This window comes from Labeo rohita, chromosome 10 (assembly GCF_022985175.1).
Source record: "Labeo rohita strain BAU-BD-2019 chromosome 10, IGBB_LRoh.1.0, whole genome shotgun sequence".
Taxonomy (NCBI): Eukaryota; Metazoa; Chordata; class Actinopteri; order Cypriniformes; family Cyprinidae; genus Labeo; species Labeo rohita.
In genome coordinates this window covers 24,730,182-24,843,993 of record NC_066878.1, presented here as the reverse complement: position 1 = coordinate 24,843,993, position 113,812 = coordinate 24,730,182, and the positions used below count along the sequence as shown (strand labels likewise).

Here is a 113,812-nt window from a genome sequence, read left to right as displayed (position 1 = left end):
TTAAATTTAATTTAACCATTTAAATGGAATCCTAAAAAAGTAAAAATGAAAAAAAGAAACAAGAAAAAGTAAAATAGACAAAAACAAAAATAAATAAATAACAGGAAAAAAGGAATCTGTTAAAACATTTTTATTCTATTTTTCAGAATCCAGAAATAAAATTTAATCCAATACAATTAAAACAAAAAACAACAACCACAAAAACAAAAACCCTGAATAAATATATATATATATATATATAAAATAAATAAATAAAATGTAATCTGGAAAAGTATATGGAAAAAAACAGAATTAAAAAAAAAAAAATCCAAAGAATCAAAAGTAAATAAATAAATAAATCAATCAATAAAAGAAATAGAATCCAGAAAAAAATAAAACTAAACAAGTAAATTTAAAAAAAAAAAAAGGAAATAAAGTAAACTAAAGAAAAGTTTCTTATTTCCAGTCAGGGTTATTTATGTATTATTTGTTGCCTTGATTAAGTTTGCCAGGTACGTTCAGACAGGAACAGCAGGAAAACACACACCAACATAACTTTAAGATCGGACGGCAAACCCCGAATACAACTTATAAAGGGATGCTAATGAAACAAGGACAGGTGAGAGTGATTAACTAATAAAGACTCAACAAGGACAGGAACAGGAAAAACCATAAATATGGGCACAAGAGGGAGAAACCAACAAAACAGTCCACAGGGGTGTGACATTGTTCCATGCTCATGGTTTAATTTCAACCTTTTATTTTGTTGTCATTTTCAGTATTTTTCCTCATACGCTGTGTTAGAGAGGAACTTATTTCAGTGGTAAAACTGCCAAATAGAAAATACACTGAAAAAAAATGTTAGTATAGAAATGTTCACTCAGAAATTGTTAGTAAATTTCACAATTAATTACAAAGAAGTAGCAAGCAACGCATTGAATTATGATGTAAAAAGACTGAATTATCTTTTAAAACAATAATCTGTGTTTTATTAACATTTTTTACAGTAAAACTAAAGGGGTATTTTATCTGTCATGAAGTTGTGCAGTACACATTCCTCAGTGATTCCTATCAGGAAGGTTGTTTGTGCTGTGTTGAGTTCAGTGGAAGCAGATGCCGTGTCTTCTTTCCACTGATGCTGTCGTCCGACGGGAGTCGCTGTGATTGAAGACGCAGCTGCTCTGACCGCTGACCGCTGACCATTTGCTCTCTCCAGCCCCTTCATCGTTTGATTTATGCTGCTTTACCAGCCCTTCACACACACACACACACACACACACTTCACCGCCTGTCTGCATGATGAAGATTTATCAGCCTGCGTTTACAATAACTGTGCCAGATTGAGCAGCAGAGCCTCTGACATACAAATATGCCTTTAAATACATTTAAGGTGCTCCGTGTCAAAGCGTGCTGAACAATGACTGTTGTTGTAATGATAATAGATGTCTGCTCTGCTGCCTGACCGAGAGGTTTTGCTTCTCTTGCATGAAAAGCAGTGATAAATATAATTAAATATTAAATGCAACAAAACACTAAAATGAAATAATAAAATTAAATTAAATTAAAAGGCAAATTTGTGCAAAATGTGGTATTTGTTCCCACTGGAGAATATTTTTCAACCCTAAAATGAAAAAAAAAAAAAAAAAAAAAGAGAGATAAATAAAATGAAATAAAATAAAAGGGAGATTTGTGCAAAATGTGTTATATGTTCCCACTGGAGAATATTCTTAACCCAAAATAAAATAAAATAAAAAATGAATAAATAAAATAAAATAAAATAAAATAAATAAATAAAATAAAAAGGGAGATTTGTGCAAAATGTGTTATATGTTCCCACTGGAGAATATTCTTAACCCTAAATAAAATAAAATAAAATAATAAAAAAGGGAGATTTGTGCAAAATGTGTTATATGTTCCCACTGGAGAATATTCTTAACCCTAAATAAAATAAAATAAAATAAAATAAAATAAAATAAAATAAAATAAAATAAAATAAAATAAAATAAAATAAAATAAAATAAAATAAAATAAAATAAAATAATAAAAAGGGTGATTTGTGCAAAATGTGTTATATGTTCCCACTGGAGAATATTCTTAACCCAAAATAAAATAAAATAAAATAAAATAAAATAAAATAAAATAATAAAAAGGGAGATTTGTGCAAAATGTGTTATATGTTCCCACTGGAGAATATTCTTAACCCTAAATAAAATAAAATAAAATAAAATAAAATAAAATAATAAAAAGGGAGATTTGTGCAAAATGTGTTATATGTTCCCACTGGAGAATATTCTTAACCCAAAATAAAATAAAATAAAAAATGAATAAATAAAATAAAATAAAATAAAATAAAATAAAATAAAATAAAATAAAATAAATAAAATAAAAAGGGAGATTTGTGCAAAATGTGTTATATGTTCCCACTGGAGAATATTCTTAACCCTAAATAAAATAAAATAAAATAAAATAAAATAAAATAAAATAAAATAAAATAAAATAAAATAAAATAAAATAAAATAATAAAAAGGGTGATTTGTGCAAAATGTGTTATATGTTCCCACTGGAGAATATTCTTAACCCAAAATAAAATAAAATTAAATTAAATAAAATAAAATAATAAAAAGGGAGATTTGTGCAAAATGTGTTATATGTTCCCACTGGAGAATATTCTTAACCCTAAATAAAATAAAATAAAATAAAATAAAATAATAAAAAGGGAGATTTGTGCAAAATGTGTTATATGTTCCCACTGGAGAATATTCTTAACCCAAAATAAAATAAAATAAAAAATGAATAAATAATTTAAATAAAATAAAATAAAATGTGCAAAATGTGCTATTTGTTTCCACTGGGGAATATTATTAACCCTAAATAAAATAAATAAAATAAAATAATATGGTGTTTGTTTCCATTGGAGAAGATTTGCATCACATTATCAGTAAGTCTGCTTAAAAATGCAAATTAAATACACTGTAAAATATGCATATGAATGCCTGCTTTTGAGTTTAAAGCATAAGAACGGTTTTCTTCCCTTGCTGGTTTTTAGTAATTGTAATTGCAATATCAAAGCCATTCTTCATGGAGATAGTCATTATTTTCCAGCGAGACATCAAACGACGGGAAAAGGGCCATGGAAAATAAAATTAATTTGATGCACAGTCCTCATCCTGTTATTTTCAGACGGCTGGAACATACCGAAGGATTTTCATGACTATTTCACTCTTCATAATTAGTCCTGGATTAGAATTTCAAATGATCCCGAAACATTAATAAGCGATTCAGCGCTCACTGTAAATCTGCATTATGATTTAGCCTGTGCTGAATGTTTTACTCCGACATTTAATTAAAGCTTAGATGTAATAATTTATCTGTGAATTCGGTTTAGTCAAGGTCTCGCTGCCCTCAAATGTGTGCAGAGAAACAAAAACCTCCGCTCTTCTCACGGATTTGATCCAGATATAAACATTATAACACATCCCTTATAAAAAAAATAAATAAATAAACAAACAAACAAACAGCATGGTTGCTATAGTTAAATGATGGTAACAACAAATTAACCATGGTTAAATCTAATGATTCGCCAACCCGTTCTAAATAAAAAATGATTCGCGAACTTGCTCTGAGGTTCCGATCTGAATCAAATGATTCGCGAACACGCTCCGAACTCCCGATCTGAATTAAGTGATTCGTGAACTCGCTCCGAACTCCCGATCTTAATCAAATGATTCGTGAACTCGCTCCGAACTCCCGATCTGAATTAAGTGATTCGCGAACTCGCTCCGAACTCCCGATCTGAATTAAGTGATTCGCGAACTCGCTCCGAACTCCCGATCTTAATCAAATGATTCGTGAACTCGCTCCGAACTCCCGATCTGAATTAAGTGATTCGCGAACTCGCTCCGAACTCCCGATCTGAATTAAGTGATTCGCGAACTCGCTCCAAACTCCCGATCTAAATCAAATGATTTGCGATGCTTGAAGTTCTGATCTGAATCAAATGATTCGCGAACACGCTCCGAACTCCCGATCTGAATCAAATGATTCGCGAACCCGTTCCGAACTCCCGATCTGAATCAAATGATTCGTCAACACGCTCCGAACTCCCGATCTTAATCAAATGATTCGCGAACACACTATGAGGTCCCGATCTGAATTAAGTGATTCGTGAACTCGCTCCGAACTCCCGATCTTAATCAAATGATTCGTCAACACGCTCCGATCTCCCGATCTGAATCAAATGATTCGTCAACACGCTCCGAACTCCCGATCTGAATTAAGTGATTCGTGAACTCGCTCTGAGGTCCCGATCTGAATCAAATGATTCGCGAACTCGCTCCGAATTCCCGATCTAAATGAAATGATTCATGAACTCGCTCCGAACTCCCGATCTTAATCAAATGATTCGCGAACTCGCTCCAAACTCCCGATCTAAATCAAATGATTTGCGATGCTTGAAGTTCTGATCTGAATCAAATGATTCGCGAACACGCTCCGAACTCCCGATCTGAATCAAATGATTCGCGAACCCGTTCCGAACTCCCGATCTGAATCAAATGATTCGTCAACACGCTCCGAACTCCCGATCTGAATCAAATGATTCGTCAACACGCTCCGAACTCCCGATCTTAATCAAATGATTCGCGAACACACTATGAGGTCCCGATCTGAATCAAACGATTCGCGAACACACTATGAGGTCCCGATCTGAATCAAATGATTCGCGAACTCGCTCCAAACTTCCGATCTGAATCAAATGATTCGCGAACACGCTCCGAACTCCCAATCTGAATCAAATGATTCGCGAACACGCTCCGAACTTCCGATCTGAATCAAATGATTCGCGAACTCACTCCGAGGTCCCGATGATCTAAATCAAATGATTTGCGATGCTTGAAGTAATGATCTGAATCAAATGATTCGCGAACACGCTCCGAACTCCCGATCTGAATCAAATGATTCGTCAACACGCTCCGAACTCCCGATCTGAATCAAATGATTCGCGAACCCGTTCCGAACTCCCGATCTGAATCAAATGATTCGTCAACACGCTCCGAACTCCCGATCTGAATCAAATGATTCGCCAACACGCTCCGAACTCCCGATCTGAATCAAATGATTCGCGAACACGCTCCGAACTCCCGATCTGAATCAAACGATTTGCGAACACACTATGAGGTCCCGATCTGAATCAAATGATTCGCGAACTCGCTCCGAACTTCCGATCTGAATTCAAATGATTCGCGAACTCGCTCCGAACTCCCGACCTAAATCAAATGATTCGCGATGCTTGAAGTTCTGATCTAAATCAAATGATTCGAGAACTTGCTCCGAACTTCCGTTCTAAATCAAATGACTCGCGAACCCACTCTTGATGTCCCGATCTAAATGAAATGATTCACGATGCTTGAAGTTCCGATCTGAATCAAATGATTCGCGATGCACGATGAAACGATTTGCGAACCCATTCCGAACTGCCGATCTAAATTAAATGATTCGAACCAAACTCCCGATCTGAATCAAATGATTCGAACACGCTCCGAACTCCCGATCTGAATTAAGTGATTCCCGCTCTGAGGTCCCGAAAATCAAATGATTTGCGAACACGCTCCGAACTTCCGATCTAAATGAAATGATTCATGAACTCGCTCCGAACTCCCGATCTGAATTAAGTGATTCTCCCTCCGAACTCCCGACCTAAATCAAATGATTCGCGATGCTTGAAGTTCTGATCTAAATCAAATGATTCGAGAACTTGCTCCGAACTTCCGTTCTAAATCAAATGACTCGCGAACCCACTCTTGATGTCCCGATCTAAATGAAATGATTCACGATGCTTGAAGTTCCGATCTGAATCAAATGATTCGCGATGCTTGACGTTCTGATGAAACGATTTGCGAACCCATTCCGAACTGCCGATCTAAATTAAATGATTCGCGAACCCGTTCCGAACTCCCGATCTGAATCAAATGATTCGTCAACACGCTCCGAACTCCCGATCTGAATTAAGTGATTCGCGAACTCGCTCTGAGGTCCCGATCTAAATCAAATGATTCGCGAACACGCTCCGAATTCCCGATCTAAATGAAATGATTCATGAACTCGCTCCGAACTCCCGATCTGAATTAAGTGATTCGTGAACTCGCTCCGAACTCCCGACCTAAATCAAATGATTCGCGATGCTTGAAGTTCTGATCTAAATCAAATGATTCGAGAACTTGCTCCGAACTTCCGTTCTAAATCAAATGACTCGCGAACCCACTCTTGATGTCCCGATCTAAATGAAATGATTCACGATGCTTGAAGTTCCGATCTGAATCAAATGATTCGCGATGCTTGACGTTCTGATGAAACGATTTGCGAACCCATTCCGAACTGCCGATCTAAATTAAATGATTCGCGAACCCGTTCTGAACTCCCAACTACCATTGCAGTGACGCAGTACTGATTCTTGAAAAATCACTTATGTACTACTATAAAGGTTTTAAACATTAATGTTTTGACTACAAAAAAGCTATTAAACATTTTCACTATCATTGCCTAGAGAGAGAGAGAGAGAAAAGATTTACAGTTAAACACAGAGACCTAGGGGCATGTTGTCACACTATATGGGGTAAGTTGTCACAGTGAGTTAGCTAAATTTAATAGTAAAGAATTATGAAACACTGAACAATTCAGTTGCTTTCACAAGTTTATTGAAAACCAATAAAAGCATCTATTAATATTTTTTTATTTTATATCTAATTTATTTACTTATTTATTGTTTGTTTGTTTGTATTTTATTTTTTCATCTTGCCTTGCCTTCTTATAAATGATGAGTGAGTGGCTGTGGAAACCAAATTGTTGCATATTACATATACATATTATTACATACTATATATATTACAAATTAATACATATTTTTATTTGTAATATATTTTTAAAAAATGAATATATTGAATAAAGACAAAGTGGTTGAATTAGAAACGCACATGACTTCGCTGCGCCTTTAAGATTTTCCACGATCTCTCTACTGGACCGAAGCGTCATTCTCTGCCCCGCCCTCTGTCGCTAATGATTGGTCGGAGCGCACAGCGTCTGTAACGTGATTGGTTCAGGTTCCGTTAGCGGAATGATAGAGCGTCGCGTCGCCTGTGTGTGAGATCAGAAGATGAGGACGCGGAGGAGAGTTTCGGCTCTCGTCTCCTGTGATATTACACGCAAACTCACTTTATAAAGCGGAAAACTTTTTACTTTCGGGGTTTGTATGATCCATTCATCAGCTGGACTTGATCTTCACCCGATGGTCGGCGGGTTTCGGCTCCGGATGGATCGTGTCGCGGATAAATAAGCGTGAAGCAGGTGCATTTATCGCTGATGATGAACGCGCTGCTCTTCATCTCCGTCAGAACATGAACTTCAGTCCCATCACAGCGAGCTGCTGGAGGGATTCGTGGAGATTTAACCCGCTGATGGATTCATGATCGCTGGAATATCGCGGATCGATGGATTCTGCTGCGATCAGATGGTTTTAAAGCGGCCGGAGCGTCAGTTCATGGTAAATATGATTCCGTTCCGTCTGTCCGACTGATTGATGATGAGCTGCATCTAATTCTTCAGCTGTGTTTGCGTTTCTTTCTTCTCCACTGAGGTAAATAGTGTGGTAAAGACTGTGGTAAATGGGGGCTTGTGATGAATTGAACGCATGTTGACGGAAGCGCGGTGTCTTTGATGTCACCTGACCGATGTGTGTGTGTGTGTGTGTGTGTGTGGCGGCGCTTTGATGTCTGTTATTGGAGGCTGTAAAACACACACACACACATACGTGTGTTATGTGTATATGTGTGTGTGTGTGACCCTGGACCACAAAACTAGTCATAAGGATATATTTTTTTGAAATTTTGACATTTATACATCAATAATCTTTCCATTGATTGGACAATATTTGGCAGAGATACAGCTATTTGAAAATCTGGAATCTGAGGGTGCAAAAAATTCTAAATATTGAGAAAATCACCTTTAAAGTTGTCCAAATGAAGTTCTTAGCAATGCATATTACTAATCAAAAATTAAGTTTTGATATATTTACAGTAGGAAATTTACAAAATATCTTCACACCATCCACTCCTACATAAAGATACAGCTGGAAAACTCTATTCATATCAGATCAACGATGTATGTGTAATTCAAATGTAAGTAGATGTATAATATAGTTTTTTATTAATATATAAACAATTAACTATATAACTGCAGCTAAAAATATAACAAGAACTGAATCATTTCTTTAAAGGAAGTAGAGAGGACTTCATTACTTCCCTGAACTCAAAGGCCACAACATTTATTTCACTACAAGATGAACCAAACCATCATATGAAATCTGAGTTATAAAGCACAGATCTAGGAAATAAATAGATAAATAAATAAATACAAATCAAACATGACTTTGTGTGGCCCTAGACACATGTTATGTTTTATACATAATCTGACAGCTTTCCATTGATGTATGGTTTGTTAGGATAGGACGATATTCAGCTGAGATATAAATGTTTGAAAATCTGGAATCTGAATCTGAAAAATAATCAAAATATTGAGAAAATCACCTTTAAAGTTGTCCAAATGAAGTTCTTAGCAATGCATATTACTAATCAAAAATAAGTTTTGATATATTTACAGTAGGAAATTTACAAAATATCTTCATGGAACATGATCTTTACTTAATATCCTAATGATTTTTTTGTCATAAAAGAAAAATCTATAATTTTGACCCATACAATGTATTGTTGGCTATTGCTACATATATGCCCGTGATACTTAAGACTGGTTTTGTGCTCCAGGGTCACATATATTGTGTTTGTGTGTGTACATATATGCAAACAAGCACACTGTCTTTTACACACACACACACACACACAGTCTGTCTGAGGTGAGAGGTGTGAAAGTCGTCTTCGGCTCAGACTGTATTGTCTGTTCTGTTCTCTGATCTGGAGGCTCATAAAGGCTGTTTGCTCTTTTCTTTCTTCATTCTGTCTCAGCTGAACATCAGTGAGATTGTGGTCGGGGTCATAAAGACTGAGGGTGTGTGATAGATGAGGCTGTTGTTTACTCCCTGCAGGCGTGTTTAAGAGTATTTGACTGATATATCTGATGAATCAATGTATTTGGTCATTTTGTTTGCTTGACTGATTAACAGAAGTGTTCAAAATCTACCAACAGTTTTCACAACTGATTATAAAAGTTCATGTTTGAAGGTTTGAAAGATATATGTGACCCTGGAGCACAAAACCAGCCGTAAGGGTCAGTTTTTTGAAATTGAGATTCATGCATCATCTGAAAGCTCAATAAATAAGCTTTGCATTGGATATGGTTTGTTCGGATAGAAATCAGATTTGGAAATCTGGAATCTGAGGGTGCAAAAAAATCTAAATACTGAGAAAATCACCTTTAAAGTTGTCCAAATGATTTTTTTAGCAATGCATATTACTAATCAAAAATTAACTTCTGATATATTTACGGTGGGAAATTTACAAAATATCTTAGGATATTAAGTAAAGGTCATGTTCCATGAAGATATTTTGTAAATTTCCTACTGTAAATATATCAAAACTTCATTTTTGAATAGTAATATTCATTGCTTGGACAACTTAAAAGGTGATTTTCTCAATATTTTGATTATTTTTTCAGATTCAGATTCCAGATTTTCAAATATTTATATCTCAGCTGAATATTGTCCTATCATAACAAACCATACATCAATGGAAAGCTTTCAGATTATGTATAATACAAAAAAATTGACCATTATGACTGGTTTTGTGTCTAGGGCCACACAAAGTCATGTTTTTTTTTTTTTTATTAATTTATTTATTTCCTAGATCTGTGCTTTATAACTCAGATTTCATATGATGGTTTGGTTCATCTTGTAGTGAAATAAATGTTGTGGCCTTTGAGTTCAGGGAAGTAATGAAGTCCTCTCTACTTCCTTTAAAGAAATGATTCAGTTCTTGTTATATTTTTAGCTGCAGTTACATAGTTAATTGTTTATATATTAATAAAAAACTATATTATACATCTACTTACATTTGAATTATACATACATAGTAGATCTGATATGAATAGAGTTTTCCAGCTGTATCTTTATGTAGGAGTGGATGGTGTGTGTGTGCAGTGAGTGTCCGGTGCTCAATCTGAGAGTCAGTGCTTTTCTTTCCTCCACATAAAGACTGTCGTTGTAAGAGAAGGAACGCTCAGAGATGTGTGCGGGTCTCTCTGGAAATCAGCCCAACGCTTTGTGAACACTCAGCACTTTCTGCAGCTCTATGAAGCTGTGTGTGATTTGTCATGTCTTTCACTGCTTCGGTTCTTTCTGCTGCTCACATGTGCTAGTTAAGGGTATTCAGTCACCGGCACACAGCATTTAAGGTGAATTTACTCTGTGTATCTGCTCACCAAGACTGCATTTATTTGATCAAAAATACAGTAAAAATATGAAATATTTTAAAGTTTTGAAACAGCTGTTTTCTATGTGAATATCTGTTAAAATGCAGTTTATTTCTGTGACACACAACTGAATTTTCAGCATCATTACTCCAGTCTTCAGTGTCACATGATCCTTCACAAATCATTCTAATATACTGATTTGATTATTATCAATGTTGAAAACAGTTGTTCTGCACAATATTTTTGTTGAAACCATCATACATTTTATTTTTCAGGACTCACAGATGAATAGAAAGTTCAAAAGAACAGCATTTATTTGAAATACAAATCTACTGTAACATTATAAATGTCTTCACTGTCACTTTTGATTAATTATAATCTATAATGCATTATATATTATAATATATAATGCATCCTTGATGACCAAAAGTACTAATTTAGTACAAATTTGATAATTGCTAATAATCAGAAATGTTTCTTAAGCAGCAAATCAGTATATTAGAATGATTTCTGAAGAATCATGTGACACTGAAGACTGGAGTAATGATGCTGAAAACTCAGATTTGATCACAGAAATAAATTACATTTTAAAATATATTCCCATAGAAAACAGCTGTTTTGAATCATAATAATATTTCACTATTTTTACTGTGTTTGTGATCAAATGAATGCAGCCTTGGTGAGCAGAAGAGACTTAATTTGCCATTTGCAAATAATAATGAATCGCTAAACAATTTAGTTGTTTTCACATTCATTAAATATAGGGAAAAATCAATAAAATAATCTAGAAATAACTATATTTGATATCAAATTAATTAACAGTGTTTTTATGTAAAGCACTTAATCAAATGTGCTATCCAAATAAACTTGTCTTGCGTTATTGTAAATAAGTGGCTGACTGTGGAAACCGAATTGTTGCAAACAATAAAAACATATTATGTAAACATATTATTATTTGTAATATGTGACCCCGGACCACAAAACCATTTGTAGCAATAACCCAAAAATCATTTGTATGGGTCAAAATCATCAATTTTTCTTTTATGTCAAAAATCATTAGGATATGAAGTAAAGATCATGTTCCATGAAGATATTTTGTAAATTTCCTACAATAAATATATCAAAACGTAATTTTTGATTAGTACATGCTTCATTTGGACAACTTTTAAAGGTGATTTTTCTCGATATTTAGGTTTTTATTTTTTTTTTTCAGTGACACTGAAGACTGGAGTAATGATGCTGAAAATTCGGCTTCGATCACAGAAATAAATTATATTTTAACAGAGATTCACATGGAAGACATCTGTTTTGAATCATAATAATATTTCACAATTTTCACTGTATTTGTGATCAAATGAATGCAGCTTTTATGAGCAGAGAAGCCTATCTTTGTCATTTGCTCTGTTGCTCTGCTGTTTGTGAAGGTGAAGTGACTTTGGCAGTGATTGGTCGGTCAGCAGCTCCACTTACAGGATGATGTCAATCTTCTGGTTGCTAAGCAATTTTCTCTCTGCATCCACGCTAATCACCTTTTATCTGCCGAGGATGTGGTGTGTAATTATAGGCTGGCTGCCGTCTCTGAAATCGGCCTAATTGGTGGTTTTATTTTTATAGGATAAAGACACTGGGTGAGAGGGGATGGGGGTATTAGAGCCGGAGGGGCAGTTCTGTAAGTTTGCTAAGTGATTTCTGTCTCTCCCCCCGTGAAGCAAACAAACCAGCAGGCGGCTGAGTGTGATTTCTGAAGCGCGGCGGCTTTATCTCTGCGTGTGGAGTCGCAGGACGCAGGTGGAGGTCATTGTGGATTAGCGCTCGCAGACTAAAGTCCATTTTCTCCGGGAAGACGCGGGTTCCTCTGCGGCGTCCCGCGCCGAGCCGTCATTAAGCGGTTCTGTGGCGTGTGAATGCCCTGCAGGAAGCATTTGGCCCATCTTTTCATGAGCTCCCTGTTTTATTAACATTTTTAATGACTTGAAGGATTCAGTGACCCTTAACAGCATAATGAATTGCCCCACAGGCCTCCCGGGTGCAGATGGGGGAGGAACCACGCTTACTGAGACCAGAGACGCTTTACAGACCCAAAGTGCTGCTCTGATGCATGAATTCATCCTTAGATGAGATGTGGGCTTTCTGAAGTGATAGTTACAGTTTTTTTGCCTTTATTATATGTTATGCACATTGAAATGTGTAGGATTTAATTATTAGTTTTTATTAACTCACAAATCCCTTGCATTTCATTTAAGAAACCCTGACATAACGTGTGACCCTGGAGCACAAAGCCAGTCTTGAGTATCACAGGTTTATTTGTAGCAATAGCCAACAGTACATTGTATGGCTTGAAATTGATTTTTCTTTTATGTCAAAAATCATTAGGATATTAAGTAAAGATCATGTTCCGTGAAGATGTTTTGATTTGATTGATTTCCTACTGTAAATGTATCTCAACTTATTTTTTGATTAGTAATATGCATTGCTAAGAACTTATTTTTTTCACCTTCAACTTTAAAGGTGATTTCTCAGTATTTAGATTTTTTTTTTTTTTTTTTTTTTTTTTTTTTTTTTTTGTGCACCGTCAGATTCCAAATATTGTTCTATCCTAACAAACCGCACATCAGTTTATTTATTCAGATTTCAGATAATGCATATGTCTCAATTAAAAAAAAAAAAGTACCTTTATGACTGGTTTAGTTTAATGCACTTATGGAATATACTTTCTTTCTTTTTTTTCCTCCTTTCTCTTATTTTCTTTCTTTTTTCATATCAGTGTGGTACAAAATAATCTATGTCCTATGAAATCCATTTTATTTTGTAGTAGTTTCTGTTGTTTATTTTATTTTATTTAATTTTTTCAAATTCCATTTTTTCCATTAATTTTTATGGACTTTTTTATTAATCAAAAATTACTTTAATTCATTCATGAAACTTTTGCAATTTGACAAGAGTTGAAAAAAATTATAAAATATTTTGATTTTACATTTTTACAATAAAAGGCCCCTACAAAAATGTATTATTATTATTATTATTATTATTATATTATTAATATTATTATTATTGTTGTTGTTGTTGTTATTGTTATTATTATTATTATTATTATTAATATGATATGATATGATAAAAACAGTGGTAATCAAATGAAGGCATAAAACCTTAACAATTAAATTTATTTTTTATGTAAATGCAATGGAAAATTTAAAAATTCTCTTTATTTTTGGGAAAGCAAAGTACTGAATAAATGTATTTGTGCAGCACTTTGTTATCATTAAAAATTAAACCATTAAATAGAAACCATTAAATCAACTTTCCGACGATGCAGAAATCTTAATTTCCACTTTACTTTGTACTAAGTTCTGTTGTTTATTTTTATTTTATTTTTTTCACATTCCATTTTGTCCATTTTAATTTTTCTGGACTTTTTTTAGTAATCAAAAAGCATGTCTAATTGAATTAATTCATGAAAGTTTTTTTTTACTGTGTGAAGTACATCCTGCTGTAAAGTAGTAATATATGTCTGTCATAATTTCTTCAAGTTGAGCTAGTATTTTGTTTGTAGTGAAGAGCTTTGCATTGCTGAAATCATAGGCTTATGTAACCTGTGATAAACTAGTTATGTCAACTAATCCAGAAGTAGGCAGAATAAACGTCTAACCCAATAAATCATGTTACCACAGTTATCATCATGTAATTTGTAATGAGTTATAGCGCTAGTTATGAGAGTTGATGTACAACTGTGTGGTTTTGTTTTGTTTGCTGAAGCTGCAGTCGCTGTATGATCTGTCAGAGCTTCACAGGAACATTTACACGCGATTGTGATGGTGCGGAGCGCCTCAGATCTCCTTTGTAAATGCTGGAATGTAAATGAGCGTGTGTTTCCTATCGGAGGCTTTTGTGAGATGTGCTTCAACAGTTTCGGAGGTTATTTAGCTGCTCGCCTCAAAAGAAACATCTTTGTCTTCTCTCCTGCGCTCTGATACCAATTATGCAAAGCGTTAGGAAATTTAAACGGGACCGTCTCTTATCGGCTAATCCTGGAGTAATAGATTCCATTAAAAATGCATGAGGAGCTTTAGGGATGAATCCGGCGATGTTGCGTGTCGAACTCTCTCTCTCTCTCTCTCTCTCCTGCGGCCCCAGCTGGGGGAAACGGCCCCGTTATCTGCTCATTATTCTGATAGGATCCCGTTTCCACAGAGAGAGGGTCTATTCAGCGCCGCCGGGGCTTCGAGACGGGCTAAACGCGCCTTTGATGTGCCGTTTCTAACCCTTGATCTCCAGCTTCGGTCACTCGACCTCCAGGAGACGATGAGGAGCTTTAAAATTCACTGTCCAGTCCTCAACATGAGAAACAGACCTACAGAAAGTCAACAGAGATTTGATATGGATACGACCCCCGTAGATATATAAAAAGCCTAGATGGAAAGTTTGAAAAAGTTTTAAAAGCATAAAGTTTGAAGGTTTTTTCACACTTTTGAAGTGGTTTAAATTTAAAATAGTTTTGAAGATTAAAGTTTGAATGTTTTCAAGGCAATACAGTCTCTCAGAAAAGCAAATAGACATAAAAACATATTGCTATGGTGCCTGGGATGGTTGCTAGGGTGTTGCTATACAATTGCTAGGGTACTCAGGGTGGTTTTTAGGGCGGTTCCTAGGATACTCAAAGTTACTAGAGTTGCTAGAGTGTTGCTATGCGGTTACTGGTTGGTTACTGGGCTACTCACGATGGTTGCTAGGGTGTTGCTGTGTGGTTGCTAGTGTGCCTGGGCTGGTTGCTAGGGTGTTACTATGTGGTTGCTATGGTACCTGGGGAGGTTGCTAGGTGTTTCTAGCATGACTAGCATGTTGCTAACATGTTTACAGCATGATAGCATGTTACTAGCATGTTGCTAGTATGATTAACATGTTATCAGCATGTTGCAAGCATGATTATCATGTTGTTACCATGATTAGCAAGTTACTAGCATGATTCTAGCATGATTAGCATATTATTAACATGTTACGATGATTAGCAAGCTACTAGCATGTTGTTAGGATGATTAGCAAGTTACTAGCATAATTTTAGCATGATTAGCATGTTACTAACGTTGCTAGGATGATTAGGAAGTTACTAGCATGTTGGTAGCCTGATTAACAAGTTACAAGCATGATTAGCATGTTACTAGCATGTTGCTAGTATGATTAACATGTTATCAGCATGTTGCTACTATGATTTTCATGTTGGTGCCATTTTGTTAGCTTGATTAGCAAGTTGCTAGCACTTTGTTAGCATGTTGTTAGCATGATTGGCAAGTACTAGCATGATTCTAACATGATTAGCATGTTACTAGTGCTGTGTCCGAAATCGCTCACTCGTTCACTCATTCACTAATCCCTATATAGTGAATGGCCGTTGAGTGGACTATATCAGAAGGAGTGAACGAAATGAAGTGAACGAATTCGGACGGTGACGCATATCGTTACACTTGGCATGAGACTTGGAGCTGTTCCGAAAAACATCTTTTTCACATGTACTTTTATATTACATGTACCTTATTTTAGAAAATAATATTAATAGCAATAACACTTTAAATGACTTTATACTGTAATTATACATACCACCGCTTCAGCTTTATGGTTTTATTAATAGTATTAATTTGTTTTGTAATATTATGTGTTCATAATCATTAAATACTAATAAAATGCTGTCAACAAAAATAAACATACATTAATTACATGTTAATAATTTTATGTATTTATTGTTTGTAGTATCTTGAAACTCTCACGAGCTGCGTAACATTCCAATGATCGTAGAGCGCCCTCAGGCGACCGTTAATATTACATCAGAATGAATACGCTACCAACGAACATTTTTAAATATCCACCAAATTATCATCATTTTTTGTAAATTAACAAAGATGCCAGCTCATTAAATTAGTAAAATATTAAACTGAGTTAATGCCTATTTAATATATTTTGATATGAATAATTCATGAAATAAACAATAAAGCAGAAATAATAAAGATGTAAACAGCATCTCTCATTCAAAATTGTTCGCTCCCGCTCTCTCTTCCAGCTCGTCGGTTCTCCGCATTGGATTGTGGGATATAGTGCTTCAGCGAGTGTACATCGGTTGTACACTCGAAATCAGAATGCACTGTGGGTAAAAAGTAGTGAACGAATGTAGGGAATGAAGTCGTTCACTCCGAATTCGGACATCACTACAAAATGGCTGACACCCGATATAGTGCACTATATAGTGGATAGGGAGCGGTTTCGGACACAGCTTAGCACTTTGTTAGCATTGTTAGCATGTTACTAGCATGTTCTTAATATGATTACCAAGTACTAGCATGATTCTAGCATGATTAGCATGTTATTAGCACTTTGTTAGCATGTTGTTAATATGATTAGCAAGTACTAGCATGTTACTAGCATGATTCTAGCGTGATTAGCAAGTTACTAGCATGCTAGCTGTTCTTTTGAACTGTGTATTCGTCTGTGAATCCTGAAAAAAAAAGTGTGTGGTTTCCACAGAAGTATTGGGCAGCACGACTGTTACTTTACTAACTGCTACTTACATTCGAATAATATTTGACTGTTTGTAATGTCGTTTTGATAATTAAATCCCTGATTAACAGTTTGCTGATTGCACCATATCCACGTCTCACGCTGAGATTCTCAGAGGATCAGATGAGATGTGAAGGGTCGCGTCTGTCATGTGACCTTCTCTCCTCACACACCCAGCGCTCGTGGCCTCTGTATTAATGACAGCACATACAATTAGACGCCCTCCGTTTCTGCCCTCGGGCCTGAGACGACTTCAGATACCAGAACAGATGCGCGATTCGTCTGCCGACACGGCCTTATCAGAAATCCCGGGGAGACAAAAGATCGGCGGCGGTTTGCGGGACCCTCTTATCTCCCGGGGCCCTCGCCGGGCCTCGTCACGCCCGATTATGTTCTTATCGCCGGCGCCGACGTCACTGCAAAGTGGCAAGGATTTACCGCCGCTGCCATTCAGAGTTTGACGCTCAAAGACGACGAGATCGACAGAGACGCTTCAGTGCCATTAACAACCAGCGCTGATCGTTTACTAACCCGCATGCTGATTTCTGCCCTCTGTGATTCTCTTCTCTAACTGCTCAAAAGTCTCTTCTGCTCACCAAGCCTGCATTTATTTGAACAAAAATACAGTAAAATTAAGAAATATTATTAGAATTTAAAACAGCTGTTTCAGTGTGAATATCTGTTAAAAGTGTGATTTATTCGTGTGATTAAAAGCTGAAATTTTCAGCATCATTACTCCAGTCTTCAGCGTCACGTGATCTTTCAGAAATCATTCTAATATGCTGATTTGTGCACTTTATTCCAAATCATCTGCCTCTTTTTGCATGTTTTTGAAATCTCACCATTTCAGAACCACACGAGTCTGAATAAATGGGTGTAATTCATCGTTCACCCTGTTCTGCACATGCAGACGGATGAACGCTCCGGCGGCGTCTCAGTCTGCACTCCGGGATGAAAGTCTCTCGTAAGTCGTCTCCTCTGTCTGTCATATAGAGAGTTTGGCTTTACTCCGCGCGAGTGTCTTTAATGCGTCTGTAGCCCTGAGCTGCGCTCCGTAATGGAAGCTGCTTTTACCCTCGTCTCTGTTGATAAAACTACAGCGGCTTTTCCCAGGAGCTTCGGCTTTTTTCCTTTCCTCTCAAAGGCGGATCTTCTTTTGATAAATGTGCCATAATGGAAGCCTTGTTGTGAAATCGCTGTCGGGTCGCTGCGCTTTTGAAGCTGATGTTTCTCCAGGCTCTGCCGCTGTAGGTAATAGGGTTCATACAGATGCTTCTGAACTCACTTAGTTTGCTGCCCTCTGGACCCGCAGCACAAATCAGCAATAAACAGACGGGAGATAAATCACAGACGACTGTGAAACACAGCCAACAAATGGAGCAGAAACAGGCTTTTATTTGAGATGTTTCTTTAATATGAGAGTTGTGTTTCTGTCTTCTGATTGGTCAATCCAGGGCTCCATTGATGATCTGATGCAATATTCATAAATTAATGATGTTTGTAACATTTGTGTCCTTTAATGTTGTTATTATGTTGCAAAAGCAACAGTACACTTTGGGCCTTGTTGCTTTGACAACAGTCACAATGTAACAGTGTCAACCAATCATGTTAATGACTGCTGAGTCATTCTGAGACAAATCAAGCAGATATCAGAAATGTTCCTGGCTCAAATTTTTGATTAGGTAATGGGTAATATTTTTAGTGGAGAAAGGAAACATATTAAATGTCATGGATGTATGTAATGCACTATTTTGTAGAGGAGGGTCACCTGTGAGTCACAGCCAAATTACGGGAGGGTAAAAATGACTTCAGAAAGATGGCAGCATCATGATGTTATATTTACACAGAGATTGGTAGCTCTGTTAGTAAAATCTGTTGCATTATGTGCCAATGGCAAATATTAAAAAAAAAAATTGCATGCCTGTAACTCAAGAAGTATTAAAGATATCTTAATATCCTTTCAGATTTTGTTTTTTAACAAACTGTTCTTTTGGCATCTGTATTTTTAAGGCTCCATATTGTTCCGTTCCAGAGATATTGGCATCTCAATGTGGCTCCAGGAGTAAATTGTTAAATTTTCAGTGGTCAGAAACCAGATGTGGCTCACTTGCATACAATAAAGACTTCTGTTCTTTTAAAGAGGAATGTCTGAAGAACAAGTAATGTTGAAACTAGAAATGCATCTTGTTTCCTTGTATAAAAACAATTGCGTAGATTGTACCTGTCTGAGTGGCAAAAATGATAATTTTCCAAAGTTTGCATGTCTGTAACTCAAGAAGTATTAAAGATGTCTTGATATCCTTTCAGATTTTGGCTCTTAACAAACTTTTCTTCTGATATCTTCATTTTCTTTAAGGCTTTATATGGTTGTTTTCCAGAGATATTGGCATCTCAGCATGGCTCCAGGAGTAAATTGTTAAATTTGTGGACATTTTCAGTGGCCAGAAACCAGATGTGGCTCACTTGCATACAATAAACACTTCTTTTCTTTTAAAGAGGAATGTCTGAAGAACAAATAATGTTGAAACTAGAAATGCATCTTGTTTCCTTTTATAAAAACAATTGCATAGACCGTACCCGTCTGAGTGGCAAAAACAATCTTTTTCCAAAGTTTGTGTGCCAGTAACTCAACAAATATGAAAGGTATCTTAATATCCTTTCAGATTTTAGCTCTTAACAAACTTTTCTTCTAGTATCTTCATTTTTAAGGCTCTATATCATTGATTTCCGGAGATATTGTCATGTCAATGTGGCTCCAGGAGTACATTTTTAAATATGCGCACATTTTCAGTGGTTAGAAACCAAATGTGGCTCGCTTGCATACAATAAACACTTATTTTCTTTTAAAGAGGAGTGTCCGAAGAACAAATAATGTTGAAACTAGAATTGTGTCTTGTTTCCTTAAAAAAAAAAAAAAAAATTGCGTAGACCGTACCCGTCTGAGTGGCAAAACGAATCATTTCCCAAAGTCTGCATGTCTGTAACTCAAGAAGTATTAAAACATATCTCAATATCCCTTCAGGTTTTGGCTCTTAGTAAACTTTTCATGGGGGATCTTCATTTTTAAGGCTCTGTATGGTTGATTTCCAGAGATATTGGCATCTCAATGTGGCTTCAGTAGTAAATTGTGAAATTTGAGCACATTTTCAGTGATCAGCGACCAAATGTGGCTCACTTGCATACAGAGACTTCTTTTCTTTTAAAGAGGAATGTCTGAAGAACAAATAATGTTGAAACTAGAAATGCATCTTGTTTCCTTTTATAAAAACAATTGCATAGATCACACCTGTCTGAGTGGCAAAAACAATCTTTTTCCTAAGTTTGCATGACTGTAACTCAAGACATATTAAAGGTATCTCAATAAAAATTTCTATTCTGGTTTTTAGCAAACTTTTCTTTTGGTATTTTCATTTTTAAGGCACTTTATGGTTTAATCCTGTAGATATGAGGATCCCAATGTGGCTAAAACCAAATGCTGGTCACAGCGTACAGTTGATACTCACTGTATTTACAGAGGCTGAAATGTCTTCACTGTTACTTTAATGCATCCTTGATGAATAAAAGTATTAATTTCTTTAAATAAAATCTGACTCGACTTGTGTACAGTAGCGTAAGTGAATTAGTCAGACAGTCACAACAAGGTGATGTGTGTCTGTGAGCGTTTGTTTGTTTCCCATCCACCCCTGATGGGTTGTGTTCATTCTGAGATCAGAAGAGATTGATTGAGCTGCTGAGAGATTGATTAGTACTTTCGTAGGCTCCATCTGTAGATGTGCAGCTTCTGTCTGGTTCAGAAAGGCCTCGGTCTCATTGTAATGAGCTCATCTGAACAGGTTTGTTTCTTGTTGCAGATCCCTGAAGGCTTCAGTGACCCGTAGAGCTCAAACTGCACCATGCTGGCGTGTCTGCAGAGACAGAACCAACCGACCCAACATCAACACCAACACCTCATGTGTGCCACGAAGATCCTGGACGCGCCGCTCAGTCACAAGAGTAAGTTTGGCACGGCCCAATAGATGTAGCTGAGAGGTGGTTGAGTTATTTTTTTTTTTTTTAGATTTCTTTCATTTATTTAAAGCTTATTTCCTTTTTTTTTTTTTTTTTATTTAAATCTTAACATTTATTTACTGACTGTTTTTGTTTCTTTTTCCTCTTATTTTTATTTTAAATTTTAAGTTGTACATTTTATTTATTTATTTTTCTTTTTTAGAATTCTTTCTTTTACTTGTATAAAATAAGCCCTGTCTTAGCCCTAATTTACTTATTTTTATTTTATTTTTTATTTTATTAAATATATCATTTATATATAAAAATAATATACTTACACATACTTACTGGTTTGTTTTATTTATTTATTTATATTTTATATTTTATATTATTATTATTATTATTATTATTATTGTTGTTGTTGTTGTTATTTGAATTTTTTTTTATTTAAATCTTAACACTTATTTACTTTTTTCTTTTCTTTTTTTAAGAGTTGTAAATTTAATTTATTTTTTTTTAGATTTTTTGTTTGTTTTACTTATTTAAAAATAAGCCCTGTCTTAACATCTATTTACTTATTTTTATGTGCTTATTTTTTATTTTATTAATACATTTATTTAATTCTTTTTTTACTGATTTATTTTTATTAAATATATCATTTATATAAAAATAAGTATAAGGTATATTGTTTATTTATTTATTTATTTATTTATTTATTTATTTATTTATTTTAGATTGTTTTTTTTTATTTAAATCTTATTTATTTTATTTTACTTTTATTTGTTTCTTTTTCCCCTTATTTTTATTTAAATTAAGTTGTAAATTATTTATTTTTTAGATTTCTTGTTGTACTTTAAAAAAAAAAAAAAAAAAAACCCTGTGTATATATAAAAACAAGCGTGTCTTAACACATACTTCCTGGTTTATTGTTTTATTTTTATTTTATTTAAATCTTAACATTTATTTATTGTTTTTTTTTTTTTTTTTTTTTTTTTTTTTTTTTTTTATTTATATATAAATATATAATTTATATATAAAAATAATCTGTTTTAACACACATTTACTGGTTAATTAAAAATATTTATTTATTTATTTTTACATTTGTATATATTTACTAACCCACTTTTTTTTTTTTTTTTTTTTTTTTTTTTTAAACAAGCCTTTTCTCAACACGATGATCATTTATTTTTTCATCTGACAGCTTCAGATGTGCCATAGTTTTATGATGAGAAAGTAAAAGAGCCAAAGAGGAAGAGCAAGAGTTGGCAAAGTAAGATGACGAAAGATAAAAGGAAGAAGGAAATAAACTTGAAAGAAAACCAAACTCATAAAAGGGCAGAAAGCGAGTGAGATTAAAACGCTTTATTGGAGGTGGAAGAAAGAAGCACTGAGTAAATTGAATTTTCAGGGTAACCTTTGATTTTCATGGCTTAACCTCATTGAGCGGCTCATAGATCTCCGTCCAGCAGATGGATTTTCATCCATTAGGAGAGCGAGAGAGGTGGATACGTTTTCATTTGGCTCTTCTTAAACTCTCTGGCCTACTTCCACACGCCTCCTGCGGCTGTTTCTGCTGAAAACTCGCGTCTGTCAGCGTTCGGGCGTCAGATAAGACGTTCACCTTGAGAGTCGCGCTTCCTATCGGCCGCACAGATCTGCAGGAGCTCCACACGGCGCTTATCAAACACGTCCATCGCCGCGTTTTAATTGGATCCGCGAGCGCATCGATCAGCCGTGACGCGGGTTCGTGTCGCTTCCGTCCAAGGGCGGATCTCGTGTGTGGAGATATTCATTCACATATTTATTATTTTACATATTTATTTTGCTCTTGCATACGTTAGTGTGCTTCAGCATCATGTCATTCTGCTGCGGGAGTGTCGTGCGTTTGTTTGGACTCGGGTCGGTGGTTCCTCACGCTCTTGGCCTGAAGTGCAGGAGTTTGTTGAGCGCAGCTGCTTTATCCCGAGCGAAAGAGCAACGCTCCGCCGCGGCCGTGAATCTGAAGCATTTGCATTCAGAAAAGCTTTAGCTGAGAGCGGGGTAATTACGGCTCGCTGCTGCGAGGTCATGCTTTATTCGGGTTTGATGCAGGCGCTTTAAAGCCAGCGGAGGCCGGCCTTTTATATCTGGTTCTGCATTATGTTCTGTATTGAAATGGACGTGAATCTCTTTTGTGAGCGGCCGGCGTGGACGCTTCAGGCAGTTAATAGCATTAGTTTAGGAAATGCTCATGTTTAGAAAAATAAAATAATAAAATAATGGTGCATTTATTTAAGCATTTAAGCTTTTATATGAGCATTTATGCATTTATTGTATGCTTTAAACTTTTTTTAAATTTTATTATTTTTATCCGTTTAAACATCTAAGCTTTAATTTTTATTTATTCATATTTAAGCGTTTAAGCATTTATTGTATGCTTTAAACATTTTAATTAAAGCATTTAGTTTCTTTTAAAAATATTTTTTTAATTTTAAAGATTTGAGAATTTATGCATTTTTTTTTATTTGAACATTTTATTTATGCATTTATTTAAGCATTTATTGTATGCTTTAAACATTTAAAAAATTTTATTTAAGCATTTAGTTTGTTTTAAAAAAATATTTTAAGCATCTAAGCTTTTATTTGAGCGTTTATGCAGTTTTTTTTTTTTAAGCATTTGTTTTTAAGCTTTAACATTTTTATTTTTATTTCTGTCTATTTAAGCATCTAAGCTTTCATTCGTGCATTTATTTTTTCATTTGAACATTTATTTAAGCATTTAAGCATTTATTGTATGCTTTAAACAGTTTAATTAATGCATTTAGTTTGTTTTAAAAAAATATTTTTTTATTTATTTTAAGCATTTGAGAATTTATGCATTTTTTTTATTTGAGCATTTGTTTATGCATTTTTAAGCATATGCTTTAACCTTTTACATTGTTTTTCTTTTTGTCTATTTAGGCATCTAAGCTTTTATTTGTGCATTTATTTTTGTATTTGAACATTTATGCATTTAAGCGTTTAAGCATTTATTGTATGGTTTAAACATTTTTAATTTCTATTTAAGCATGTAATTTGTTTTTATTTATTTTTTTTATTTATTCTAAAGCATCTAAGCTTTTATTTGAGCATTTTTTTTTTTTTTTTTTTTTTTTTTTAGCATTTATGTATTCATTTATTTAAGCGTTTAAAGCATTTATGTATGCTTTAACCATTTTTTATTTTAAGTATTTAAGCTTTTATTTGAGCATTTATTTATAAATTTATTTTTTAAGCATTTAAACCATGTGTGCTTTAACCATTTTTAATTGTTATTTAAGCATTTAGTTTGTTTTAAACATTTTTATTTTTTTCTAAGCTTTTATTTAAGCATTTATTTGTGTATTCATTTATTTAAGCATTTGTTTTATGCTTTAACATTTTTTGTCTATTTCAGCATTCAAGCTTTTATTTGTGCATTTATGTATTTTTTTTTTATTTGAATATTTATTTGTGCATTTAAGCATTTATTGTGTGCTTTAAAAAAATAATTATTTAAGCATTTAGTTTGTTTTAAACATTTTTAAATTTTATTTTTGTTTTAAGCATCTAAGCTTTTAAGCATTTGTGTGCTTTTATTTTTAACATTTATTCATGCATTCATTTATTTAAGCATTTCTTTTACACTTTTTTTTTTTTTTTTTTTTAAATTAAGCTTTTATTGTATGCTTTAACCTTTTTATTTATTTATTTGTATTTATTTAAGCTTTTTTCTGAGGGTTCGTTAGACTAAAATAAAATAATAGATAGAAATAATACTGAAAAATAAATAATACTGCAGCTGAATAAGGAAAAAGTCGTACAAAACCAATAATACTGTCTTACTGGTGTGAACGGTGTGGTCTGATTCTCAAACAAACTACTCTTTTGAGCCGTTTTGTGAAAAGGTCAAAAAGAATCACTTGCGTTAAGAGCTTGAATCACTCTAATGACTCACTGAATCACTCATAGTAGGTTTTCACTTAATTTCTTGTCAAACTCAAATAGTTGTAGATGTGAATTCATATCCATTATCTTGAGTGTTTGACAGAAGAAAGTCAGTCATGCAGGTTTGTGTGAAGTGAGGACGAGTAAATGATGACAGAACGTTCATTTATGGGTGAAGCATGAATCACTTTAAGATTTGTGAGACAAAAGTCATGGCTCTAGAAACAGCAGGTGATGCTTCAGCTGATCAAATGTGACGTAAATGTCTGCCAAAGACATAAATGTAAATGCAAAGTAGTAGAAAAGGTGTAGATGACATGAAGGTTCGCATCTGCATTGATTCTTCTCTGAGATTCATGTGGTTTTGTATTAATGTGTGTTAATATTAATAATGCCAGCGTCTGGACTGAGGTAATTAGGTTTGTCTCTGCTTTTGTGTAGGTCTAGAAGTAGGTTTAATGGAAAACTTCATCTAATGATGAATATATCTGTCATTATTTATGTCACTCTAAAGCTGTCTGCTGTTATTTATCTGAAGAACCCAGAATCTTCATGTAGGTCTTTTCATAGTGACCATGACCCATTTGTAGCTGAACTATGGCTTCTATCTGCTCTTTGTCTTTGTGTTTTAGTCCTGATGTTTCTCTGTGCTGTAATTGTGTTGAAGAACATGGAAACCTCCCACTCAGATGATCCTCAGGTTCATCTCTTCAGCGCTCGGCTGATGTTCCTGATGTGATTTCACAGATCGTATTCTCAGAACCTTTCATAAAAACGCTTTTCCCTCAGTAATCACTACAGCAGATCTATGTGGAGTTGCTCTTTGTGTCGATTAAGGTGGTGTTTATGATGATTCTTAAAGTCAAGATTGTTCTGATCAAGCTGTTTATCATTAGCGTGGGCTAATGAATATTCTAGTGTAATGACAACATCATAATAGCTGTGACTGTAAAATTATCTATACCAGTATCTATAAATACAACTGATTGTAACAACTGTAATGATACTGTAGCAATGATCATAACTATACCATAACAATACCAATACTTGTAAACATAACAACTACAATTATAACTATAACTATAAATATAAACATAACAATTACTATAAATACAACTCTATTTATAACAATAGCTATAACTGTGACAGTAGCTATAAATACAACCACAACTATAATAGCTATGACAACCATAACTATAATGATAACTGTAATGTAAACTGTAACTTCAATCATAACTATAAATACAGCTATAACTGTACATATACCATAAAAGTAATAACTATGAATGCACCATATCGCTAAATATAACTATGAAAGCAACCATAACTATACCGATAACTGTGAAAACAAACATAACTATGAATATAAAATAACTTTACCGATAACTATAAATACGAACATGGCTATAAGTATAACCATAACTATACCGATAACTGTGAAAACAAACATAACTATGAATATAAACTAGCTATACCGATAACCATAAACATGACAGTAGCTATAAATATAACCATAACTTTACTGATAACTGTAAAAACAAACATAACTATGAATATAAACTAACTATACCGATAACTGTAAATACGACCATAGCTATAAATATAACCATAACTATACTGATAACCATATATACAAGCATAACTATGAATATAAGTTATACCGATGACTATTTACAGTTATCGGTATGTTTACATTTATAGCTATGGTTGAATTTATAGTTATCCGTATAGTTATTTTGTATTTATAGTTATGTTTGTATGAATAGTTATCGGTATAGTTATGGTTATATTTATAGCGTTTGTCGTATTTGTTTCAATTTATATAAACATAACTATGAATAAAAAATAACTATACCGATAACTGTAGAAATATGACCACAGTAATTAATTATATATAATCAAAACTATAACGATAACTATAAATTCAACCATAACTATGATTATAAACTAAATATACTGATAACTATAAAATTAACCATAGCGATAAATAACCATAACTATACCGATAACTATTAATATGACCACATCTGTAAATATAACGATAACTATAAATTCAAACATAACTATGAATATAAACTATACCGATAAGTATAAATTTAACCATAGCTATAAACATAACCATAACTATACCGATAACTATGAATATAAACTAAATATACCAATAACTACAAATTTAACCATAGTTAAAAATATAACCATGACTGTAAATTCAAACATAACTATGAATATACCGATAACTATAAATATGACCACAGCTATAAATATAACCGTAATTATACCAATCACTGTTTCACAAACATAACACGGAATATAAAATAACTATACTGATAACTATAAATAAAACCATAACAATAACAGTACAGATAATGTTAAATCTATCAGTAACTATAACAAAAACTATACATTTGCATCAGCAGAAATAAATGATATTATTTTGTTCATTCTAAGTGTGCAATGCCGTTTTTAACTATGACTCCCATCATCTGGCCCATCAGACGTGCAGGGTCAGTGTGAAGAGCTGCGAATGTTCATTACTCAAACCCACACGGCCCATGAATGAGCTTCAGGATAAGTTTGAGTGTTTGACATCGTTGTGTGGATTCAGCACACATCAGTGCGTTTGGAGACTGCTGCTCTGGTTTTTCTGATCTGACGTGGGATGCTTCATGTGAACTGTTGTTTTGGATGGAGAGCAGTGCTGTTCTAGTGTTTGAAGGAAGGTTTGTGCAGTGAATGTGACCGAGTGTCAGCCGCGGGCGTTTGTTCCTCCGTTAATCACTGATTAACAGAAGCAGCTAGAAAAGGCTGAGATCTGGTCTCTGATCCGGCAGGACTGCGTTAACCGTGACCATGGGGAGCAGATTAGACCGCTTACGGTGACTGAAAGCGTTTGTGAGGAGATGAAGAGCGTCCAGAGGTCACGCTGAAAGATCTCCACCATCTGCTTGTCTCGTTCCTCTCAGTTCTTCCCCGTTTTAGCAGCTCTCGTGAAGTAATGAACGAGTCCATCTGTCAAAACTAAATTGCTCCCCCCACGCTTCCCTTTTTCTGCACCAGTTTGTTCTTCTGTCCTACTTTAAGAGTTCAGTCCGTATCTGATCATGTGTGCAGTTAATTAGCAGCGTGTTAATTGAGATTTCAGAGCCCCCCGCCCTCGTCCTCATGTAATGCGAGTCGTTTGTACGCGAGTTTGATCGGATGGACGGCGTCACGTTCTCAAGCTGAGGAACATGCGAACATCAGATGTACGCTTGCATTGAGCTAATTGTGCTTCTTGATTGCTGTGTATTTATAGCTGGAAGGTTAGTGAGCACTAGGTGGATAATTACTGAAGGTCAAAATGCTAATTACCTCTGCACATAACCAACTAAAGCTTCATGGAAGGAATATTTTGGTTCAACGGTTAGCTTCTCCTTTCCTGACTGTACATTGGTCCTTCGACCATATGCTCTCTAAATCATCTTTTACTATTGCTTTTCATCTAAAACTAAAGCCTATTGGCTATTGTGCCATCCAACACTGTCAGGAAAAGAAATCTGCCAATCTTATATCTTATTTACCCATAAAACGTATATATTAGTACCTTACACTCTTAACAATAAAGCTTCTTTATTGGCATTGATGCTTCCATGAAGAACTTGAAACATCCTTGGAATATTTTAATTGCACAAAAGGCTCTTTAAATGATCAAAATGCTTTTCACACCAAGAAAAATGGTTCTTTCTAAGAACCTTTGGGGAAACCAAAATGGCTTTTCTATGGCATGTAAAAAAAACCTCAATTTTGAAGCCTTTATTTTTAAAAGTGTATGATTCTTCAGAGAGCCCAAAATTCTTCATGTTGTTCTTCAAGAACCAATTTAGTCTAACTAAGGTTCTTGAGTTAATTTATTGTTCTTTGGAGAGCCTTAGTTGGTTCTTCAGATCAGTATATTGATTTCTGGGCTCAAAATTACCGGTGCGTAAATGGTGCTTTCTGTTGGAATTAATCATTTTTGGTTCTCACTGGTGGTCAGGAGCAGTTTTTGTCTCTCTAAGGTTCAGCATATTGGTTTCTGAGTTTGGAAACAGCAGTTCACAGACAAATCTGCCAATCTTTTACGTTTTTTACCCATAAAACGTGTATGTTAGTACCTTACACTCTTTACAGTAAAGCTTCTTTATTGGCATTGATGGTTCCATGAAGAATTTTAAACATCCTTGTAATATTTCAATTGCACAAAAGGTTTTTTATATTATCAAAAAGCTTTTCACATCAAGAAAAATGGTTCTTTCTAAGAACTGCTGACTAGAAGGTTTGGGGAAACCAAAATGGCTCTCCAAGGCATGTGAAAACCCTATTTTAAAGCCTTTATTTTTCTTGAGAGAGCCAAAAATTCTTCATGTTGTTCTTCAAGAACCAATTAGGCCTAACTAGGATTCTTGAGTTACTATATGGTGCTTCGGAGAGCCTTAGTTGGTTCTTCATATCAGTATATTGATTTCTGGGCTTAAAATGACCAGTACGCAAATGGTGTTTTCTGTTGGAATTAAACATCTTTGGTGCTTATTGTTGATCAGGAACAGTTTTTGTCTCTCTAAGGTTCAGCATATTGGTTTCTGAGTTTAGCAGCAGCAGTTCACAGATGGTTTCTGAAGAGTTGAAGAATAAACTGTTCTCTGTAGAACCTCAAACGTTGTTTTTCATGATAGAAGAACCATTTTGAGTTCCTCAATGAACCTTTCAGTGGTCTGCTCCTAAAAGAACCATTTTTTAATGTAAAGAACATTTGAATAGGTTATTCAAATGTTCTTTACATTAAAAAATGGTTCTTCGTTTTTCCCTATAAGCAATCATTTGTGAATTGGAAATATCCCACGGATGTTCTTCATGGAAACATGAATGACAATAAATAACCTTTAGTTTTAGTACTAATATGTACCTTTTTGGGGTGCAGCCCTAGTGATAAGCCCCAATAAGAACATTTTTTGCACATTTTCTAAGAGTGAACTTGCTGTTTTGATTGCTGTCATGTCAACACACGAAGGCATAAATGATTGGTTAGACCAACTGGTTCATAGTTTTTGATGATTGGCTGTTTTCTCAAAATGCTCAAAGTGCGTTTTTCTTTCGAACACATTCCCTTCCATCTCATTTTGATTGTTTTTGTTTTTTTTTTTCCCTTCAAATTTCCCCCAGTCCATGCTTGTGTTTCTGGCGCTTCATTGCGTTTGGTGACCCCGGTGGGCTCAGCGGGCCTCTCCACCTCTGCTCTTCCCTTCATTTTAAACACTCAATTTATTTCCTTTATGAGATGGATCTTGTAGATTGAATCATTTTCACAGTTGGAGGCTCATTGTGGGCCCGGAATGAAATGAAGTCCCAGATCAATCCCGAACGGGAACAACGTGAGCTCGGCATCGCGTGACGGAGGAGACGCTCAAAAAATGGCTGCGGGGACTGTTTGCGCTTCCTACGTAGAGATCCTTCAATCGCCTGCCGCCGAGCGATTTTGATTGACTGCGGCGTAATCGGCCTTAATTTCAGCACTTTGCTTTCCATGTCAGAAATTCCATAAAGGTGTCATTCCAGGCCGTATTTTCCACCAGAAGATTTACTGCTCCGAAATGGAGCACTTTTTTTTTCCACCTTCCTTGTGTTGCGGGAAGCTAAACAGCCATGAAATTGCCTGAATAATGATGGTTAAATCCAATCTCCGTTTGTCTGCGCCGCTTTCCCGAACACTTCTGGCTGTAGGTCCCGTTTTCATTTGAAACCCACTCAAAATTGCCCGCCAATGATATTGGCTTACATTTATTGTGGCGATAAGATAAAGACCTCACTGGCGTCACAGAGATCCATTCGAGCAAAAGCCGTGTTTCCAATTTGCTGTTTGTATAGCGTCGTTTCCAACGTTGCGTTCAGCTCCAGCCGTATCCGATCCCCTTTTGAGTGGATCCCACATCCAAACGCCTTGAAATGAATTCTACTCAAGCCACTGAAACAAAATTAGCTTTTTCCCATCCCCCTCCTCATCTCTCCCCCCCCTTTGATTTCCCAAGGTAATCCAATTTTGTCCTGAAGAAAGACCAAATTAATTTCATAATGCACTGATCAAACATTGCCCGAGGTGTCTCCCTGCACAAAATGAGTTTTTAGAGAGATGCAGATGTCTGAGGATGAACAGCCAGCCAAGGAAATAAGGAGACGGAGAGCGACACAGACGCTTCAATATCTTCATTTTTATTGGACGATTTTTCTTGTGTGACGTCTGATCATTTTTAACTCATCTGGTATTCATCACTCTTCCATATTTATTGCGAAACGCCTCCGGCACGAGGAGCTCCGTCGGACAGCGCGCTCTCCAATTGGAAGCGTCATTGTTTTTCTGTGGAGAGTTTACCGGATACTACTTGTAATACATTGAGAGTGTTTGCTTGGTAAAATGCCAGCCAACATGAATTAGTGTGCGCTGAGAATCAGGGTGGAACCACCATAGACAGATCTCCCACAGTAATTAGGAATTGCTGAATTGTCCTCCCAGTATTTCCACTCTTTATGCACTGCTCTGTTTGCTGTTAGGATGACAAAAAGCAAAGGCGTAGAATGTCCCTACCAATATCCAATAATTTTGATCAAACAAGTAAATATATCCGGGGTAGCCAAAGTGTTTTAAAACACACTTGCACAGTTCAACTTTATGATGTTCTGCTGTTTTGTGTTCATCTGCTTCTCCCATTTACTCTTTTTACATCGACTATCACTCTGTATAGACTAATACAATCACATACAACAATAATTTCTCAAATATTTATTGCAATACATACAGATTAATTAAACATTGTCATCAATGGTGTGAGATGACTGGATAATTTCAACTGATTGAACTGTCAGCAACTGAACTGCAGCTCAAACTATTTCAAATCTAGTGAATTAAGCTACAAACTCCATCATAATGAACAATGTTTCCATCTATTGTATTTTGAGCTGCAGCTCGTCATATTAATGGAGTGTTTCACTAGTTAGCAGTAAACCGGTTACCTCACCTCAGTGTGGCGTAAATCTGTGTTGGATGTTCTTTGGAATGGAAATATGGATATTTTGTTTGTAAACATCATACTTTTTTCGCTTATTTCTGTTAATGTCTTGAAACTAGCGAGATAAGCCAGTAGTACTGACAGTGTTGTGTAAACATGACTGAAGACGCGCAAAGCGGAGGAACAGACAAACTGATTCAACTGAGTGAGTCATTTACGCTGGAACCGCTCTGATTGATTTAAACTTATTTCAAATGATTCACTATCAAAAACCAGATCAAAAGAGCAATTTTTAAATTTCGACATCGCTTGTAATAAAAGTCACGTATGGGCAAAGTGGAGCTTTTCAAAACTCAGAATCAGTTAAACCATTGTGTTGCAAAATGATTCGCTTTTCAGATCATGTATCGCGAATCATTTGATTCAGATTGGGTCTTTAAAGTGTGTATCGCAAATCGTTCGATGTAGATTGGAGCGGTTTCGTGAATCATTTTGCGAGTTGTATGATCCGCGCTTCTAAGTTCTGATCTGAAATTATGGTTTGCGAATCATTATTTAGATTGGAACTTCGACGCACGTATCGTGAATCGTCTGATCTAGATCGGAACTTCGGTGTGCGGACGGCAAATCATTTGATTCAGGGCAATCAGGACTTCGGAAGGTGAAGAAAAAAATACACAAATACAAATCCATTGTACATATACAAAATAAACCATATTATGTTTTATTAAAGTAAAAGTGTAGTAACAAGTTTTTTTGTTTTTACTACAAATACCATGGTTAAACTATGGTCAGTGTAGCAAAACCATGGTTAATTTGTGGTTACCATACACAGTTTAAAAAAAAAAAAAAAAAAGTTGTTTCAACTTAAGGTAAGTGTTCCTGCTGCCTTAATTTTAAGTCAACATGAAATGTTAAGTTGAACTACATGAACATGTAGATGTTTTAGTTGAGGACACTTAAAATTTTAAGGCAGCACAAACACTTACTTTAAGTTGAAACAACTTTTAAGTTTTAAGTTTTTTGTGTGTAGTTTAACTAATAATAACCATGTTTTTTTCTTCACCTTATAAAGACACATAGGATGAATACAAAACTATAGTTTTTATTGCTTTTATGATTTTCAAGGGTGTAGAATTTAGTAGACGCTATTATGACATGTCCCAATATTCAGACACTACTAAATTGTCCCTAGCAATAATTTTGATCAAACTATTAAATGTCTGTTGTCTGTTGCTATGTCCCCACCACAGCCAAAATCAAACCTACCCCCCCTTGACAAAAAGTTTAAAAAATTTGATTTTAGGCTTTATCCATCAAATTTCAACGCCACCAATGTGGACGCCTTGCTGAGAATAATTATTCATGCTATTTTCTCCTTGTGCACAGGTGAGCCGATTTCCACATGCTCCCCTCGCTACCCGTCCGCGGCCGAACTGGACGCTTACGCACAAAGGACAGCGGAAAGCCCGCTTTCAATCAAGATCTTCCCCACGAACATCAGGGTCCCGCAGCACAAGCAAATCAGCAGGACCGTCAATGGCCTGGACACCAGCGGTCAGCGCTTCGGTGCCTACTCGAACCCCTACGCCGGCGCCTACCAAGGCTTGCTGGCGATCGTCAAGACTTCCTCCGTGGCCAAAGGTGTGTTGAAGAGCGCTGATGGAAAACGAACCAAGCTATCGCCAGTCCAAATGGCAGTGGCTCCGTATGCGCCGCCCAGCAGCAGCAGACACCGGCAGAAGCCGTACGGTGTTGTGTCCCACGGCGTCGTGCATCACATGAGCCGTCTGTCCAGCGTCCAATCCAGTCCTTCGTTCTTGGCCGCGTCGTGCGCCGACTCAAATTTCGCCCAGAGCGCTCTGGCATATTCCGGAGCCGTTTTGCCCACTCAAAGCGCGGACGTGGCCGGTTCAGATTTTTGGGCGCAGCGGCACTATCCACACGCATACGCCGCAGGAAGTGGCAGTGGAAGCGGAGCCGTTGTCAGTCGCTCACCTGACGTCTCCTACAGATCCCACCCTCCCAGTCTAACCATTCTAGACAAGGTCACGTCGTCCCCCGCGATGCACGGCGACTTCCCGGTCGGCCAGTTCTTCGCTCCCGCTTGGAATAGCGTGCTTGCCACACCGGATAGCGACTGTTACAACCCTCAGGAGCTGGCCCCGCGCCTCCATCCGCACTCCCAACAACCTCCGCCGTACCTGTGCTGCGGGCCGCCCGGGAAGAGCCTGTGCCAGGCGTCGGTCCTCAGCAGCAGCCTGCAGTCTCTGGAGTGCCTCATCAGCGAGATACACCCGCCCTGCATCAAGGAGCGCATGCTGGGACGAGGATACGACCCGCACCTTCAGCCCGCACACCTTCAGCTGCCTGTGTTGAGATAGGACACTTGCACTGGCTGAGTTAAAGCTGCTGGTAAGTAGGGTTGTGTGGCTCACAGATTTAAGGGTTACTGACCGGAGAGGTCATTTGTTGCTGGATTTACGGGACACTGGATCCGCTCAATCATAAATGGGTACTGTGTTCATCAAGCTTGAGATCCAGAGATTTTCTAAGGCCTCTTTCACACATCCTGCATCTGAAAGAGTATTTCATATTATATGCTTCTCTTCTGCTCACCAAGGCTGCATTTATTTGATCAAAAATACAGGAAAAATGTGAAATATTTTTATGTTTTAAAACAGCTGTTTTCTACATGAATATGTGTTAAACTGTAATTTATTTCTGTGATGCGCAGCTGAATTTTCAGCATCATTACTCCAGTCTTCAGTGTCACGTGATCCTTCAGAAATCATTCTAATATGCTGATTTGATTATCATCAATGTTGAAAACAGTTGTGCTGCACAATATTTTTGTGGAAACCATCATACATTCCATTTTTTTTTAGGATTCACAGACAAATAGAAAGTTCAAAAAAACTTTTATTTGAAATAGAAATATTTTAGAACATTATAAATGTCTGTTTTGATAAATGTAATGTGTCCTTGATGAATATAAATAGTATGTAAAACGCAAAATACATGTCATGCATTGATGAGGTTTTCATTAGACTGCAGAATATGATCAAAAAAGACTTTTGATTATAAAACAGCCAACCCTCACACAATTAGTCGTTCAGATTGACATATTGCTCTTATTTCAAATAAAAAATCCTTTGTAACATTATAAATATCTTTACTGTCGCTTTTGATCAAATTAACGCATCCTTGATGAATAAAAGTGTTAATTTCTTATTGAAAAAACATTAATGCCAAACTTTTGAATTGTAGTGTATATTATAAAATGTAATTAAAAACTCATTGTAATAGTTCTCATTGTTTGAAATCCAAACCCCAAAATGAAGCTTTAAACCGCACAATCATCTTCATTCAGTCTGATTGAATAGAAAGTGTCACTTTGTGACAGAGGTGTTTTTATCAAACAAGGCTTTAGTTGCCTTTCATGAAAGGCTGCGTCGGAAAATATAGTGCATTTTCACTGTATTTTGTTAATGTTTTCATTTTTTTTCTGCTGACATCAGTCACTGTTCACTGTGAAAACAGCCTCAGTAAGCAGAAACGTGGTCTTGGACCACAAAACCAGTCATTGGGATCAATGTTTTAAAATTGAGGTGTATACATCATCTGAGATCTACATAAATAAGCTTTCCATTGATGTATGGTTTGTTACGAGATGCAGCTATTTGAAAAAATAACTAAAAAATCAAAACATTGAGAAAATCAGCTTTAAAGTTGTCCAGATGAAGATCTTAGCCATGCATATTACTAATCAGAAATGAAGTTTTGATATATTTACAGTAGGAAATTTACAAAATATCTTCATGGAACATGATCTTCACTTACTATCCTACTGATTTTTGGCATAAAAGAAAAGTCGTGTATTGTTGGCTATTGCTGCAAATGTACCCGTGATACTTAAGACTGGTTTTGTGCTCCAGGGTCACACGTGGTGTGTGAAACAGGTCTGGATCTCTCTTCTGAAATGCAGGTGATTTTGAAGCGATGACACACGTCCTGTTCGCTGCTGGAGTGTCACTTTATCGAGTTCTCAGATGCTGTTGAACGACTCAAACGATCTGAAATTTCCTTCTCAGACTAGCTGCCAAAAACACGACAGGAAGTGACACGCGTGCTGTTTACTCCGATCACCGCAACACATTCGCTAACTATAAAAGCCTCCGAAATGACACTAAATCATAGCAGTTATGATTTCTCCTGTTGTAAATCATTGACAGTGTTTCTGGCATGAGTCGCTTGTAGGAGCAGTTACTTTAAATGGAAATAAATGCATATTTTTACTCTTATGTTTGTTGCTGCCAGTAGGATGACATTCATATTTATATGATTTGTTTTTAAACTAAAGTGTTTTGTGTTTGTTATTCGAATCCTCACAATCAGAATGTGATTCCTGACAGATTCTGATGATGATGTTTATTTTGATCTGCTGATCCTCTATGAAGCTGTGATGATGGTTTTGGGATCATGGAGTCGAGGTCACGACCTCTCCATCAATACCTGTTATTAATTACAACTTGAACCCATTAGTATGGTATATATTTTATTCCTTCTCTTTTATTTATTGATATTTGAATCAGGTGTCTGCGATCTGTCATGTTCATGTGTTTTATTTTGTGTGTGTAACGGCACACTATGGGCTCGACGTTTAAAAGTGCAATTATACTGTTGGCAAACGAGCTTCAGTGATGATTTACTGTGTGTGACTGTCTGAAATCTACTTCACCAATAAGATTGTCAAATAAATATAATTTAGGAATGTTTTCTATTCCTGCTGGTCTGTTTGTCGTTATTTTTAGTGTAGGATGTGATGTGTGCATGCACATTTTGGGTCGAACAGAAAAATGGTAAAATGCACGCTGAAAAAGTCGAGCAAAACATTTTTTATTTACAGACTTTTTTATTGCTAGACTTTTTCAGCGTGCTTTGGATTCAGTGTGCAGGTAGCCATTTTTCTGTTTGATCTCAGGTATTTTTTTGGCTCGACGCACCTACAGCAGAAGGCTTTCCTTTTTCTTATTTGGAGCGCTACAGTTTTTACATGCACATTTTAAAATGAAGCCTTTTAAACACTGTCAGAGGTCAGATGCATAAATCAAATAAATCTAAAAAAGCAGTGAACACTAGTGTAGAATGTGAAGATTGTAGATTTTAATTTAAAATGCAGGGGTTTAAATGTGCTGCAATGAAGAGTAAAATAGAAATTGTCCTTAAAGGCTTAATTTTATTTATGCAAAATATAATTTCTGCCTTTATTTTAGGGTGATTTTTTTTTTTTTTTTTTTTTTTTTTTTTTTTAACGTTTGCAAAATATAGTTATTAATTTTTTCTATTTCCTTTTAATCTTTGGGTAAAATTTTCTTGATGTATGTTTTTACCCTTTGGTCTTGGCGTGAAATTTTCTTAAAAAAATATATATATATAATTCATATCTTTTTTTCTTTTCTTTTCTTTTCTTTTTTTTTTCAATGAAGAAAAAAATCCTTTTGATTTTGGGGTTACATTTTCTAAATGCTAGTATAATTTTATATTTTTTAATGCAAATGTATTGTTTATTCTTGTATCTTTTATTTATTTTTAAATAAATACAGTCAAGTCTGTTTAATCACTCATATAGCTGTTCATTTAAAATTCTTTTTTTAATCTAAAATGCTCAAGGTTTAAATGTGCTGCAATGATAATAAAAATGTTAATTGTTTAAAAAAAAATAGGCTTAATTTTATTGATGCAAAATATTTCTTACTTTTCATTTTGGAGTGAATTTATGTTTTTTTTTTTGTTGTTTTTTGTTTAGTTTTTTCTTGCTTTTGATTTTGGAGTTAGAGTTCCTTTGAAAATATATATTTGTTTTCTTGATATTAGGTTGAAATTTCTTTTTGCAAAATATTATTTCGGTCTTTATTTTAGGGTGAATTTTTATTGATGCAAAATTCTTTTTTTTAACATTTCCTTTTGCTTTTGGGGTGAACTTTTCTTAATGCAACATAGTTACTTATTTTTTTCTATTTCCTTTTAATCTTTGGATGAAGTGTTCTTGTTTTTACCCTTTTGATTTTGGCTTGAAATTTTCTTAAACCAAAATATATAATTTATATCTTTTTTTTTTCCCTTTTGAATTTGGGGTTACATTTTCTAAATGCTAGTATAATACTTTTTAATGCAAAATGTATAGTTTATTCTTGTATCTTTTATTTATTTATTTTTAATTTAATTTTTTTTTTTTTTTTTTTGCTTTTGTGATGAAATATTCTTGATGCAAAATATAGTTTTTTATTTTTTCTATTTCCTTTTAATTTTTGGGTGAAATTTTCTTGATGCATTTTTTCCCCCTTTTGATCTTGACTTGAAATTTTCTTAAAGCAAAATATAATTATCTTATTCTTTATTCTCTTCTATAATTATCTCTTCTCTCTTTTTTGGTGACATTTTCTTGATGCAAAAAAACATATATTTTTGTATTATTTATTTATTTTTTAAATGTGTCTGCTATTGACAGTCGTATCTGTTTGATCGCTCATATAGCTGTTCATTGTTGTTTTGACCGTGTTTGTTTGTCAAATGTTAGCGCAGGCGTCCCACAGTCCCTCATCAGGGTGCAAGCGCGACCCGTAGGCTGCTGTCCTCTGAGGGCGGTGAGGTCAGGTGTCTTTATCGGCCCCGGGGCCCACAGCTAATCAGCTTTGAGTGTGACCTGAGCTCACACGCGTCTCCTCATCCTCCTTTATCAGCTCTGCAAGGACAAAGAGAGCAAACGCACACAGAATCCAGACCCACAGCAGTAATGGCAAACAGAAACGTCTTTATGGATTCATTTGTTCACCACAACAGCTGTAATTATGATCAAGGTTTTCACCACAGGTCCTGTATTTGCGCCACTGTTTTTATCTGAAATGTGCGGTGTGAGGCTGACACTGTTTTTAATTTACTGTCACACACAAGTCCATCAAACGCTGGAATAACAGGCGGCTCCGGACAACACTGTCATATATATGGAAATGGGAATCTGAGGCTTTTCTCCGCTTTCTGCACTGCAGAGCCGGATTTGCTTATGAAATGTTTGCAAGCGTGTTGTTTTACTTTAATAAAGCGTGTGGAACAAACTGTCCAGTGCAACACAACCACACTTCAGCTTTTGTTTCATGCAACAAAAAAAAAAAATTGACGGTTTACAGTTATTTTATATATAAACTACCACTCAAAAGTTTGGGATCAGTTTTAAAGAAGTCTCTTCTGCTCGTCAAGGCTGCATTTATTTATTTAAAAATACAGAAAACAAGTAAGAAAACACTAATATTGCAAAATGTTATTACAATATAAAATAATGGTCTTTATTTTAATATACTTTACAGTATAATTTATTCCTGTGATGCAAAGCTGAATTTTCATCAGCTGTTACTCCAGTCTTCAGTGTCACATGATCCTTCAGAAATCATTCTAATATACTGATTTATTATTAGAATTATCAGTGCTGGAAACAGTTGTGCTGACAAATATTTTTTTGGAACCTGTGATTCTTTTTGTTCAGGATTCTTTGATCAATAAAAGGTTCAAAAGAACAGCTTTTATTCAAAATAGAAAGGTTTTCTAATAATATACACTACTGATCAAAAGTTTGGGGTCATGACATTTTTATTCTTTCTTTTTTTTTTTGAAAGAAATTAATACTTTTATTCACCAAGGATGTGCTCAATTAATACAAAGTGATAGCATAGATTTACATTGTTAGAAAATATTATATTTAAATAAATGCTTTTTTACTTTAACTGAAAAAAAGTTCCAAAGGTTCCAAAATATTTGTCAGCACAACTGTTTCCAACACTGATAATTCTAATAATAAATCAGTATATTAGAATGATTTCTGAAGGATCATGTGACACTGATTAATGGTGCTGAAAATTCAGCTTTGCATCACAGGAATAAATTATATTTTAGAGTATATTAAAATAAAAAAACATTTTTTAGATTGTAATAACATTTTGCAATATTACTGTTTTTTTCTGTATTTTTTTAACAAATAAATGCAGCCTTGATGAGCAGAAGAGATTTCTTTAAAAACATTACAAGTCTTATGATCCCAAACTTTTGAGCAGCTGTGTATGTAAATGTATATATATTTATATTTTCAAGTAAAATGAACAAATTTTGCTTATTTCTAGCTGGAATACATTATGAAAGAAACCATACATAAAGTCTAAGATATCAAGAAGTGAAAAAAAAATAAATAAATAAAACAAGGCAACTTCTGGAAGGCACAATAACTGAGATGAAAACTAGGTCTTATTAAAGAAGATTAGTCTTGTGGTTTGTGTGATTATCTCTCTCTCTCTCTGTTTGAAATGTCAAGGCATTTTATACTTTGCACAACTTTCAAACGAGGCTTTATCAAATCAACATATGAACTTTGTCCTGACAAGTTATTTCAGTGCATCCTAATTCTATTTCCTCACAAATTTCCCCTTGTTTGTTGCTTAACTTCATGTTAAGGAACATGAGTACATTTTAACCCTCTATGGTACGCAATATGATATCAATGAGGAAAAAATTATTTGTGATGTTTTTCCTGCTTAAAATTGGACACTATAACAATATCAATAAACATTTTTTAAATTTTTTTGTTTATTTATTTTTTAAAAGTTTGTTGCCTCAAGGCAACATTCTACCACAACGGACAAAATTAAACATTTGATATTTTCATGCAGAAAAAAATGATCAATTTATTTAAAACACCAGTTTCTTTAATCAAACATTTGAACAAATAGATTTATCACACTTTTGATGTTTTGCACATCTCATATTTAACAAAAAGTAAGATTTCATACCCACATGTTGCTTTCAGGCAACACTGTACCATCGCGGATCACAAGTATAACCAAACTATCATATCTGTTCTCATACCAAAACCTTATCATTAGTGTTGTTTCAAAGTAAAAAAAAAATGATCATAACCTTATGCTAATATATAACTTTTCCTTACAAGCACGCACATACACACACAAGCACATGCATGTAAAATCTCCTTTCTCACTAATGACTCTGGCACTTCCTCTCAACAGAATATGTGCAGATATTGTATATGAATTACAGTTCTTATAAACGCATTACAATATCATGCAAAAATGCAAATACATTTAGATAATTCTAACTTTTTTCTTACAAATATCATATACATGTATGCTATGCTGTATGCCTGGTATGGCCATATGTGATTCCATTACTGTACATGTTGCCTTGTTTTTTTGTAATTTCCTATGATAGATTTGATATATTATGAAATGTTTTTGAAAATACTTCTTTACTAATCAGTGAAGGTGATTCAGATTTTTGGTTGGCAATTATATGAAAGAAAATTGATGATGCACCTTTCTCTGGACAAAATATGGAGTCATGTGACATGTGCACATGTCCTGAAAGAGGGAGCAAAATAGACCCCTATGGGTCATGTGACCACTTTTTTGCAATTTCATTTGTTAGTATTTGACTTCTTTACTAAGATAGCATTGATTCATTAAATGGGTGGCTCATTTTATTTAAAAAAACAAAACAAAAATAGGCTGTGTTGCCTGGAGGCAACACGGTACCAGAGGGTTAAAGTCGTTCTCAGATCAGTTGTGAATGGAGCGAGATGAATCTTTGCGCATGCGCGCCCTCTGCCGGTACTGAGGCGCATCACTACATTCACTCAAATACTGATATTTATCTTGCACTGAGAAATTACATCCTAACAAATATATCAATATGTAATATTTAATTAACTTAATGAAATGCAAATACTAAACCTTAAAGCTAATTTTCATAAATTGCGTTGTGAACAATTTGCTTATACAGGTGCTGGTCATATAATTAGAATATCTTCAAAAAGTTGATTTATTTCACTAATTCCATTCAAGAAGTGAAACCTGTATAATGTATACATTCATTCCACACAGACTGATATATTTCAAGTGTTTATTTCTTTTCATTTTGATGATTATAACTGACAACTAATGAAAACCCCAAATTCAGTATCTCAGAAAATTAGAATATTGTGAAAAGGTTCAGTATTGAAGACACCTGGTGCCTCACTCTAATCAGCTAATGAACTCAAAACACCTGCAAAGGCCTTTAAATGGTCTCTCAGTCTAGTTCTGTAGGCGACACAATCATGGGGAAGACTGCTGATTTGACAGTTGTCCAAAAGACGACCACTGACACCTTGCACAATGACACAAAAGGTCATTGCAAAAGAGGCTGTTCACAGAGCTTTGTGTCCAAGGAAAAGATGTGGTAGAAAAAAAAATGTACAAGCAATAGGGATAACCGCACCCTGGAGAGAATTGTGAAACAAAACCCATTCAAAAATGTGGGGGAGATTCACAAAGAGTGGACTGCAGCTGGAGTCAGTGCTTCAAGAACCACTACGCACAGACGTCTGCAAGACATGGGTTTCAGCTGTCGCATTCCTTGTGTCAAGCCACTCTTGAACAACAGACAGCGTCAGAAGCGTCTCGCCTGGATTAAAAACTGCTAAAAGGACTGGTCTGCTGCTGAGTGGTCCAAAGTTATGTTCTCTGATGAAAGTAAATTTTGCATCTCCTTTGGAAATCAGGGTCCCAGAGTCTGGAGGAAGAGAGGAGAGGCACAGAATCCACGTTGCTTGAGGTCCAGTGTAAAGTTTCCACAGTCGGTGATGGTTTGGGGTGCCATGTCATCTGCTGGTGTTGGTCCACTGTGTTTTCTGAGGTCCAAGGTCAACGCAGCTGTATACCAGGACGTTTTAGAGCACTTCACGCTTCCTGCTGCTGACCAACTTTATGGAGATGCAGATTTCATTTTCCAACAGGACTCGGCACCTGCACACAGTGCCAAAGCTACCAGTACCTGGTTTGAGGACCATGGTATCCCTGTTCCTAATTGGCCAGCAAACTCGCCTGACCTGAACCCCATAGAAAATCTATGGGGTATTGTGAAGAGGAAGATGCGATATGCCAGACCCAACAATGCAGAAGAGCTGAAGGCCACTATCAGAGCAACCTGGGCTCTCATAACACCTGAGCAGTGCCACAGACTGATCGACTCCATGCCACGCCGCATTGCTGCAGTAATTCAGGCAAAAGGAGCCCTGACTAACTATTGAATGCTGTACATGCTCATACTTTTCATGTTCATACTTTTCAGTTGGCCAAGATTTCTAAAAATCCTTTCTTTGTATTGGTCTTAAGTCATATTCTAATTTTCTGAGATACTGAATTTGGGGTTTTCATTAGTTGTCAGTTATAATCATCAAAATGAAAAGAAATAAACACTTGAAATATATCAGTCTGTGTGGGATGAATGTATACATTATACAAGTTTCACTTCTTGAATGGAATTAGTGAAATAAATCAACTTTTTGAAGATATTCTAATTATATGACCAGCACCTGTATATTTGAAGCGCGAGCTTGGAGCTCATGCTGTCCAGCTGATATCATTTGATGTAAATGTCTAATTAATGATCACGTGAGCTGATGAAAGTTCTGACAGAAGTTCAGATGTAGCCAGCAGGTGGCGCTCTGACAGCACTGATCCAGCTCAAAACGACTTTTTCTTTAATTAGATGTATCATATAATACTTTTCTGAGCGTAAACTTCTCATCTTTAAAAAGTTTGTATCATTCCGTTTATTAAAGGAAAGAAAATGTCACATGATTATGTAAGTATAAAGAAACTAGTTTTCATTCATGCCGTATTTTAGCATTTTAAAAGTCCATTTTAAGTCAATCTGCGTCTCGAGGGGGCGGGGATATTAAAAATATTAATTAGCAGCGCAAATCTGTAGCCAATAAAAAGCGGAATATGCTAATGAGCTGTTGACAGCTGAGAAACTGGAGTCCAGCCGCAGTTTGCGACGAGCGGAGCCGTTAACTCTCTCAAACCGACAGGATTTGATCATGGATTCCACGGTTACTTCATTAAAAACGGCTGTGGGTGTAGTTTAACGTGAGGTGTGCGGTTTCCCCTCTGTGGATGTGTTTGCGGTGCACGAGTCGTTAATAATGTACCGTTTGTTCTCGCTGGCGGCGGCGGAGCGCAGCAGACAGAAGCAGCGGCTCGAGCTCAGTCTGGCGGGAATCTGCGAGCTCGAGCTGCTCAAGCGGCGGCATGAGGCTCTGATCGCCAGCGCGCTCGCGCTACACGCGCCCGAACCCGAGCCGGAGAGAGCCGAGCGGCCGAGCGACGACACGAACCCGCGGTGCCCGCCGGTAAGACTTCTTTAACTTCTTTGTTGGCTGTGTAAGGAGTTTGATTACTCAGATGCCTTAGGGAGATGTTGTATTTGTTAAATCTTCACATAAAAAACATAACACACCCGCACAGTTTGATTTTCAGTTGTTCTGTGTTATTCTCCTGATGACAGTAGTGAAATAATAGTATGTTTTCGTGTTGATTTACTTCATATTTCTAAGCAGAACGGTCCTCAGAGAAACTGGCAACATATTGTGTGCAGAATATAAGAATGCTAAACACTAGAATTGCTAAATTTCACAGTTAATAACAAAAAAATCAAGTAAAACATTGAATTAAACAAGAAATTAAGTAGAAAGACTGAAGTAGCATTATAGAATTAATAATAATCTCTTTTTTTCACTGTAAACTCTTATACTCCTCAGAGAAATGTCAATTTGTTAATGTTTGTAGTCAGAATATAAGAAAACACTAAAAATTCCACAATAAATACATGGAATTAAACAGGAAATCTTGAAGTAAATTGTATTTTATTGTAAAACATGCTCCAGTAATTTTTGTTTACAACTTCAAAAAATGTTTTATACAGTGTAACTTTAATATTCCTCAGAGAAACGTGTTTGAATTTAAAAATTTGCAGTATATTGTGTGCAGAATATAAGAATACACTGAAAAAATGGTGTAGAAATAATTTTCACTCAGAAATCACACAATTTTACAGTTAATAACAAAAACTCAAGCAAAACATTGAATGAAACAAGACATTTTTAAGCAGAAAGACTGAAATAGCATTATTAGTAAAAAAAAAAAAAAATCCAATAATCTTTTTTTTTCACTGAAAACTTTCATACACCTGAGAGAAATGTCAGTTTGTTAAAGTTTGTAGTCAGAATATAAGATTACACTGAAAATTCCTCAATAACTGACAAAAATGCAAAAAACGCATGGAATTAAACAGGAAATCTTGAAGTAGAAACTGTATTTTATTGTAAAACATGCTCCAATAATCTTTGTTTACAACTTCAAAAAATGTTTTATACAGTGTAACTTTAATATTCCTCAGAAACGTGTTTGAATTTTAAAATTTGCAGTATATTGTGTGCAGAATATAAGAATACACTGACAAAATGGTGTAGAAATAATTTTCACTCAGAAATCACACAATTTCACAGTTAATAACAAAAACTCAAGCAAAACATTGAATGAAACAAGACATTAAGTAGAAAGACTGAAATAGCATTATTAGTAAAAAAAAAAAAAAAAAAAAAAAAAAATCCAATAATAATCTTTTCACTGTAAACTTTCATATTTCTCAGAGAATTGTCAGTTTGTTAAAGTTTGTAGTCAGAATATAAGAATACACTGAAAATTCCTCAATAAATGACAAAAAAACCAAAATAAAACACCACATGGAATTAAATGTGATTTCTTTTTTTTTCTTTTTTTTTTTTTTTTTTAAGTAGAAACTATTTTATTGTAACACATGCTCCAATAATCTTTTACAGCTTCAAAAAATATTTTTTATACAGTGTAACTTTAATATTCCTCAGAGAAACGTGTTTGAATTTTAAAATTTGCAGTATATTGTGTGCAGAATATAAGAAGACACTGAAAAAATGGTGTAGAAAGAATTTTCACATTTAGAAATTGCTACATTTTAGTTAATAACAAACACTCAAGTGACACATTGAATTCAACATGAAAATTTGCAATTAGAAAGACTAAAAATAGTATTTTTAGTAAAACATAATACAATAATCTTTGCAGAATATAAGAATACACTGAAAAAATGTGTTTCACTGAGAAATTGCTAAATGTGACAGTTAATAACAAAAACTCAAGTGACACGTTGAATTGAACGTGAAATTTTGAAGTAGAAAGACAGAAAGACTTAAATATCATTATTAGTAAAACATAATTCAATAATCCTTATGACTTTGAAAAATCTTTTTTTTTTTACACTGTAAATTTTATATTTATTAGCTTTTTATATTTAATTTGCTGTAAAATTGCTTTGCAATGATATGTATCGTGAATGACGCTATACAAATAAATTTGAATTGAATTTGAATTGAATATTACTCTGAGAAACATGTTAATTTGTTATCATTTGTAGTCTATTTTGTGCAGAATGTAACAATACACTGAAAATATTGGTGTAGAAATAATTTTCACTAAGAAATTGCAGGAAAATTTCTCAAAAAAACATACAAGAAACACAGAATTAAACATTTAATTTTGTTGAAAAACATTTTTTTGTAAAACACTGCAGTGATCTGTTTAATTTACAACTTCAAAAAATAATAATAAAAAAAATGTACAGTATAACTTTAATATTCCTCAGACAAACATGTTCAGTTTTTTTTTTTAATTGCAGTATATTGTGTGCAGAATATAAGAATATACTGAAAAATGGTCTAGAAGTAATTTTCACATTTAGAAATTGCTATTAAACAATTTTTTTGAAGTTTAAAGACTGAAATAGCATTTTTAGTAAAACATAATCCATAATCTTTTACAACACTGAAAAATCTTTTTTTTAAATGTGAAAATTTAAAGTAGAAATTGTATTTTATTGTAAAACATACTCCAATAATCTGTTTTATTTACAACTTTTTACAGTGTAACTTTATATTCCTCTGTGTAACATTTGTTAAAGTTTGTAGTATATCATGAGAAGAATGTAAGAAAACTTTAATATTCCTCAGAGAAACATGTTCATTTGTCATCAGTGATTTATTGGCCCACAGAAGACTAACATGGTAGGGAAGTTAAAAAGTTTGGTTTCAGAGATTTATTACAGCGAAGAAAGTGTTTTATTGAATCTCTTACAGGACTTGGCTGTCAGAAAAGAGTTTGTGTGTTTCTTCTATCAAAACAAACAGGACATTAATAATAAACCAAAGCGTCAGGTCTCTGAATTCAGTATGGACACCAGAAAGACCCTCTAAACCAGTTTACAGCAGTTCTGGACCAGTGAAGTGAACTGAAATGACCTAAACGTGCTGGATTATTGTGCATCATATTGGCCTTGCGCTGTCGTTGTGCTCCTGTGTTTTGCTGAGGGATGGATGTGTTGTGCTTCAGTTTGAGACCTGAATGACCTGATGGTGTCTGATGAGGGTCTGGATCTGAAGAAACCTCATCTGTTCTAAACAAGGGTCTGGACACACACACATGTGTTTATTCCTGGCTTCAGTGCTGACAGCAGTCTGACACAAGACAACAGCCGGAAACACTTCACACACTGCCCTCGTTTCATCCGTGTGTGTGACGGCTGTTTGCCTTGTGTAAACACAAGTGTGTGTGTGTGTGTTGCTGTAGTGCTGGTGGTCTCTCAGCGGCCGCTCTGATTGGCCAGCGCCGCTGTAATTAACGTCCTCGTCTTTCTCCTCCTGCTGTTCCAGTGAAATACTAATTGCAGCGTTCAAAGCGGTGAATAATTGATGAGAAGAAAAGGTTAAATTGCAGTGGAGCTCCGCTGAGCTGCTTCTCCTATTGTGAATCCAGAACATTTAAGAGTCTTTCCACCTGCACAATGTGCACTCTTAAAAATAAAGGCTTTCAAAGAGTGTTTTCATAGTGATGCCATTGAAGAACCATATCTGCTGATTAGTTCTTAATGCTCTGGTGCGCGGCAGTCAAAAATAACCAAACTTTTTTATTTCAAAGAAAAGAATGTACTATATTTTAGTTTGATCTTTTTGTGTTAAGCACTTTTTGAGCATAGACCTGAAAATAACTGTTGTAAACAGATTTTGTTTGGGTGCAGTACCAAATGTCTCCACTGGATGAAATTCGCTTCTCGTTTACATCACTAACAGTACATGTGACTTTTTTTCAGGACAGTTTCACCTTTTGGAATCACATCCATAATGTTTTTGTGTGTTCACATAGTAAGTAGCAATAATAAAAATAATTAAAATAATAATAATAAAATAAAAATGTTGATTTAAAAAAATAAATAAATAAATCACAAAGTAGCAGGTTTAAAAAAAAAAAATAACAACAAAAATGTTTTTCTTAATGTGAGAAACATTTTAAAAATCTTTTTTTCCTTATTTAATAAAAAACAAACATACTTTTTAAAAACGCTGTTAAAAGTAAAGGAGTGGGTGGTTCCAAGAACATTTAATCCATGAAACCTTTCCATTTCACAAAAGGTTCTTTAGAATTTTTTTTAAATGTTCTTCATACTAAGAAAAAGTGATTCTTTCCAGTACAGGTCTTCATAGGGTAAAACGTGTTCTTAACAAAACTTAAAAGTTAAAAATTAAAAGTGGTTCTTTTAATAGACATAAAAATGACTTTTCCAGCTAAAATTGTTATGAATCTTGAATACTTTGGAGCACAAACTTAAGATTCGTATCTTTTTTAAAGGTGAAACATCACAGATTATTGTAGAAGCAGAAAAAGTTATAGAAGTAATTTTCTAAAAAGTTATAGAAGTTTAAATTTATAAAAATGTAAAATATAACAATATATTTTTTTTAAAATATACATTTTACAAAACATGTTTTCCTCCAAATCTTCAAGTACATCAAAGCCAGTCATCTGAACAAGTTTTGTGCCAAATTTTAGATTGATATCTCAAAAAATTAATGTTTAACAAAAGATCACTGAAAGGTTCTTTGAAGAACCAAAAACAGTTCTTCTACGGCATCGCTGTGAAAACACCCTTTTGAAAGCCTTATTTTTTTTATACTTCATGGATGTTAAAGTTTCTTCATGGAGCCGTCGATGCCAGTAGACACACTCCAGAACATCTGAACAGCGGAAGAACATCAGTCTTGTCCAGATGTGATTCATGGGGTGTGTCTCCATCCGCAGAAAGTGCACTGCTCAGGGAATCACTGATGGAGCTGCTCCATTGTCAGAATCATTCCAGCGCACTGATTCATTCGCTCCAGAGAAACTCCCTGAATGCTAAGTAAAAACGGCTGTTCGCTTACTTTAGTTCACTCACTTTCTGAGTCTGGATAGCCGTGACACTGACTTTTCTCTTATAATGTCATGAAAAATAAACACAGACTCATGAGTCACTAGTTGTCATTCAGAGTGTGGAGTATAGATAAAATAGTAAGGTTTCATTTGGTAACATTAGTTAAAGTCGTCGTCCACTTCCAGAACAAAGATTCACAGATAATGTACTCGCCCCCTTGTCATCCAAGATGTTCATGTCTTTCTTTCTTCAGTCGCAAAGAAATTGTTTCTTGAGGAAAACATTTCAAGATTTTTCTCCATATAATGGACTGATACGGCGCCCCGAGTTTGAACTTCCAAAATGTAGTTTAAATGCAGCTTCAAAGGCTCTAAACGAGCTAAACGATTAATTTCTAAAAAAAAATTACAATTTATATCAGGGTTTACTCGGGTCTTAAAAAGTCTTAAATTGCTTTCCCGTGAATTAAGGCCTTGAAAAGGTCTTAAATCAGAGCAGCAAGTCTTAAATTCATATAATCATGGCATTAATTTTCATGAGGGATTGTTTCCTCATGTTTTTCATTTTAAAGTGAATTAAAAGCGTAATTTCTGTGCTACATGGTTTAGGTCGCTCAATATTCATTAAACAATACGCGGTAGATGGCAGTATGTGCTGCTTCATCTGTCAGTGACCCGAAGAAGAACTTGTCGTTTTCATTTCTTTATATTAATAAAAATCATTTAGTTCAGTTAGAGAACAGACAATACAATTAAAACTGTACGCGGCTGCTCAATACAGTGCACCGAACGACAGTCGCATCACAGATCAGATTTCATTTATCACCTGAAGAGTGTGAGTGGAGCGACTGACGAGAAGAGAGAGGTGAGAAAGACAAGACCATGGCGGAAGAGTTTCAAAACTAATTGCAAAAGCACCTGTTTTAAAAATATTTTGGATTTTGAAAAGCCTGATGACTTCTGACTTATATCTAAGGTGATAGTGAAAGTTTCATATTTATTTGGTTTCACAGTGTTTGCTGATTTTCATTTATTTAAACTGTGCATTTTATTTATTTTTAAATATACATTACATCAAAATGTATGCCATGCTTCCAAGCCTTCTTATTGGTTTTGCTAATAAATGTTCTACGTTTCTTATTTATTTGGTTACAGTGTTTACTGATTTTCAGTTTTGTATACCTATTTAAACTTTTTGTAAGTTATTATTTTATATTAGGCATAAAACATGGTGTATTTTTATTTGTTTTATTCTTTTTTTTTAAATAAAAGTTTGATACATTAGTGAAAGTAAACTGCGCACAATGGTTTTACAAGCTACTTAAAACTGAAGGAAAGTGAAGAAAAGAGGGAAAACCCAAACAAACTAAAAACAAACAACTGCTTGATGCCGAATTGCCGCTAATTTGAAAATGAAAGTAAAATGTGCACAGCGCTTTTACGGAAGGAAAGCAAGGAGAAGAGGTTAAAAACTGAAACAATCTAAAAACAAACAAATGCTAGACGTTGAAATGCTGCTAATTTGAAAGTGAAAGTAAAACTCGAACTATACCTAGAGAACATATTGCTGTATTGTTTTCCCTTCAATTTTTTTTAATTTTAGTTAGTCTTAAAGAAAATGAGATGGGAATTTTTTTGGCATACCCTAACTGTACTGACCCGGATTACACAGACTATGCATGTGCATCGCAGAGCTAGACAAGATGAACATTTGAGGTTAAAAAGCATTTAAATTGTAATTTTTTTTTAAATGTATTTATTTTTTTTTATAACCAATCGTTTCGCTAGACCCTTTTTCCTCAGCTGGGATCATTTAGAGCCTTTGAAGCTGCATTTAAACTACATTTTGGACGTTAAAACTCGCAGGCACCATAGAAGTCCACTATATGGAGAACATTCATGAAATGTTTTCCTCAATAAACAGTTACTTTACAACTGAAGAAAGAAAGACATGAACATGTAAAGTTAGCAAATGTCAGGACAATTTGAGACGTTGTCTGAAACCCTAGAGGGGACACATGTGAGATGATTGTCGTCTTAAACAGAAGATTTCAGTTTAGTAGAAACTGAAGAGTTTTCAGGCCTTTGGGTTGGAGTTGTTTATATCATAAATCTGTAAAGTTTAAGTCATACTCTAGTTTCCTGAAATTCTGTGTGTGTGTGTTTGGCATTCAACGTGATTGCGTCCTTGTGTAAAGCGGTCATTATGAATAATTGATCGTGAAATGCTTTTGTCAGATTGATTGAATCTCGTTTCCATGGCGATGAGTGTGCACTTCATCAGGTTAAGCTAACAGCCTTAGTGCATGATCTTATTTAGGGAACCAGGAGCCATTAGCAAGCACGCACACTGCTGACATCTGACCTGTAAACACACACACACACACACCTCCCCCAAACACACACAGCATTCGTACACACTCCTCAGTAAGTACATTTGGGTGAAAGTGTGTGTGTGTTCCAGTGAAGCCTCATGCAGTTGTATAATGGTTTGTTGAAGCGTTTGACATGATGGGACCAGCTCTGAGTGACAGACGGCGTTTAGATGGATGAGATTCTTTGGTCAGCTGGAGTGCAGTGGGAGTGACGTCTGTCCAACAGATAGAAGAATGAAAACACACACACACACGCATCAGCTGTCGGCCCACAAACCTCACTTCTGTACTGATTCGATCTGCTGTTGTTTTTCTCATAGTTGAACAAACACTAGATAACATGTTTAAGACATGGATTGGTTTGGTCACAGTTACCTGGTTGTGGTTGTACGATTATTGTGGTTTTGTCAAGAGTTATTCTGTTACGCTGTGAGTGTGTTTGCATATGTGTGTGTTCAGATACTGGGATTTATACACTAAAAAAGTTGGTATTTTTAAGTTAGAGTAAATAAAACAAAGAAAAACACTATTATAAATTATGTTCATACTAATATTTCAGTCTTTTTCTACTTCAAAATGTCATGGGGTTGTGGTTAATTCAGTGTGTCACTTGCAGTTTATTTGTAATTATTTGTGAAATCTAGTAGTTTCTTGAAATTCCTCCAAATTCTATTTTATTTTTCCCCAAAATATTGTGTTTCCATTTTAGTTTTCTTCAATAAATTTTAATAATCAAAGAGGATGTATAATAAATTTATTTTTTAAGACTTTAATAATTCATTACAATATCAACATATAATATATCCCTATGAAATGTTTTATTTTTTTCAGAAATTCTGTGTTGTGTTTTGGAATTTTGGTGGAAAATGGTGGTAATCAAATAAATGCACAGAACTTTAACAGTTTAATTAATCTGTTAAAATGTAATCAAATACATTTTAAAGTTCCTTTCAAAATTCAATGATATTCCTTTAAAATGAATTATTAATCAATTGTATTATTATTATTATTATTATTATTATTATTATTATTATTATTATTATTATTTTTTGAGAAGTACATCCTACTGTACAATAATAATATACAGTCAAACCAAATATTATTTATAGGGTATAAGGTATAATTTTTGATATTTTTTTACGAGTGGGTGCAGGACACTATAGTTCATTTATGTAAGTGAGGACAGTAAAATAAAGTCAACTGTGACATATTATACCCCAAAATCTTTGGACTACCAGTAAAAATGCTAAACATTTGGGACCAAAAATTATTCAGACACTTTGACCTTTTGCTTAAGTGTTTTTCTTTAATTGCTAATGCAACCTCTTTACAACGCAGACTGAACAAAATGAAGACATTGCTTGGTAATTGCTCAACAAAATATTGATAGTTTTGTAAATATTGTCATACTAACAGTTGTCTGAATTTTTGGATGATTGTCATGCATTACATACATTTCTAGTTATCTGACATTATCAAGATGAATTTGTTTAACTCTTGAGTTCTTGTCATTTTATTACAATTTTCTGAACTACAGCGAATAAACTGTGATAATGTGAGAAATGTTGAAGGTGTCTGAATAAATTTTGGTTTGACTATATTTCTGTCAGAATTTCTTCTTGTTAAACTGAATTCTTATTTCAGTGGGTTGTAGTCAAGAGTAGTGATGATAGTTTTGTCAAATGAAATGGTGAAATGACTCTGGAGATAAAGTAAATATAGTGAGCTGCAGACGAGCGTCACGCGTGTAGCTCATTTTGGTCTGAACAGAAAAGCTGAGCTCATTGTTGAGATGTAGATGGTCACAGTGAATTACACACAGGACATTACGTTCCTCTTGTTCCCAGAAGCCTGTTCTGTATTCTCAGCTCATCTGATTTTAATAAACCTACGCAGAGATCATTTCACAGCTCTCCTCCACACACTCACATTAACGCCAGACACAGACGACCTAGAATGCCTTGAGATAATGGAGTAATTAGGACGCATGAGTGTGGAGTATTTCTAGAACTTGATGTTTGGGTCAGCTGATGGAGCAATGTTAAACATCCTGATGTGGTGCACGTGTCTGTAAGCGTGTTGGTGTTTGCAGGACGGCTCGTGGAGTCTGATGAACATCCTGCAGCATCAGGTGGGAGAGCTGAAGGTGGACGCAGACGCCGGCTCAGTGGAGCCCCCTACTGATGCTGGAGACGGCCGAATTGGCTCAGGTACAGCCTGCAAATTTCACCCATATTTCTAAATTTCTACAGTCCAACAGAGTGCAACAGCTGGTTCTCGAAGTAAAAATCCCGTTCATTTTCTCCATAGTGGAATTGATTTTTAATGCTAATTTATAAAGACAGTCTTGCTATGGGGTCGGTAATCAATTTATTTGCTTCTGTTGAAGCCCTTTGATGCGGCATTAGGGTTGCAAAGGGGTGAAAAATTTCTGCACACTTTCCAAAAAAATTCCAATAGAGGTCGACCAATTATCGGCTCCGATATTCAGCATTTTTATGGTTATCGGTCATTTTAAAATCCAATTTGCCAATAAAATAATTTAAAAGCATTTAAAGAAAGCTTTTGTTAGAGCCCTTGTTATACTTAATTTTGAAATTATCATTTTTACACCAGACATTTAATATATATATATATCGGTTAAAAATATCGGTTATTGGTCTACTTGATTTGTAATAATCAGTATCGGCCTTAGCCCTGACAAACATGTATTAGTTGTTCTAAAAGTTTCCAGAAATGTACCAAATATTTTCTGCCCTTTTGCAACCCTTTGCAGCAATATTTCAACTACAATTTCTTGGTTCATACACATTCAACTTAAACTACTTATTTGTATGCATAACATGCATATTTTGCTGTAAACGTAAAATGTATTGTTTCCAGGGATGTGTGCTACGACTAATTTGACTGTCGTTTAAACCGAAGCTTTCTGTCTGACTGCGCTGTAAAACACAATTTGTTGAGTCAACTTAAAATAATTTGTTACTCTGCTGCCTTCATTTTAAGTTCAGTCAACTCAAATAAGTTTAGTCAACTTGAAATGTTAAGTTGTACTAAGTGACAACTAAGATATTTGAGTTAACTAGACAAAAAAATTTGGTTTGTTGAATTTAAAAGCTGGGTTTGTTGCCCAGTTGCCTGTTTTTTCCTGAAATGTTTCATTTTTAACGTAACATTTTTAAACTGCTACTTTGCTACTTGTTTCAGAACATGCAAAAGTAACATTCTCATGTTTGCAAAATGATACAATGGAACGTTCCCCTAACATTCACATAATTTTCCTAACGTTACCATTAAGTTATGAAAGCTTGTTCAAAACATCCAGTTTTTAAATGTTTTAGTGTTTTCTTCTTTCTTGGTTATGAGAATGTTAAGGGAAAGTTCCACTGTATCATTTTGCAAACATGAGAATGTTACTTTTGCGTGTTCTGAAACAAGTAGCAATTTAAAAATGTTACATGAACATCCAATGAAACGTTTCAGGAAAAAACATTCTTTGAATGATGTATAAGTATTGCTTTTCTGCTAAAATTTTGAAAACATTATTAAAAACCAGATCACTGAACAAATCCAAGGAAAAAAAACAATAAAACATTTTTCATAGCTTAATGGGAACGTTAGGAAAACATTCCTAGATGTTTCTGTGTATTTGTCTGATTGAATATTGCTTCAAACCAGAGTTTGTGATGTTGTGATTCTCCTCTAGCTGGTTGTTTCTTGTTCATGGCTTTCAACTCTTAAACAAAGTTTTTTTTTTTTTAATATCCCTAAGGTAAAATTAAATGGGGAAAAACACTTCCAGAACCAATAATGCTGAGTCTGTATTTGTGTCTAATGAAATTAAACTGTGTAACCAATGGTTGATTCAGTGATTTCCTCCATTGGGGATGTGTTTCATGTTTTTAATATCTCGACAGACTCTCTTCCTGCTCACAGAATGAAATCATTTACTATCTAATCAAAAAACACCACTTTTTTTTGGTTTCATGAGCGAGACGCTGCAAAAGATGCAAGACGTGACAGCGGTCAAACGCATGTTTACACAGAAAAGCAATGGAAAAGCAGAAAGCTGTGCAGATATTTGATGTTGGATGGTGCTGACAGACTGAAAGCTGATGCTGTTTTCATTTACTGTAAATAATCATCTGCTGCTGTTATAATGTCAGTCAGAAAGAGACTGAATCATCTGGACTTTTTGAGTTCAGCTCTAAAACTGAATGTCTACATGTTGGCTAAGAAATATAAAGCATTTTTCTATTATTTATGAACACACAGGATATGTATTTGCCTTGATATTTAATGCATTTCATGTGTTTTCTGTCAGGTTTCTCAGAGCAGGCCGAGGGTCCGTCTCCTCTCGGCTCGTCTGACTTCTCTGGTCACGCTGAGATCCTTCCCGTCCGGCTCACTGAGAGACCCAAGTCTGTTGGTAAGCGGACCACCCGTATCCTCCCTACAGCCGTCACACACACACACACACGCGCACGCTTACAGAGATCCAGTTCACTCCATGTGGCTTCACTCCCAGAAATCTGTAACTCTTAACCCTCTTGAGGACGACGATGAGAGAAAAGTACTGAATTGCACTTTTTAGCTGTCCTTTAAGATGTATAGAAAGTTTGTTGTGTTTGGCAGTGAAATGGTTAAAGCAGAGACTTCCTGTCAGACATCACACACACACACACACACACACACACAGAGTCATGAGACCTTAAAGCTTTAGTGTGAAAATACACTCCTGTTGAAAGAAAGACTCTCTCTGTTACAGCACACACACACTTAACAGACTCGAGCGCCGTCTCACATGTATAAAGGCCGTGTTGTGTCGGACATTTAGACACGTATGTGAACATGCATCACTGCTCTCTATAATCCTCACACTTCTGAATCATCTGCCTGTAAATAAATAATGGCTTTAATCCAGTATACCCAGCTGATTTAAAACTATATTTGTATGCTGGTTTATGCTGGTCAGTTCTGGTCTAACAGGAGGAGCAGGATAGACATGATGTTTACCAAGCTGGTTCATGATTTTTACTGGCCTAATTTAGACATTGCAAATTATATAAATATCTTTTTTTTTTTTTTTTTTTTGTTTAAATAAAATGTTAGCAAATTTTTAATGATTTATTTATTATTATAATTTTTTTTTTTTTTTTTTAATGTTACATAATTTTCTAATTTTAAAAATATTTTTTACATTTTATATGAATATCAATATGATTATGTGTAATATTATTTTACATTTTATTATACAGAAATCAGAAAGAGTTTAATTACAACGTTTTCTTGCTTCATTTTTGGTAATGAAGCTTCCAGTGCAAAATAAAAAGGAACGTATAAAGACAACAAAGTCAGAAAAGAGACAAAACATGCCTTTTTATGTATAACTTATATTTTCCTCTTAATGTGTATCTTTATTTAATTTTAATAAATGTTAGCCATTATTGGATTTTATTTCGTAATGTACCTTTACCGATATATATATATATTTTTTTTTTTAAAGAAGTCTCTTCTGCTCACCAAGCCTGCATTTATTTGATTCAAAGTATAGCAAAAACAGTACAATTTTGAAATAATTTTACTATTTAAAAGAACTATTTTCTATTTGAATATATTTTTAAATGTAATTTATTCCTGTGATTTCAAATCTGAATTTTCAGCATCATTACTCCAGTTTTCAGTGTCACATGATCCTTCAGAAATCATTCTAATATGCTGATTTGCTGCTCAACAAACATTTCTGATTATTAGCAATGTTGAAAAAACGTTTTTTGATTCTTTGATGAATAGAATGCAAAGATCAGCATTTACCTAAAATAAAATGCATTATAAATAAAAGTCAGTGTATATATATTTTTTTAATAGAAATTAATACTTTTATTTAGCAAGGATGCTTTAAATTGATCAAAAGTGATGATAAGGCATTTATAAAGTTACAAAAGATAATCTTTTTTTTATTTCAGATGAATGCTGTTCTTCTGAACTTTCTAATCATCAAAGAAACCTGAAAAAAAAAAAAAAAATAATAATAATAATAATACTAAATGTTTTTTGACTGGTAGTGTGTACCCTTTTAATTTTGAACATATTGATTTTGATTTGATTATTTTGATGTAAAGGCTTTTGAATTACCATTCTTTATATAAATAAACTTGTTTTGCAATACAGTACCAGAACTCTTAGACCATCTTTTTTTTGTTGAGCCCTTGAGTTTGACCGTATCTGTGATACTGCATGTTGTTTTTATTGTTATAACAATGCTAATCGTCAGTGTCTCTGTCCACAGGTGACGTATTTGTCGGCCGCGAGCTGAACGGTGTGGTTCGCGCGGTTCCCCGCTCTCTCTCCGCACCCTATCCGCCACTAGAGGGCATCGCAGAGGGCGTCGCTGAAGACGAGCCGTGGATCTGGCATCCCAGTGAGGACGCAGAGGAGGAAGAGCCCAGCGCAGACGACTACAGACAAGTCCAACGTGCGGAAACGTACATCCTCGGCCTGATCCAACGCCGCTCGCCTCCCGCTCGACCCACGAAACCCCGCACCAGCCTGGGACCCGAGGCCCGAGCGGTGGTCAGACAGAGCAGCCTGTGCCGCAAAGAGGAGAGGCACGTGTGGGACGAGCCGTGCTCCGTTCGCTATCCCAGACCGGCGCTGGCCGGGATCCGTTCCGCATCGCTGGACTTCCCATGCGGCGCTTTGGATCCCAGCAGCAGCGAAGCTGAATCGCCGCAGCACTTTTACCAACACAATCGCTCGCCCTCGTCTGACGAGCTGGTGAACGCACAGTACATCCCGGCGCAGCCGTGCCGCGCTCCATCCACCGCGCACCGGACGCACGCCGCTCCAAAACAAACGTCGGCACAGCCGAAAGCCGCGGCGAAGAAGTGCCGCTTCACAGAGGACAAAACCACGCCGAAGAAGCCCGGACGGAAAGCTTGTCGCGCCCAATCCGAGAACAGCCTGCTGGGTCAACGAGAGCGCAAATACAACACGGTGGAGCGGGACGCGGTGCGCAGCGCTCAACCCAAAACGCGTCGCGGCTCCGCTCACCGCCGCTGGCGCTCCACGCTAGAACTGAGTCAGGACGAAGCCGAGACGCCTCCCGAACAGCCGAGCAGACGCTCGCGTAAACCTCGCGTCTACGCCCAACCCCCCGCGCCGCACCTTCATCACCACCATCATCAGCCTCACCTCCGCGCCGAATACCCGCCGGACGGCTACGCGCACCCCGTCGCGGGAGAGTCGGAGTCCAGTCTGAGCGAGGCCGAGACGCCCGGCTCCAGCTCGCTGTCCAGCGACTCCGACGAGAGCGGCGGATTGGTCTGGCCTCAGCAGCTCCGCCCACAGCTGGCTCCGCCCTCTCCGTCACACCCGCCCGGACACACGCTGCAGCCCAAAGCTTTCGTGAAGATCAAGGCGTCTCACGCGCTCAAAAAGAAGATCCTGCGGTTCAGGAGCGGCTCGCTCAAAGTCATGACCACCGTGTGAATTTGTAACCGACAGCAGTTTGAAATGAAGTGGCAAACAGGATGCAGAATAGAAAAATGGATTCGAAATTAAAGGAGAAGTTCACTTTCAAAACAAACATTCACAGATAACAGGGCTCTATGCTTACATTTCTTTTTTGGAGCACTTATGCTCGTAACTTAAAAAATGTAGGGGCACAGTCAAAATTTTAGGAGCACCTTCTAATCGATAATCAAAAGATCTGATCAAAAATTAGCATTCTTATTACGAGGTGATATTTGACTCCTTAAAGTGATTTACAGGGGAATTTAGTTTTTACATTTGTACTGGCATTTTCCTAACTTTATTAAAAGTATGTTGTCTTTTATGTCAAATATTTAAAAAATTATATTTTTTAAGCTTCTAATTAAATTTCTAATTAAAACACCAGAATAAGAATAAGTTAACAGTCAGATGAAATCCATATTAACAAAATTAATTTGTACTACAGAGGAGCACCGAAGAACATGAAAGTGTCTTGTAGGTGTATTTTCATATGTTTAATGAGGCTCAGAGGGGCATGAGTGCAATTACATTCATAAATTCATGTTAAGATTAATGTTTTTAAAATAACATTTGGAGTACAGAAATATTAAACGATTTAAATGACTGAAAAGATACTTTAAAAATGAAACTAATCTGCCAGTAGGTGGCGGCAAGTCACTGATTTAATTACTGAATCATTCATTCATTTGATTCGTTCGAACGGCTGATTCATAAAGAGATTTTTTTTTTTTTTTTTTTTTTTTTTTTTTTTTTTTGGAAAATAACTGATTGTTTTGCTAGATAAGACCCTTATTTCTCGGCTTTAGAGCCCTTTGAAGCTGCATTTAAACTGCATTTTGGAAGTTCAAATTCGCAAACACCATAGAAGTCCACTATATGCACAACATTACTGAAATGTTTTCCTCAAGAAACATAATTTCTTTATGACCGAAGAAAGAAAGACGTGAAGATCTTGGATGAGAAGGGGGTGAGTACATTATCTGTACATTTTTGTTCTGGAAGTGAACTTCTCCTTTAAGGAGAACAAAAAGTTGAACAAAATTCAAAGAAATTTGAAGTTTTTTTGTATTTGATTTCCAACATATTCTCATATGTCATCATTTATTTTGGTTTATAAATCAACAAAAGACAAACATTTCAAAAGAGAAGTTTCCCAGTGGTTTTCCTCTAAAATAAAAGCTCTGTGGTTTAGCGTTTGAAATCTAAGAAAAAAAAAACACCACCCTCAACCACCCGCTTTTTTTTTTTTTTTTTTTTTTTTTTTTTTTTTATCCAGGATGGCCTAATTTACCCCAAAATGTTCTAAATTGGAGCTAACCAGCATGAAGCAGCTCACAAGATCTGTATTTCTCAAAATCTGGTCTGTTCTCTTTGCTGTTGAATTTCTTTGAATTGCAGTTCAGTAAATTCCTCTTCCTGTCATTCCAGTCGGCCAATTCAGTTTCACTTCAAATTCACTCTCTGAAATCTATATTTCTGATGAACACCGTGACTGATCTACACGTCTGATGTGTATCAGTGTTGTTTTCAGTGGTGCTTCTGGACTAATTGTGGCTTTAGTGTTTGTTTGTGGAGAATCAGATGTTGATAGACTCACACCGACTGAGAGAAACTCAGCTCTGCAGATTCACTCGTACTGACTTCACACGCTGTCTTAACACGCAACACTCAAAAAACAGAGATGAAACACGCTGGACACGTCACATGTAAATGCCTGTAAATGTTCCCTGTATTTATGAATGTAAACTGTAAATAAAGACCTGCGGTCATGTCTGCAAGATCACACTTCATGTATGTGTGTGTGTGTGTGTGTGTGTGTGTGTGTGTGTGTGTGTGTGTGTGTGTGTGTGTGGACTTGTTTTTGCTACATTGTGGGGACCAAATGTCTCCACAAGGATAATAAAACCTGAAATTTTTGACATTGTGGGGACCGGCTTGAGGTCCCCATGGGTACAAAAGCTTATAAATCATACAGAATGAGATTTTTTTGAGAAAGTAAAAATGCAGAAAGTTTTCTGTAAGGGTTAGGTTTAGGGGTAGAGTTAGGGTAAGGGGACAGAAAATACAGTGTGGACAGTATACAAACCATTGCACCTATGGAGAGTCCCCACAAAGATAATAAACCAGACGTGTGTGTGTGTGTGTGAGGAGATGGAGACTCATAACAGGCAAATTAAAGTGAAAGTCAGTGACAGGAGATATTTGAGTGCAGGAACCGTTTGTGAAGAAAGGAAGCAAGATGTTTGAGTTTATTTTTCTGTGGGACACAAATGAAGCTCTTCATAGTGATGTGCTCTTAAACTGTGTTAACCCTTGTGTGACAATTTAAAAAAAGATGTCCTTACAGGAGAAAAATGTCAAAAAATGTTAATATAAAATGATATATTCGTAACTACCAAAAAACATTTGTTTTTAGAATTTTAACCCTTTAAATGCCAATTTGTTTATAAAAGAAAAAAAAATCCATATGCAACCCTGGAGCACAAAACCAGTCTTAAGTATCACGGGTTTATTTATAGCAATAGCCAGCAATACATTGTCAAAATTATTGATTTTTCTTTCATGCCAAAAGTCATTAGGATATTAAGTATAGAGCATGTTCCATGAAGATATTTTGTAAATGTCCTACCCTACATATATAAAACTTAATTTTTGATTAGTGATATGCATTGCTAAGAACTTCATTTGGACAACTTTAAGGGTGATTTTCTCAATATTTTGATTTTTTGCACCCTCAGATTCCAGATTTTCCAATATCTCAACCAAATATTGTCCGATCATAACAACTATTCATTCAACTTTAAGATGATGTATAAATCTTAAAAAATGACTGGTTTTGTGCTCCAGGGTCACATATACAGTACTAAATGTTAAGCCATTTGGGAGGATTATTATAGTCTTGGATGTCAATGATTTTAAACATTAGTTTTAATGTATATATATATATATATATATCATTCACAGACGCAAATTTACACACATACAATCTACACTGTAAAAAAACAATTTGTTGGGTCAACTTAAAATAATTTATTAATTAACCTGGCTGCCTTAAAAGTTCAACTCAAAAAAAGTTTATTCAACTTGAAATGTTAAATTATACTAAGTGACAACTTAGATATTTGAGTTGAATCAACTTCAAATTTTAAGGCAGCTGGGTTACTTACCCATCTGTTAAGTTTAGCAAACACAAATATCTAAGTTGTTACTTAGTACAACTTAACATTTCAAGTTGACTAAACTTATTTTAGTTGACTGAACTTAAAATTTTAAGGCAGCAGGGTAACAAATTATTTTAAGCTGACTCCACAAATTGTGTTTTTTATTTTTTACAGTGTAGTAAAAATTACAAAAATAGTAAAAATTTTAAAACAGTAAAAAAATTAAAGCCTTGCCTATGGAATGAAAGTAAAGAATGCATGATTTTATGCTTAAATGTCACTGGGATCAAATATTCTCCAAGGTCGGGAGTGATTTATAAAACGAAATGAGGGTGAAATATTAAATTAGGTTCATTAGGTTTAAGTTATGATGAAACAGAAGTAGCGACAGACTTTTCTTATTGTGAGGTTCATCCAAGTCTAAAAGATTATTGAAAAAGAGTAAATGTAGGGCGGGACCTGATTCAGTGCAGCAGTTGTTGATTGGATGTTGAGATGTAGGCGTGGCTCTTAAAAGCGCTCGCGGGGTGGAGTTAAAGAGCACTGAATAGTGACAGAGCGCATTTAGGCCACGCCCACACAACCATTCCAACGCTCTCCATTGACGTTGCATTGCGGGAATCTGCCTCCTTATCATTTCTGACTTATAAAAATAAACAGGACAATGTCTAACAGCTGCTGTGTGACAAGGTGTACAGTAAACAAGCAAAGAAACCCAGAACTATGCTTTTATAAGCTGTCGATCCAAAAAACATCGATCATTTCTCCAACAAAAGGACAGTAAGGAAAATGAGCACTGACATAGAACAAAGAAATTTAGTTTCTCAAAATTTCAATTCTCCTTTCAGGTTCACATAGGGTGAAATAATCCTTTAACATGGTTCAAAATAATGAATGCTTCCTATCGCCGATTGCGTTTTCCTCCAGTGGGTGTGGTTCTTAGCGTAATATGACACTTTGTGCTCTACCTTTGTGACCTTAAACACTTGTTTTTTGGGTCGACAGCTTATAAAAACGTAGTTCTGGGTTTTTTAGCTTGTTTACTGTACACCTTGTGACATAGCAGGTTTTAGACTTTGTTTTGTTTATTATTATTTAAGTCGGAAATGATAAGGAGGCAGCTTCCCACAACACAAAGTCAGTGGAGAGCGTTGGATTGTTTGTGTGGGCGTGGCCTAAATGCACTCTGTCACTATTCAGTGCTCTTTAACTCCGCCCCATATCTCAACATCCAATCAACAGCTGATGCACTGAATCAAGCTCCACCCTACATTTACGCCCGGTGGGCGTGGTTTTCAGATTATGATGGAAGAAGATCTGCATACGTCAGCAGAGAGATTTAAAACATTTCTAAAAAATGAAACATGCACAGATGAGTTGTTCACAAAAAGACCTATAATATGCATTTATAAAACAGAGTGAATGTTATTGTCTTTAGTGTTCCACAGAAGAAAGAACAACATGAGGGTTCATCATGATAGTGTGTATATTTTGATGTGAATACAATGCGAAGATGAGCTGTTTTGCTGATGCATGACCTGACCTCATGCTCTTGTGAAACGGCTGACTTTACTTTTTTTTATTTTTTTGCAGTGATTGTGAAAGTTCGGCGTCGCGGCGGTGGGCATTTGTGGCCTGTGCGCGTTTTCCTCTCTGGCACGTCAACAGTGAATCTGCGGCCGCTCACATAAACACTTCTTCAGCACAATAACGAGATCCAGCTGGAGCAGAACATCCTCGCGCTCGCCGATTTATTAACACGACGCGCTGCAGGGAATGAAAGCACTCAAACAGCTCGAGCTCAGAGACTCAGGGAATGTGGAACAGAGAGCCATTGATAGAGCCTACGGACCGAGGAATTCTGGGAGTTTGCAAACTTTGAGGGGGAGTTTAAGCGACACGCTTTCAATAGAAAACGGAAAAGTTTTTATGTTTTCTTTAAATGTATTTTTGGCCGTTCATTTACATGACAACCTGAAAACACTTTGAAAACGGGCTTATACTGAAAAAAATGGTACTGTTATCGTCTCAGTCTAAACTAAAAAATTAGTAAAAATTGTGACATCATGTGCGTGCATATTTACAAAGTGACATCACCTCCTACTGGTCTGGCATGAACAGTACAGTGTTTTTAGTCATTTTCGCGGAGTCAATAAACATAACTTACCGAAAACGCAAAGGAAAGTTTTCTGTAGTGTAAATGCACTCTGAATCTCATCAGATGACAGTTTTTTATTTTTTAGTATTTATAGACGTTTATAGTTTTTGTTAATATTTTGAATCAATTTTATTTTTATATTTTCTGTCTTTTTAATTTTTATTTTAGTTAATGTTTTGGTAAATTTGTTGTGTGTTTTTATCACTTTTATTTGTTTTTAAGTTAGTTCTTAGTTTCAGTTTATTATTTTAGTATTTAAGCTGAATTAAAATGAGAAGTTTATATTTTAACGTATTTTAGTTAATGTTTGTTTTATTTTAAGTAATGACATTTTTATATTAGTTTTAGTTAATAATAATAATCTTGTTTCTTTCACAGAATTTAAAATCAGAAGATTGTTGAACTTGAACCATACAGCAAAAAAATATTTTCTTACTTATTATTATTTTTTTTTTTTTTTTTTCCATGACAAATAGCTATAATCTTAGGTCGCATTTACTCAAAAAGCTAAATTACCTTAAAAAATAAGTTGTGTTTAAAATTTTCAATTGTTTAATTTTAATATATATAATTTTTAAATATCTGCCAATGGGGTCAGAAAAATCAACTCAATTGAAAAGGAAAATTAGTTAAATGAAATGAACATAATGAAAAAGTTAAGTTGTGTTTAAAATGTTAAATTATTTAAAAAAAAAAATTAAAAAAATTAAAATAAAATTTTTTTATCTCTCTTTTTTTCTTTTTACTTAAAACAAGAGCAATTATCTGTCAATGGGGTCAGAAAAAACTCGGAAAATGAATTAATTTTTTTTTTTTTTTTGACAAACATTTTCATGTGTAAGTGAAACTTTTCAAAAATTACCTAAAAAATTAAGTTGTGTTTAAAAATTTAAATTATTAAAAAAGTTTTTATTTATTTATTTTTGTAATTTTTGCTTAACACAAAAGCAAATATTTGCCAATGAGGTCAGAAAAATCAGATTAATTGAAAAGGAAAATTAATTAAATTAAATGAAATGATTTTTTCTGACTATTTTGGCAGATATTTCTTCTTGTTTTAATTAAAAACCCACTTAATTTTGATTCAATTTCAGAAAACAAGACGTATCTTATATCTTATAAAACATATCTTAAGTTAATTTTCCTTCTCAAATAAACGGTTGATTTATTGAGATATTTGTACTGAAAAACTAGACAAATATACTATTAAATAAATCATTTTTTGCAGTGCAGCCTGAGTTTTAACCAGAAAATCATCCTTGATTCTACTACTGTATGCTTGTGCTGGTCAACCGTCTGGACAGGAGCTAACCAGCATAAACCAGCCACAACCAGTACTGCGAATGGGTGCAGGATCATGTCGGTGGTTTGAGCCGACAGAGATGGAGAGCAGTGTGTGTGTGTGTGTGTGTGTGTGTTGCTCCATCTGGAGGTGGTTACAGAGGCATGTTCCCTTCAGGGCCAAGAACCTGGAGCATTTCCTGTGAGAGCCGGAGCGAGCAGGAGAGGAAGACGAGGGAACGAGAGGAGAAAGAGGCGTATTAGCCGCTCCCGCAGCACATCTGGACTCCATTAGAGGAGACGTGAGACGTGATCTCACAGATGAAACCTTCTCCAGCGGCACGTCTGACCTATTTCTGCTCACGACGCTGCTGAGATTCTCCAGAGCTACAGAACATCAGCCACCTCTGCTCCTGTCCCAAACACACACACACACACTGATACACATACCACAGACCGGGACCTGAGCCAATCACATGCTTCCATACTGCTCTTACTGTTCCTGCAGTGTGTGTGTGTGTGTGTGTGTCCTGATCACAGTCTGTCTAACAAAATGCCATAACAGAGAATGATCTGTCAAGGTTCTCTCAAAGTTATGAACAAACATTGTTCCGTTAACATTAATGGAATGTTTGTTCAAAGTTTTATCTGATCTTCAATAACATTCTCAAAATGTTGGCACAATAATATTATATATACATCGTTCAGGGAGCTTTTAGTTGGACGTTGGATGGTTTTGTTTCAGAACGTTCAAAAGTAACATTCCCATGTTTGCAAAATGATAATATTGTTCCCTTAATGTTCACATCACCAAGAAATATGTTTTTAAAACATTTTAAAAACTAGACACTTTAAAGATTCAGAGGACATTCAGAAATTATGTTTTCAGAACTTAATGGTAACGTTAACAAAACATATTTTTCTTAACTAATGATCTTAAAATAGCACAGAAACATTTTAGTGAAGCGTCTAAATGTTGTCGCTTTTTTAAATGTTGCTACTTGAACATTTAGAGAACATTTAAAAGTGACATTCTCGTAATGTTTTCAAAAAAATCAAATGGAATGTTCCCTTAACGTTCACAAAACCAAGAAAAAAACATTTTTAAAACATTTAAAAAATTGATGTTTTGAACATTTAGAAATAATGTTTGGCAGCAGCTGTTTGCACTAAGTGTAAACTTACTACACTACATGCAAACAGCAACAGGTTGTATTTACAATGCACGCAAATAGCATATTTTCTTAACATATTTTTTTCTATTTATTTTCCGAACTATGTTAAAATAGCAACATTTTCTGCTATTTATAATACTAGACGCAAATAGATGCAATTATCTGCACCTCAGTATTGTAGTACATTAAAACAGTATCCTGTAATTATGTACTGATTGTAAATTATAGTTTTAATTCAGTTTATTAAATGGATGCTGCCTTATTTGGACAATAAGCCCTCCCTATACCCACCCTAACCCTATCTGATACATTTATTCTCAACTTTTCGATTATTTCCTTCATTTTTATTGAAAATAAATGCCTTTCTGATATGGTATGAGATTTGAAAAGGGTGAAAAAAAAGTTTGCTGGAAGGTGAATTCGAACCCGGGTCGACACGTGCTTTGTCCTCCACGCCACTGATCTGACAGTAAGTTGCCGTCTAGTCACATGGTGGTGGGCGGAGTCAGTGTAACTGGCCTCTGCCAACAAGGCGGGCTATTTGCACTTACTGTAAATAGACACTCCGATAATGTTTTTATAACTTAGTGGGAACGCTCTTAAAACACATTTTTGTTAGCTGGTGTAGAGCAGATCTTGCAGTGTGACAAATGAACATCAGATTCCTTTATATGACTAATTATGTTTTTTTTTCCTGAGAAGTTAGGTGGTGACATGATAACATAGCACATCTTTGCATGATTGAATTTGATAATGGGCACTAGGTAGTGTGCAGTGTGCTGGTGTTCCAGTGTGAACACAGGCAGAGAGAGAGAGACAGATGGAGTCAGTCAGTCTTTAACCCCGCCCCCACTGCTGAAAGGGGAGTGGCCTGATTGATGATTGATAGCTTGACTTCAGCAGCAGCCTGACCATATCACAAGAACACAAGCATGTGCACACAAAACGAACTTCTGTTTATTTTACATTATAAAAACACAGAATAATTCATCTGACACAATAACTAAATCACAAAGATCAGACTGCTCACTCTATAAGCTCTTCTAGGGATTTCTTCACTTTCATCAGCCATATTAAATTTATCTTATCTTAATTTAAAATAGAAAATAGAAAAAAACATCACAGAGGACAGTCATATAGAAGCATGTTCTAAAAGCATGTGCTGACACAGCCAATATGTTCAAAATCTTCCTCTTTCTTATGTATAAAGAATGTTTCTTCTTGGTTATGTGAGCATTAGAGAAACATTCCATTCTATCATTTTGAAAATGTTACAAAGAATGTTCCCGGGAATGTATATCAGATATTAATAATGTTTTAACAACGTAAACATCATGGGAACTCTTCCTGTTAGCAGTGGTTGAGGGTCAGAGGTCAGCTCTCGCAGATGCGAACGGTTAAATGTGTTTCTCCAGCATCGGAGGGTTAACCGTGTTCTTCAGGAATGTGAGCGGTGGAAACACACGTCTGCAGTCATGAGATGTTTAGTCTACAGCACGACCGATTGTGAAGGAGAAAATCTGCTGATCTTTCCGTCCTGCACGCTGTGTTTAGTTATTAGCTTCATTTCATAAACTCTTGTCTTATCGTTGTGTGTGCTGGGATTCTGGCAGGACACAGTAAACACAATCCACACTCTGAGTATCACACCAGAGCTTTTAAATGAGGGATAATGTGTTCTTGTGTTTTACTGCCCCCTGCGCTCGTGTCACAATCACTGCGTTACATGCATCAGTTCATGCATTCCAGGGAAGTGAAGTTGCATTCAAACAGGTTTTATTGAGCACAATCACATGGGTAAGGGAGATACAGAAAGTGCTGTGTGCAAATAAAAACATAAACTCTAAAAAAATATATTGAACTCAAAGTGGTGTGATGCACAATCATCTACAGTTCCAACACTGGGCTTAAATATCAAGGCAGACTGTGATTCTAACAGTCACTGTCATCTGCAGTTATTCATACAGTCATATCAGAATGTGCAACATGCAGAAGTGTTTTCAGTCTGTACAGTTAGACGTCTGAAACCACCAGAAAAATTGACATTCATTTGTCTACATTTGGCAGACATTTTTATCCGAAGCCACTGCATTGAAAGTATACATTTGACCAGTTCATGCATTCCCTGGGAATCAAACCCATGACCTTGGCGTTGCAAACACATGCTCTAACTAGTCTGCATGTTTCTATCAGTATTGCAGTTTGCATATTCATGAATGCGATCTGAGCATCTGTACACAGAGTCACATGATCAATGACACTCATTTACTAAATGATTTCTCTTTTTTTTTTTTCAAAATCTCAGAACAATTCATTTAAACCGTTTATATGTGGTTTTGTCTATTGTTGTGACTTTGGATCCCCTACTTTCAAATGATTACATTTACTCTGGTAACACTGTCATAATTTGTTACGTTGGTTGCTGCCGTAAAGCAAACCGCTCTTTTCGTGGAATTTCGTGCCATTCGCATCATCGGAATGATTTTAAAAATGTACATTTCAAGGTAAAACTGACATGCGGTTGTTTTAAACTAGATTTAAATGAATAGAATCTTATATTTGGGATGCTTCAGGTATGATGACTGAGTGTAAATCCAATGATCTGTGCTGATGATTTCGGTGTTTGTCGCTCAGCTGCGGAAACGGGGCGGGGCCGCGTGCGATGATGTCGGTGAAGGGGGCGGAGTCAGTCTGCTGTAGTCGATCTGAATACAAGGAATCGATGAACGTTTAAAATGAAGAACCCTGGAACAGATGAAGACAGCCGGTTAATTATATGTGACCTTACACGACAGAACCAGTCTTAAGTAGCACGGGTATATTTGTAGCCACAGCCAAAAATACGCTATATGCAGTTTTCTTAGTATTTTGAATTTTTTGCACCCTCAGATTCCAGATTTTCAAATAGTTGTATCTCGGCCAAATATTGTAGGGTACAACGAGGCGATGTTATTTTCCTCTAAACCACTAGATGGCAGAAAAAAGTGGCGTAGCACTTTACAAAACATCCGCTTTTCAACATACACGTGCAAATTTGTCTGATCCTTGACGCGATCGCGGGCAGCAGCGCAAATTCGATGCTGTGTTACTTGATCTAATTTTTGATATTTTCAAGTTGCACACAATCGATAAAATTCTTGAATATATCTTGTGACAAAGGTCTTCTTAATGATTTTCAGTTTTGTTTAAGATCATTAAAACAGCAGTTTTTAAATAACGAAAGAATATGTAAAAGTATGGTATTTGGGGTAAAAAGCGCCCCTGCTGTTGTCGCTAAAAGGCACAATAATTAACATGATAATTAATAAAAGACTTACTTTTCTATTAGTTCACATGATATTGTTAGAAAAAAAATATCAAATAAAAAATAAAAATATTGTTAGATTCAGATGGTAAATATCATATATTATGTTGGGTGTCCATCTTAGAGATAATCATCATGTTTAGAAAGAAACCATCATACTTAAAACAAAATATTAATCATATTGTATAATAAAAAATAATTTGTTGTTATTACTGTAAATCTATATAAAGGTTTTTATGGGATCTCCTTTAATGCTTTCAGAATCTTTACATTTTAAAATGATTTTGTTGCTGTATTTTAAAATATATGTTTTATATTAACATATTTTAATTCCAGTATATTTATTGAACAAAAATTAATTCTTTTATTTACCAAAATAAGCAGATAATTTAAGGGTGCCCTACCAACCTGTCAGCATCGGTTTGCTCCTCCTGACCGCCGCTGTTGGGCTTACAGTGTTCTTGGAAAGGATCTTCCTCCTCCTCCTCCTCATCGACAGAGGCCTGTGTGTGAAGAGGAGGCCACTGCAGTCCTCCGCTCTCCTCCTCGCTCTCCTCCGACGGCTCCACCACGATGGAGGGCAGACGCTCCAGCCGCGCCGCACCGCCCTTCGCCTGCACCGGCTCCAGCTGCTCCGACGGCTCCGGGAAAATCTGCACCGACACATGGATCACGGAAAATATGTCACAGTGAGATTAGCCATGTTGATCAGGTTTCTTTCTTCTGTTGAACACAAAAGAAGATATTTTGAAGAATGTTGGTAACCAAACATTTGCTGGTGCCTTTGACTTCAACAGTATTTTTTTCACATGCTATCTAAGTAAATGGCTGCCATCAATTGTTCGGTTACTAACATTCATTAAAATATCTTTTTGTGTGTGTCCAGCAGAAGAAACTCATACAGGTTTGGAGCAACTGTCCCTTTAAATGTTCTGATAAATGGCGTCCTCATGTGGCTCTCTAAGGAATAACAGCACTGTGTTAATCAGAAAACAACAGATTTACAGGTGAAATAAGTTCAAGTATTTTTAACTTGTTATCTAATACCCATTTTAGGCCATTGTTCTGAGTGGATCAAATCATGGAGCACAGAATGCTTCATCCATTATTGTCATAACATGACTGTGACCTGACATGAAGTCATGTTATTTCTGTTATTTTATTTTAGATGGCAGCAATCTGGCTCAAATACACAATAAATTCTCATATTTTCTTTATGTTTCAGCTTGCAGAAGTGTAGCTTGTAGGGACGTTCCAAAAGTTTGCACTTCACAGTTTTTGTCCATTTTGAAGAATACTGAATCTGTTTTTCTGCAAGTAAATAAATGCATGTTGACATTGGTCTAGAATTACAGAGTTACACTAATTGTGCAAAGCTTTAAATTCCACAAGACTTAGAATTAAGTGAACAGCCACAGACAAGTTCATGTTGTCAATAAAACTAATTCTTTTTGTGTGTGTGTGTGTGTGTGTGTGTGTGTGCAGTGTTATTTTCCTGAAGGAAAAAAAATATTTTGGATCCTTTAACCCATTTAATCCCACAGGTCACAACAGTGACCATAAAAAAGGTTTTAAAAGCTCTAAAAATTTTACTGACTGATGTTTTAGTTCACTTCCTGCAAATATGGAAAAAAATAAAGGGTCTGAATTAAATTATGTGCAGTTTCACACGATTAGTGCAAACTGTCACATGACCAGAGCAGTTTATTTCCTGTTTGCACCTTGAGAAGATGATGACTGCATCAAAGCCCCAAAACGAAGGGCAAGTAAAGTATGTTAACATTAACATATGACAAAGATTTTTAGTATAAATTATCTTTAAGGCGTCTAGTATCAGTATATGAATTCACATATATTCAGTTTTGTTAAATGTGTGGTCACAGAATGAGTAAACATGTTGATGGTCTCAACAGTGAGCGGTGGGAGAACAGTGAACTTACGTATACAATATAAACCTAGTTGCAGTTGTTAGTGAAGACTGAACCAAAATGTTACATTGACAAAATGTTGCACTAAATTAAAAAATCAAATGTTACAAATAAGTTACAATATTGATGTTGTAATACTGCTAGCACTTATATAACAATTTGATAATACGTGTTACAAAAAAAGTAACAATTTTGAAATGTTGTTAGTTGTATATTTTATATCAGAGTTTTTTATGCACAAAAATAGTAACTCTAGAATGTGATTAAACAGTTTAAAATAGCTGGGCTAAGATATATATCCCATTATCCCAATTGTGACCGACCATAAAACACTATTTTTCACACACTTTTCCAAAACAAAATTCAAAAAGATACCAATGATACATGATTTGGATATTTATCATGTTTGGGAATATTTTGTGATTAAATGGGTTAACATAAAATAACTGGCATTGGTCTTAAAAATAATAATACCAGTCTCTTCCCAGGTAACAAGTTTATAGGAACGTTCCATAACTGTTAATTTAAGAATGTTTTGTCCTAACGTTTATATAACTTTTAAAAAACATTATTTGTGAGATGCTGGTGAATATGTGTAATGAATGTCCAGTATTGCACCTGAAACGACATGTTGTCTCCTCTCCTCTGCAGCCGACGCTGCTCAACACTGGAGTCTTGAGGACCTGCAGACATCACACTAAACACACACACACACACACACACACACACACACATGTGAGCTGATGCATGTAAGACTGCAATATGACATTCAGTTAATTAATTTCAGTGTAATTACATGAAATGACAGCTGCACATGCAGTGACACGCTCTTAATGGTCATGTTACGAAACACACGTATGCGGTGTGTGTTTATAGTGTCAGAGCTGTAATCCCAGTCCGATCTTAATGAGGGAACAGCTCTTTATGCGTCACTGAGAATCTGAATGACCCAGCAGTGACTTACTGTAATCTGTAATCTCAACACAACAAACACTGAATGAGCCGCAGGTAACAGCAGGTAACACATCACATCACTCAGCAATACTGCACTGTGATTGGTCACCGCTCTCAGTCTGTGCTGTCATATTTGTACATCATCTGATAAATAAGCTTTCCAGTGATGTATGTTTTGTTAGAATAGGACAATATTTGGCTGAGATGCAACTATTTGAAAATCTGTAATCTGAGGGTGCAAAAAAATCTAAATATTGAGAAAATCACCTTTAAAGTTGTTCAAATGAAGTTTTTAGCAAAGCACATTAGGCTACTAATCAAAAAGTTTGGATATATTTACAGTAGGAAATTTACAAAATATCTTCATGGAACATGATCTTTACTTAAAATTCTTAAGGTTTTTTTCATAAAAGAAAAATGACTAATTTTGACCCATACAGTGTATTTTTGGCTATTGCCCATGCTATTTTTGTGGTCCAGGGTGTTTGATTGATTGTCTCTCTACGCAATAAACTCAATCTTGTCACTGTGGTGGTACTGTAGTACAGTAACGCTATCAGATAGTAATGCCAAGTTACTTTGTATTCCTCAAAATGAATAAAAACAGTGAAATGCAACTCAGAATATGATCCAAACTTGCAAAAATTAAATATGTTAAATAATACAAATATCTTTTATGTATTTAATCCCATTTGTCACCCTGGAGCACAAAACCAGTCATTAGTAGCACGGGTATATTTGTTGCAACAGCCAGCAATACATTGTATGGGTCAAAATGATCGATTTTTCTTTTATGCCAAAAGTCTTTAGGATATTAAATAAAGATCATGCTCCATGAAGATATTTTGTAAATTTCCTACTGTAAATATATCAAAACTTAATTTTTGATTAGTAATATGCATTGCTAAAAACTTCGTTTGGACAACTTTAAAGTGATTTTCTCAATATTTTTTTTGCACACTCAGATTCCAGATTTTCAAATAGTTGTATCTCAGCCAAATATTGTCCTATCATAACTTTCAGATTATGTATAAAACTTTAAACTAGTTTCGAAAATAGACCCTTATGACTGGTTTTGTGGACCAGGGTCACATTTTATGAACTTCGCTTTGCTGATTAACCTTTGATGATCCAGTTCAGTCATACTAATAAGCCAAATTACTTGAGATAAACTGACATTTGCACTTCTTCTTTATTTTTTATTGAATTCAAATTCAAGACACTGATGCTTGCATATAGATCAGCCACAGGCTCGGCGCCCGCCTACCTCCACTCACTGCTACCAATCTACACTCCCTCCAGAACTCTGAGATCCGCCAGTGAGCGACGCCTCGTTGTACCATCACAAAGAGGCACAAAATCACTTTCCAGAACATTCTCTTACACCGTTCCTGGCTGGTGGAATGATCTTCCCACCGCTATCCGGAATGCCAACTCCCTAACAACTTTCAAGCGACTGCTGAAAACTCATCTCTTTTCAAAACTATTTGACTTTTCCCTTTCTAGCTTGTACTTATCTGAACAATGCCTGTTTTATGGTATTATGAGCACTTCCTAAGTCGTTTTGCCTCTTTAGGACAAATCGCTTGATGTATTCCCCACCTGTAAGTCGCTTTGGATAAAAGTGTCTGCTAAATGAATAAATGTAAATGTTATTGCTGAAGAGTGTTGAACTTTCTTCTTCTGTGTTCTTCTGTACAGACGTGAATTTACTTTTCCTTCAGCCTGAGGCTTTTGTTGTGAAAAGGCTTTTACATTTGACAAAAATAGAACTTTTTATATTAAAAACAAACAAGCCCTGACCAGATTTAAAAAGTAACATAACTCAAAAGTAACATAACGCATTACTTTCCATAAAAGGAAATAAGTAACGTAATTAGTTACTTTTTTTATTGTATTGCAGTATTGCATATTGTAATACGTTATTTTTAAAAGTAACTTTTCCCAACTTGTATACCATTATACTGAATAAATACAATATTCATTGACCACTTCTAGGTCCTTCCAAGAATGCCATGGTATTCACATGCATAAGCCAAAAAAATAATGCTGAATGAGTTTCACCTGCGAGTCTGTGAGTTCAGGTCGAGTTGCTCTTGTTCTGTGTTCAGTTTGAGTTTCTTCTGTGCTTGTCCAGCGTTCAGTAAATGTGCTCCTGATGTCTGCTGCTCACCTGTGTGTCTGTCTGTGTTCTGTCCCTCTGATGAGTATTAGCATGTAGAGAGAGCAGGATTAACGTCTCTGGAGATTAAAGCTTTATGTTACATCTCAGTTCCTGCACAGGGCAGGACACACCAGACACACCAAACACACACTCACACACACACTCACAGACACCAAACACATGCAAACACACACACACATAAACACACACGTCTGGTTCATTATCTTTGTGGGGACTCTCCATAGGTGCAATGGTTTGTATACCGTCCACACTGTATTTTCTATCCCCTTACAACCTAACCCTTACAGAAAACTTTCTGCATTTTTACTTTCTCAAAAAATCTCATTCTGTATGATTTATAAGCTTTTGTACCCATGGGGACCACAAGCCAGTCCCCACAATGTCAAAGATTTCAGGTTTTACTATCCTTGTGGGGACATTTGGTCCCCACAATGTAGCAAAAACAAGTACACACACACACACACACACACAAACTGAATCCCAGTGTTGGGGAAAGTTACTTATAAAAGTAACAGATTACAGTATTGCAGTATTCCCTAGAAAAGTAACTAACTGCGTTACGTTAACATTCTATCTAATCTATCAGACTACTTCAAACTGTAGACCTTCACACTTCTAGCTTTTAAAACGTTTTAAACTTCCTGTTAGCTTTCTCCAGCCAACTTCAAAGTTTGTCTTGACAAACCTTTTTTAATCTAGTTTTTGCTGTAATCATGCAATCAATAAAGAAGTAACTAGTCTGATTACAATTGTTTTAAAATGTAACTTATTCTAATTACAAGTACTTAATTTTTGAAATGTGATTATGTAATCCACATTACATGTAACAGATTACTACATTATTTCTCTGGTGTTTTCTTCAGGACTTGCTCGTCTATTTTTGTGTTAAGTTTATTATCTTCCTCTTTCCATCCCACATCACATGTTGCTTATTTTTCCAGCTGGACTCGATTGTGTTTGTGTAACACACCACTGGAGGGAGACAGAGGACACATCATCACACAGATGGCTCCTACAGGCCTGTTCCTCCGACTATACTCCTGTGAGTCTGAAACAAATACAGTCTTTTCACGAATAATCACAAACTTACTTCCTCCACGAACAGTGTGAACATATAAGACTGACAGACTGGTTTGCACTGCAGACACTCCTTTACTTTATAGATGTTTGTTTTGCATGTTGTAAATTCAGCTTGTAAAAGGTCATAAATCAAGTGTGTTTTTAAATTTGTTTGAATTTATTTTAAAGATGAATTGTATTATATGAGTCGAGTGTATAAATGAGCACAATGAGTTGCTGTGCAGACAGACCGAAAGAGGAAAGAGAGACACGCGTGTGAATAAACAGAGGAAGAGAAGAGCAAAAGAGGACAACAGAGACAGAGAAGAGTTAATCTTCTTTTGAACAAACTGAACAACTTCTGTATTTAGAGAAGCTGTGAGTGACGTGAGTTTGATAGCAGAGCAATAAAGACGAGAGACACAGAACAAAACACACAATAACACACACAGAGCAGAGAGAGAGAGAGAGAGAGAGAGAGACGCTGAGCGACACACCAAAAAAGGGCTGGAGCTGGAGGTTCTGCTGGCTGGAGAAACACACGGACACACAGACAGAAGAACAGCGACGGACAGACAGACAGACTGGGCTTCAGGAATCATGGAGCAGGGCTGCGGATGAGCCGGATGATCTCCACCGTGTCCACGGGCCCCGGGCCCACGGGGGCCGCTCGTGTGAACGAGCCCGACCAGAGCGCGGCGGGTCAAGCCAAGGGCCCCGTCAGCCTGCAGACGCTGCTGGACCTGCTGGTGGGAGTTTATCAGGAGTTCAGCTCGCCCGCTCTGATCAGAGAGAAACACGTGCAGCGCTTCCTGCAGTGGGGTCAGTACTTCATCTTCATCCTCTTCATCCTCAAGTGTGTGTGTGTGTGTGTTCAGACAGTCGGGGGCACAAGGTCATGGAGGTCATGTGATCACGAGACACATTCACTGGCTTTTAAAGAGACAGTTCACCCTATAATTAACATCCTGTCATTATTTACTCGCACTTTCATTCTATGAAATGAAGATTTTCAGTGTTTTCTAAATGTTTTTTCTTGGCTACACAACAGTTAAAGGAAAAACAATGCAAAAACATCATGGGAATGTTACAAAAAAATAACATTTAATGAGCAGCCTATGAATAATGTTTTAAGAGCAAATTGAAGACCATATACACTAACATTATTACATTGTTCAAAGTTAATGTTAGTTAAGTTCAATGTTAGTAAAATGTTAGCACAGAATCATTGTTCACGTTTTTTCTGAAACTGAAATTGAGAAATCCATGCATTAGCTGAAAACTGAATAAATAAGCAATATTTATTGCTTATTTCTGGCTTATTTACATTTATAGGACATTATTTGGTTGAAATCTGGAATCTGAGGGTGCAAAAAAATCAAAATATTGAGAAAATCACCTTTAAAGTTGTCCATATTAAGTTCTTAGCAATGAGTATTACTAATCAAAAATTAAGTTTTGATATATTTACGGTAGGAAATGAACATGATCTTTACTTAATATCCTAATGTTTTTTGGCATAAAAGCAAAATCGATCATTTTGACCCATACGATGTATTGTTGGCTATTTCTGCAAATATACCTGTGATACTTAAGACCGGTTTTGTGCTCCAGGGTCACAACATACTACACAGACAAAAACTGAATTATGCCCTTAACATTTGCGTAAACAACATTTTTTAAAAACTTTAAAATGGACTTTTTGAACTTTTAGAGAACGTTCAGACATATTGTTTCCATAGCAAAATGTACTTGGATCATATTTTTGTTAGCTGGGATGTTTGAATATGCAAAAGTACTTGTACAAAGCTACTGTATGACTTTAAAAGACCTTTAAACCAGAACGTAAATCATCCTGACTGCTGTTCTACATACTTTAATGATGATGATTAGTCATTTGTGAAGCATTTGTTCCTGCTTTCTATCATAGTATGGAAAAGAGCAGCATGTGTTTGGAATGAAATGACAGAACTGATATTTTTAGGTGATCTGTCCCTTTAAGGGTCCCACACGTGTGTCGCAGTGGCATTAAAACGACGCTTTTAGAATTCAGTTGTTGCCACACAACAGAACATTCGCACACTCACACTTACGCACGCGCAGCAGCAGCAGCAGCAGCAGCAGGAGTGTGAGTGTGTGTTGTTGACACTCTTCTGGTCACACCCTACATGGCCACGAGAGACAGACAGTCGTACGGAGGGACACACGGGCTGCTGGACGCAGATTTCCATTTAAGCTGCTGGCAGCCGATTCTCTGTTGATTCATGCGAGGGAAACAGCAAGACAGCAGGAAGGGAGTGAGCACATCCATACCGAACTTTCAGCGTCAGCCGTAAAACAGGGCATGACACAGGACGTGACGCCACATGTGAAAGCTCATAGAGCAACAGGTGTGAAGTTTATTATTCACACTCACATCCTGGCAGAGCCGGCGAAAACAGAGTTATTTGTTTGACAGAGGATTATTAAAATACTGCGCTCTAATCATATCTATGAAAATGGAAACAAATTTAAACCACAGAACGATCAGACGGCACAGATAATGCAAATCCTGCCGCCCAGTGTTGTGTTCTGTATGTTATGTATGTATTCTAGCAAGTTAAAGGGACAGTTCATTCAAAAATCATTGTTGTGTCATCATTTACTCCCCCTCATGTTGTTACAAATCTGTTTGATTACTTTCAGCCGATGATCTGAAAGTATTTCGGGAAAGAATTTCAGGAACCAAACAAATGTTTGGCTACACACATTATTCAAAATATCTTCTTTTGTATTCAACAGAAGAAAGAAACTCATACAAGTTTGATCATTTTTGGGTGTACTGTCCCTTTAAGGGAGATGCTGCATTTACACAATATTCATTTGTTTGTTCACTAAGTGAAAAAGTTCTTCCCATCTAATACAAATGTTTTCAGAATGATTTGCAAATGTATCATTTTGCAAACATTATGGGAACATTACTGTAAAAGGTTCATTCTAAAATGAACATTCTGAAACAATTAGTATAGTAAATTAAAAAAAAAAAGCTGTTAGATGAACATCCAATTTAAACGTTTCAGAAAAAAATCCATGAACAATGTATAATAATGTTTTTGTGCTAACTTTTTGAGAACATCATTAAAGACCAGAAAACTTTGAACTTTGAACATTCTATTAACATTACTGGAAGAACATTTATTCATAACTTTGAGAGAACCTTGTCAGAACATTCTGAGAATGTTCTCTGTTAGCTGTGTTACAGAGCAAAGATACCTGCATTGTTTTAAAAGTTTGTTCAGACACTACAGTCAAAAGGGTTTTTTAAAGAAGTCTTTTTTGCTCACCAAGCCTGCATTTATTTGATCCAAACTCCAGCAAAGGCAGTAATATTGCGAAATATTTTTACTGTTTAAAATAACTGCTTTTAATTTTAATATGTGTTAAACTGTAATTTATTTCAGTGATGCGCAGCTGAATTTTCAGCATCATTACTCCAGTGTCACATGATCCTTCAGAAATCATTCTAATATGCTGATTTGCTGCTCAACGAACATTTCTGATTATTTTTATTATCGATATTTAAAACTGCTGAGTACATTTTTTCACACTGTAAAAACAAATAGTTGAGAAAACTTTAAAAAGTAAGGCAACTTGATGCAGTAAGACTCTTGAGTTCTCTCAACAATAGTTTTTTAGTTTTTCTCAGTAAAGATACTTTGTTTAACCAACATAAATGTGTTTGTTTATGCTAATAGAAAAAGTCTTGTCACATCATCTGAAACAACAATTACCGTCGTTGAGGTCATTTATTTTTTATGCATCAGTTTTTTGTTTATTTACAAATGACAAAAAGTGGATTGTTATAGAAACCTTAATGGATAACTTAATATGTAGACAACATTGTCTTTGTTTGTAAAACTTCTTACAAGACTAAGATCTCTAGCAAACAGATGTAAGTGGTTGAACATACTCTAGGCCTCAAAACTAGACACACAAACCTCAAGAACGTTTGCAATCAACAAATGTTAAAAAGATGTGCTCTTCACATCACAAATAACTATCATTAATGACAAAACAAAACAAAAAAATGAAGTCAGCAAAAACCAAAACAATAATCCTATAACAGTAACTGTATAATTTATTCATGCTGCAATGCATGCTGGGAACTCACAAAGCCTTAACATTTCCACAATATGAAATTCTTTGTTCAGACAACTGTGTTTGACTAGTGGGGACAACATTTGGGGCAATTTTGTTGGTCTGACAAGGGTTTTTATGTTGTTTTTTTAGTATTTGAGAATCAAAATGTTTCGTTAACTGGAAAATATGCATTTGCATTTTTTACAGTGCAGGATTCTTTGATGAATAGAAAGATCCAAATATCAGCATTCGTCTAAAATAAAAAGCTTCTGTAACATTATACACTACACCATTCAAAAATCTTGGAGTCAGTGTAATTTTTTTATTTTTTTGAGAAAGAAATTATAGAAATTAACACTTTTTTTAGCAAGAATGCTTTAAATTGATCAAAAGTGATGATAAAGACATTTATAATGTTACAAAATATTTCTATTTCAGATAAATGCTGTTCTTATGAACTCTCTATTCATCAAATAAATCTGAAAAATTCTACTCTAGAAAAAATTCCAAAAATTCAGCTGTTTTCAACATAATAATAATAAATGTTTTTTGAGCAGAAGATCAGAGTATCAGAATGATTTCTGAAGGATCATGTGACACTGAAGACTGGAGTAATGATGCTGAAAATTCAGCTGCGCATCACAGAAATAAATTACATTTTTAAATTTATTCAAATAGAAAACAGTTATTTTAAATAGTAAAAATATTTCAAAACTTTACTGTTATTGCTGAACTTTCGATCAAATAAATGCAGGCTTGGTGAGCAGAAGAGAAGTGTTTTTAATATTAAAAAGTTCTATTTTTGGCAAAAACTAAAATGAGTAAGTCTCAGGCTGATACCCTCTCCGAAGCCGAATCAAATGATTCATGAACTCGCTCTGAAGTTCCAATCTAAATCAAGTGATTCACTAACCCATGCCGAAGTCCTAATTTGAATCAAATGATTCGTGATATGCACTCGGAAGTTCTGATCTGAATCAAATGATTTGCGAACCTGTTTGATGCTAAAAATTCAGCTTTGAATTCACAGGAATAAATTACATTTTTAAATTTATTCATATAGTAAAAATATTTCAAAATTGTACTGTTTTTGCTGTCTTTTGGATCAAATAATTTCAGGCTTGGTGAGCAGAAGAGACGTCTTTGAAAAACATTAAAAATCTTACTGTTCAAAAACATTTCACTGGTAGTGTAAGTGATAACCAACAAATGCACAAAGATGAGAAATCACAACACAACAAATGACTAGCAATAATGAAAACACAACAATAAAACTTTTAAGTCAGAAAACAGGAACCACATTATTCAGTCATGCTAAGAACTTAGTTGTTTTTGAATAGATGGAGCATCTGGGAGATTCTGCAGTTCTAAAACTGTTTTGTTATGTAGTTATATATAGTTTTTATGTAGATATGTAGTTATTCATGATCCCTGTTTTGACACAAAAGGCCCTTAAGCTGAAAATATGTATTTGCTTAAGAGGATTCAGATGGTTTGGGTGCAGAAGCTCTGAGAACAGAGAAGAGCCTGTTGCCTGTATGGCTGATAATAACTGGGTCACTGGTGTTTAGAAGCAGCATGCAGTGTTTACAGTCCTGCAGTGAAGCACTGGTACATGCACACCTCCACACCTCCACAGCGCCATCAGAGTGAGTCTGTCCAGTTCCAGTTCATCCTGCTGTTGCTGCTGTCACATGCCTTTGTGCTGGAAATGTGGAAAGTTCTGTGCAGTAAAACAGTTTACGCTGTTGCCTTGGTCTCGTTCACATTCCTGCACCCACGAGAGCGGCTCCAATCCAAGACTGGAAAACTTGCCTTAAAAAAGTCTCAAACATGAGCGCGCTATTCTTAGATTCTTCTGTTCTATTTCTGCGCCGCGCGCTCTTAAAGGGGAACGGGCTGGAAATGTGGACAGACGGGCATGAGGCGAGTTCATGTGACGACACTGTTAGTGTCTTCAGCTGCCAGACACTTTGACTGAAAGTGCAATCAAAATAATCGTAATAACAATATACTAAATTTGATATAGCCCCTTAAGATCCTTCTCAAATGTTTTACATAATAAAACAACCTTAACAATACAAACAAAAAGTATACATCATAAAACAGGCCTAAATGACAATGCATTTAAAAAGATATATAAAAATATAAATGCCAGCGCTGCATTAAGGCCCATTCAGACCAAGAACGATAACTATAACCAGCGTTGGGGATAACGCATTACAAGTAACGAGAGTTATGTAATCAGATTACATTTTTCAAGTAACTAAGTAATGCACTGCTTTTTAATTTACAAGAAACTTTTTCAAATTAGTATGCCAGTTACATTATTTTTCCTATTTATCAATTGAAAGCTCTCCTGTCTCCATGTTGAGAGAAATAGGGAGTAAGATGTTGCTTTAGTTCTAGAATAAATGTGTTTTTTTTTTCAAAATCAATAAAACCAGTTAAATGCAAGTCAGAATATGATGCAAACCTGCAATAATTAAATATGTTAAATAATACAGATATATTTTATGTATTTAATCCCAGTTTATTAACCAATGTCTTTGCTGCTGATCTTCGATGATCCAACCATATTAATTAAGCAAAAATTATGAACATTTGTTCTTCTTTTTTTTATTGCTGAAAGGTGTTGAACTTCTGTCTTCTGCATTCTACTGTACAGACGTGAATGTACTTTTCCTTCAGCCTGAGGCTTTTGGTGTGAAAGGGCTTTTACATTTGCCAAAAATAGAACTTTTTATAGTAAAGCAAACAAGCAAGTCCTGCCCAGATATAGAAAGTAACGCAAAAGAAATGTAATGCATTACGTTCCATAAAAAGTAACTAAGTAACATAATTAGTTACTTTTTTAGGGAGTAACACCAAATTGTAATGCATTAGTTTTAAAAGTAACTTTCCCCAGCACTGACTATAACAATGACTATATTAGCGTTCACATCGGCAGATGATGACGTTGTGATTATTATAAGCTCTACCTCTGTCCCTTTGTTGTGTCAGCTCTTTAAAGCAAGATGAATTCTGATTGGCTGTCACTGTCAAAACAAATCACAATGAAAGTGATTCCAACAAGGTCATTCCTCTGTGTTGTCATTGTTAGTTGTGGTGTGAACTCAACTGAATTTTTATATATATAACTGAAAATTATAGCTATTGTTATCACTATTGCTACAGTTATAATTATTGTTATTGTTATGATAATAGTTACCTTTATAGCTATAGATATTGTCATAGTATTGGGGAAAGTTACGTTTAAAACTAATGTGTTACAGTGTTGCATTAACTCACATAAAAAGTAACTAATCGTGTTACTTAGTAACTTTTTATGGAAAGTAATGTATCATGTTACTTTGTGTTACTTTTTCTCATCTGGGCTGGGCTTGCTTGTTTGTTTTTAATATAAAAAGTTCTATTTTTGGCAAATGTATATAGTGTAGATGTAAATAGTAGTGTTGTGTGACGTTCTCTTTCCTCCAATCGCAGCGGAGCCTCTGGTGAGACAGGTGAGGAAGACTCGGATAAGCAGGGATGACTTTGACATCTTGAAGGTGATCGGCCGAGGAACCTTCAGCGAGGTGAGAGAGTTTTGTGCTGGTTTTGGTATAAGGCGGATGATTATGAATATTGACTGAGCTGTAAATGCACAGGTGGCTCTGGCCCGCATGCGTAACACACATCAGGTTTACGCGCTGAAGATCATGAACAAGTGGAACATACTGAAGCGTGGAGAGGTAAACAACACAAACTAGTGTTTATCTTCTCTAAAAGCACTTAGCTGAGCAAAATATGTTTTAAGAACGTTTTGTTGACGTTCCTGTTCCGTTACTTTTGAATGTTTGTTAATATTACTGGAAGAATGTTTGTTCATAACGTTTAGACAACCTTGCCAGAACATTAGCCAAAGTTCTGAGAACATTCCCGGTTAGCTGGTTTGAATTATACTGGAGTGTTAATGGAGTGCTGTGTGCGTTCAGACGGCATGTTATCAGGAGGAGCGGGAGGTTCTGCTGAAAGGAGACCGGCGATGGATCACTCAACTACATTACGCTTTCCAGGACGACAATTATCTTGTACGTGTCACTTCACACAGCCATTTCACTGATTCATGAGACACAAGGCAAAACACCGGCGTTTCCACTTTGAAAACTTATGACATTATATGATCACTCAAGCCCCTGAAACCACATGACCTCAGATTATAATTCAATACTCTACCTACAGTGTTTATTTAATGTTTAATAACACTGTGCAAGAAAGATGTAGGTAACTGTCACTTTGCCTGTTTAGCCAAACTCTTTATAAAAACATGCAAAACAATTTTTTACCTCCCCGATTCTTTGACTACTCAAAAGAGAAAATAAGTTCCGATCTAAAGTGATTCGATATACGCGCTCCGAACTCCCGATTCGAATCAAATGATTCGCGAACCCGCTCTCAACTCCCGATTCAAAGCAAATGATTCGCGAACCCTCTCCGAACTCCCGATTCGAAGCAAATGATTCGCGAACCCGCACCGAACTCCAGATTCAAAGCAAATGATTCGCGAACCCGCTCTGAACTTCCGATCCGAAGCAAATGATTCGCGAACCCCCTCCGAACTCCCGATCCGAAGCAAATGATTCGCGAACCCGCTCTGAACTCCCGATCCGAAGCAAATGATTCGCGAACCCGCTCCGAACTCCCGATCTGAAGCAAATGATTCGCGAACCCGCTCCGAACTCCCGATCCGAAGCAAATGATTCGCGAACCCGCTCCGAACTCCCGATCCGAATCAAATGATTCGCAAACCCGCTCCGAACTCCCGATCCGAATCAAATGATTCGCGAACCTGCGCCGAACTCCCGATCCGAAGCAAATGATTCGCGAACCCCCTCCGAACTCCCGATCCGAAGCAAATGATTCGCGAACCCCCTCCGAACTCCCGATCCGAAGCAAATGATTCGCGAACTCGTTCGAACTCCCGATTCGAATCAAATGATTCGCGAACCCGCTCCGAACTCCCGATCCGAAGCAAATGATTCGCGAACTCGTTCGAACTCCCGATTCGAATCAAATGATTCGCGAACCCGCTCCAAACTCCCGATCCGAAGCAAATGATTCGCGAACCCCCTCCGAACTCCCGATTCGAATCAAATGATTAGCGAACCCGCTCCGAACTCCCGATCCGAATCAAATGATTCGCGAACCCGCTCTCAACTCCCGATTCAAAGCAAATGATTCGCGAACCCGCTCCGAACTCCCGATCCGAAGCAAATGATTCGCGAACCCGCGCCGAACTCCCGATCCGAAGCAAATGATTCGCGAACCCGCTCCGAACTCTCGATCTTAATCAAATGATTCGCGAACCCGCTCCGAACTCCCGATCTGAAGCAAATGATTCGCGAACCCGCGCCGAACTCCCGATCCAAAGCAAACAATGATTCGCGAACCCGCTCCGAAAACCCGATCCGAAGCAACGGATTCCAATCTAAATCCAATGATTTTTAAAATCATTACAAGCAATGTCGAAATTCGAAAATAAATGCCTCATTTGAATTATTTTTTGTTAGTAAATCGATTAAACTGAAAGTCACGAGTTTGAATCAATCGGAGCGGTTCCCGCGTAAATGACTCACTCAACTGAATCAGTTTACCTCGGCTTTTCGCGCCTTACGTCATGTTTACACGACGCTGTCAGTACTACTACTGGCTTTTCTCGCTAGTTTTATGACATTAACTTAAATAAGTAAAAAGTATAATGTTTACAAATAAAATGTTAATATTTATATTCCGAAGATAGCTGCTTTTCACGTCGAAGATGTCCAACACAAATCTACAAACACATTCGGGTGAGGTAACTGCTAACTTTAGTGAAAAGGCCCGTTCGGACGACGTTTCTTTATTTAAACGTTTCCTACAGCGTTCTACTATCTGTATTTTCTCTCAAAATGTAATACTTGCATGTTTATTGTTAGTATTCTAAAAACGTGAAATGTCTAGTTTTTTTCTTGTCGTGATAGTTATTTAAAGGTTGCAAAAAAGTTTCTTGGATCGTTTATCAAGATAAAATGAACGTTCCGAGTATTAATGTCAACTTGAGGACATGAAAAATATGAATAAAGTCATAAGAACGTTCCGTACACATAAGAACGTTTTGTTCTACGTTTTTATGTAACTTTAAAAAAACTAAAAGGTTTGAGAACTTTTCTTGTTGACTGAGTAAAGTGACAAACAAATGTGAAAATGTCAAACGAGAGAAACAGATGCACACAAAACAGGTCAAATGTGTTGAAAAGATTCATTCAAAGTGATTCCTTGATTCAGTTGTGTGTTGTGTTTTGTCCCAGTTCTCATGAATCAGTGCTCTGGTGTTTGTCAGATGTTTGGTTCTGTCTGTTTATCTGTTCATTCTGGTTTATGAGTGTTTCTCCTCTTCTGCTCTGCAGTATTTGGTCATGGATTACTATGTCGGTGGAGATCTGCTGACTTTGCTGAGTAAGTTTGGTGATCGTATCCCGGAGGACATGGCTCAGTTCTACTTGGCTGAGATGGTGATGGCCATCGATTCGGTCCACAGACTCGGTTATGTGCACAGGTATCAGTAACCCTAACCCTAACTGAATAGTTCACCTTAACTTTATGTCGTCAGACAAAGGATGAGCGAATGTTTGTTGTCTGCTCGCTTCCTGTAGAGACATAAAGCCTGACAACATCCTGCTGACGGCGGACGGTCACGTGCGATTGGGTGATTTCGGCTCCTGTCTGCGTCTGGAGGATGACGGACTGGTGATGTTTGTGTGATGTCAGACGTAAGAATGTATTCGGTCATGTGCGATTGGCCCGCTGTGCTCACATGTACATGTGTTTGTGTATATTGTCAGGTCCACTCGTCGCTGGCCGTCGGGACTCCAGACTATCTGTCTCCAGAGATCCTGCGGGCGGTGGAAGGCAGCGGCGGATACGGCTCTGACTGCGATTGGTGGGCTCTGGGCGTCTGCGCGTACGAGATGCTGCTGGGAACCACACCCTTCTACGCCGAGTCCATCTCTGAGACCTACGCCAAAATCATACACTTTAAGGTAAAGGAGCGCTGCTTGAGGACGCTAGTGTTTTTTTCCAAATAAGTAATGCAGTACTTTAGTTTAAAAAACCACTACAGTTAAACATCACATTTGTTTGTTTATTGCTCAAATAAAAGTGTTATTGTTATCCATTTAGTTTTTGGTAGCAAACCCAGCCTACGTGAGGAAAAAGTACACTACCAGTTAAAAGTTTTTGAACAGTAAGATTTTTTTAATTGTTTTTTTTTAAAGAATTCTCTTCTGCTCACCAAGCCTGCATTTATTTGATCCGAAGTACAGCAAAAGCAGTAATATTGTGAAATATTTTTACTATTTAAAAATAACTGCTTTTTGTTTGAATATGTGTTTAAATGTAATTCATTTCTGTGATGCGCAGCTGAATTTTCAGTATCGTTACTCCAGTCTTTAGTGTCACATGATCCTTCAGAAATCATTCTAATATACTGATTTGCCACTCAAACATTTCTTCTTTTTCTTCTTATTATCAATATTTAAAACAGTTGAGTACATTCTTTTCAGGATGCTTTGATGATTAGAAAGATCCAAAGATCAGCATTTATCTGAAATAAAAAGCTTTATACACAATACCATTCAAAAGCTTGGAGTTAGTACAATTTAGTTTTTTTGGGGTAAAGAAATTAATACTTTTATTTAGTGAGGATCCATTAAATTTATGATAAAGACATTTATAATGTTATAAAAGATTTCTATTTCAGATAAATTCTGTTCTTCTGAACCTTCTATTCATCAAATAAACCTGAAAAAATTCTACTCAGCTGTTTTCAACATAATAATAATAATAATAAAGTATGTTTTTTGAGCAGCAAATCAGCATATTATAATGATTTCTGAAGAATCGTGTGACACTTATTAAAATTACAGGAATAAATTACAATTTAAAATATATTCAAATAGAAAACTGTTATTTTAAATAGTAAAAATATTTCAAAATTGTTATGTTTTGCTGTACTTTGGATCAAATAAATGCAGGCTTAGTGAAAAGAGACTTCTTTTAAAAAAAACATTAAAAACCTTACTGTCCAAAAGCTTTTGACTGGTAGAGTAACTCAAAAGTAATGTAACACATTGCTTTCCTTAAAATGTAACTAAGTAACACAATTAGTTACTTTTTTAGGGAGTAACACAATATTGTAATGCACTTTTAAAAGTAACTTTCCCCAGCACTTCTCAAAATAATAATAATAATATAATTATTGAAGGAATATCATACAGCCAAGATATTTTTACATCTGTGTCTTAATTTAAGTTCTGCTGTGCAGCATCTTATTTGACAACAAATAAAAGTGCATTGTGTTGTTGTAAATTAATTATTATTTTTTCATTGAATTCCATTATAAAAGATTGATTAAACGGTTAAAGTTTTAATAAATTATTTCAGTAGACACCGTTTTTGGTTCTAAATTTGTATTAAATCATAAAACAGAATCCAGAAAAATATAAAATACAAAACACAAAATTTAGGGGGGAAAAGGGTTTCATGGGGCTCTAAATTAAACGCAGCTACTCACTGTGAACAAACGAGTTTTTTGTAACATTGGTAGCACATGTAAACAATGTGTCAAAGTGAATATAAAACAGCAAGTTATGTTTACATTCATTCTCAATATCTAACAAATATATGGAAAGCATTTCCTTCCCCATTAATGGTAAATGAATATCATGTTAAATATCAGTATCTTGTGATATGGAAAAAATATTGTGCTATATTTGGATAATGCCACTAATGTCTTCTGTAGGGCTGCTTTAAAGGTTAAACTTGATACATTTTGCAACATTACCACTTTTTATTTTCTGCTTTGTTACTGTGAAGCTGCTTTGACACTATCAGTATTGTATAAACCGCTACAGAAATAAAAGTGAGTTGACTTCACAGAGGAAAGTGGTTTATTCATGACCACTAATGGAAAAACAGACTCTTCCTTGATCATTTCAAACGAGTTCATTATAGGAAAAAAACACGCTGTATGTTTGAGCTTCCTCTTCAGTGAAAAAAGTGAAACTAAACAGCAAAAACGACTGTTGACGTCATGAAGTTAAAGGTGAGCGTCCACATTTACATGTCAGTGACAGCTGGAGTCCGGTTGGGGAAGCAGTGAGAAGGAAGTTGGACAAATGCTATTATTCCCAAACAGCAGGAGATAATGCTCACTAAAACCTAAATGATGTCTGTTTTTGATAAACAGGACAATAGAAATGTTCCTGTAGCTCGTACAGTAGAGCACAGCATGGAAATATATGTTATTAAACATGTATACAGTATCTTCAATTCAATACAGCTTATATTTACTGTGATCTGTCTAATGTAGGGCCCTATGAAACCCCAAATTCCATTTATTTATTTATTTTTTCAAATTCTGTGTTTTCAGTTCAAACTTTCCTGGATTGTGTTCTAATAGTTTTAAATAAATTTCGACATTCAAAAACCATGTCTAATCAATGGAAAACTTTAACAATTTAATCATTTTTAAAATTGTAACAATAATAGTGCTTTGTTTTTCTGTTTTAATATTTCTGGGTTCTGCGTTTTATGATTTCATACAGATTTACTAACAAAAACAATCAATGGCAATCAAATTAATGTATAAAACTTTAACAATGTAATTCTAAATCTTTTAAAAGGTGGTTAAATTAATTTATACAATTTCAACAATTTAATTCATCCTTTTAAATGTAATCAAATGAAATTTGAACAATTCCTATAATTTTTTTAACAATGTAATTCTAAATGTAATTCTAAATCTTTTTAGAAATGTAAAGAATGTAATTCAATGTAATTCTAAATCTTTTAAAAGGCGGTTAAATTAATTTATACAATTTCAACAATTTAATTCATCCTTTAAAATGTAATCAAATGAAATTTGAACAATTCCTATAATTTTTTTTTTTGGCAAAGTCATGCGCAGCAAAAGTTTTCTGTTTAAATTAAAACTTGGATGAAAAGTTGTGTGATTTTTATGTGATATTTTAATTTTCTACATAATTATTATTTTGAGAAATACATTTTAGTATACAGTAGTAATATATTTCTGCTGTATTTTCTATAAGTTGTAGCAATAATAATGCATTATTTTTCAGAAATTCTGTTTTATCTGTTTTAATATTTCTGGGTTTTGTGTTTTATTATCAAATTTACTATTAAAATCACAAAACCTTAATAATGTAATTAATGTTTTAAAAAGTGGTTAATTGAAACAATTTAAACAATGTTATTCATCGTTTAATATGTGTGTATGAATAAAAGTTCAATAATTCTTCTAAATCTTTTAAAAGGCGGTTAAATTAATTTATACAGTTTTAACAATTTAATTAATCCTTTAAAATGAAATCAAATGAAATTTGAATTCAAAAAGCATGTCTAATCAATTGAATTCTCAACAATACTGCATTATTTTTCAGACATTCTGTTTTAATATTGCTGGGTTCTGTGTTTTATGATTTCATACAAATTTTCTATCAAAAACAAAAAACGTTTTTTTGTAATTAATCTTTTAAAAAGATGTTAATTTATACAATTTTAACAATTTAATTAATCACATGAAATTTTAACAATTCCTATAATTTTTTAGACACAGTCATGCACAACAGAAGTTTGCTGTTTAAATTAAAACATGGATAAAAATTTTTGTGATTTTTGCATTTATTTTTTGAGAAATACAGTTCAGTATATATTAGTAATAATATATTTCTGACATGTTTTCTTCAAGTTAATGTAAACTTTTTTGTTGGGCTGTGGTGAAGAGGTTTTGCTAAATTATTATTTATTATTAATACTATTTAGTATTTGTATTTGTCCACATGTGTGAGTATAGATGACGCGAGCGTTGAGTGTGTATTTCTGTCTGAACAGGACTATTTTGAGTTTCCTCCAGAGTCGGAGGTGTCCGAGGAGGCGCGTTCGCTCATCAGCGCTCTGATCTGCGACAGGAGCGAGAGGTTGGGCGCGCGAGGCTCCGGGGACTTCAGAAAACACCCGTTCTTCAGGGGTTTGGACTGGAGCTCCCTTCATCTCCTCCCTCCTCCGTACCGCCCCGACGTCTCCGACGCCACAGACACCTCCAACTTTGACGTGCTGGACGACAGTCTGAGCGACATGGTACTGATCCGTCAGATCCTTCGCAGAGATGCTGAATGTCAGCGTGATCTGACTCCTTGTGCTCTTGTGTTCAGGAGACCCTGAGTGACCTGATGGATCGAGCACCGGTTGGACTTCATCTGGCGTTTGTGGGCTATTCTTACACAGCCACCAGGTTAGTGACTCGTCATCGGCAGCGTTATTGTTGAGCGCAGCCGTAATGTGTTCTGACGCTGCTGTGTCGTGCAGAGAGACGGGAGCGCTGGACCGCAGCAGGAACATCATGATGGAGATCAACCAGCAGCAGATCAGAGATCAGCTCCACCTGCAGGGAAAACCGGTACCATGAACACCTCAATCTCTCATACAGGACCCTGTGGTCGATTAATCATGCAATTCATTCAATTATCCTTTTTGATTGCTAAAAATAATTGAACCATTTAAACAGAACTCAGAAAAATGAAAAACAAACAAACAGAAGTTTGGTAAATAAATAAAACCGATTTCATAAGGACTTGCTCATGTTCTTGATGTCCATTAGTAATCTCCATCTATCAGCAGTCTGTGCAGCAGAACCAGATGTGGCGGCTCAAAGAATCCATCACTGCTGAGCTGACGGCACTTCCTGAACTTCCTGCTGAACACAACAAACCCCAGCCAATCAGCAGCAGCGCAGAGACGGAGCAGAGCGACGTTCACGAGCTGCAGAGGTACATCAACTTACACTCAGCTATTAGAAAATAGATTCAATTATATTTCAGTATTTAATGAAAATAATTTCATACATGTGTATATGGAATATGTACACACACATATATGGGTCAAAGACATTGTCCACATCAAAATTTACAAAACTGATTTCATGTCCATAGAAAGCACATTAAATGTAAGTAAAGTGTCTACTTTTAAGGTTTTAAATGTGTCAAAATTTGGTTGAAATAATGTTGCATTGTCATTCAGTGTAACACAATATTTATGTCAAAATTCAAACAACATGCTTATTCTGACTTGTGCATATTAAAATATATAAAAGAATAAGGGAGCATATTACATTTTATTGTGTTTTAAATGAGTCAGAAATTCTTACTGACAAACTGGCAAAACCTAGGATAGTGGCAAACTTTAAAAATTTAGAATTACAACTAATTAGTGTTTGGGCTGATCTTTTAATATGTCATAAATTGATTTTTGTTGTAAATATGCCTGACAAGATTGTTACACCGAATGGCATTTTAGTGGGTGTCTTCTGTAAATTAGAGAAAATGTATGACATTTATTTTTTGCTCAGAAAAACAAAAATGCAAATAAAAATTAAACAGTAAACTAAAAAAAAATTACACTTCAAATTACACTTCAAAAAACAGGGTTTCTGCAATTCCTTAAAAAGTCTTAAAGGGGTCATCGGATGCTAAGCTCACTTTTACATGTTGTTTGAACATTAATGTGTGTTGTCAGTGTGTGTACAAATCTACCCTATAATGAAAAAAAACCATGCAGTGTTTTTTAATTAATCTGTAAAAATAATATCCCCTTTTTCAAATCGAGTCATTCTCAGATGCCTGTCGTTGTGGGGTTACACCAACAGAGGCCACTCCCACAATAGTTGATTGACATGAGCGTCTTACCTCAGATCAGCTGTAACAGTCCGCCCTCTTTGTTTCGATGCCAGAGCAGGGATGTAAGTTAGACAAGAATATCTCTGATTGAGCGATTGAGGTGTTGTGTTGCTGGATGTAATAATGAACATAGTGGTCGTCATTTACTCCCGACATCTGAGCCGCTGAAGATGCAGTGGATTACGTTTGATTGTGAAGGGAATGCGCCTCCCGATCTACATATATCCGTCTATGTTCACGCGAATCATTCGTGATCCAGCTTCACTTACAGCAGAAGTGAGTATAAGGGGTTTTTTTATGAATCTTTACGATCACCTTTCCTAATAATGTGCTAGTTAGCAAGTTTAGCGGCTAAACGCAGCTAAATGTGCCTAAAGTAAACAGGCTCGTCACTCCACAGAGAGAAGAGAGGGGCGGGGCGAGCAGAGCTCATTAACATTTAAAGCAAAATCGACCAGAACAGGATGATTTTTGCAGAGCTGATTTTGGCAAGGTAAAAAGGGTGTTGTTTTACACAACTATTGAGAACTTTTAATCAAAGTATATTATAGACTTTTCGTTAAGACCCTGAAGAATCATATCAACTTGTGGAAAATGGGCATCCCATGACCCCTTTAAATTTAGTTGTATCAAATTTAAGGCCATAAAAAGTCTTAAATTGTACAAGAAAGTCTTAATTGTGATTTCAAGAGGTGTTAAATTTGGGGACGGAAAGACCAGAATTGCAATATGGCTAAATGTGACGGTTAAACTTTAAAAGGCTCTGATTTCATTAAATAAATCCGATGTTTCAATGTCAGGTGCTGCTCTGCTTTGTGTACAGACGTTACTAGGAAAGTTATTTTATTTTTTTTACCAGAAATCAACCCATGTTTTTATGCTGCAAACACGCAGAGCTTTAAATGTGAACTGGTGGAACAATAAGAAGATAATGTCAAGTTTGAGATTTTGGGCTTTTTGGTTTTTCATAAAGTGTTTTTTCAGACTAGTGAAAAGAAAACATCCGAAAGACACTGTTTCTTTTATAGCACTTTATCTATTTTGTGTCAATAGATTTCAATTACAATCTATATTTTTAAAGGTGGTTTTTTCAAAATGAGTTTTTTCTCCTACACTGAGCCATAAATCTCCACTTCAGCAGCACTTACACACACCACACCAAACAGTTTTATTTCTGTCTATATCCTGAAGGTTTTTACAGGGGATTTCATATATAATTTGATTTTATCTCCCACAAAAAAATATATATATTGTTTTCTCCCTGTACTAAGTTGTTTCTGAATTTTGGAGTGACATAAATGAGATACCCTAAACTCCCTCTGTAAAAACATTTGACTGTAATATGTCAAAAAAATATGCCTTAATTCATATAATAATTAATTGATAATAATTGTTTAAATTATTTAATAATTAATACTTTTGATGCATCCATTTTCTTAAAAATGGTTTAAAGGCTGAAATGTAAAGTTGATCATGTCAAAAACTTTCTGTAACTGTATCTGAACTATAAATTATGCTTTTTACAGTCATTTAACAGTTTAATATGTTACTATAGACATTGGCCTACCCAGCTCATATGGTATTCATTTTATTTGTGCATGTCTTAAAAATTTGAGCTTTAAAATGTATCATTTTAGGTAGTTTTTATCAAGCTGATGTATAGATGAATAACAACTGAGCAGACTCTGGCTCCAAATAAATCACTACGGCACAGACTTGAGCTCCAAACAAATCACTGCTGTGCAGACTCAGACTCTAAATGACATCATCGGCTCAAGATCACAGCGACCATACTGGGATGTTTTGGCTTCACCTTCCTATAGTGGAAGGAAGGATATATGAGATATATATGTGTGTGTGTGTCATGTGCTTTTACTGTTTTCCACTGTAAATGATATGGTAATTCATAGTTTTTACTACCAAAATGAAACATTTTGGATTAAACAGGTTCTTTCTTGTATATGGCATGTTAGTTAACCATTTAACTGTTTTTTTACTGTATTTTTTGTCTTTATGACATTTGTAGAGTGAACAGTAAATGTGTGTGCAGTAGTGTTGATGTGCTGCTAGTAAACACAGTGTTGCTGATGTTCTCCAGGCGTCTGCATAAAGCCGAACACAGGAACAGAGAACTCGAGCAGGAGATGAGCAGACTGAGAGAGGAGATCCTCCGACTGAGCGCCGACAGGAACCAAGGTCAGGAATGATCTGGAATTAGCATTACAGATGTCACGCTGACAGATCATTAGAACAATGTGTGTAATATTATCTGTACGGTGCGTTTGAAGCTCTGCCCTGAGAACAGTGAGAAATATCCAGTCCGGGAATAGAGAATGAGACACGACACACGAGATGCTCTCATCAACAGAACAACTGCAGGATCACATGACTGAGTCTGTCTTTAAGTTCACGCCTGACGATTGTTGAACAAATAATAACTGTGATTAACCATTTTGCTCATGTTACTTGAAGTGGAAAAATATCTTTAATTCTATGAAATACATATTTAAACCTTTAAAATATTTTTTATTAAAGGAGAAGTCCACTTCCAGAACAAACAATTTACTCACCCCCTTGTCATCCAAGATGTTCATGTCTTTCTGTCTTCAGTCGTAAAGAAATGATGGGTTTTGAGGAAAACATTTCAGGATTTTTCTCCATATAATGGACTCCATTGGTGCCCGATTTTGAACTTCCAAAATGTAGTTAAAATGCAGCTTCAAAGGCTCTAAACGATCTCAGCCGAGGAAGAAGGGTCTTATCTAGCGAAACGATCACTCATTTTTTTTGAAAAATAAACATTTTATACTTTTTAAGCACAAAAGCTTGTGTAGCACAGGCTCTGGGATGCGCGTTCACGACGCTACGTACTATTGAATCACGTCGAAAGGTCACGCGGAACTACAGACCCAGTGTTTACAAAGCGAACGCGCAAAGACTAAGAAAGTGCAAGTAAGTCAAACGCTGTCAAACAAAAAGGTACAACGATGTCCTCCTCTCAAATTGTAAGAGAAAATACGATGGAGTTTTTTGGCATACTCAGTACACCGACGATGAACTTAGACATGATTCGTAGTAGTGATGGGAAGTTCGGATCATTTTACCGACTCGGACCTTCTCTGAGTCTCGTTCAGCAAAATGAACGAATCTTTTTTCGAGTCATTTCGTTCATTTTAGCAAAATATAATTAAAATGTTACGTGTTACTTCGCTAACACATCTACTGCTTACACAAACGTTGATCACACTACAAACAAGACAAAACTGTAATGCTATAAGAAACAGAGAAGATTCATTCATTGTTTACCTGGGTCTTTAGTCTATGATTAGTTCACCTCACCTCTTATCTGACAGGTTTTCGGGTTTGAGTTGTTCGTTCATCACGTGACGCCCCATAAGATGAACGAACCACTCGAAACCCGAAGACTCGAAACAGGTGAACTAATTCCAGTACAGAACCTAATAGGATGTTGCGCATGCGACTGAACGAATCACTCCCTGAGACGACTCGTTCTTCCTGAGTCATATTGAAGATTTGTTCAAAATGAAAGAATCATTCAAGAACGACCCATCACTAGTTCGTAGCGTTGTGGATGCGCATCCCAGAGCCTGTGCTACACCAGCTTTTGTGCTGATGAGCAATTGTTTCACTAGATAAGACTCTTCTTCCTCGGCTGGGATCGTTTAGAGCCTTTGAAGCTGCATTTAAACTACATTTTGGAAGTTCAAAATCGGGGCACCAATGAAGTCCATTATATGGAGAAAAATGTTGAAATGTTTTCCTCAAAAACCATAATTTCTTTACAAGTGAAGACAGAAAGACATGAACATCTTGGATGACAAGGGGCTGAGTACATTATTTATAAATTGTTGTTCTGAAAGTGGACTTCTCTTTTAAATAAAAATATATATATATTATTTATTTATGATTATAAAATATAGTCCGGATAGTTCCGGTCCTTGATTCTGATTGGTTGAGCCGCAGTCAGAGCAGTTGTAAATTACTCTACAAACACACATCTTTGTTTGCATCTGTGTTGCTCTGCTACCACTTTGTTGCATCCACAACCATTTCTGAGGAACTACATTGTTTGGTGGAAGGATAATGTTTTTATTAATGTCATTACACTTTATTTGCTCTGTTTTATTTTCTGAAACCTTACTACGTATGTGGAATAACAGTAGGTACTCAGCTTCGCATTCTGCCTAACAATGTCCCTTAGCTATTATAAAATCACTGTAAACCAGCTTCTTGGGGCTTGTTGCTTTAATAGTTTATAGAAAATACTTTTAGTAATATTTGTTTCAGCAGTGTCTGGGCCCTATTATTAAACTTTATGATGATCAAGTTTTGAAGCTCTTATGTCCATATATATGTGAAGAGTTCAGAAGCAAAAGCAGCTAAAAGCCATCTCAGTCAAAAATGAGATAATGATAGTGAGTGAATGCTCCTGACACACTGTATATGTCCATCAAATACTTTTACTTCAAACTCACTAAATTCCAGCCTCAGCCCAATCAGAAGTACCAGTACTTACATAGAAACCTACACAAAGTAGCCAGAAACAAATGCTCATTTTAAAGAAAAACGTAAGGTGGATTTAGAGGCTTTTGCATCTGAACTCTTCAAATGTATATATATAGAGAGAGAAAGGGAGAGAGAGAGAGTTTATTTGCAAAAACAGATGATTCCAAGGTTCATACAAGGTGTTTGAATTTGAGTTTTTTAAATTTAAGGCCTGGAATTAAACCCTTGAAAATATCAATATTCCTGAAGAGGTACTTGAAAAGTACTTGAATTATTGAAAGACAATGTATCTATTAAATAAGTGTTTAATTTTTTTAATAAGCACAATTAATTTTTTTTTTTAACACAATTAAAAAAAATCATACTTTTTTTTTTTTATTTATTTTTTTTTTTTACAGTTAATGTCATAAAACTATCATCCTAAACCAGTAGTAGTACTGACAGTGACTGAAGACACAAAAAGAGGAACAGATGAACCCAATCAATTGAGTGAGTCATTTAAGCTGGAACCGCTCTGATTGATTCCAACTCGTGACTACTTTTCATTTTAAGTGATTTACTAGCAAAAGTCAGATCAAATTAGAAGAGTCATTCATTTTCGAATTTCAACATCGCTTGTAATGATTTTAAAAAACATTGTATCACAACATGATTCACTGTTTTGAAGTGCTCCAATCAGATTGCGTATCACAAATCATTTTATTTAGATCAGGACTTCAGAGCGGGTTCACAAATCATTTGATTTAGATCGGAACTGTGTGTATCGTGAATCATTTGATTCAAATCTGGTCTTCAAATCACTTGTTGCAAATCATTTGATTTAGATCAGGACTTTGCGTATCGCGACTCATTTGATTCAGATTGAAACTTTGGAGCAGGTTTGCCAATCTTTTGCTTTAGATCGGAACTATGAGTATCACTAATCAATTGATTTAAATCGGAAACCTCGAGTCGCATATCTTGAATAATTTGATTTAGATCGGATCTTTGTGTATCGTGAATCATTTGATTCGGATTCAGACTTCGGAGTGGGTTCTTGATTCATTCCGTAAATTGAATCATTCTGCACTCCGAGTCCTGATCTGAATTGATGGTTTGCAAATCATTTAATTTAGATCGGAACTTCAGAGCAGGTTTGTGAATATTTTGCTTCAGATCACCGATCGTGAATCATTTGGGTGGTTTCATGCATGTTTTTTTTTTTTTAATAGATTTTTAAATAGATAAATAGATTTTTTTTAAAACAATTTAACATTTTTTTAGATTTAAAAAAAACAACAAAAAAAACATAAATGAGATCTCTGATTGAAGTTCTTGAAAATCAAAAAAGTAGTACATGAAAAGTCCTTGAAAGTCCTGGAATTTCATTGTAAAGTATCTGTACAAACCCTGAACTCCATTTTTTAAAATGTTTTTATAGTGATTTATTGTGTTGGTTAGCTGTAATTTTTATTTTTTTACTTATTTTTATTTGAATGAGATTAATTGAAATGCGCAATGAAAAAACATGATTTTTCAAAATTGTTAAATCTGTTTTTGTAATATATATATATATATATATATATATATATATATACGGTATCAATGTATTTGTCCACTAAGAGAGATTTTTTTTTTTTTTTTTTTTTTTTTTTTTTTTTAACTTATTATTCACTTAATTTTCACATATCACATGTAGTAGTTCTTAAATTAGTTACAGTCCAACATAGTTCTATGAACAAAGACATTTAACAGAAAATATGCATTTTTATATTAATGTTTGATTTGGGCCCAATTATTTCTCTTCAGAGAAAGGTAAGTAAAGTTTTGAATCTCTTACAGGGTTTCTGCGGGAAACCTTCCTAAAAAGCTTAAGAAAGTCTTAATTCACCCTTTTACAAATTAAAACTTTGAAAGGTCTTAAATCAGAGCAGAAACTCTTACATTTATAAAGTCATGGGATTTAATGAATCTTTTCCTCAGTATATTTGTCTTGTTTGCCAGTACAAATATTCTAAGTATCCTTAAGTCAAAATACATTTACTGGAGATGCAAAATGAAGATGTGAAGTCTTTGAATATTTTATAGAAGGATCTTACAAAGTCTTAAAGTTAGCTTTATAATACTTGCACAAACAGAGTGTGACCTGTTTAAGACAGTGTTCTGCTTGTGAGGAGACTGATAATGTCTCAGGAGGTTCCTGCAGTTCTTCTGTTTGTGACCTGCGCTCACGCATGATGTTTCCTCACGCTCTGCCGTTCAGCTCACAGTGGCATCACAGTATGAGTGAGTGAGTGTGTGTGTGTGTGTGTGTGTGTGTGTGTGTGCGTGCGTGCGTTGGCAGAGGCCGATCTAATGCCTGTTTCTCCTCCAATCACAGAGCTGTGTGTGTGTCGGCCGCTGCGCTGTCAGGACCCCGTGCGGGACGTAAGCCTCTCTTAGCACCCTTTAGCATTGCATCTGTCATGGCTGCGTGTCCTTTCGTCTGTCATTGTGTCATGATCCGTGTGTGTGGAGCTGCAAATATCAGGGACATTGCATTGAAAACTGATTGACAAACCTGATGTTTGTAGAGCTCAGCGACGCCCCCTGCCTGCCATTACCCGCTAGTGACGCCGCTGCACCGCCACCTGCTGCTCTTCAACAGGGTGAGTGAACTCACACACAATACTGCATCAGAATTACACATATCAGAAATCAGACTGAAAACACAACCAATTTTTTTTTAAATCAAAATAGTTTCATTTGTTTTAGACTTGGTTTCCTAGTCTAGCTTTCTGATAAACTTGGCGCCTTTTTGCTTAAAGGCGAAGACCAACTTTAAATATATATTTCATTGAACTGTCCTGTTTGAATGCAAGTACAAAACTTTTTTTTATGAAGTATGATTATGATAAAACCTGTTTACTAAGATTTTGCCTGAAATTATTTTAGTTTTTTTTTTTTTTAATCATATGTTAATTTTAAAAAATCTTGTGTAATTGTATTTGCTGTATATTTGTGCTGCTTTGGTTTTATTTTGTGTTTGTAAGTCTTGTATTTTTCCAACTCCAACGCCATGAATATAGCCTTAGATACTGATATGGCAATAAAAATAAACAACTAACTAATAAACTTGGCTTAAAAATTATTTTAATTGCTTGGTAATCACTGTGGATAGAAGCATCTGCTAAATGCATAAATGTAAATTAAACCTGCAAACTGGTAATCTGGTAAAGATGTGGTGTTTTGTAAAGAAGTGTTTTGTACTCTATTAAAATGTACTCTACTAAAAGTTTATTGTGGGGGATTTTAATTATTACAATTAAAATAAATTATAGTGTTAGTGAAATTACAATATTAATATTTATGTCTTAATTTCTCCATTAACTTCTTAATTTCTTAATTCATTTAAATTTCTTCTGGTTTTAGAGTGAAGCATGCCAAAACTGTGGTGCATATATTTAATTAATTAAATTACAGCCTGACAATCACACTAAGCCATAGTACTGATTTTATTTTAATATATCATGCAGCTCTACTTTAGATCAGTGTTGTAATCATAAACTAAAACTATTAAAAAACATTTGTTAATTGACACATTGCTAAAATAAAATATAAATATTTAATGAAAAACTAAATGGAAATTAGAAATGCTGCCTTGGCAACAAACTGAAATTATTTATTAAAAGTAAAGTTCTAAATTTACTAACTGACAACTACAACTATATAAAAAAAAAAAAATAATTAAAAGTGTTTCAGAATATTTTTACAAAATGTAAATATAAATATACACATATACACACACATATATATATATATATATATATATATATATATATGTGACAGTCCTTAAAATTTGTAACCTAATTAATAATAATTATTAAATAAATAATTAATCTAATTAATTGCAAAATAAATTAGACTGGGAAAATACCCACAAAAGATTATTTAAAGCTATTTTTGTGTTAAATGACAAAGTATCAAGTAGACATTACAAATTGTATTATTTGATTTAACATAGAATTTATTACACATAGACATTTAAGCAAGGTAAATTATAACTATGGAACATAAAAGATCATTTGAGAAACATCTCAGTATTTTTTATTATTATGAGGAAAGTCATTGGTAACCAAAAGAGCTTTATTACCAACAGTCTTCAGAACACCTTCTTTCATGTTCCACAAATGAAAGGTTTGAAACGACATGAGGGTGAGTAAATGATGACAGAATAAAAAAAAAAATCTCTTTAATGTTTTTATTTTATTTATTTTTTTTTTTTTTAACAAATTGATACTCTAAATAAGAAACTAAATCTGCCACTAAATCATTTATTCATTCAATTCGTTCAAATGGCTGATTCATTCAGGAGTTAAGTAAATGGCTCTCTTTATAAATGGGCCTTTGAATCATTGATTCACCTGATTCATTCAAAACGCAGATTCATTCAGAAACTAAACATCGCTGTTTTGCTCTGAGACTTGCAACAATTCTGCTGTGGCTTCAAATGTAATACGTTATCTGCAGAATTAATATTGTGTTTAAAATATAACACCATATCAGCTTCTTATTTACTGAATATATATATATATATATTCATATATATATATATTTATTATATATATATATATATATATATATATATATATATATCTGATTAACTGTGTTATATTTTGTTATATATATTATTAAGTTAACAGCCTAATATATTTAATATATATATATTTATTTAAATTTTTTTTTTTTTTTGACAGGTGCGGAGGCCGCAGGTGAGGAGTGAGTCGTATCTGCTGGTTTGTGCCGAGGGGACTGAACTGCAGCTGTGGGAGCGAAACTGCAGCGCTGACCTTTGCTGAAGAACACTAGATAGTCTACAGCAGATGCTTCAGTGAAGCTGCACAGACTGTGATCTACTCTAGTCTGATCTCTACTTTTCTATTCTTCAGTTCCAGTCTATAAAACCTTTACATCGTCGTGGCCGATTGAGTGAATCTGATTCACCAGTTGCGTTTACATGCACATCAAACCGTTTAAGCTCCATATTCTGATTGCAGCCTTATTCTGAATATGATGTTTATGTGGGTAAATATGGTTGTTTTAGGTCTGCTGATCTACACTTGTTTTTTTTTCTTACTGTTTCCCAAAAGATTTCCTGAGAGAGTCCAGATGCTGCCTTTGATTATGCTGTTATTTTTATTACAATTTTACACAATTTGATTAAAATTCAAACACGTCAGAAATGCTCAAAAAATCTAACACCAACTGGAAAGAGCTGGCAAATGTCAATAATAATAATAATAAGTGTTAAAATCAATTTCTATTCATTGCCACTCCAGGAATGAGTTTCCATTCCTTAATTCTACAGCTAAACATCTGTTATCACCCATAATTCTCTGCGGTCTGAGCATGTGAATCTCCTTTTAGTGGATATTCTGAATAAGGTGTTTACATGCAACAAGTTCCCCATTAAAAACAGGCTTATTCCAGAATTTGGAGAATTTAAATATTGTCTTAAACCGAATCAGGCAATCAGAATATTCTAATCTGAATATTGCCAAATTCTGATTCATATCAGAATATTGATGTGCATGGCTGTAAATGTAAAAGGGTTTGCCTTACATGAATGAGATTCTGAACTGTTCTGTCAGCGTAGTTTGTTTACAGTACGTTGGGTTTGTTGCTGTCCTGCTTTTCCCTGGTGTTCATGGGAATCTGCACTGAGAATCATGTAGTTTATTCTCCCACAATTCAGATGCTTGGTGTGTGTGTGTGTGTGTGTGTGTGTGTGTGTAGGTTTATACTCGCAGTGACACTAACAGCATCACCAGCTCTGAATCTGCTGTAAAGGCACCGAAACAGATGAAGCACAGCCGTCTCTAGATGGTAACCCTCATTCCGTGTTGTTCATACAGGCAGAATGCGGCCGATCATCTAGACGCGAGCATGACGCGCCGTACGCCGAGTGCCGTCTGTTAAACCGCACGTGTTTGTGTGCATGACATGATGAGTTCAAACTATCGTATACTACATTATTTACCAGAGATATATTTTGTACAAATCAAGTGAATTGAAGTTGTTTTAAACATTAAAAACTATTTAAGAGTGAGTAATTTAGAAATAAAGTTGGCTTATTTATTTAACAGTGTGAGTTTGTTGTATTTGTCCTAGAAAGATGTGTCAGTTTGTTAAACGCACATTTGCTTTGTGGTTTAAATGGCTTTTTTTCCCCCAGCAAAGTCCTGTAAGAACAAGTGAAATGACTTTGGGCGGAGTGGGTGTGGCTTCTGTACCTCAAAATTGAGTGGGTGTGACTTCTGTCTTCTATATGAAGTGGGTGTGGCTATTATACTTTAAATTGAGTAGGCGGAGCTCAAAGTGCTGCACTGCATCGTGCCACGTCTTTAAAATTTGAGCACATTGTTTTCTATGAGTGACGTAATTCGGTGTCTGTCTGCAGTCCCTAAATTGTACTTGTTTGTACGAGTTGTTCTAAACACGGCGCAGGGAGGCGCTGCACTTTTCATCCGGTGTGCGACTGCCTTAATGTCCCCAGTATGGAGTGGGTGTGGCTTCAGTACTTAAATTGAGTGGGTGTGGCTTCTGTGTTCTAAAATGAGTGGGTGTGGCTTATGCTATGTAAATGGAGTGGGTGTGGCTTCAGCACCCTAAATCAAGTGTGTGTGGCTTCTGCACTATAAATTGAGCGGGTGTGCCTTTTGTCATCTGTATTAAGTGGGTGTGGCTACTGTACTTTAAAATGAGTAGGCATAGCTTCTGTCCTCTGTGTGAAGTGGGTTTTGTCCTCTTGACTGGGCGTGGCTTATGTCCCCTGTATGGAGTGGGTGTGGCTTCAGCAGTTAATTTGAGTGGGTGTGCCTTTGTGTTTTTAAAAATGGGCGTGGCTTATGATATCTGAATGGAGTGGGTGTGGCTTTTGTCTTCTGTATAGAGTGGGTGTGGCTTTTGTACCCTAAAAAGGGTGGATGTAGCTTCTATACTCTAAGTCAGGGGTGTCAAACTCAATTCCTAGAGGGCTACAGCCCTGCAGAGTTTTGTTCCAACCTTGCTCCAACACACATACTATGCAGTTTTCAATTAAGCCTGAAGGACTTGATTAGTTGGATCAGGTGTGTTTAATTAGGGTCACGGCCCTCCAGGACCGGAGTTGGACACCCCTGCTCTAAATTGAGTGGGTGTGGCTTTTGCCCTATGTATAGAGTGGGTGTGGCAACTGTACTTTAAAATGAGTTCATTGTTCTAAAAGTGGGCGTGGCTCATGATATCTCATTAGCTCATGAGTGGGTGTGGCTTTGGTCCACTGTATAGAGTGCGTGTTGCTTCTGTACTCTAAATTAAGTGGGTGTGGCTTTCTCCCTATATTCTATAAATGAGTGGGCATGGCTTCTGTGTTCTACATTGAGTGGGTGTGGCTTATATTCTCTGTATGGAGTGGATTTGGCTTTTGCCCTCTGTATAGAGTGGGTGTGGCTTCAGCACTCTAAATTGGGTGGGTGGGGCTTCTGTATTCTATACTGAGTGGGTGTGGTTTCAGTCTCTTGTGATAATCAGCTGTCAGTTTCAGGTTGAGGTTGTGATGGTGAACACAGTGACCCATGTGATTTTGAGCGGGACAGCTGCAGAAACATCATCCTGAGTGAGTGTGTTTTATTCCTCCATACAGACTCATGTTGTGTTCAGTTTCATTGTCTGTCATTGTGTTTAGTGCATTTACTCCCTCTAGTGGTGAATCCCAAGCCATGGACGTGTTCAACCGTGTGCTTGTCTGCCCTTTGTATCCTTTTTTTTGTCAGCTGAAATATTTTCAATATTTCAATATTTCATCCACATTTTGTGATGTCAGTTAATAGTCACAGTGATATGCAGGTAAATAAAAAATATTTAATATTTTTTATTGAATGCATAATTTTCAGTGCTTGAATTTTAAATTCTACATGTATTTTTATTTATTTTTATTTTATTAATTACTAGCTTTTCAGCTTGTGAACCCCAGTTTGGGAAACACTGCTTTAAAGAAATAGTTCATCCTAAAGAAAGGATTCTGTCATCATTTACCTCCATGGAATATATACAGATATTATTTAGTGATATTATGTGGAAGTATTTTATATCTGTGTAAATTATTAATCTAAATAATAATAATTTATAATATATTTAAAATTATATTTTAATTTTCTTAATTATATATTATTTTAAATTATATTTTAAATTATTTTTTATACATTTTTAAAATAATTTGTACATTTATATAGATGAAATAAAAAGACAAAAATTCATAATATGATACACTGTTCAGAATTAAGCTGAATGAGCGGCATTTGATATATTGAGAAATGAAGATTTATTTGAATTTTAATCATGGAAAACTGTTGAAAAGAATACAGTGAACAGAATATAGTAAAGCAGGCTGTGAAATAGCGCGCATTATGCAAAGATATTTATTTGAAACATTGTGTTCATATATGCTGCATGTTTAAATCCTCAAGTGCCAAAATAATGAAGATAATGTTGCACTATCTTCATCTCATGCAGGGTTTCTTCAAGTCTTGCAACATCTTAATTCACACCTTCCACAAGTTAATGCTTCAGAAAGTTTTAACTCTTAAATTCATAGTCAAGGCATTAAATGTTGCACACACCGCAAAAAACTAATATCTGCCTCAGTATTTTTGTTTTCCAGTACTAATATCTAAACATCCTTAAATCAAGATATTGTACACGAAGGCCTGTCATGTGAGTATACTGTGCATAGTATGCATGCCGTTTTCTAGTCTGCACACACTAGAGTTCACATGTAGAGTCCTGAGGCAGGATACAGCATGAAGGGGGCGATGCTGTGCTGCGACGGGCTCTCCAGCATGTGTTTGCGGTAGTAGCGGCGCAGCGCCGGGCTGCTCGGGTGCTGCTGTCTGACGTGGAGGAAGTACTCGTCCGGCCGGCTGGAGGTGAAGCCGCAGTCCTCGCACACGAAGATCTTGGAGCGCCGCTGACGGTACGCGTACTGCTGCCGCACGCCGTGGATCTTCCGCAGGTGAGACTCCAGAGAGCAGCGCTGCGTGAACGCTTTCTCACACAGATCACAGCGGTACGGACGGATACCTGCGCGCAGAGAGACAGAGACGCGGCTCAGAACCTGGAGAGTGTCCGCTTCCTGTTTATAGGAATCAGGGTTGGATCAGTTGAAGGTGCAGTGTGTGATTTCTTTTGAGTGGATCGGACCGAGTACAAAACTCATACACACTTGTAGCCAATCAGCAGTAAGGGGCGTGTCCAGTCATGACAGTGGAGGTGCATTGTGTGTTTGTGAATTTGGGGGCGGGGCTATTAAGATAGGGGCGTGTTTTGATTGTTTAACCTGTTTAATATTGTATGGAAGCCCATTTCTGCCACTGAATAAAAAATAAATAAGGTAATTGTGACTTTTTATCTCACAATTCTGACATTTTTTCTCTGAATTGTGAGATATAAACTCGCAATTGCGAAAGTCCAGATCTGAGGAGAAAAAAAAGAGAGTGATATGTTCACAGATTTGCGAGTTTATATCACAAAATTCTGAGAAAAAAAGTCAGAATTGTGAGAGTAAGTTTTAATTTTTTATTCAGTGGTGGAAACAGGCTTCCATAATATTGTGATACTGCTTTAAATAAAATCTTTTGTATAAAGCATTATTCAGATAAAGATAACTTAAATTAACTAGTACTGAAAACATTTTAAAAAAAATCATTATTTGAAATAGCCTAAAATAAAATTACGTTAGCTTCAAACTGGAGTAAAAATAAAACAAAACAAAAACTAATAAAAATGACAAAAACACCACAAAATGACAAAAGAAATTTACTATAATTAAAAAGAAAACAGAATATATATATATATAATTTTTTTTTTTTTTTTTTTTTTTTTTGAGATACTATTAGTTTTTAATAATATTTTTATTATTATTAGTTTTATATATATATTAGTTTTATATATATATATATATATATAAAACTAATAATAATAAAAATATTATTAAAAACTAATAGTATCTCAAAAATACTACAGTAGCATTGTTTGGTATCATAATGCATGCAAGTAAAAGATTTTCTGTTTTTTTTTTTTAAATACATTTATTAAGGCTGCATTAAATGGATCAAAAGTGACATTGAATGTTTCAAAATATTTATATTTCAAATAAATGCTGTTCTTTTGAACCTTGTATTCATCAAAGAATCCTGAATGATAAAATGTATCATGTTTTCAACTAAAATATGCCATTTATAAATATTTTAAGAATAATTTATAATAAATATATTGAAGTGATAAATAATATATATTAGAATTTTTATATAAACTGTTTTCAACATTGCTAATAATCAGAAATGTTTCTTGAACAGCAAATCAGTATATTAGAATGATTTCTGAAGGATCATGTGACACTGAAGACTGGAGTAATGATGCTGAAAATTCAGCTGCGCATCACAGAAATAAATTACAGTTTAACAGATATTCACATAGAAAACAGCTGTTTTAAATTGTAATAATATTTCACAATTTTAACTGTATTTTTGACCAAATAAATGCAGCCAAAAAGAGATTTAGTCATTTTTAGTGTGTATACTGGTTGTGATCTCACCGGTGTGTGTTCTCATGTGTCTCTTCAGGTCGAAGGTGTCGTTGAAGCCTTTCCCGCAGAACCTGCACGGGTGTCTCTTGATCAGGCTGTGGCACTTGAGGTGACGCGTCAGCATGCGCTGCAGTGGAAACACTTTGTGACACACGGAGCACAGGAACTCAGACGAGCCGCCGGATTCACGCGCCTGAAAGCAGAGAGAGAAACACGTGAGATTTCTGAAGATTCAGCAGGTTCAGATCTTGAGGATCTTCAGATGCTTCACCTTGCAGGCCAGTGCAGGAGGAGGAGAAAGGCTGCTCTGAGACGGCTGAACTCTCTCTATCCCATAATCCTCCCTGTGACGCTCCAGAGCAGCGGGAGCAGAAGCAGGTGTGTGTTTGTGGATGTCATGAGCGCACTCAGACACTGACTCCAGATCAGCACTGGGACTCTGTACAGACACTGAAACACACACATTAGACAATTACAGACAATTATTATTGGTCTAGTGATCTTTCAGTGCTCATGAGACTCAGTCGTCATTCTTTTTTCCTAGGTTTGTTTATTGGTTTTTATAAATAAAACACCATATTAACAGTAACGAATGTGACCCTGGAGCACAAAACCAGTCTTGAGTATCACGGGTATATTTTTGTAGCAATAGCAAAAATAATTTTCTTGTGCCCTCAGATTACAGATTTTCAAGTAGTTGTATCTCAGACAAATATTCCCTATACTAACAAACCATAAAAAAAGCTTATTTGTTCAGCTTTCAGATGATGTATAAACCTCGGTTTCAAAAAAATGACCCTTACGACTGGTTTTGTGGTACAGGGTCACAAATATGTACAATATTACAATTGTACAATATTTGTAATATTGTATTTTTTTTATTAAAATCAATAAACAAACCTAGGGGAAAAAAAGCCAGAAAGAAATGCTCATTTTAAAGAAATACTCTTCATACATATGCTTGTATGAATATGCAACATCTCTTAATTTGATTTTAGACATTTATAAAAAAAAAAAAAAACAGCTGAAATGAGTTAAAGTTGAATGACTAAAATAACTAACTAGAAATACATTAAAACTAAACTGAAAAAAACATAAACAAATAGTAATAACAATAATAGTATTTATTTATGTGCACTTATTTAATTTGACAACATTTCTAATTTCCATTTAGTTTAACTTCAAGTATTAAAATGACTGAAACTAAAACCAAAACTGAAAGAAAATGAATAGTCATTAGACACAAGACACTAAAATTACTAGCCAGAAAGAAATTAAATCTAAAACTGAAAAAAAAAGTTATATATATATATATATATATATATATATAAATTATTATTATTATAAAGTAAAACACTTATTAATTATCATTTTTATTGTTATTATAAAATAAAAAATAACATGCATAAAGTCATCCAAAAACGCTATCAAAATTATTGCATTTACTATTATTATTATTGTCTCTTTCACTTTGTAATGTTTCTTTGTTTCAAAAATATGTAAATAAATCAAAAAACTTAATCTCTTTAATGTGTCATTCCTTCTGTGAACAATTTTTGATTTAAAGTTTTTGTTCTAATTTAACACAATAAAATAAAACAGATCTGTTAGTTGACGAGTATGTAAAGTGTGTAATTTGGATTTCCAGTTAGTCAAAATGAGTCATCGCCAACAGGAGGACAAAGGCGACTCACCTGGAGCTCTAAGATCGTGTTTATGAAAGTGTTTTCCACAGAAATAGAAAATAAAATACTCGTATGAGTGAATAGTGATCCGTCAGTGTGAGTCTACAGCTAGAAAAACAGATCACTGATGACAAATGTTCAAGATCATACTGAGATCTTTGAGCTTTCTTATGTATGTAGCTAAATGTATTAAAATATTTACATCGTAACTTAACAAATACAGCATTTCTCAAACATTGCACTTAATTCAGATTTGAAATGTTTAAAAATCAGTCATTCTGTCATCATTTATTCACCCTCATGTCATTCAAACTTTCAAGACTGTGTTCTGCGGGATTGAATTTTGAAGAATAGGGTTAAAAATATAGATTTTTTTAAAATTTTAATCAATTATCATATGTGACCCCAGACCACAAAACTAGTCTTAAGTAGCACAATGTACAATAGATTGTATGCGTCAAAATGATTGAATTTACTTTTATGCCAAAATCATATTAAGTAAAGATCATGTTCCATGAAGATATTTTGTAAATTTCCTACTGTAAATATATCAGAACTTAATTTTTGATTAGTAATATGCATTGCTAAGAACTTCATCTGGACAACTTTAAAGGTGATTTTCTCAATATTAAAATTTTCTTGCACCCTCAGATTCCAGATTTTCAAAATCAAAACTCACTCAGTTACGTAATCGATTAATCAGTGTTTCGACCGCAAAAACACGTCAAGAAATCAGCTTGTGAAAAATAGTCGCGTAAAGTCACATTTACTTCAGAAAGGCGTTCAGTGAACATAACCTCAGTAGTCAGCTAAAAAAACGAGAAAAGAGAAGCGTTTTCATGAGTATATGCACTATAAATAGTCATTTTACTGAACTTGTTAATTCAGCTTGAATTAATCGATCGTGAAAACAAGTTCTGACGTCCACAGTTTAAATGTTTATATATCAACAACAAACTAAAGTGGAAACTACAATGTTTTATCAGTTTATGAGTAATAATAGAATCATAAAAATAGAATAAAACAAGAAACACAATGTTTATCTTATGATTAGAATAGAACAATTATTTTAACAATAAACAGTTCTTCCAATAATTGTTTATAAAATAATTTAAATTTGTTTCCGAATCACTTTAATATAATATAAACAGCATTCGTCCTTTATATCCAAATGAATCAAACTGAATCGAATCGCAAGCTTGTGAATCAAACTCTCAGTGCCTAAACTACAAGCAAACCTCCGCTGGTCTTCCTTGTGTTGCGCGGCGTTAGTCCAGTCAGGAGGTGAATAAATGAAGACGACCTGCCGATTTCTGAGATGCGCTACCTGTGTTTGGACCGAAGCAGGGCTCGGGTTCCTTCCACTGCCACCCGGCGCAGGCCGACTGCTTCCTCTTGACCAGGAACGAGCGCGGCATGTCGAGACGTCGGGCCGAGACTGACCCGCTCCTCCGCTCTACGGCTCGCTGTCTAGAGAGTCAATCTGAGAGCGGATGATTTCCATATCTCTGGAGAGAGGAAGACACACCTGTGCGTGCGCACGCTGCTTTAACTGCTGCTCCGCTGGTTTGCATGCCAGGTAGAGAGAATCTGGTCTCCTCATTTAACTGGACCTGCCATGCAAATGGTCCTCTGGCGGCGCGGGGCTGAAGGGCACAGCGCGTTCGGCCGCGCTGCTAGTAAAATGTTGCTTTTATTTCGCGTTCCAGTTGATTGTCTGTCGGGTTTATGTCACCTAAACCAGGACAAAGGCAATTCAAATCGCCTGCTTTACTGTTGACTATCTGTTAACCTCCCGGTCCAAGGGCTTGAATGGCTTTCTCTAGTCCTAACAGGTGTGCTTTTCTTCTTCACACGTCAAAAGCTTCGCCATCAGTTATCTGTCAGTCTAACTGCATCACGCGCTTTAATGCGCCCGCCGCCTCTGACAAAAACACTGCAAATAAGCTGCGGGATAGAGAATGGGCCTCTTGCAGCAGGGTTATTAGAGTTAAACGTTGAGAAACGCTGAAATGAAACATCAAAACAACATTTCTCATTTCCACTGTGCACTAAATTGACTGCAAATCAACTATGTAGATGTTAAAAAACGAACTGAAATATTATTTATTATTTAAAATAATAAATGTTAACTCTGAAACCAAGATGAAAATCTAAAATGATTTAAACACTTTATTTAAGCTGTTTATCAAGGCAACATTTCTTATTTTCTTTGATGCACTAAAAGAAAAATTAACAAATAATTAAAACTATGTAGAAGTTGAATGACTAAAATAACTAACTGGAAATGCATTCAAACTAAACTGAAATAAAAACATAAACAAACAGTAATGTCGATAATAGTATTAATTTCAACATTTCTAATTTTCATTTAGGTTAACTTGATAGTATTAAAATGACTGAAACTAAAACTAAAACTGAAATAAATGTGAATTAAAAATATATACACGTTAGACACTAAAATTACTAATTTGAAAAAAAAATTAAAATAGTAATATTAAAAATAATAATAATAAAAATCACAAAAAAATAACTAACATTAAAATGAAAATGGAAAAGATAAAAATATAACTAATATATTTAAAATAAACTAAAACTCCAACTAAAACTGAAATAAAATTAATACAAATTATATAGACATTAAAAAACTAACTCAAATAAGTCTAAGTTAAAACACTAATTGCACAAAACTAGAAAATAAAACTAAAGCTGAAATACAAAAACACCACAAAATGAATAAAAAATAACTAAACTAATTGAAAATATTCATAAAATCTATAATAGTATCTCAGTGATACTAACAAAAAATTGCTAATTGAAATAAGATAAATGTTAACTCTGAAACCACAATAAAAATCTAAAACATTTTATTTTACCTTCTGAGACCTGGTAAAAAATTAAAAGCATTAAAAAAGCATTGAAAAAAATGTGAAAACAAAAACTTAAAATTATATATCCGTAAGTTATGCTATGTCCTCGGTAGATAAAAAGACATGAATGAACATGCATAGGCAAAAACAACTGATTTTTTTAAATCACCAATACATTTTTGGTTTTCAGGATTTTTTTTTTTTTTTTTTACCAAACTTTGTATAAAGATGAGTCTCAACTATGTTATAAAAGAATGAATTATATACCATTTTTCCTTATGCAAAATGTGTGTAAAATGGCTATAAACAGGTTTTCTTATTTTATCCAATGTGTATATATAAACTAAATCTAATGTAATGAAAAATAGTGCAATAATGGGAGTAATAATAGACAGGATTTTCATACAATATTATTATAGGAATATTGAAATATAATATCTTTCTCTATTCATTTGTTGAGTCTCCCAAAATGTGTAATAAACATGCTTTTAGTCCCGGTGTCCCCATATGAGGACATGTATGAAATCAACAGCCCGTTCCGTAACAAAGTCATATTTTGATAAGAAACCCCATAACATCTTCCTTAGATTAGGGTTAGGGTTTATGACACACAGTTTAAAAACTAGTCAGATTTAAATGATAATTACAAAATATTATCATATTCCATGATAAATGAGTGTCATTAAAATTTCACAAAGTCACAAAAAAAATAGCATTCAAATGAAAATGGAAAATGTTGAAAATATAAAAATGTATAAATATTTAAAATAAAATAATGTAGAAATGAAAACAATAATGTTCCAGTGATACTAAAATAACACTGCACTGTGATTCCGAACAACAAATAAAGCCTCGCTGTCCATCACTGTGCCATTATGCAAACTGCAGTAAGTGTCATTTATGCAGAAGTTTGATGCGATGAACTCACACAATGTGAATTACTAAAACATACATGCGCTCATTTGCACACGCATCTGTGTTCTGATGTTTTCATGTTGTGCTGCTGAAGGACACACAGGTACACTAGATACCGTCATCCACACACTCGCTCTAACTGTATGCAAATGTGTTCAGAGAGAGAGAGAGCGCGCGAGCAGTAACGCGCGGCGGGACAGAGACGCGTCT

The 113,812-nt window shown here is 35.3% G+C and overlaps 5 protein-coding genes across 8 annotated transcripts; 3 read left to right on the top strand and 2 right to left on the bottom strand.

Annotated features, from left to right (window-relative positions):
* The first annotated feature begins 7,108 nt into the window (after positions 1-7,108).
* Positions 7,109-37,015, top strand: LOC127171636 (protein FAM222A). Its single transcript, XM_051120401.1, has 3 exons — positions 7,109-7,513; positions 20,781-20,922; positions 33,267-37,015. Exons 2-3 carry the CDS (start codon positions 20,823-20,825, stop codon positions 34,259-34,261), a joined length of 1,095 nt encoding a protein of 364 aa, XP_050976358.1. The 5' UTR covers positions 7,109-7,513; positions 20,781-20,822; the 3' UTR covers positions 34,262-37,015.
* A 6,725-nt stretch (positions 37,016-43,740) lies between these two features.
* On the top strand, positions 43,741-59,677 carry dact3a (dishevelled-binding antagonist of beta-catenin 3a). Its single transcript, XM_051120400.1, has 4 exons — positions 43,741-44,112; positions 53,504-53,621; positions 55,736-55,840; positions 57,701-59,677. Exons 1-4 carry the CDS (start codon positions 43,906-43,908, stop codon positions 58,900-58,902), a joined length of 1,632 nt encoding a protein of 543 aa, XP_050976357.1. The 5' UTR covers positions 43,741-43,905; the 3' UTR covers positions 58,903-59,677.
* Positions 59,678-68,976: 9,299 nt separating this feature from the next.
* si:ch1073-303d10.1 (protein LBH-like) lies at positions 68,977-75,071 on the bottom strand. Its single transcript, XM_051120404.1, has 4 exons — positions 74,952-75,071; positions 72,552-72,630; positions 70,414-70,658; positions 68,977-69,446 (listed from the first exon to the last, which is right to left on the bottom strand). The coding sequence occupies exons 2-4, from the start codon at positions 72,624-72,626 to the stop codon at positions 69,332-69,334; spliced, it is 435 nt and encodes a 144-aa protein (XP_050976361.1). The 5' UTR covers positions 72,627-72,630; positions 74,952-75,071; the 3' UTR covers positions 68,977-69,331.
* A 1,035-nt stretch (positions 75,072-76,106) lies between these two features.
* On the top strand, positions 76,107-106,459 carry LOC127171634 (myotonin-protein kinase). 4 transcript variants are annotated; one of them, XR_007828542.1, is made up of 16 exons: positions 76,110-76,953; positions 83,737-83,828; positions 83,901-83,984; positions 84,228-84,323; positions 86,679-86,827; positions 86,925-87,018; positions 87,114-87,311; positions 91,183-91,428; positions 91,503-91,582; positions 91,657-91,747; positions 91,966-92,117; positions 95,122-95,219; positions 99,910-99,956; positions 100,103-100,177; positions 102,266-105,303; positions 106,254-106,459. XR_007828542.1 is itself a non-coding variant. In XM_051120397.1 (15 exons), exons 1-15 carry the CDS (start codon positions 76,749-76,751, stop codon positions 102,365-102,367), a joined length of 1,809 nt encoding a protein of 602 aa, XP_050976354.1. In that variant the 5' UTR covers positions 76,110-76,748; the 3' UTR covers positions 102,368-106,459. The 4 variants fall into 4 exon arrangements, 3 of the variants coding, with proteins under 3 accessions (XP_050976356.1, XP_050976354.1, XP_050976355.1); XM_051120397.1 differs by having other exon boundaries at positions 102,266-106,459; XM_051120398.1 differs by having other exon boundaries at positions 76,111-76,953; positions 91,969-92,117; positions 102,266-106,459.
* On the bottom strand, positions 106,318-111,283 carry zgc:171929 (uncharacterized protein LOC100124596 homolog). Its single transcript, XM_051120402.1, has 4 exons — positions 111,145-111,283; positions 108,404-108,582; positions 108,142-108,325; positions 106,318-106,628 (listed from the first exon to the last, which is right to left on the bottom strand). The coding sequence occupies exons 1-4, from the start codon at positions 111,233-111,235 to the stop codon at positions 106,318-106,320; spliced, it is 765 nt and encodes a 254-aa protein (XP_050976359.1). The 5' UTR covers positions 111,236-111,283.
* Between the last annotated feature and the right edge of the window lie 2,529 nt (positions 111,284-113,812).

Bases quoted from the DNA above. Each gene is read 5' to 3' on its own strand.
- LOC127171636 (XM_051120401.1), top strand. From the start codon at position 20,823: ATGCTGGCGTGTCTGCAGAGACAGAACCAACCGACCCAACATCAACAC. The intron at 20,923-33,266 runs GTAAGTTTGGCA...CCTTGTGCACAG, and splicing joins CGCGCCGCTCAGTCACAAGA to GTGAGCCGATTTCCACATGC.
- dact3a (XM_051120400.1), top strand. From the start codon at position 43,906: ATGTACCGTTTGTTCTCGCTGGCGGCGGCGGAGCGCAGCAGACAGAAG. The intron at 44,113-53,503 runs GTAAGACTTCTT...TGGTGTTTGCAG, and splicing joins CGAACCCGCGGTGCCCGCCG to GACGGCTCGTGGAGTCTGAT. The intron at 53,622-55,735 runs GTACAGCCTGCA...GTTTTCTGTCAG, and splicing joins AGACGGCCGAATTGGCTCAG to GTTTCTCAGAGCAGGCCGAG.
- si:ch1073-303d10.1 (XM_051120404.1), bottom strand. From the start codon at position 72,626: ATGTCTGCAGGTCCTCAAGACTCCAGTGTTGAGCAGCGTCGGCTGCAG. The intron at 70,659-72,551 runs GTGCAATACTGG...GTGTCGGTGCAG, and splicing joins GAGACAACATGTCGTTTCAG to ATTTTCCCGGAGCCGTCGGA. The intron at 69,447-70,413 runs GTTGGTAGGGCA...CATCTGTTCCAG, and splicing joins GAGCAAACCGATGCTGACAG to GGTTCTTCATTTTAAACGTT.
- LOC127171634 (XM_051120397.1), top strand. From the start codon at position 76,749: ATGAGCCGGATGATCTCCACCGTGTCCACGGGCCCCGGGCCCACGGGG. The intron at 84,324-86,678 runs GTACGTGTCACT...TCTGCTCTGCAG, and splicing joins TCCAGGACGACAATTATCTT to TATTTGGTCATGGATTACTA. The intron at 100,178-102,265 runs GTGAGTGAACTC...TTTTTTTGACAG, and splicing joins ACCTGCTGCTCTTCAACAGG to GTGCGGAGGCCGCAGGTGAG.
- zgc:171929 (XM_051120402.1), bottom strand. From the start codon at position 111,235: ATGCCGCGCTCGTTCCTGGTCAAGAGGAAGCAGTCGGCCTGCGCCGGG. The intron at 108,583-111,144 runs GTAGCGCATCTC...TGTGTGTTTCAG, and splicing joins CTGCTTCGGTCCAAACACAG to TGTCTGTACAGAGTCCCAGT. The intron at 106,629-108,141 runs GTGAGATCACAA...CTCTGCGCGCAG, and splicing joins ACACATGAGAACACACACCG to GTATCCGTCCGTACCGCTGT.